The following is a 144179-nucleotide window of genomic DNA, read 5'->3' as shown; positions in this document are numbered from 1 at the left end:
TAACCTTGTGGCCCTCTAGGTCCTTCTGAACGGAGTAGCCAGGTGATCCTTTCAGGTCACAGGTCAGAGCGTGTCACTTGTGTTTCAGCACTTTATATTTTACCCATTGTAAACCCACATTCCTTACGGTGGCTTCCACGGCCCCACACAGTCTGGCTAACGTGGTGCTTGTTCCCTGTCTGGCTGCCTCTCCGGCTGGTCTTCCCCTTGCTCACTCGCGCCTGGCACGTCGGCTCCCTTCTAGCTCTTCCTACTTGACTGGCATGCCCTCGCTTAGCCTTTTCACTAGCTCTTTCTTCTCTTGGGGACATTCTCCCTCAAATGTGTACTTGGTTGGCTCTCTTAAACCTTCTTGAAGTCTTCAATCTTCCTTGCACAGCGTGGCCTGTCCTGACTGCCTGTTTAGTACTACATTCCACACTTCTGTACCAAGATCACCCTTCTGCGCCTCTGTTTTCTTTCCTGTAGTACTCAGCACCTTCTCCTGCACTCTATCATTGTGTTTTATAGTGTTTTCCCACAAGAATTAAGGTCCTCAAGAGCAGGAATTTTGGTTTGGTTCACAGATGCGAACTCTTAGATGTCCTTTAGAATGAATATCTAGCAGTTTTATCAAAATGTCTAAGCTGTAAACATCAGAATTAAAAGTGTAAGGGTATGTTTTTAAAATTAATCATTTATTTCCTCAAGTTAGCAGTCTAATACAGAAAACATTTTCATTGTAGGATCTGCTTCCAATTTTGGTTTAACACCCTATCAGTTTCATGAGAAGAATAAAGATTTTTCACTTAATAGCACTCCAGCAGCCCACCTGTTGCAGTACCTTGATCAAACCTCCACAGTCAAACAGTGGTCTTCACACTGGTCTAGAAGTACCTCTGGATACACAGAGATTTTACAAGATCTGAGGAGACCCAGAGAGTTTTAAGGAACCCAGCTTCTTCAGCTTCCATATGTACTCTTGCCTAAAAATTTTCTGCCCATATGTACCTGTGATTAAGGCAACTTGTTCTCCTTTCCCATCTCCCCCTTAGGAAGCCCTGTTCTCTCCCTTTGGGAAATGAAACATACCTCTTACCCACCAGATATTCACGTGATACATTGCCTCCGAACATGAAAGACTCCTGAGTGTCATCTGAAGGGACAGTTCAAAATTGTTTTTGATGTTGGGAATACAAATAACATAATGACTGGGTAAAACCTTTTTGCAAGTCATATGGTTTCCAGTTGTTGGTTCTCATCAAAACTGAAGAGGGACCAGACAGAGTTGTCAGCTGATAGGTCATTAATTTTTGATGATAAATCACCATGTGATATTTGGAATATAACTCAAAATTTTCATGGTTTTTAAAACATGTGTCTTAAATATTTTGTTACATTAAATATTATTACATAGAAGATACTTAAAATCATTAGGTGCTGCTCTTAAAAGGCTGAGATTTTTTTCTAAAAGAAAAACCTCATCTTCTGGGTAATATTAATACTTCGGTTTATGTGGTGGTTTTATTAGTGTTTGACAGATTCATTTTTGCTGTTGGTTTTTGCCCTTCAAATTCAAATATTCGGGTTTCTTTTCCATAATTTTAAATAAAAGCTTAAAATCAAAATTCATTGAAACTGATGCATGCATAGGAAAATCATTTACAAATTTATCAGCTGTTTTTTTCAGAAGCAGTAGAGGGAGCTAATGAGAAGAAAAATAATGTAGAATCCTAGAATATTAAAATTTGAACCCAGATTTTTTACTCCCCATCAGACTTTGTTTGAAGGAAAACTTAGGTTTAAGGAAATAAATCTGCCATAAGTAACATTAGGGAGCTTCTGAAACTTATGTGCCAACCGTTAATTTCATTGCAGAGCCAGTCATAGTTATGACCACTGTTTTATAACTTACTTTACCAAAGATGTAGGTAATATTTATATGCAGGTAAGAAGAAGCATGGAATTTTGATTAAACCAAATCACTTAGTATAAACTCTTAGAGTACAGGATAAGCTCTGGGGGCCTTTCTGTATCCTTCTGTTTGAGAGAATTACTTCAGTGTGGCCTCAAAACTACCTAATTCTTGATTCCTTACACTTCTGAAAATAAAGTTAAAATTTTATTCTCAAAACATTGGTAGGGATTGATCTTAAAGTGTCTATTCCAAAAGATGCCACACATAATTAACATCAGAGGAGAAGAGGCACATATAACCCCCTCTTCATTTTCCTTATGAAATATAAAGTCCTATGTTGCTGTATAGTAAAAAATGAACAAACTTAGTTTCCTGGAAACATTAAATCTAGGAATATTTTGTTGTTGTGCTTAGCTTAGATATCTTCAAAGAGTTAGGGATGAATCTCTTAAATATCCCACTAACTCCCTAATAGTTTTTATTGAATTAACATTTATTTAAACTTATTCATAATCAAAATTCAACCATAACTGATTTCCTCTTGGGAGGAAAATGATTGAGGCAAATTTACATTATCCAGTATAACATCTTATCTGTTACATTTTCTTTCAAATTCAACAGCTGCCTCCTCATTCACTGTTAGTAGATTTACATCATTCAGATTCTTAACATGAGTAATAAAAATTTTTAAGAAGGCCCTTATTTCTTCCCTTCTTCGTTTCTTCGTGTAGTATTTTCTTACTGAATGTCTCTAGGGTTAGACAGTTGTGCGTGGTACTAGAGAGATAAGAGTGAGCAAAAATACAGTCGATATTAGTATAGCTTAATTCATATCTTCTTTCATCCTTAATCTTTATAAGCTAATGTCTTAAATTGGTTTACCCATTTTCATGCACTGGTCACCTTCTCTTCTTTATTTCTGTTGTCTCTGAAGTAAGTCCAGTTGTCTCTAGAAGTGTCCTAGCTTTTGAAATTTTCATTTGATGAGAATTGACCACTTTTTCTCATTCACTACTTACCTCTGCTGTCCATAGGAAAAGTAGGCTAATGTATTATCCATGGTAGTTTTATTCAAAAATAGAATGCATTTTGTCTTGCTTTTTGAACACTTACTGTCACTTCTCTTATGATCACTGTTTATGAAGTGATTCAGATAAAGTAGTAAATAGCAACTTTACTAAAAACTTGTAGTTTTCTACCATAAGAAATGTATTGATGATTTTGTTATCTGTACAGGGTTCTCAGCCCCTCAGTTTTATTGCATAAATGGTAAATAAGTTTTGGTGCAATGTATACATTTGCAGTTAAATATAAATCAGCTGCCATTTTGGTGCATATTTTAAGGCTATATTTAAAGGAAGTAAGAAGCAAGAGAAAAAAAAAACATTCACTTTGATACAATGGCCTACCTAGATACCTGAAGGGAAAATTAATTAAAAACTACTAGGACTGAAAAAAGATTTTTATCAGTAAGATATCCCCTTGGCAGATCAACATTAAGAAGTACATAGTTTCATTTTATTAGTAATAACCAAGTAGCACATTAATATAAAAATCCATTTCGTAGTAGCAACCAAAATAATAGTGTATGTGGGAATAACTTGGAATATGCTCTATAAACTGTTAATACTGAGGGGAACATGAATTGGACTTTTGTACTATTTACTCTTTATACTTCTGTATTTGAATGTTTACAATCGGTATATAGGTGTTCGTGTGTAAATGTATTTGTGTATTACTTGTATAACCATATTAGTATATTTAATACTGAATAATTAGAAATGGTTTCTAACCTACATGGTTGTCATTCAGGGTGCCCAGGAACGGATAGACAGCTTGCGTCGAACTGGAGTGATCCATGAAAAGCAGACTGCTGTGTCAGTAGAAAACTTCATTGCGGAATTGCTACCTGACAAGTAAGAGGCTTTTTTTTTTTTTTTTAACATAATTACAAATTTGTTTTCTTGTAATGAGAACTCTCAAGATCTACTCTCTTAGCAATTTTCAGATATACAATACAGTATAAAGTGTAGTCACTGTGCTGTACATTTTATCCTCATGACTGACTTTATAACTGAAAGTTTCTTTTAACAACACCCTTCACTCGTTTTACTTGCCCCCCTGCCCACCGCCCTTCCAACCATCAGTCTGTTCTTTGTATCTGTGAGTTCATATTTTTTTATTCCACGTAAAAGTAGGATCATACAGTATTTTTCTGTGACTTATTTCCCTTAGTATAATGCCCTGAAGGTCCATTCATACTGTTGCAAATGGCAAGATTTCCTTCTTTTTCCATGGCTGAATAATTGTGTGTGTGTGTGTCTGTACACACCACATTTTCTTTATTCATTCTTCCATTGACAGACACTTAGGTTGTTTCCATGTCTTAGTTATTGTAAATAATGCTGCAGTGAACATGGATTGGGGGGGGTGCATATATCTCTTCAAGGTAGTGTTCTCATTTCCCTCAGATAAATACGCAGAAGTGGAATTGCTGGATCAGTATGGCTCATTTAATTTTTTGAGGAACCTCCATATTGTTTTGTACCAGTTGACATTCTCATCAAGGGCTTGCTTTATCTCCATATCTTTTCCAGTACTTATTTTTTTGACTTTTTGGTAATAGCCATCTTAACAGGTATAAGGTGATGTCCCATTATGGTTTTGATTTGCATATCCCTGATGATGAGTGATGTTGAGCATCTTTTCATGTACATGTTGGTCATCTCTATGTCTTTGGGAAACTATTCAGAGCCTCTGCCCATTTTTTAATTGGATTGTTTTTTTTGTTCTTGAGTTCAAGTTTTTTTATCTATTTTAGATGTTAAACACCTTATGAGGAATGTGATTTGTGAATGTTTTCTCCCCTTTAGTAGGTTGCCTTTTCATTTTGTTGATGGTTTCCTTTGCTGTGTAGAACCTTTTTAGTTTGATGTAGTCTTACTTATTTTTGCTTTTGTTGCCTTTGCTTTTGGTGTCAAATCCAAAAAATTATCACCAAGACTGATATCAAGCAGCTTACTCCCTCTTGTCCTCTAGGAGTTTTATGGTTTCCAGTCTTAAGTTCAAGTCTTGAATCCATTCGAGTTACTTTTTGTGTATGGTGTAAGTAGTCCAATTTCCCCAGCACCATTTATTGTACAGGCTGTCCTTTTCCCATTGTATATTCCTGGCTCTTTTGTTGTAAATTAATTGACCATATGTGTGGGTTTATTCCTCAGCTCTCTATTCTGTTGGATTGATCTTTGTGTCTATTATTAGGCCAATACCATACTATTTTGATGAGCATAGCTTTGTAATATAGTTTGAAATCAAAGAGTGTGATGCTGCTTCTCTCTCAAGATGGCTTTGGCTATTCAGGGTCTTGTGGTTCCATACAAACTTTAGGGTTCTATTTCTGTGAAAAATGCCATTGGAATTTTTTTTTTTTAAGATTTTATTTATTTGACAGAGAGAGACACAACGAGAGAGGGAACACAAGCAGGGGAGTGGGAGAGGGAGAAGCAGGCTTCCCGCGGAGCAGGGAGCCCAATGCGGAGCTCGATCCCAGGACCCTGGGATCATGACCTGAGCCGAAGGCAGCCGCTTAACGACTGAGCCACCCAGGCACCCTGCCGTTGGAATTTTGATAGAAATTGCACTGAATCTGTAGATTGCTTTATGAATAGTGTGGACATTTTAACAATTTTAATTCTTCCAATCCCTGAGTCTGGAATATTTTTCCATATATTTGAGTTTTCAGGTTTTTTCAATGTGTCATAGTTTTCAGAGTAGAGATCTTTCACCTTCTTGGTTAAATCTATTCCTCAGTGTTTCTTCCTTTTGGATGCGATTGTAAGTGCTATTGTTTCCTTGTTTTCTTTTTGATAGTTTATTAGTATATAGATATTGCAACAGATTTTGGCATATTGATTTTTTATTCTGCAACTTTACTGAATTCATTTATGAGTTCTAACTTTTTTTTTTTAGTTTTTAGTGTTTTCCTGTATGTAGCATCATTTCATCTGAAATTAGTCACAGTTTTCCTTCTTCCTTTCCAATTTGGATGCCTTTTATTTGCTTTCCTTGCTTAATTGCTCTGGTAAGGATTTTCAATACCATATTGAATAATGGAAGTGGAAAGAATGGGCATCCTTGTCTTGTTCCTGATCTTAGGGGAAACACTTTCAGCTTTTCATTGTTGCATATGATAGTCGCTATGGGCTTGTCATATGTGGCCTTTACTATTTTGAGTACATTCCTTCTAAACCTGTTTGGAGAGTTTTTATCATTAACAGTTGTTGAATTTTATCACGTGCTTTTTTTGCATCTGTTGAGATGATCGTATGATTTTTGCCCTTGATTTTGTTAATGTGTTGTATCACATTGATATGTGGATGTGGAAACATATCTACATCTCTGTAGAATAAATCCTAAATCATGTGTATGATCCTTTTAATATATTGTTGAATTTGCCTTAATATTCTGTTGAAAATTTTTACTTACATGTTTCTCATAGAAATTGGCCTTTGATTCTCTTTTCTGTTGTGTCCTTGTCTGATTTTAATATCAGGGGGAATGCTGGCCTTGTAAAACAAGTTTGGAAGTGTCCCTTTTCTTATTGTTTTGGAAGACTTTGAGAAGCATTGGTAGTAATTTTTCTTTAAATGTGTGGTAGAGTTCACCAGTGAAGGTGTCTGGTCCTGACTTTTGTTTGTTGGGGGGTTTTTGATTACTAACTAGAATCTCCTCACTAGAAATCGATCTGTTCAGATTTTTGATTTCTTTATGATTCAGTCTTGGTAGGTAGTATGTTTCTAGAAATGTATCCATGTATTCTAGGTTGTCTAGTTTGGTGGCATATAATTATTCAGTAAGAGGCTTACCCTTTTGTTTGTCTTATGAGCAAAATACAATTGGTCCTGGGGGGCTGACACTGAATACCTAGTAAAAAAATGTATCCTATTTTAGAGAAAACTATATTCTTGTCTAGCTATATCATTTAACTAGCTGTGTGATCTCTAAAGCTCAGCTCACATTTCTACCCAGGTTTCTCCTTTTTAATTATAAACTGGAGATAGTAATGCCTGCATTGTAAGATTGTGTGTACATGGGCGCCTGGGTGGCTCAGTCGTTAAGCGTCTGCCTTCGGCTCAGGTCATGATCCCAGGGTCCTGGGATCGAGCCCCACATCGGGCTCCCTGCTCCGCGGGAAGCCTGCTTCTCCCTCTCCCATTCCCCCTGCTTGTGTTCCCTCTCTCGCTGTGTCTCTCTCTGTCAAATAAATAAATAAAATCTTTAAAAAAAAAAAAAAAAAGATTGTGTGTACAATCACTGAATATGACAGCACTAAATTTAAGAGGATACAATGTACAATGTTGTATTGGCTTAGAGGTAATTGATCACCAGTAACCAACATAGTCATTCACGCAGTTATTCGGCATAATGGAAGGTATGGGCAACAGAGCCTGGTGGCAGTCACCAGGTTTGAAATCTAGCAATGATGCTTATCTATTTAGTTTGGAGAATATTCAGAGAATAGGATTCGTTATGGTCTTTAAGGGCTTTGTACTTTAGATGGCTTTTTTATGGAAGAAATTATTTTTAACATGTTGAATTTATTTATACTGAAAGAGCTTCCCAACTGTTGAAATTGGTCTCTTTTGTAATCACATTTGGTTTTGTTACATTTTTTGTTTATTTAGTATTGAGTAGCATTGTGCCTGGTGCTTTATGGCTATAGTATATTAAAAATGTTCTCCAACTTTGAGGTTATACTGTTGGCCAGTTGGGAGAAAATATGTACACAGATGAACAGTTTTAAGTGACTGCGTAAAATAGTGTGTAATTTTTTGCTGATAGGAAATGTTATATACAATTCGAGGAGAAATAACTGAGTGTAGAGGTAGCGTCAGATGAGATTCGTGAGTGATTGGGACTTGGACGGGATAGTGAAGAGTAGGTAAAATTTGGATAAGTGGCAGGAATAGGACATTCTGAGTGGAAGAAAAGCTTGAAGATGATGAAGAGGATTCTGGGGTCAGTGGTTACATTAGCTTTGCTGATCATTTGTTGGATTTAGGAAATCAAGAAGTGGTTTGGGGACAGATGTGTGAAGAGCTTTGAATGCTAGGGTGAAAAGCTTCTTTCTCCAGATTGCTTTGGCTATTCAAGGTCTTTTGTGGTTTTATACATATTTTGGTATTATTTGCTCTAGTTCTGTGAAAAATACTACCAGTATTTTGATAGGGGATGCATTGAATCTGTAGATTGTTTTGGGTAGTGTGGACATTTTAATGCTATTGATTTTACTACATAAGCATGGAATATCTTTCCATTTGTGTCACCTTCCCTTTTTCTTCATTGTCTTACAGTTTTAAGAGTACAGGTCTTTCACCTTTGCTAAATATATTCCTAGGTATTTTATTCATTTGATGCACTTGTAAATGGGACTGTTTTCTTAATTTCTCTTTCTTCGACTTTGTTATTAGTATAGAGAGATATACCAAATTTCCATGTGTTGAATTTTGTATCTTGCAACTTCACTGAGTTTATTAGTTCTTTTAGTTTTTTGGTGGCGTCTTTAAGTTTTCCTATACATAGTATCATATTCTCTTTCATTATTGATGGTTTGACTTCTTCCTTACCCAATTAGGTTGCCTTTTATTTATTTTTTCTTGTCTGGTTTCTGTGGCTAGAGCTTAGTGCTCTGTTGAATAAAAGTGGTCAGAGTGGACATCTTTGTCTCGGTCTTAGGGGAAAATCTTTTGGTTTTTCACCATTATGATGTTACCTATGGGTTTGTCATATATGGTCTTTATTATGTTGAGGTGTGTTCCCTCTAAACCCACTTTATTGGGAATTCTTATCATGAACGGATGTTGAATTTTATCAAGTGCTCTTTCTGCAGTTACTGAAATGATCATATGGTTTTTATCCCAGGTTTTGTTAATGTGATATATCACGTTGATTTGCAAATGTTGAACCAGTCTTGCATCCCTGGAATAAGTCCCACTCGATTGTTGTGATTATTTTAATGTATTGTTGAATTTGGTATGCTAATGTTTTGAGGATTTTTGCATCTGTGTTCATCAGGGATATTCGCCTAGAACTTTCTTTTTTGTAGTGTTCTTGTCTAATTTTGCTATCAGGGTAATGCTGGCCTTGTGGAATGAATTTGGAAGTTTTCCTTCCTATTCTGTTTTTTTGGATAGACCTCTAAATAACTCAGAATTCTCTTGTGAAACTGCCTGGTCCTGGATTTTGTTTGTTGGGGGCTTTTTGATTACTTAGTTTTGTTACTAGTAAATAATCTGTTCACATTTTCTGTTTCTTCCTGATTCAGTCTTGTATGTTTTTTGGAATGTATATATTTCTTCCAGGTTGTCTAGTTTGGTGGCATATAATTTTTCATAGTATTCACAAGTATCTCTTAAAATTTTTTGACTTTTTTCTTGATTAGTCTGGCTAAAGGTTGATTTTGTTTATGGTTTCAAAGAAGTAGCTCTTGATTTTTTTTTTGGTTTCTATTTCCACTCTGATCTTTATTATTTTTGTCCTTCTATGATCTTTGAGCTTTGTTTGTTCTTTTCCTAGGTCTGTGAGGTTGTAAGGTGGAACTTTTTAGTTGAGGTAGGCTTTTAGAACTGCTTTTGCTGTGTCCCAAAGATTTTCAGCCGTTGGGTTTCCATTTTCAATTGTTTCCAAGGATTTTTCGAGTTCCTCTTTGATTTCTGTGTTGACCCTTTGGTTTAGTAAGTAGCATATTGTTTGGCCTCCATGTGTTCCTGTTTTTCCTAGTTTTTTTTCCCTTGTAATTGATTTCCAGTTTGATAGCCTTATGGTAGGAAAAGGTGCTGCTTGATAGGATTTTATTCTCTGACATTTATTGAGACTTGTTTTTGGCCTAACATATGATTTATCCTGGGAACATTCCATTTGCTGTTGAAAAGAATGTCTTCAGTTGGTTTTGGAAGGAATGTTGTATATAGATGTGTTAATAAATCCATCTGGTTGAAAGCCACCATTTTCTTACTGATTTTCTGTGTGGATGATCTATCCATCATTGATATAAGTGGGGGAGGGGTAAAATCCCTTAATGTTACTGTTTTACTGTCACTTTCTCCCTTGAGATCTGCTAATACTTGTTTTGCATATTTAGATATTCCAGTGTTGGGTACACATATAATTGCCATTATTCTACTCTCTTGTTGGATTGATCCCATTATTACTATTATTATTATGTAATGCCTTCTTCGTCTTTTATTATAGTCTTTGTTTCAAAATCTGTTTGCTCTGATACATGTCATGCTTCCCAGTTTTTGGTTTTTTTTGCTTCCATTTGCATGAAATAGCTTTTTCCATCCCTTCACTTAAAAGTCTCCGTGTGTCTGTAGGTATAAAGTGAGTGTCTTTTAGGCTGCATATAGATGGGTCTTGTTTTTTATCCAGTCACCCTATGTCTTTTGACTGGAGCATTTAGACATTTACATTTGAAGTAATTACTGATAGGTGCAGACTTCACCACCATTTCATTGTTTTGTAGTTTCTGTAGTTCTGCCATGTTCCCTTCTCTTTTATTGTGACTGATGGCTTTCTGTAGTATTATGTTGTTTTATTTTTTGTGTATTTATAATAGGCTTTGGGTTTGTAGTTATCATGAGATTCCTATATAACATTTTAAGTTACGCAGTCTATGAAGTTGATCTGTTAAGTTCAGACACATTCAGAAAGCACTTTACTCATTCCTCTACCTTTTATGTATATGATGTCATATTTTGTATCTTTTTATTTTGTGAATCTCTGAATCTTAAGTAATTAGTGTAGATATAATTGATTTTACTACTTTTGCCTTTTAATGTTCACAATAGCTGTCTGTGTAAGTGATTGATCTACTTCCTTTACTGTGTGTTTGCTTTTACCTGTGAAATTTTTTCCTTTTCTAGTTTTAACCTCTAGGCATGGCCTTTTCTTTTCTTAGAAAAGTCTTTTTAACATTTCTTAAAAGGTTGGTTTAGCGGTGATCAATTACTTACCTCTTCTTCAGGTAGAGTATTCCTGATTGTAGGTTTTCTCTTTCTACTTTGACTAGATCATGCCAGTCCCTTCTGTTCTGCAAAATTTGTGTTAAGAAATCTGCTGGTAGCTTTATGGCGTTTCCCTTGTATTGTCTATAACTAGATGCTTACCTCTTGATGGCTTTAAGATCCTCTCTTTATTTTTTGATATTCTGTTTATGTTTCTTGGTGTGGACCTCCTTGGGTTCATCTTACTTTGGGTGGTGATTCTCGGACCTGGATCTCTGTTTCCTTCCCCAGGTTAGGGAAGTTTTTAGCTCCTTTCTCTCTCTTTTCTGGGACCCCTATAATGCGAGTATATATATAGTATGGTTAATGTTGTCCCAGAGACCATTTAACCTATCTTCATTTTGTTTTTCTTTTTGCTCTTCAGCTTGGTTGCTTTATGATACCCTGTCTTCCAGATCACTGTTCTGCCACGTCTTCTTCTTTGCTGCTGATTCCCTCCAGTGTATTTGTCATTTCACTTATTGTATTTAACTCTGATTGGCTTTTTTATATTTTCTGAATTTATGCACTCTTTATCCAGTAGACTGAATCTCTGTTTCATTTAAGCATAGTCCTGTCTCCTCATTTTGACTTTGTGATTTAGGTAAAACACTTAGCTCTCCCAGTCTTGAAAGGGTGACCTTTCATAGGGATGTTCCCTGTGCAGTCGATGTGTGTAAACGAGCCTTGGGGTGTCCCACTGTGCCCGGTGCTGGGGCCGCCGTGGCGGGCTGACTTGAGCTGGTGTGCGCGCGCTAGGGGCACAGGGATCACTGAAGTAGCCGGCCGGCTAGAATGCCCGACTCTGCTCCTGTCTGTATTGTCAGGGTGGAAAGGGAACATAAACCATGGTGCTCCTGAGCACCTCCAACCCCAGAGAAAATTCTAACCATTTCCCTACCTTTAGGGAGGTGTTAGTGGTGGGTTTCCTTCACTTCTCGTCTAGTTGCTGAGTTCAGGCTGGGTGGCACTCAGGTCCAGCTGAAGGTCTTCACCTCACTCTGAAAGCTTTTCCCCATCCCCAGTGTTACTCCATTTTGTCCTCCTGCCCCAATTGGCTCTTTGACACCTTTAGATGCAGGAACTGTGTACCTCATCCAGCTTTTCATTGGGAGCATTGATCTGCCATCAACTGTCCCATCATACCTAGATGTGGTATGTGGTATTTTTTCCTACCAAATGCCTTTTGACAAGTACAGTAGCATATTAGGAAGATTAGGGATAGTAAAAAACAGTTGACTCTTGAAAAGTATGGATTTGAACTGCACAGATCCACTTACCTGGGTTTTTCTGATACAGTTCAGTACTAAAGATGTATTTTTTCTTCCTGTGGTTTTCTTAACTATTGTAAGAATACGGTATATTTTATATGTTACATACAAAATATGTATTAATAGACTGTTATCAGTAAGAATTCTGGTTAAAAGTAGGCTGTTAGAAGTTTTTGGAGAGTCAAAAGTTAGATTTTTGATTGCACCAGGGGGTCACAGCAACCCTAACCTCCACATTGTTCAAGGGTAAACTCTAGTATTAGGAAATGCCTGGTGTCTAGTGTGGATTAAAGAGGAGAGAATGGAAGGGCTGTGACAGGAAGGTACAGAGGAGCAAGAGTGAGGACATGTGAATGGAGAGCAAAGCCAGGATCCATACCGCTTGATCATTCCTGCTTTGGCTCTTCTGTCTGCCGTGGTCCTGTGGGAAATAAGTGCACAGAAGATAAAGTCAAAAACATGCTTACAACGGAGAAGAAACTAATCCAGGAAGAGCCAGACAGCCAAAAGAAGAGATCCCAAAATGGGTTTAGCCCTAACAAAGAATAGAGCTAGGACAGACCTGCCAGTCTTTGAATTCTGCATCAGTCCATGCTATATGAGAAAAACTAACATGACGTGTACCTTACCTGGACAAAAGCCTGTGTAAGCATGGACTATCCTTATTCTGAGGTTAACCCACCAAGTTGAAAAATCTTAGGTTGTGTGCATGGTGTGTTAAAATGTCCTTTTTTCTGAGAATTGACCGATGGTGGTAGATGATCTATCTTTTGTAAAACAGAGTGGCAATTCCCACATTCTGTTATGAGATTTTTGCTGGTAAATGAAATCCAAGCATCTTGGAACCACAGTTCTTCTTAAGCCCTTTTTTAGTCAAAGTGACCCCTGTGGGATCGGTCAGAGTTCTTTCAGCAGCTGCTTGGAGAGGGAAAGGGAGGGAGACAGAGCCTTAGTGACTGTCCATGAATGTGGGGTGGGGCGGGGCGTGCCCGTGGAGTTGAAGGACAGTAACGAGGAGAGGAGAGCCGAGCCCAAGGTTTCCCTAGCCAGCAGCACTAGTGAGAGAAATGGTAGAGGTTTTCATGGGCATGACCGTGGTTGCAGTTCTAGCTACTAAATGGGATATTCCAGTTCATATGGTCAAGAGCACGACAATTTCAGATAACAAAGAGGACCTTCGAGTTCTTCTAATGTGTATTCACCAGCATCACGGAAGGGACTTTTACCTTCCGTGAGTCTGCTTTTCAGGAAGTCCATGCCTGACAGCTTAATCACCACGATTGTTCTCTACTATCTGCATTATACACAAGTTACTGACTGATTAATATGCCAAATAAAATTCATGTCCTTATTTAATGTTGTTTATTTGAAACCAAGTTTTAGGATAGGAATACTACAGACATTACCTGCTATCATTTTAATTCTCAGCAAAACTGTCATTTTGTATTTTACTTTGCTCTTTCTTTGAATATGTAAATAGAAGTTACCTAATTCATTTCGTATTTTATCACATTTCATTAGATCTACATATTTTTAAAAATAGACAACTTTTTTTGCTCTATATATCCTCTTGTTATCCAAACTCATGATTTCCTGGCATCTGGTGGTTGCATAATTCTGGTTAGCTAAAATGCTAGTGGCGTTACAGATGACTTAAGGCAATTATAAAATGTATTTTTATAATTTATGAGTAACTTTAAATGGAAGAAAGTTTTCTTGATTTCATGAAGTGTTTTCAAAGACATTATCAAGAATAGAGATAAGATTTGTTATTTCCTCTGAATGAGCTTAATTTGCTAGTAACTTTGCAAGTGGGCTACATAGTAACCATAGAGATGGTAAAATAAAATTTCCTGTATTTTAGCAAGTGACATTTTTAAAAAGTTACCCGTGATCAAGTATTTGCATATTCAGATGAGTAACTATCTGTTGCTTTTTTGAATCCTCCTCTCTCCATCCTCCCTCAGTCTCAGCGAGGAAAACTTTACGTGGATAAGTTTTAGGTGTTTTTTCTTTGTTGTTGTCCTCCCTCCTCTTGGAATTAAGCCAACAGGTCATTTTATATATACTTTTCATGGATTATCCTCTTGAAAACTGATTAGAAAAAACACTTCCTTTTTGAACTCTAATGTTTTATCTGAATGATACTAGTTGTTGTTTGGGTTTGTTCTGTCTGGTCACTGTAACCTTTATTTGGCACATAAACAAACAACTCAGTCCTCATCATTCTGTTGCAGGTGGTTTGACATTGGCTGTTTGATAGTGGAGGACCCCGTCCATGGCATTCACCTAGAGACCTTTACACAGGCCACACCCGTGCCTTTGGAATTTGTACAGCAGGTTCGTTTTCTCCTTTTACATCATACTCCAGAGAAACTTGAAATACTGTTTTCAGAATACAAGTTTGTGTGAGATAGGCCGTACGTATTCTTGATTTTGCGGCTTCTTTTCACTTTCAGCCTTTTCTCTTTGCTTTTCAGTTTCCAATTTCTTTCATGTTGTTGAGTACCTTCCTCCTTTTCTCTTCCAGCTGTCTTTGAAAAGGTAATACGTGACAGGCTTAATCACTATTTTCCTCTTGTTTTTATGATTCTGTTCACTACTGTAAGAGCAGAAAAACGATTTACCTCTTCTACTGGTGGTCTGTTTACTTTTCATTATCTACCATTTTGGTTCCCCCATTACTTCCGGATCTTTTGTCTTTGTCTATTTGTTCATCTTTTGTTAACAAGTGGAAACCTGTTGAGAAACCTTACAGGAAAAGCACATGTCTTTAGGTTTGTTGAAAGCATAACTAACTCTTAGTTTACCTGTCACATAGTTTTTAGAAGAATGGAAGCATCATGTATAATGATTGGTTCCTTACCTTTCATCCTTTCTTGAACAAAATAGAATGTAAATATTGGTTTACGTGGGAGCCTTAGTACTCCATGTAAAAGGGCATTTTGTTGACGTTTTCCTTTCTTCCATTTCATAAAATTTTCATCACATTTGTTCTTAAATGTCATTTCAAAACTGTCTCCTAAAGTGATTTGGGTCTTAGGCATTTGAGAATCTGATAAAAGCTATTGGATTCTCTCCCAAGAAACTACATGTACGTTCTCAAGTATAAATTTGGCTTTTATGTTTATAGAATCCCTGAAAGCAACCAGTGGCTCTCTTAGGGCTTTACAGTTTCCATGAGGCTGAAGAATTCATGCTTGGAATTTTTAAGTTTTATTGAACCTTTTACTTAATTTTTATAATTTCCTCTCAAAAGTTCAGAGAAATTTATAGATGGTAACATTAAACTCATCCCAATATGAAGGTGATTTTCAGTGAATACTATTCTATTACATCAAGAAATTAGATGAAGTGGCTGATTTTCTAGGAAAATAAAAATTGCCATTTAGGTTGAACCACATGAAACTGACTCTGACTTCAGAGACAGCAAATATTGTCAGTTTCTTCCATTCTGAAAATATTGATAAAGTTTTCCATTTTATTTTATGAGACTAAACTACCCCCCCAAAAAAATTACAGTATACTATCACTTCAGAGCTAAATGTCAAAATTAATAGTACAATTAATAGATAAAATTTAAAATTATATTACAAGAACATTACAAAGGTTCTAGAACCAATTATAATATGGGGGGGTTCCCCCCCCCAGTGCCACCAAGCAATTTTCCAACACTGGCTGGGTGTCCTGCATTTCAACAGTCTTACACCTGTAGAATCTCTAACCCTAACCTGCAGATAGCATCGGATCCTACAGGTGTGAGACTGTCTCCCCTGCCACCCACTTCAGACATCGTAAGTTCAGGTTGTTAGCTGTTTGGCTATAAACCAGAAGTTCTCATGACCCTCTCTCCTTGGGTTCAATTAATTTGCTAGAGCAGCTCATAATAGCCAATTGGAAGAGATGCAAAGGGCAAGGTATGGGGAAGGGAGACAGAGCTTCCATGCCCTCTGAACCCTTCGTTATTCGCAAATCTGTCATGTTCATTAACTCAGAAGCTCTCCCAAACCCATCCCCCATCCTTTTGGGGTTTTATGGAGACTTTGTTACATAGGCATGATTGAATCAGTGGCATTTGTTGACTGGGTCAACCTCCAGACCCTCTCCCACCTGCACACCCCTCCCCGACTTGTGGGGGAGAATGAGACAGAAAGTTCCAGCCGTCTAATCACATGGTGGCTTTCCTTGGCACCCATCCTTAAGGATGTCACCTCATTGAAACAAAAGACACCTTTGTCTTTCTCCCTGCTTAAAAAATTACAAGGTTGTTAGGAGTACTGTGCCACAAACTGAGGTCCAAGATCAAATATGTATTCCTTATTATAAACCATAGCATTACACTCCAGCCCTGGTCCTCAAACACAAATTCCTTATAGCAGAATAATCACAAAGGTCAAAAGATAACTTGCACGTTAAGTCAGTAATTGATAACTATCCAGTCTGTCATCACATCCTGTCAGAATGTGTCCCAGGGAAAGGCCACTCAGGTTTGCAGCCTTCTGTTCTATTTTGTCAGGTTCCTAAAACAGGAGTGGGATCAGTAATACGGCTTCACCCTTGTACACAGGTGGAGTAATTGAGCAAAGAGACCGTGTCATCTCTTATCCTGAGTCTCTTTTGAGGGTTAGCGTAACATTCCGTTTCCCTCATTATATAACCCATTAATTCAATCCTTTACCCACAGCTACAGGTTATCCTTTTTTCAATCTATACCCAAACTTTTCTACCTGTTGGACGCACGTTACTTTTAGTCTGTGTTCGTCTTGTTGGAGGCAGCACTACTAGTCTAGGCTGCGAGTGCCTCCCCACTCAGTCCACTTCTGGCCGAACTACAGGCACCGCTCAGACGCTGCAGGTTTGGGTCCAACCGTGGAGACGATCAGGCCAGTATCACAATGAAGCATGGCAAATGTATTTATTTTCAGTTTCTCAGTGCATACAGGTTATGTTTATGCTATACTATAGTCTGTTAAATCTGAAATAGCATATTTTAAAAAGTTCACATTTTAATTAAAAAATGTTATTGCTAAAAATTCTAACCATCATCTGAGCTTTCAGCAAGTTGTAATTACCAACCACAGATCACTGTAATAAATAAGGAAAAAGTTTGAAATATTCTGAGAATAACCTGGATATGACCAGAAGTGAACAAATGCTGTTGGAAAGGTGTGTAGCAACTCTGTTGACAGAGGTCTCTGTAAAAATGCAGTCTCTGCAAAGCCCACTCGAGCGAGGTGCGATGGAAGGACGCACGCCTGCAGTGAGCCAGCTCCGCCACAGGCCGGGTCGCTGCCTGCGCTGTGGCCCCAGTTCTGCCACAGAGAGAGGCACATCCTGCCCCTCAGGCCCTTAGGAAGTGTAACATAAAGGTTAAAAACAGACTTAACCATTTCTTGCTTAGGAATCATCATCTAATCATCTGTTTCCCACATCTGCAACATCACATAGGGGGAAGGAGAAGTTGACGTGATCTGGGGAAGGAAAAAGGTCACTTTATCAGCAGCCTTCCTCCCTTTGCCAGAATTGCACAGTCATTACCATCATCCTTGGCCAGCCCCTGCCCCCGATCCACAGGAAAACAGAGGGATGTGTCCAGTAGGGACACTCCTTTTCATCCCACTCATGTTGTGTGTCACACTCCTGAAGTCACGTAAGCCAGCAGCTTCATGCCTTTCTCGGCCCCACTTTAGCCCACTAGGCTTTTGACTGCCCGGTTCCATTCTCGGTCAGAGTACAATGAGTTGTCACGTGTGTTCCCTGCGCTGAAGGGAGGATGCTCAGCCATCCACATTGCTACAATATCATCTTCTATTTTGGTTCTTTTATTGTGGACCCAGGTGGCCACCTAAGGCAGGGATATTGGCTTGTCCGTTACACTCACCTGGAAGTTCCAATGGGATCGTGTCCTACTTCACTGTACCCTCAAATTCTCAGAGTGATTTGCACAGGGCTGTGCCCCATAGGGGCATCATTTTAATACATTATGTTCCCATTGCACCTTCCTGCCTGACCGTGTGGCCAGACCATTGGCCGCTGCCTCTGAGTCAGTAAAAACCGAAACATGGGGCATTTTTTCTATCACTGCTGAGAAAATAGGGTGCATTTCAGCATGCAGAGGTGATTATTTTTAGCCTTTCTCCATCAGGGTGGTGGCCTTCCATATACACTGTTGTCTGCTCACCTTGGAATTGCTGTCCACAAACCAAGCAGCTAGCTCTGTGTTGTTGAGAGTTGTTCACAGGGCACTGTCTACATGGCAGTTGGTTCTTACAGCTTTTCCCATGGCCTCAAAGTGAGTCCTAGAGAAAAAGAGGTGCCTTGTTCATGATTGTCTCCCTAGGCATCATGACCCTCTACATAAACCACTGCCATCCCTATTAGGATGTTTCTCCAACACCATCCTAGACATTATGGGTATTTCACATTTCAAAATCATTTTATGTCCTTCAGTGAAAGGGGTAGCTTTAATAATGTCTACTAGTAAATGCCCCCCAGATGGAAATATTCTACTCCCAAGCCCCAGTAGAGGTCCCTCCAGGCACACTCAGATTTTTGCCATATTCCTCAGTTAAGCTCCACATGGGGCAATGGCACAGAGAATTAGTCCCTGCTAGCATCCAGCAGTGTCTTTTACTTTTACTTTAGCTATGGTAGATAACAACCACCAAGTGTTGGACTGTTGCCTTTTTCTTAATAGTTTGCATTTTTTTATGTATTCCGTAAACCAGCTTTCCAGGAGATGGCTCCATCTCTAATTTCCATTGTTAACTCTACCTTTAGTGACAGAGTGCAGCCCAGATGCTGCTCCACTCCAGCAGTGACCACCCAGCAACCAAAGGTTCTTCAGACCTCATCCTTTCCTCCCTGCTCTTCATAAGCTACACATTTCAACGAGCCAGGGCTGGTCTAGCCAAATACCTCTTCTGACACCAACTATTGAGGTTTCAGACCCAATTCCTATGTGTGGGAGGGGTTTTTCCACACCACAATACTAGCTGGTGTCAGACATTTCATCTCAATTCTGACTCTACACCTGGAGAATGAGGACTCCGTCCTACAAGACTGCCCCCTCCCCATCGCAGATGCCAGTGACAAGTCCAGGTGATAAACTGGTTCTACAGATTGGTTCTGACAACCGCCTCCTTCTCAGGAAGGCTCTCTACTCACTAGGTTGCTTATTTATTATGAAAAGACAGAACTCGGGAACAGCCAGATGGAAGAGCTGCAGAGGGCAGGATCCCGGGAAAGGGTGCAGAGCTTCCGTGCGCTATCTAGCCTGCCACTCTGCCTGAAACTCCACATGTTCACCAACCCAGAAGTTCTCCCAACTCCATCCTTTTGAGGTTTTTTTGGAGGCTTCACTGTATAGTCATGATTGATTCAATCATTCATCATTGGTTATTTAATCAACTTGCAGCCTCTCTTCCTGTCCCAGAGCTGGGAGTGGGTGGGAAGACCAGATACAACCGACCTTTGAACAACATGGGTTTGAACTGTACAGGTCCATTTATAAGCAGACTCTTTACAGTAAAGTACTTGGTAGTTTCTCTTTTTGATTTTCTTAACATTTTTTCTGCAGCTTCGCTGACTTTAAGAATATGGTATATAATACATATACAAAGGGGGTGTTAATTGACTTATCACTAAGGCTTCTGGTCAACAGTAGGCTATTAGTAATTAAGTTTTGGGGGAGTCAGAAGTTATAGTGTGGATTTTCAACTACACCAGGTGGTCACTCTCCCTAACCCCTACATTGTTCAAGGGTCAGGTGTATGTATTTTTAATTGTAAATCACACTATCACGAACAGAACAGCCTGGCCAAGATTGGTTTATCCCAGAAACGGCCTGATGGTTCAAGCAATAACTCACCAATTTACGCAGTTCAAACTTGAACATACTAAAGGAGAGAAAAGGATTTCAATAGAATTGAAATGTGTTTGCTAGAAATAGCTACCATGCTGTTAACTGTTAGCTGATTAGAATATGTATGTGCTGGAAAATCAACACAAAAATCAGACCTACTGATCAAACATTAGAACCTCAGACACCTAATGAAGTAGACAGTGTATAGGTAAAGATGTCAATGAAGGGGGAGAGGAAAGATGGTGGAGGAGTAGGGGACCCTATTTCAGCTGGTCCCCGGAATTGAGCTGGATATCTACCAGACCACTCTGAGCACCCACGAAATCAGCCTGAGATGTAAGAGGATCTGGGTCTCTACAAACAGAATATTGCAGGCAGTTGGTTCTGAGGTACGAAGCAGGGAGCCGTGATTCCCTGGGCAGATATCGGAGGATAAACGGCAGCGGGAGGGTGCCTGGATGTGGGGATCCTACACTGCCGGTGAGTGACAGCCTCACACGCTGGGGACGGGGCACAGACTCGCTGACCGGTAGCGGCGGGGAAGGGACTTGAGGGCAGCCCCCGGGGCAGAAACCCGGAGCGGCTGGCAGTTTTAGAAGCACAAAGGGCAGAGACGTGCCCCGACCTGGAGGCAGGACTGGGAGCACCGCGGAGGGGCACACAACCCAGGACGCTGCAGTTTATAGCAGCATGGACAGAAATGGAGACAGTGTGGCCTGGAGAGCTCACTGAAGAACAGACTGCAATCTCTCTGCTCTGAGGCAGAGGGTTGGAAACGGTCTCTTCTGCTCTGACTCGCGGAAGAGACGTGGAAAGCCACCAGGGAAAGCCGCCAGAGGACAAAAGCCCCCAAAACTGATTCCCACTGAGTCCATCCCCTGCCACAGGGGGGCAGGGCAACTCTGCCCAAATAGGGTTGCCTGAGTAACACAGGCCCCTCCCCCAGAAGACAGGCTGGGAAAACAAGAGGCTAGCAACCCTAAGGTCCTGAGAAAACAGGTGCATCTTGCTTGGGTTCTGGTCAATAATTGGGACTCTATACATTCCCTCAAACACCCATCAACAGAATGACTAGGAGGAGGAACCCCCAAGATTGAAAAGACTCAGAGATTATGATTTACGCTGCAGATTTACAAATGGATGCAGATCTAACCAAGATGTCAGAGATGGAATTCAGGCTAGCAATGGTGAAGACAATAGCTAGAATGGAGAAATGAATTAATGGTAACATAAAGTCTCTAAGAGCAGAAATGAAAGCTGAATTGGCAGAACTTAAAAATGCTATCAATGAGATCCAATCCAATCTAGATAATCTAACAGCTAGGGTAAGTGAGGCAGAAGAACGAATAAGCGATCTGGAAGACAATATAATAGATAAAAAGGGAAAAGAGGAGGCCAGGGAAAAACAACTCAGAATCCATGAAAATAGAATCAGAGAAATAAGTGACACCATGAAGCGTTCCAATGTCAGAATAATTGGAATCCCGGAGGGAGTGGAGAGAGAGAGGACTAGAAGATGTATTTGAGCAAATCGTAGCTGAGAACTTCCCTAATCTGGGGAATGAAACATTCGAGTCCTAGAGGCAGAGAGGACCCCTCCCAAGATCAAGGAAAACAGGCCAACACCCCGGCATGTAATAGTAAAACTTGCAAATCTTAGAACCAAGGAAACCATCCTAAGGGCAGTTAGGGGGAAGAGATTCCTTACGTACAGAGGGAGGAACATCAGAATAACGTCAGACCTATCCACAGAGACCTGGCAAGCCAGAAAGGCCTGGCAAGCCAGAAAGGCCTGGCAAGACATATTCAGGGTACTAAATGAGAAGAACATGCAGCCAAGGATACTTTATCCGGCAAGGCTGTCATTTAGAATGGATGGAGAGATGCAGAGCTTCCACGACCGGCAGAAACTGAAAGAATATGTGACCACTAAGCCGGCCCTGCAAGAAATATTAAGGGGGGGTTCTATAAAAGAAGAAAGACCCCAAGAGTGATATACAACAGAAATTTACAGGGACAATCTATAAAAACAACGTCTTCACAGGCAACATGATGACAATTAATTCATATCTTTCAATAACCACTCTCAACGTGAATGGCCTAAATGCTCCCATAAAACAGCACAGGGTTGCAGATTAGATAAAAAGACAGGACCCATCCATAGGCTGCCTACAAGAGACTCATTTTGAACGTAAAGATACATCCAGACTGATAGTGAAGGGATGGAGATCCATCTTCCATCTTCCATGCCAGAGGACCTCAAAAGAAAGCTGGGGTAGCAATTCTTATATCAGACAAATTAGATTTTAAACTAAAGTCTGTAATTAGAGACACAGAAGGACACTATCTCATTCTTAAAGGGTCTATCCAACAAGAAGATCTAACAATTGTAAATATCTATGCCCCCAACATGGGAGCAGCCATCTACGTAAGCCAACTGTTAACCAAAATAAAGAGTCATATTAATAATATGTTAATTGTAGGAGACCTCAATACTCCACTCTCAGCAATGGACAGATCATCGAAGCAGAAAATCTACAAGGAAACAAGAGCTTTGAATGATACACTGGACCAGATGGACCTCATAGATATATACAGAACATTACACCCTAAAACAACAGAATACTCATTCTTCTCGAGTGCACATGGAACTTTCTCCAGAATAGACCACATACTGGGTCACAAATCAGGTCTCAGCCGATACCAAAAGATTGAGATTATTCCCTGCATATTCTCAGACCACAATGCTTTAAAACTGGAACTCAATCACAAGAAAAACTTTGGCAGAAATTCAAACACTTGGAAGCTAAAGACCACTCCGCTCAAGAATGTTTGGGTCAACCAGGAAATCAAAGAAGAACTTAAACAATTCATGGAAATCAATGAGAACGAAAACACATCGGTCCAAAACCTATGGGATACTGCAAAGGCGGTCCTAAGGGGGAAATACATAGCCATCCAAGCCTCACTCAAAAAAACAGAAAAATCCCGAATTCACCAACTAACTCTACACCTTAAAGAACTAGAGAAAAAGCAACAAACGATGCCTAAGCCACGTATTAGAAGAGAAATAATTAAAATTAGAGCAGAAATCAATGAATTAGAAACCAGAAACACAGTAGATCAGATCAATGAAACTAGAAGTTGGTTCTTTGAAAGAATTAATAAGATCGATAAACCACTGGCCAGACTTATCCAAAAGAAAAGAGAAGGGACCCAAATTAATAAAATTATGAATGAAAGGGGAGAGATCACGACTAACACCAAGGAAATAGAAACAATTATTAGAAATTATTATCAGCAACTATATGCCAATAAACTGAGCAATCTGGATGAAATGGAGGCCTACCTGGAAACCTATAAGCTGCCAAGACTGAAACAGGAAGAAATTGACAACCTGAATAGACCAATAACCAGTAACGAGATTGAAGCAGTGATCAAAAACCTCCCAAAAAACAAGCAGCCAGGGCCTGATGGATTCCCTGGGGAATTCTACCAAACACTCAAAGAAGAAATAATACCTATTCTCCTGAAGCTGTTTCAAAAAATAGAAACAGAAGGAAAACTTCCAAACTCATTCTATGAGGCCAGCATTACCTTAATCCCCAAACCAGGCAAAGACCCCATCAAAAAGGAGAATTTCAGACCGATATCCCTGATGAATATGGATTCCAAAATCCTCAACAAAATCCTAGCTAATAGGATCCAACAGTACATTAAAAGGATCATCCACCACGACCAAGTGGGATTTATCCCCGGGATGCGAGGGTGGTTCAGCATTCGCAAATAAAAGGAGGGAGAAGAGGGCACCTGGGTGGCTCAGTTGGTTGGGCGACTGCCTTCAGCTCAGGTCATGATCCTGGAGTCCCAGGATCGAGTCCTGCATCGGGCTCCCTGCTTGGCGGGGAGTCTGCTTCTCCCTCTGACCCTCCTCCCTCTCATGCTGTCTCTCATTCTCTCTCTCTCAAATAAATAAAATCTTAAAAAAAAAAAAAAAAAAGAGGGAGAAGAACCATATGGTCCTCTCAATTGATGCAGAAAAAGCATTTGACAAAATACAACATCCTTTCCTGATTAAAACTCTTTAGAGTATAGGGATAGAGGGAACATTCCTCAAGTTCATAAAATCCATCTATGAAAAACCCACAGCGAATATCATCCTCAATAGGGAAAAACTGAAAGCCTTTCCCTTAAGATCAGGAACATGTCAAGGATGCCCACTCTCACCACTATTGTTCAACATAGTACTAGAAGTCCTAGCAACAGCAATCAGACAACAAAAAGAAATAAAAGGTATTCAAATTGGCAAAGAAGAAGTCAAACTCTCTCTTTTCACAGACGACATGATACTTTATGTGGAAAACCCAAAAGACTCCACCCCCAAATTCTAGAACTCATCCAGCAATTCAGTAATGTGGCAGGATACAAAATCAGTGCACAGAAATCAGTTGCTTTCTTACACACTAACGACACAACTGTAGAAAGAGAAATTAGAGAAACGATTCCATTTACAATAGCACCAAAAACCATAAGATACCTCGGAATAAACCTAACCAAAGAGGGAAAGGATCTATACTCTAGGAACTACAGGACACTCATGAAGGAAATTGAAGAAGACACAAAAAGATGGAAAAATATTCCATGCTCATGGATCGGAAGAATAAACATTGTTAAAATGTCTATGCTACCCAGAGCAATCTATACCTTCCATGCCATCCCGATCAAAATTCCAATGACATTTTTCAAAGTGCTGGAACAAACAATCCTAAAATTTGTATGGAATCAGAAAAGACCCCGAATCACCAAGGAAATGTTGAAAAACAAAGCTGGGGGCATCACGTTGCCCGATTTCAAGCTATATTACAAAGCGGTGATCACCAAGACAGCATGGTACTGGCACAAAACAGACATATAAACCAATGGAACAGAATAGAGAACCCAGATATGGACCCTCAATTCTATGGTCAGATGATCTTCAACAAAGCAGGAAAAAACATGCAATGGGAAAAAGTCTCTTCAATAAATGGTGCTGGGAAAATTGGACAGCCACATGCAGAAGAATGAAACTTGACCATTCTCTAACACCATACACAAAGATAAACTCAAAATGGATGAAAGACCTCAATGTGAGACAGGAATCCATCAAAATCCTAGAGGAGAACATAGGCAGTAAACTCTTTGACATCGGCCACAGCAACTTCTTTCAAGATACATCTCCAAAAGCTAGTGAAACAAAAGCAAAAATGAACTTTTGGGACTTCATCAACATAAAAAGCTTCTGCACAGCAAAGGAAACAGTCAACAAAACAAAGAAGTAACCCACAGAATGGGAGAAGATACTTGCAAATGACACTACAGATAAAGGGCTGGTATCTAAGATCTATAAAGAACTTCTCAAACTCGACACCCAAAAAAAACAAATAATCAAGTCAAAAAATGGGCAGAAGATATGAAAAGACACTTCTGTGAAGAAGACATACAAATGGCTAACAGACACATGAAAAAATGTTCATCATCATTAGCCATCAGGGAAATTCAAATCAAAACCACATTGAGATACCACCTTAACACCAGTTAGAATGGCAAAAATGGACAGGGAAAGAAACAAATGTTGGAGAGGTTGTGGAGAAAGGGGAACCCCCTTACACTGTTGGTGGGAATGCAAGTTGGTACAGCCACTTTGGAAAACAGTGTGGAGGTGCCTCAGAAAATTAAAAATGGAGCTGCCCTATGACCCAGCAATTGCACTACTGGGTATTTACCCCAAAGGCACAGATGTAGTGAAAAGAAGGGCCATATGCACCCCAATGTTCATAGCAGCAATGTCCGCAATAGCCAAACTGTGGAACGAGCCGACATGCCCTTCAACAGATGAATGGATAAAGAAGATGTGGTCCATATATACAATGGAATATTACTCAGCCGTCAGAAAGGATGAATACCCAACTTTTACATCAACATGGATGGGACTGGAGGAGATTATGCTAAGTGAAATAAGTCAAGCAGAGAAAGTCAGTTATCATATGGTTTCACTTATTTGTGGAAAATAAGGAATAATGTGGAGGACATTAGGAGAAGGAAGGGAAAACTGAAGGGAGGGAAATTGGAGAGATGAACCATGAGAGACTATGGACTCTGAGAAACAAACTGAGGGTTCTAGAGGGGAGGGGGTAGAGGGGATGGGTTAGCCTGGTGATGGGTATTAAGGAGGGCACATACTGCATGGAGCACTGGGTGTTACACGAAAACAATGGATCGTGGATCACTACATCAAAAACTAATGATGTATTGTATGGTGACTAACATAACATCATAAAATTAAAAAAAAAAAGATGTGTGAACATTTCAGATGATGGGCAGGCTCAGAAGAACACACTGATGAGGGAGGGACCGTGGAAAAGGATGGGAAGGGTTAGGGGTGGAGGCGTGCTCTCAGCACTCCTCTTCCTCTTAACCTGAAGCAGCACGGACTTGGACTGGAACCTAAACCCTTGGACACTGAGCACTGTCAGATGGCGTTATTAGATGAAGACTGAGAGGACTCTGAACAACAAAATGAGTTTACTGTGGACACTGAACAGAGGAGGTGTGTGCAGTAGTGTTCTGATTATTCTGTAGCCTTGTCACATCATAGAGCTGCCCGCATAGCTGTTTCTCAGGATTTGTCATCATCTATACTAAAAGTAATAAAGAGACTTTGAGATGTCACTTACAGCTAGTTCCAGTCATTTTTTTCAATGCACTATAAATCATACCCTGTTTCATTTTTCCCTAGGCTCAAAGCCTCACTCCCCAGGACTACAGTCTGAGGTGGTCAGGCCTTCTGGTGACAGTGGGTGAAGTCCTGGAAAAGAGCTTAGTGAATGTGACGCGGACCGACTGGCACCTGACATTCACCGGCATGTCTCGCCGGCAGATGATCTACAGTGCGGCCAAAGCCATTGCCGGCATGTACAAACAGCGCCTGCCCCCCAGGACCGTGTGACGGAAGACTCACCCAGGGCCCGGAGACCACTTCGCTTGGAACTTGGCGGTAAAGACTTTGTCCCATCCCCAGGTGGAGAGCTCCAGTGGATGCAGCAGTCTTGAGAATTTGCCTGTCGGCTGCACTTGATCTTTCCTAGAAAGGCACGGTGTCATTCCAGTAGCTACAAAGAAGCAGATCCTTGCCGTGATTGTGTCATTTCATGTACCACAGTTCTTAGAAAACAAAATATATAAATATTTTTATAGGACAGTTTGATACACCAAATTTGTAAGGGGCAAATTCACGTGCTACGACATTTAACTTAATGATATATACTTGATTATTTTGTTGTTGAAGAAGATATGACTCGTTTAAGAACATGTCATTGTTTATTTCCTGATTTCTCTCTTACTTCTCAGTCTTTGATGCTTTGTGTGTGTGCAGGTCATCTCAGGTCTGACGCTGAGCTGTGTGCTCGGTAGCTGACCCTCAGACACGTACTCGTAGAGAGATGGCGCACATTTCTATGCATACTTTTTACATGGGCCAAAATAATGGGGTTTTTTTCGTTATCATGTACGTACACACATAATCTAAAAAAAAAGTTTTTTTTAAAATAAGTTTTGGCATTTCAGATTTAGACTCTGAAGCATTGCAGTAGTATGTTTTATTTTCCATTGCTATATGACAACTAAATGGCCCATGATTTGAAGGTATTTTAAATCAGAAGCATTTCGGTTATTTTCATATAATACTATTCAATATTTCCAAGTGAACTCTGACAACGGCCATTATTTCTGCCTCCACTCATACATTCTCGAGTGTCGTAGAGAAATTTTTCAGAGGAATTACTTTGTTATTTATGGAATTGTATGCCTCTTCTTTTAGTTAAGGTTACTTAATATTTAGTTTGCCTTAAACACTGCTTTTCTAACTTGGTGCCATTCTGCCTTTACTCTTTATGGAAATTTTCAGTGAAACTGTTTAATATTCAACTGGTTTATCTAGTCCATCATGTTTGTATTTAGTGAAAGCTTCTCCCCCCGCTAATCCCAAATAATATATTTTAGCATTTTTGGATTTATATAAATCAAAATTTAAATAGTTTGTCTTATACTTTGGACTCTATGTATGCGAATTCCTATAACTTTTTGAAGATAGTTTCTTACACAAATGTAATTTAATTTTTATTTACTCATCTATACAGTTCTTTAGCTGTAAATTAATTAGCACAATCTTATAAAGGGTATTGAAGCTCTTATCCTGCACTGTCACTACAGGTAACGTTGGCTTTGTATTCCTTTGGGTACTTACTTGATTTTTGCTTTTTTACCCAAGGACGAGAAGCATTATTTTCACAACTATATGTTCATTTCCAAGCACCGTATGATTGCTTGGTGAAATTAAGACTTGTTTGTCATTAAAAGTAAGGAGAGAAAAGACATGTAACCAGTTGCTGCGGCATAATAGGGCTAGAATGCTTTTCTCCCCTCTTTTCTTGCTATTTGTGCAACACTTTATCTGTTTTCTCCATCTGATTAATAAAAAAGAGAAGCCTTTCTGTACCACTTGCTTTTATCCTTTATTTTTTTAAAGCTACACTTTTCTAACCAGATTTTATCATGGCATTGGCCTGGTGACAAATCACAATTAGGGATGAAGGATGCCCGTACTTGGAATATGCAAGTGCAGATATGTCACTTTCCCTCCCGTTATAGGGAATCTTAGAGATCCTAAAAAAATGTCTGTTTTTCTTTTTATTTTACCAAGTCTCAAATAGTTTATGTTTTTGAAAGCTGTTTTCACAGAATCACAAACACGGACATCCCCTTAGAGGACAGTTTTCCCACAGTCCTCAAATTCTTCAGTTATTCTGTAGCTTGGGTGAAGCCAGGTAATTTTCCCAGCCCTGTTCATCTGCTGAACCTTCTGCTCTTTGGAACAGTGTGAGTGGGCGAGGAGGATTAGGGAAGGGCACATGAAAAAGATAAACCCAGGATCCACTTTTGACCTCTGACGCTTCTTTTGGCCCCCAGTTACCGTTGAAAGTCATCCAAGCATGCCTGACTCCACACGCTCTGTTTTCCCCACCTCACGCTTATTTTTTCATCTTTAGATTTCTTTGTCGTATGAGGGGCAAGAAAAGTCACTCATCGCTTCGTACGCAGCCTGGCGGCTGAAGCCGGGCAGGCCCGTGGTGAGTGTTGGCCTGAGATATATGCGAGCCCTTGGTCCGAGGCCACATTTCCCCTCACCCGTCACCCAGCCGCCCCTGGTTCTTTGCCCTTCCTGCTCATTCCCTCCCGACACTAGTATTTCTGAGGGAGAGTCAGACTCGTGGCTCTTTGCTCTTTTGGTCCCTCAAGCTTCTCAGGAAAACCGATCTCTAACACAGTTCTTCAGCACTGTTCTTATGGTCGGGTCTGTGATATTTTGTTCCTCTGAAATGCTCCAGGAATCACTTCGTGAATTTTCTCTGCTGGTACACTTTTTTGTTTTAATTAAGCAGTGTGAAGGTCACCAGGAAAAATGCAGCAAGAGAAATGTAATGTCAACCTTAGGTGACAGAAGGAACTCCGATGACTCCATTCAAGACCCTTCGGCTAATAAGCCTGGACCAGGGCTCTGCCACAGCGGGAAAGCTTCAGACAGTTCTAGTTTTCTCCTCCTGTCTCTTAATTACTTCCCCATTCTTTGTTCCTTTTTATCTTAAGGATTAATGAGGTAGAAAATCAAGATGACTGAATTCAAACCAAATGGTAGTATACTGGTAAGTTTAAGGAGAGTATGATATGCATGTATTCAGAAATTATGCAAATTAGCAATACACTCAGGGTCAACTTAATTACTTTATGTTGTTGAATTTACTTTGTTCCTTGACTACAAAAAATTCTCAACAGGTATTTGTGTTCTCTGAAGCCAAATTGATGGTATTTTGTGATCCACAAGATGTTGGGTTATGCATAAATTATTAAGAAACTTGGGTTTTTACTCCCAGAATATGATGTTCATTCTTAAGAAACTCTGCAGGATGATGTACTGGATAAGAACAGTTTTGTAAGTGGGCGCCTGGGTGGCTCAGTTGGTTAAGCGACTGCCTTCGGCTCAGGTCATGATCCTGGAGACCCAGGATCGAGTCCCGCATCGGGCTCCCTGCTCAGCAGGGAGTCTGCTTCTCCCTCTGACCCTACCCCCTCTCATGTGCTCTCTCTCTCTCAAATAAATAAATAAAATCTTTAAAAAAAAAAAAAAAAAAAAAAAAGAACAGTTTTGTAAGTATGTAAATATGTCATAAATAAATAATACCTCATTTTATTTCCCAAAGTTGTAAAGTGATTTTTTAAATGCTAAGTCATATTAATATTCTATTAGAAGGAGCTACATTACTTTCATTGTCTCAGTGGGCTACTGGCTGCCAACAATTCTTACAGAATAGCAACTTAAAACATATCTTTCAAGTGCAGTGGTAACAATTCAAATATACCAGAATCACCAACTCAGGATGTTTAGGGTAGAGAATACTCTGGAGATGGGGGTGATGGGCAAGAAGTTACGGCCTGTGTTCCTGAGGATATGTCTTGACTGGGGACTTTAATTTACCCTTAACTTCCACAAGTATTTTCTTTAAAAAAAAAAAAAGTTTATTATATTTGCTATTCTGAGCCTGTGATCTCAGGGCAGAGATTCTTGTTTTGATTTGGTAGGCAAGGGGGTACTTTACAAAAGACCATGAAATATTCATTTGGGTGTTTTGTTTGTTTGTTCACCAAAGGAAAATAATATTGTTTTCAGTACACTAGAAAAATACCAATTCGGGACCCAGGAGAGGCCCTGTTAAGTTTATACTTTGTTTTTTAAGTTTAGGCAATAGAAACAAAATTAGCAAGACCAATATCAAGGTCTAAAAACTCATACATAGGGCGCCTGGGTGGCTCAGTTGGTTAAGCGACTGCCTTCGGCTCAGGTCATGATCCAGGAGTCCCGGGATCGAGTCCTGCATCGGGCTCCCTGCTCGGCGGGGAGCCTGCTTCTCCCTCTGACCCTCCTCCTCTCATGCTCTCTCTCTCTCTCATTCTCTCTCTCAAATAAATAAATAAAATCTTTAAAAAAAAATAAATTAATTAAAAAAAAATAAAAACTCATACATAAAGGAAATTTTTGAAATTATCCTTGTCATGAATACCTATTAAGAATTTAAAGCAGTAAGAAAAAGGAATTAACAAGTGAGAAATGCGTAGTGCTGGTTAGGTACTAGAGTAGAAACTTTTTATAGGTGCAGTAACTGAAACAGGATCAGCTCCTTACTCAGTATCATCCCAGCGAGTGAGTTACAGGCAAAGGACTGAAGCGGAGGCTGTCACTTCCCAGACCATTTGCTTATGAAACATCCTGCATACTTGCTTCACGAACTTAGGGGTACATAGCTAACCCTGTAAGTATTTGTTGAATTCAACTTAATTCAAACAACAGCTTGAGACTTTGCCCTGGTATACTTTCAATTTTACAACATTATGTTTAAGGAACACTTTTGACTCCGTATTTTTCATTTTAGTTTTGAGTGCTGCTTTGGGCTTTGCTTCTGGTATAAGAATATATTTGTGGTCACTGAATATTCTGCTCCCAAATTTAAGAAACCAGAAACTAGGTTTACATTTGAGTATCGTATTTAGGATTAGAGCCAGAAATGTAGTTACTGTCTAACTAGTCTTCAAGCAAGATACTGACCACATACCTTGTAAAATATATTTTAATATTTTGAGTCCTCCTGCTCCAGGTGCCACGCTTTTGAGAACCACTGCTGTGATACCATTCCTGACTCATTCGTCACGTCCTGAAACTTTAGAGAGTGATGTCATCCAGATAGCAGCATAGGTCGCTCCTGACTTCACTCTCCCTCGCAGGAAGAGCAACTAGCAAGTATTCATGGACAAGATACCACTGAGAGAATCGTAGAACGAGGGGGTGAGGCTGAAGCAGCCCCGCGCCACAGAGACCGAGAAAGACGGCGTGAGAAGGGGAAGAGGCCCAGCTAGCCGCTTGCCTGTGTTGCCCCTCCCCCCAAGGCTGGCACAGCACCACTGACAGATCCCCCTCTGAGCCTCCGGTTCCCCCTCAGGGAAAAGAAATCCCAGGGTGGACATCTAGCTACCCCAGCATTATGGGTTGCTTCTTGGGAGCCCCCACTGTAGTCTTGATTCTGAGGAATTGCGGGCGAATCTGCAGGACTTGACCGTCGTGGCCAGCCGATTTCCTTCCTGCGGCACCCGAGCAGTGGTCCCGGTCAGCAGTTTGCTCATCTGCAGAACCAAGTGTGTGGCACAGTGTGACCCGGGAATTCAGCACGGTGCAGGTCTGCCTGCTTTGGGTCCTCTAATCAGTAGCCTCCCCAGCCCTGGATCCTGGTCTGCCCCCACCCAGGCAGGGGAGCTGAACCAGAGCCCAGCCCTCTGCTGAGTGTAACTCCTAGCCCCATCTGACCAGAAAGGCCAGCAGGAACCCCTGGAAGCTGCATAGCCTGGCAATGCTTGTGCAGAGAGAATGGCAGGCAGAGCTGATCGTCCACAAAATGAAGCCAGTGCCAGGTGTGGAGGATTCCCTTGCTTTACCAGTCAGGAGCTAATTCATACCCTACTCACCATTAAGTAAAACTCCCAACACCACCAAACCAGAAAGCCAGACTCAAACACCTGGAAAGCTACGTAGCCCATCAATTCTTGAGCAGAGAACCTGGAAGGCAGAGCTGATAGTCTGCAGAGCAAGGCTGGTAACCCTGTTTAGCTAGGAAATTTGAGAAATGGGTTGGCTTGAGAGAAGACAAGGCTTTACCAGCCTTGGAGCTGGTTCTCCCTCTGTGCCAGGACAGGGAAACTAATTCACAGCCTCACTCATTGCTAAATAAAGCCTCGGCCTGCCTTCCCAGAGAAGTTAGCCATAGGAAGCTGGGTAGCCCATCCAATAGCCCATGACTTTACCCATTTATAGAAAAAAACCAGTGGCCTTGTTTGGCCAGGAAATTCAGTGTACACTTTTGCCTGATTCAGGTCCCCAGTCAATGAGTTATGCATGTCCTGGGCTCCGGCCTGCTGTCCTGCCTGGGCATGGAAGCTATTCATAGTCACACCAGCTGCTGAGTATAGTACCCAGTCCCAACCATCTAGTATGCCTGACCAGAGAACCAGGCAATTTGTGGGGCCCATCCTACCACTCGACTGGGGCAAGGAATCAAACCAGCAGTTTAATCCAACTATTCTCAGATAGCCACACCCCACCTTAGCCTCAGAGCTTGGGCAGGTGCCTCAACCCAAATTAGACCCTGATAGCAAGCCCCACCACCCCAAGGATGTTCCTAGCAGATATTTCCAGAAAGCCATATTGAGCATACTGGTGAAGAACTGGTCTAGGCCTACTCAAACCTGTGAAGTATGGAAAAGGAACCACTTACTTGAATGTGCAAATACCAAAATAAGGAATCCAGGATCATTAAAAATAAGATAACAGGAAGCACCAAAGAAAACCTGAAGCTCCAATAACTGACCCTAAAGAAATGGAGATCTATCAATTATCAGACAAAAATTCTGAATTATCCTTTTTCTTTTTGCCCCCACTCTTGTTTTCCAGAATAATCCTTTTAAAAATGTTTAGTGAACAACAAGAACACACAATGTAATGAAATTTGAAAAATGCATGCACAAAATGGTAAGTTCCACTTAGAAAGAAACTATCAACAACAACAAAAATCCAAACAATTCCTAGAGCTGAACAGTATGACGACTGAATTGAAGAATTCAAAAAAGAGCTTCAAAAGTAGATTTGACCCTGCAGAAGAAATAATCTGTGACTGAAAGAAGGAACATATGAAATTCTACAGTCAGAAAAAAATTATATATAATTTTATATGTATATATATATATACACACACACACACACACACAAAGCCTACTGTTAATGGGACACCATCAAAAGAAATGTTACCCACCATCATGGGAATTCTAGAAGGAGAAGAGAAAGAGTAAGTGACAAAGTATGTTTAAGCAAAAAATGGCTGAAAACTTCCCAAAACCTGGGGAGAGAAAAAGAAATCCAGATACGTAAGAGCCAAAGGACCCAAAGTAGGTTGAGCCCAAATAGGGCTGCACAGAGACATATTATTAAATTGTGAAAAGTCAGAGATAAATAATTTTGAAGCTAGCAAGAGAAAAGAGGAAAGTTACATGCACGGGAACCCCCCCAAAGACTCTCCATCTCTCAACAGAAATGTTCCAGGCAGGAGACAATGGGATGATATATTCAAAATATTGAAAGAAAAAACTCAACCAAGAATTCTATAGCCTGGAAAGCTGTTCTTCAGAAATAGAGGAGAAATGAAGACTTTCCTGAGTCAACAAAAGCTGAGGGAGTTCATCTACATCTACCTTACAAGAAATGCTAATGGAAGTTCTTTGGAAATAAAAAGAAGCCAATTAACATCACAAAAACAAAAGAAGGTAGCATAAAACTCACTGGCACTGGTAAACATAGTGAAAGTTAGATTCTATAATATGGAATGTTGGTACATAATGCACTTATACGTCTAGTTTAAAAGTTTTAAAACATACTAAAAATAACTGCACTATTCTGTTACTAGATATAAAATATTTAAAAATATGCAAACTATAACATCAGTAACTTAAAATGAGGGTGTGAAAAGTATAAAGTTTAAGATGCTATTTGAGTTGATTTTTAGTTTAAAATATAATTTTCAGATATTTCTTGTAAGCTTCATGGTAACTTCAAAAGAAAAATCTAGAGTACACAAAACAACATTACAAACAGTTCAAAGCATACTGATACCAAAAGACATCAAAACACAAAACGAGAGGATATGAAATAATGGACAGTGGATCTTCAAAACACCCAGAAAATAACTGACAAAATTATTTATCAAATACCAAATAATAATTATCAATAAGTATCAATAATTACTTTAAATGTAAATGGATTACATTCTCTAAAACAAAGAATGGCTCTATGGGAAAAAAATTAACAAGATCCAATGATATGTTGCCTACAAGTAAGAGACTCACTCTAGCCTTAAAGAGATATAGACTGAGAATAAAGGAATGAGAAAAGGTATTTCAAGCAAATGGTAAACAAAAACAAAAAGCAGGGAAGCTCTACTTGTATCAGAGAAAACAGACTTTATAGAAAGACTGTAATAATCAGAGACAAATGGCACAATATAATGATAAATGGATCAATTCACTGAGAAGATATAACAAATGTAAATATTACCACAATCAAGTGGAATTTATTCCATGCATTCAAGGGTGAGTCAATATCTACAAATCAAATCAATATGATACATCACGTTAACAAGAGAAAGGATAAAAATCTTATGATCCTCTCAATAGATGGAGAAAAAGCACTTGACAAAGTAAGATATCCATTCATAATAAAAACTTTCAACAAAGTGCGTTGAGGGAACATACCTCAACATAATAAAGGCCGTATATGACAAACCCATAGCTAACATTTGATGATGAAAACCAGACTTTTTTTCCCCCTAAAATCAAAAAAAAAGACAAGGATGTCCAGTCTCACTTTTATTCAACATAGTACTGGAAGTCCTAGCCACAACAATCAGACAGACCAGAAAAATAAATAAAAGGCATCCAAATTGTTAAGGAAGAAGTAAAACTGTCCCTATTTGTGGATAACATAGTACTATACATAGAAAACTCCAAAGACTACACCAAACAAAACAAAATAACCATTATCATTGACAAATGAATTCAGTGAAGTTGTAGGATACTCAATACACAGAAATCTGTTGTTTCTACACACCATAATGGAGTAACAGAAAAAGAATTTAAGAAAACAATTCCATTTACAATTGCATCAAGTAAAATAAAATACCTAGGAATAAACTTAGCCAAAGATGTAAAAGACCTATACTCTGAAAACTATAAAACACTGATGAAATTAATTTAAGGCAACACAAATAAATAGATACTCCATACTCATGGACTGTAAAAGGTACAGATTTCCTGTTTTAAAATAAGTCCCAAAGATAAAAATACTGCATAAGGAATAGAGACAATATTGTAATAATGTATGGTGACAGTGCTTATCGTGGTGAGCACGGAGTAATTTATAGCCCTGTCAAATCAGTATGTTGCACACCTGAAACTAATACATCACTGTATGTTAATTATACCTAAATAAAAAATCCCCACAATCTATAGTAGATACACAACAGATAAACTGAAAGGAATCTAAGCACATCACTGTGGAAAATCATCAAATCATAAAAGAAGAGCAAGAAAAGAATATAAAAACAAAGGTATTATAAAACTGGCAGAAAATCATTAACGAAATGGCATTAAGTCCATACCTATCCATAATTACTTTAAAAGTTAATGGACTAGGGGTGACTGGCTGGCTCAGTCAGTGGAACATGGGACTCTTGATCTCAGGGTTGTTCAAACCCCATGGTGGGTATAGAAATTACTTCAAAATAAAAAGATATTTTAAGAAAAAAGTAGGGGCACCTGGGTGGCTTAGTTGAGTGTCTGATTCTGCTCCAGTCATGATCTCAGGGTCCTGGGATCAAGCCCCATGTTGGCTCCATGCTCAAACGAGAGTCTGCTTCTTCCTCACCTTCTCCCTCTGCCCCTCCCCCTGCTTGTGCTGTCTCTCTCTGTCTCTCTCAAGTAAAAAATAAATAAATGGGCTAACTTCTCCAATTAAAAGACAGAGTGGCTGAATGAATTTTAAAAAAAGACATAAGTAGGGGCGCCTGGGTGGCTCAGTCGTTAAGCGTCTGCCTTCGGCTCAGGTCATGGTCCCAGGGTCCTGGGATCGAGCCCCGCATCGGGCTCCCTGCTCCGCGTGGAGCCTGCTTCTCCCTCTTCCACTCCCCCTGCTTGTGTTCCCTCTATCACTGTGTATCTCTCTGTCAAATAAATAAATAAAATCTTTAAAAAAAAAAAAAGACATAAGTATATGCTGCCTATAAGAGACTCTCTTCAGCTATAAGGACACACAGACTGAAAGTGAAGGGATAGAAAAAGACATTCTGTGCCAAGAAAGCAGAAGAAAGCAGATATAGCTATATTTATATCAGGGAAAGAGACTTTAATACAAAGATTATATTAAGAGACAAGATCATTATACAGTAATAAAGTGATCAAATAAGAGGATTAAATACTTGTAAATATTTATGCACCCCAAATTAATTAGGAGTAATTAAATAGATAGGCAAACATTAACAAACCAAAAGGGACAAATAAATAGTAGGGAACTTCAATACATTACTCTCATCAATGGCAGATTATCCAGACTGAAAACCAATAAGGAAATACTGGATTAAGTGAAATATTAAGTTAGATGAACTTAATAGGTATTCACAAAACATTCCATCTAAAAGCAGTGCACATGAAACATTCTCCAGGAGGTATCATATATTAGGCAACAAAAAAGTGTTAATACATTTAATGAGACTGAAATCATAACAAGTAGCTTTTCTGATTGTAACAGTTTAAAACTTTTTAAAGATTTATTTATTTGAGAGAGAGAGCACTCGTGTAGTGGGGTGGAGCAGAGGAAGGAGGAGAGGGAGAGAGTCCCAAGTAGACTGTGCACTGAGCGCAGAACCCCAAGCAGGGTTCAATCCCATGACCCTGAGATCACAACCCAAGCCAAAACTGAGTCTGATGCCCAACTGACTGTACCACCCTGGCGCCTCTGATTGTAACAGTTTAGGTCAATTATAAGGAAACTTGATAATTCACAAATATGTAGAGATTAAACAACATGGTCCTGCATATCCAATGGATCAAAGAAGAAATAAAATAAAAAGTAACTTGAGACAAATGAAAATACATACCAACATATCAATACTCATGGGGTGAAGCAAAAGCAGTTCTAGGAGGTAAGGTCATAACAATAATGCCTACATCAAAAACAAGAAAGCTCTCAAATAAACAAAGAACTCTATTTTATGCCTTCATCAAACTGGAAAAAAGGAATGAAGACTGAAGTTAGTAGAAGCAAGGTTCTAACAGACCAGATTAATGAAATAAGGACAAAAAAGACAATAGAGAAGATCAATGAAACTAAGAGCTGTTGTTTTTTTTTTTTAAAGTTGACAATCCCTTATGTAGATTCATCAAGAAAAATAAAAGAGTCAAATAAAATCAGAAATGAAAGAGGAGATGCTACAACCAATAGCAGGGAAATACAAAGGATCATAGGACACTACTATACTATACTATGAAACAAACTGAACAACATAGGAGAAAGATTCTGAAAAACATGCAAGCTACTGAGAATGAATCAGGAATAGGAAATACGAGCAGAGTAAGGAGATTGAATCAGTGATCAATAGTCTTCCAAGAATCCTAAGACAATCAGATGGCTTGACTGGTGAATTCCATCAAAGATTTAAGCAAAATTAATATTAATTCTTCTCAAACTCTTTCCAAAAACTGAAGAAGAGGGACTACTTCCAAAACCTTTCTATGAGGCCAGCATTACCTTGATAATAAAACCAGACAAGAATACCACAAGAAAATAAAATTACAGGCCAATATCCCTGATGAATATAGATGCAAAAATCTTCAACAAAATATAAGCATACTGGTGTGCCTATCTGGCTCAGTTGGAAGAGCATGAATTCTTGATCTCAGGGTCCTGAGTTTGAGCCCCATGTGGGGTGTGGAGATTAAAAATCTTAAAAAAAAGAGAGAACAGGGGCGCCTGGGTGGTTAAATCAGTTAAGTGTCTGACTCTTGATTTCAGCTCAGGTCATGATCTCAGTCAGGGTTGTGAGATGGAGCCCTGCATTGGGCTTCCTGCTGGGCATGGAGCCTGCTTAGGATTCTCTCTCCCTCTCCTTCTGTTCTTCTTCCCACCTCCCTCTCAAAAAAAAAAAAAAAAAAAAAAAATTTAAAAAAGAGAACAAAATATAAGCATACTGAATTTAATAGTACATTAAAAAGATCATACACCATGATCAAGTGGAATTCATTCCACAAATGCAAGGATAATTCACCATTCACAAATGAATGTGATGTACCACATTAACAAAATGAAAGATAAAATTATATGGTCAGCTCAGCAGGTGCAGAAAAAGAACCTGACAAAGTTCAATATACATGTATGATAAAAACACTCAACAAATTGGGTACAGGGGAAATGTACCTCAACCTAATAAATTAGTCCATATATGACAAATTCACAGTTAGCATCATATTAATGGTGAAAAGCTGACAGGTTTCCCTCCAAGAATAGGAAACTACAAGATACCCACTCTTACCAATTTTATTCAAGATGGTATTAGAATTCCTGGCCAGAGAAATTAGACAAGAAATAAATTGCATCCAAATCAAAAAGAAAGAATGAAAACTGGCACTATTTGCAGATGACATGATATTCTATGTAGAAAACCCTAAAGACTTCACCAAAACCTGTTAGAACTAATTGACAAATTCAGAAAGTTGCAGGATTCAAAATCAATACAGAAAAATCTGTTGTATCTCTATACAGTAATAATAAACTATCAGAAAGAGAAATTAAGAAAACAATCCCATTTATAACTGCATCAAAAAGAATGAAATACCTTAGCAACAAATTTTACTAAGGGGTTAAAAGACTTGTACATGCAAAACTATAAGATACTGATATGGTAAATTAAAGAAAATACAAATAATAGAAAAATATTTCATGCTCATGGACTGAATAATCAATATTGTTAAAATACACATAGTACCCAAAGCTAACTACAGACTGAATGCAATCCCTATCCAAATTCCAATAGCATTCATAAAAAGAGAATAGAAAATCAAAAATTTTTTTTTTTTTTTAAAGATTTTATTTATTCATCTGAGAGAGAGAGAATGAGAGACAGAGAGCATGAGAGGGAGGAGGGTCAGAGGGAGAAGCAGACTCCCCGCTGAGCAGGGAGCCCGATGCGGGACTCGACCCTGGGACCCCAGGATCACGACCTGAGGCGAAGGCAGTCGCTTAACCAACTGAGCCACCCAGGCGCCCGAAAATCAAAATTCTTATGGAACCACAAAAGACCCCTAACAGTCAAAACAGTCTTGAGAAGGAAGATCAAAGCTAAAGGCATCACATTTCCTGATTTCAAAATGTATTACAGATCTAGTAATCAAAAAAATATCACAAAGGCATGAAAAAACATGTAGATCAGTGTAATAGAATAGAAAGCCCAGAAATAAACTCACACATATATGATCAATTATTTTAGGATAAAGGAGGCAAGAATATACAATGAAGAAATGATAGCTTCTTCAAAAAATGGTGTTGGGAAAACTGGACAGAACTGGAAAAGAATAAAACTGAACCACTATCTTATACCATACCCAAAAACTAACTCAAGATGGATTAAAGATTTCAAGACCTGAAATCATAAAACTCCTAGAAGAAAATTGTCAGTAAGCTGCTTAACTTTGGTCTTGCCAATTATTTTTTGGATTTGACACCAAAAGCAAGACAAAAAAAGCAAAAATAAACAAGTGAGACTTTATCAAACTAAAAAGCTTCTGCACAGCAAAGGAAACCATCAACAAAATGAAAAGGCAACTTATAGCATGGGAGAAAAATATTTGCAAATTATTTATCTAATAAGGGGTTAATATCCAAAATACATAAAGAATTCATACAACTCAATAGCAAAAGGACAAATAATCCCATTAAAATAGGGCAGAGGATCTGGATGGGTATTTTTCCAAGGAACACACATGTTCAAAGAACATGAAAAGGTGTTCAACATTACTCATGATCAGGGAGAAGTAAATTAAAATCAAAATGATGTATCACTTCGTACCTGTTAGAATGGCTACTATCAATAAAGACAACAAAGAACGACCAAGATAGTGACACTGGACATGCTTTATTTCACACTCTCTCTCTCTCTGTCTCTGTCTCACACACACACACACACACACACACACACAATTAACAACTATTCTTGGGCAAGACACCACTGAGAGAACTCTAAAACTTGAGGGTGAGAGTGAAGCACCCCTCTGCATTAAAGGAACCCAGAAAAATAGCATTAGCAGGGCTAGAGGAGAGGCTACATGCTGACTGCATTGTCCCTCCCCTAGGCTGGCACAAGAACACATGCCTTGAGGTCTTCCCTGAAGCTAGAGTTCATCCAGGGGGCAAAGAGAGCCCTATTTGGGCTCCAGCCCCCCCCCCCCCCCCGCCAGTGTTGTTTCTTAGGAGTCTCCTCTCAGGTCTCACCCCATGGAGATTGCAGGAATGTCTGCAGGGCTTCACCACTGGAAATCTGATTGTGATGGCAAAGGAGAAGCTTACCGTAACTCAGATCTTGGTCAACTAACTTCCTACCTGTAGAACCCAAGTAGTAGTCCCAACCAGTAGTTTTGCTCATGATCAGAACCAAGCCATAGTACACCCAGACCAGAGAACTCTGGGGTGCAGGTCTGCCTATTTTGGATCCTCCTAAGAGGAATTTCCCAGGCCTACGTCCTGGTGTTCCCCTGTCCGTGTAGGGGAGCAGTCATTGCTCCAGCCACTGATGAGTAAAGATCCCAGACCCACCTGATAAGAAGCCTGGTAGGAATAACTGGAAAGTGACACAGTTATATATATATGAGCCTTACCTGCCTTGGAGCTGGTTCTCCTACTGCACCTTGGTAGAAAAACTAATTTATATCCCTGCCATTGCTCAATATAGCTTTCAGGCCACCCTACCAGAAAACCTAACCAAAGCATATGGTAGGCTATGCAGTGCATCCAACAGCCCTGCTTACAGTGATACTTGAATATAGAGCATAGCCTGTGGCTTTTCCCATTTGTGTAGCAGAACTGTTGGTCCTGTCTGGCCAGGGACTTCAACGCACAGTCTTGTCTGATTAGTATCAGCAAACAATAAGCTGTGCAGGGCCTGGGTTGCATCCTGCTACTCCGCCAAAGCAGAGAAGCTAATTCATAACCCCATCTACCCCTGAATATAGTACCCAGTCTGCCTGTCTGGTAAGCCTGACAAGAAAACCTGGGAAAATTCATAGCTCCTTCTATAACCTCATGTAGTCAGTAGTCCTACCCAACTCCTTTCAGCCAGCAGCATGTCCTTTCTTCCTGACTTCAGAGCATTGGCAGCAACCTTGTTTAAAAATAGACCCTGAGAGCAAACCCTGCTTGCCCAAAGCCATTAGCAGCAGACACGTCTAGACACCCAACTTGAGCTGATTGGTAAAAAACAGTCTCTGCCAAAGCCAACCTATAAAGTATAATAAAGGAGGCCACTTACTTAAATGTGCAGATACTAATGTAAAAAAAATCTAGAATCTTAAAAAAATGTGGTAAACATGACACCATCAAAGGAAACTAATAAAGCTCCAATAGCTGACTCTAAAGAAAGGGAGAACTATAAACTGTCCAACATAGAATTCTTAATAATTCTCTTAAAGTATTTTAGTGAACTATAAGAATATACAAAGAACACAAAGAACACAAAAATCCTAAAGCTGAAAAATACAATGACTGAACTGAAACATTCAAAAGAGAGCTTCAAAAACAGACTCAACCATTTAGTAGAAACAATCAGTGACCTTGAAAACAAGAAATCTGGTATTAATCAGTCAGTGGAACAAAAAAAATTAGAGAAGATGAAAAAGACTGAAGAAACCTACAGGAATAATAGGATACCATCAAAAGAAACAGTATTGTGATTATGTGAATTCCAGAAGGAAAAGAGAAAGAGAATAGGACAGCAAGTATATTTAAAGAGGTGCCTGGCTGGCTTAGTTGGTAGAGGACACAACTCTTGATCTCAGGGTCGTGAGTTTGAGCCCCATGTTGGGTGTAGAGATTCCAAAAAAAAAAAAAAAAAAGAACTTTAAAGCATATATAAACAATAATGGCTGAAAACTTCCCCAAACTTGGGAGAGAAATGGACATCCAATCCATGAGGCCAAAGGACCCTAAAGAGATTGAACTGAATAGGGCTATATGAAGACACAATATAATTAAATTGTTCAAAGACAAAGAAATAATTTTGAAAGCATCAGGAGAAAAGAGAAATTACTTACAAGGGAACTCCCATAAGATTATTAGCTTTCTAAGAGAAACATTTCAGACCAGGAGAGAATGTGATGATATATTCCAAATATTGAAACAGGAACCTGTCAAACAAGAAGTCTATACCCGGCAAAGCAGTCCCTCAGAAATGAAGGAGAGAGAGAGAGAAAGACTTCCCTGAAAAAACACACGTTCAAGGAATTCATCACTACTCGACCCACCTTATAAGAAATGCTAAAGGCAGTTCTTTAGTTAACATCATAAAACATAAGAAAATATTGAAAATTTTACTGGTAATGATAAATATATAGTCAAAGTTAGATTCTGGAATACGGTACTGATACTGCCTTATTTATTTAGAACTCTAGTTTAGAAGTTAAAAATAAACTTAGTAAAAACAAACCTAACTACAGTCTGTTATTATCTGCACAATATAAAAATATGTAAACAGTAACATCAATAGTCTGAAATGTGAGGGAAAGGAGAAGTAAAAGTATAAAATTTAGGGGCACCAATCAGTTGGATGTCTGCCTTCGTCTTGGGTCATGATCCCAGGTCCTGGGATCGAGCCCCATGTCGGGCTCTCTGCTCAGTGGGGAGCCTGCTTCTCCCTCTCCCTCTGACCCTCCACCTGCTTGTGTTCTATTTCTCTGTTTCTCTCTCTCAAATAAATAAAATCTCAAAAAAAATTATAAAATTTGGAAATGTTATTGAAGTTGGTGTCAGTTAAAAATAGGATGTTATAATTTTAAGATACTTTACGTAAGCTTCATGGTAATCACAAGGAAAAAGCTACAGTGATTACACAAAAAAACATGATTGAGAAGTCAAAGCATACTGATACTAAAAGACATCAAAACACACACAAAAACAGTAGGGTACCAGTTTCTGTAGTACAGTGATTATCACATTCCCCTCACAAAACAATGAGATAGATCTATAAAACATCCAGAAAATGAAAAAACAGCAATACTAAGTCCTTATATATTAACACTTGCCCCCAAATAAATATATTAAATTCTCCAATCAAAGGACATCAATCACATGGCTGAATGGATAAAAAAACAAGATCCAATAATATGCTACCTACAAGAGACTTGTTTTTGCTTTAAAGACACACAGGCTGCGAGTAAATGGATGAAAAAGATACTTCAAGCAGATGGAGCCCTCCAACCCCCCCAAAAATAGGTGTAGCTGTACTTATAGGAGACAAAATGGACTTTACATGTGGTAAAAGAGACATAGGAGGGCATTATATAATGATAAAAGGAATTGATCCATCAATACATGCACACACATATATATACATGTGTATATACACACATATATATAAAACATCTTGTTACATTTACACATATATATTTACATATTTATATCTCCACCAACATATATACGTGTGTATGTATATATATATATATATATATGAACATTTTGTTATATAAATATAACTAATGTAAATATTTATGCACCCAATGTAGGAGTACCTAAGTATATAAAGCAAAAACTAAAAACTAAAAGGAGAAATACATAGCAATAATAATTGGGAACTTTAATACTCCCTTATCAATACTGGATAGATCACACAGAGAATCAATAAGGAAACAATGTATTTGAACAACACTATAGGCCAAATAGACCTAACAAACATAAGCGGAACATTTTATCCAATAACAACAGAATACACATTCCTTATAGATGCCTATGGAACATTTCTAAGATAGACCTATGTTAGGCTACAAAACAAGCCTCAGCAAATTCAGGAATGAAATCATACTAATATGCATCTTCTCTGATTACAATGGTATGAAACTAGAAGTCAGCAACAGGAGGAAAACTAATTTCTCCAGAGAGACAAAAATGGAAACACAACATACCAAAGCTTGTGGAATGCAGCAAAAGCTGTTCTTTTTTTTTTTTTTTAAGATTTTATTTATTTATTTGACAGAGAGAGACACAGCGAGAGAGGGAACACAAGCAGGGGGAGTGGGAGAGGGAGAAGCAGGCCTCCCGCGGAGCAGGGAGCCCGATGTGGGGCTCGATCCCAGGACCCTGAGATCATGACCTGAGCTGAAGGCAGGCGCTTAACGACTGAGCCACCCAGGCGCCCCAGCAAAGGCTGTTCTAAAAGGGAAGTTCATACAATAAATGCCAACTTTAAGGAAAAAAAAAAAAGATCTCAAATAAATAACCAAACTTTATCCCCCAAGAACTAGAGAAATAAGAACAGATGTAGTCCAGAGTTAGCACAGGGAAGGAAATAGTGATTAGAGAAGAAAAAAGAGAACAGGAAAATAATACAAAAGATCAACACAACTAAGAGTTGATTTCTTTGGAAATATAAACCAAGACAGTCTTTAGCTAGACTAACCAAAGAAAAAAGAGGAACCAAATGGACAAAATTATAAATGAAAAAGGAGACAATACAACTGTTACCACAGAAATACAAAAGATCCTAAGAGGCTACTATGAATAAATATATGCCAACAAAGTTCATAATCTAGATGAAAAGGTAAAATTCTTAGAAACATACAATTTACCAAAACTGCAACAGGATGAAATAGAAAATTTTAACAGGCCAATTATTAGTAAAGAGATTGTATGAGTAACGGAAAAATCTTCCAACAAAGTTAAGCCCAGGACCACAGCTTCACAGATGAATATTATCAAACATTTAAAGAATCAATGCCAATCCTTCTCAAACTCTTCCAAAAAAATCTTAGAGGAGGGAATATATTCAAACTAATTTTATGAGGTCAGCATTATTTTTGACACCAAACCAGATAAGGATATTACTACAAAAAAAAAAAAAAAAAAAAAAAAACTAGAGACCAATATCCCTGATGAATGTAGATGCAAAAATTCTCAATAAAATACTAGCAAACATAATTCAGAGGCACATTAAAAGGATCATTCACTAAGATCAAATGAGATGCAAGGATGGTTCAACATTCACAAATCAATCAATCTTGTAACACATTTTTTTTTTTCCATATCTCTGGTATTTTAATAGGAAAAAACATCAAACACACATAATAAAGGAACTGAAGTGACAGTAAAGCTAATACAAAAGACCTCTTTAAATATACACTTGAAGACTACATAAGACCAATTTTTCTTTCTTCAGTGAAATCTGTAAATGAACCAAGTTCTCATAGAACTTGACATTTTGTTTCTCTTTCCCAGGATCAGAAATTCCAAAATTAGAGGGAAAAAATGGAAAAAAAATAACATTGCATGACAATGGACACTAAGTTCATAAAGAACCTTTTTTAAAAAAATGAGATATTATGGAAGAAAATACCATGAAAATAATAATCCTATGAGAATTGTTTTTTAAGCACAGTAAATTTGAGCCTTGGTCTTCATGAAGATACTACAGCTTATATAGAAAACTATAAATATACAAGACTCCAGGAAAAAAAGTCAAAATACATATTATTTAACATTCTGTAGGCCTAAAAAACTTTTGAAGGGAGGGAAAAGGATAGCCAACTGAATCTTAAGAATACAGAACTATGAAAAATTCCTGGGTCAAAAGGGTGCTCCAAATGGAACCATACTTCATGAAAACATACAACTTAGATATACTTTTAAAGGAAAGAAAAAGTCCTGAATAACTGCAGTCCCTTCCAAAAAGGAAATCTTAAATTAAGGGGAAAAGATTCTAATAGTGTAAACGAGTCTGGCTCAGAAAGAAAACTGAACAACATATCCAAGATTCTGTCCATAAAAGTAAAGACGTTACATCTTTAATATTAAAGAAATAGGCTATAAAAAAGTTCATTCTCAGACTTGGTTTTAGTAAAAAGCTCATTTGTGCTCCTTTGTGGGTGCATAATAAAGTTCCATGGGTTTGTTCACTTTCCAGTATTTCTCACTGACCAATTCCAAAGAAAAAGAGCCATTTAATACAGTGAACTGCCCACTGGCTGTTGCTATGTAAATGGTATACTGCTTCTCACTGGCTGTATCAAGGTTCATCTGATTTGATTCTCCTTTGCTTCGAAGTTCTTCCAAAGCTAACCTCACAGCCAGATACTTGGATAAGTGATCAACAGTGGCATTACCTGAAGTCTTTATGTATCTTGTCTGTGCACTATCATCTTTTTCCATTAGTGTGGGATGAGGCCTGAATACTAATTCAATTTCACTAGCACCATCCATTACTGGATCAATTGCCACTGTTGCATTGTTATTATCAAGCTCAAGCCCGGAATCATCAGATGTTTTGGTCCGTTTGTTACTAGGTCCTGCTTCCTGATTACTGTGTGTGGAAGCATTACTACAGTGAGAACTGTCACCATTGTCTTCTGCTCCACTACCATTTTCAATCTGTTGTTTCTTGCCTCGCTGTAATCTGTTCATGGCCTGTATCTTCAGTCCTTCCTCAATGCTGTGACTGAGTGCTTGCTGATTATTGTGCTTGTTGATCCTGGCTAATACTCTCTCTTGATGAGCTTCATACTCATCACGACTTGGATAAATTTTGCTGATGAGCGCATCAAAGTTTGGGTCTGGCCTTAGTGATCTTTTAGAAACTAGCTTTTTCCGACAGGTAGGACATTCTTTATTGCCACTTCTGAGGGCTGTGATAATGCAGTCTGCACAAAAACGATGTAAACACTCCTTTGTAGTCATGGTGTTCTTCAACATATCCAAACAAATTGGGCACATTAATTCACTGTGTAGACTTCGAGGTGAAACCACAATTTCCAAGCCATCCGTTATTGCCTCCTGAGGTGTTCGTTGTAATTCATATAAACTGAGTTCCCATGTTTTGCTTAATGGTTGAGTTCCGTTTGTCTGCACAGCCTGAGACATTGCGGCTCCTGCCCCAGCCCGGGACTCCGCTGGCCGTGGCCAGACCGAGACTCAGGTACAAGCCGCTGCGGCCGCCGGCGCCGCCGCACAATATGGGGAGCCTCGGCTTCCGCAATGGAGCTCCTCTATGTAACACATTAATAGAATGCAAGATACAAATCATATGATCATCTCAATAGAAGCAGACAGAGCATCTGACAAAATTCATCATTCATTTAAGCAAAATGTCTTCACAAGTCAGGAATAGAAGCGATATACCACAACATAATACAGGCCATATACAACAAGCCCACAGGTAAACCATATTCAATGGTAAAAGATGGTAAAAGCTTTTCTTCTAAGATCAGGAACAAGACAAGGGTGTCTCTTCACACTGTTCCTGTTTAACATTGTACTGGAATTCCTAGCCAGACCCATCAGGAAAAAAAAAAAGAAAGAAGGAAAATTATCTCTATCTGCAGACAGATCTCTTTATACAAAGAAAATCATAAAGACCCCAGCAAAACCTCTCAGATGTCATCAATGAATTCACTAAAATTGCAAGATAGGAAATTAACATACAAAACTCAGTAGCATTTCTATACACTGACAATAAATTATCTGAAAAAGAGATAAAGAATATGATCCCCTTTACAATAGCATCTGAAACAAAATACTTAGGAATAAATTTAACCAAGTAGATGAAAAATCCTGTACTCTAAAAACTATGACACCAATGAAAGAAATCAAAGACATAAATAAATGGAAAGGTGTCCCATGTTCATGGATTAGAAGAATACGATAAAAATGTATTACTCAAAGCCATCCATAGATTCAATGCAATCTCCATCAAAATTCCAATGGCATCTCTAAAGAATCCTAACAATCTTAAAATTTATATGGAACCATAAAAGACCCCTAATAGCCAAAACAATCCTGACAAAGGAAATAAAGCAGGAGGCAGCACATTTTTTGATTTTAAGCTATTCTATCAAGCTATACTCATCCAAACCGGATGGTACTGGCATAAAAACAGACACACAAACCAGTGGAACAGAATCAACAGTCCAGAAGTAAACCCATGCATACACAGTTAACTAATATTTGATAAGGGAGCCAAGAATACCCAATGGAGGAAAGACAGTCTCGTGAATAAGTGGTGCTGAGCAAACTGGATAGTCACATGTAAAAAAATGAAACTAGACCCCTATCTCACATGACTCACAAAAATTAATTTGAAATATATTAAAGACCTAAATATAAGACTGAAAACCATAAATCTCCTTGAAGAAAACATAAGAAAAAAGCATCTTGACACAGGTAAGAGAAAAGCATCTTGATAGGAGTCTTGGTAATGAGATTTTTTGGTTATCACAACTAAAATGAAAGCAACCAAATGAAAAATATAAAAGTGGGACATTAAACTAAAAAGCTTGTGCACAGCAAAATAAATGATCAGCAAAATGAAAAGACAATCTACAGAATGGGAAAATATTTGCAAACCATATATATGATAAGGAGTTAAAATCCAAAATATATAAAGAATTCCTACAACTCAATAGCAAAAAACCAAACAATCCGATTGAAAAATGGGCAAAAGTCCTTAAGAGACATTTTTCTAAAGAAGATATATGAATGGCGAACAGGTACATGAAAAGATGCTTAACATCACTAATCATTAGGGAAATGCAGATCAAAATCAAAATGATGTATCACCTCATACATGTCAGAAGGGCTAACATTAAACAGACCAGAAATAGCAAAAGCTAATGAGGATTTGGAGAGAAGAAAGCCCTCCTGCACTGTTGGTGAGATTGTAAATTTGTGCATCCACTCTCGAAAACAGCATGGAGTTTCCTCCAAAAATTAAAAAGAGAACTATGGTATAATCCAGCAATTCCACTTCCAGGAATATATCCGAAGAAAACAAAAACACTACGATAAAGAGATACCTGTATTCTCATGTTGATAGCAGCATTATTTATAATAGCCGAGACATGGAAATAACCTAGTGTCATTTGGTGGATGAATGGATAAAGAAAATTTGGGGTGTGTATGTGTGTGTATACACACGCACAATAGAATATAGTTCAGCCTTAAATAAGAGGAAAGCCTGCCATTTGTGATAATATAAATGGAACTTGAGGGCATTATGATAAGTGAAATAAGTCAAAGACAAATATTCTATGATCTCACTTATATATTGAATAAAAACAAACCAACAAAAAATCCAACCTCTTCATAGAAAAGGGGAGATCAGATCTGTGGTTACCAGAGGCAGGGAAAGTTGAATGAAGGACATCAAAATTTCCAGTTATAAGATAAATAAGCACCAGGGATGTAATCTACAAAGTGATGGATACAGTTAACACTGCTGTAGGTCATATATGGAAGTTGTTAAGAGTAAATCCTAAGAGTTTGCATCACAAGGAAGAAGAAATACATATTTTATCTGTATCAGATGATGGATATTAACTGAACTTACAGCAATAATTATTTCATGATTTATGCAGCTGAAATCATACTGTACACCTTGAATGTATATAGTGCTATATTTTAATTATATCCCAAAACAACTGGAAAAAGAAAGATATAACAAGTGTTGGTGAGGATATGCAGAAAAGGGAAACCTTGTGCACTTTTGGTGGGAATATAAATTGGTGCAGCCATTATGGAAAACAGTATGGAGTTTTGACAAAAAAATAAAAAAATAAAAACAGAACTACCATATTATCCAGCAATTCTACTCCTGGATATTTATCCAAAGGAAATAAAAAGACTAACTTAAAAAGGTATATACACCTCATGTCCACTGCAGCATTATTTACAATAGCCAAGACATAAAAACAATCTAAGTGTCCATTGACAGATGAATGGGTAAAGAAAATGTGGAATGTATACACAATGAAATATTACTCAGCCACAAAAAAGAAAGAAATTATGCCATTTGCAACATGGGTGGACACTGAGGGCAGTATGCTAAGTCAGTCAGATCTCAAAAGATAAATACTGTATGATATCACTTATGTGTGGAATCTAAAAACAGAAACAAAACACCCCCAAAACCAAACTCAATAGAAAACGTATTGGTGGTTGCCAGAGCTCAGGGGTGGGGGTTGGATGAAATAGGTGAAGGGGGTCAGAAGTTACAACTTCCAGTTATAAAACAAGTAAGACATGGGGATGCAGTGTATAGCATGGTGACTATAGTTAATACTGTATTGTACATGAGAAAGTTGCTAAGAGAGTAGATCTTAAAACATGTCATCACAAGAAAAAGTTTTTTTTTTTTTTTTTTTTTTTTAAAGATTTTATTTATTTATTTGAGAGAGAATGAGAGAGACCACATGAGAGGGGGGAGGGTCAGAGGGAGAAGCAGACTCCCTGCCGAGCAGGGAGCCCGATGCGGGACTCGATCCCGGGACTCCAGGATCATGACCTGAGCCGAAGGCAGTCGCCTAACCAACTGAGCCACCCAGGCACCCCACAAGAAAAAGTTTTTTAACTATATGTGGTGATGGATGTTAAGTAGACTACCATGGTGATCATTTCACAATATATAAAACTGTTGGAACTAAGATAAGGTATGAATTACATCTCAATTTAAAAAATATTGAAGGTAGCTTCGTATCAAGGGAAGGTAGTAGTAAAGGGTTGAGGGTACCTAGTTATGGAAAAAGGACAACACAGAATGATGGGGGAGAATTATGCAAGGAGCACTTCCAAGTCAGAGCAGGGGTCTCTCTAAGCCAACAAGAACAACATGGGGTGAACCAGTGTAGTGTTCCAGAGCTTCTGGTCCTCACCTGTGTTTATTATGATGAATTTGGGGGTGCTACATGAACCAGCCAGACTTCCAGATTATGCAATCTACCCATTTACCGATTTTGTCGTAACTAATTGCTACGGAACTGTGGGTTGTAGCAGAATGAAAAGAACTTGATACTTGGCTTACTTGTAATCTTTAAGAAACTGTTAGGGGCTGAATTGTGCCCCTTCAATTTTAACTGTTGAAATCCTAACCCCTGTACCTCAAAATGAGACTGTAATTGGAAATGTCTTAAAAGAGGCAATGAAAATAAGGCCATTAGGACAAGTCCTCATCCAGTATGACTGGTGCCCTTATAAGAAGAGATTAGGACACAGAAACACAAAGGGAAGACCGTGTGAAGACACAGGGAGAAGCCAGCCATCTGCAAGCCAAGGAGAGAGACCTTAGAGGAAACCAATCCTGCCAACGTCTTGACGTCAGCACTTCCAGCCTTCAGAACTTCTAGAGAATCAGGAGAAAATACATTTCTATTGGTTAAGCCCCCCAGTCTGTGGCACTTTGTCATGACAGCCGTAGCAAACGAACACAGAAACTAATTGTCACTGTATATGAAACAGCATGTGTAAACCAGCATCGGCAAAGTCAAGGGCCTGCAGGGGGCAGGAAGGCAGCAGAGGTGAGCTGGGTGGAGAGACCACCCTGGAGAAGCCATAACCCACCCATGGGAGACAGGTGCTCTCAGCTTCAGCTCACTGCTGTCATGTGGGATTGCAGGCCTTCGTGTGGCCAGACCATCCAATTTTTTCAAGAAAAAGCCTGGATTGTTGTATACAACTGCCCAATTCCTAAAACCCTGACTAAAGAAAATATAACACAGGGTTGGGATCTGGCCTCTGGGCTTCCAGTTGTGACCCTACTGGAATGTAACAGATTATACAAATCTATCTGTCGATTCCCCCGAGAGCTTTAAAATGAGGAGTTGTAGGATGGTTAGGTGTGGTGCGGCCCTAAGCTGTAGGACTGGACCAACTCAACTCCAGATCTGGTTCTTGTAGAAATTGCAAGGGATGCTACATAATGTGTAGATACTGAGATCAGTTCAATTCAATTGTCACTAAGATGACCTATTATTTTATTTTCCAATGGTTGGGCTGTTCCACCCATGCTTTCCACCAAATAACATAAAGATGAGTTTCCTTCTGCCTTTGCAGAGTTGGTACACCCAGGACAGATTCCAACACTTTGCAGAACATTAGGACCTAGGGCAACAGCCTAAAATGGTCCCTCTAGCTTTATTCCTTATCACTGCTTCATTTAACATGAAAACAAGGGGTAGAAAAAATTCCAGGGTTTCTAACCAACAGAGCTAATGAGATTCTTAAGTCTCTTCTATAACATAAAAACTGAAATAGTTTTGAAGCTTAATCAACAGGGCTTGTCATGGAAAGAACACTTATGGAGCAAAACTTAATACCACATTTTTAGATTTGCGCAATGGTTTGTTGGCAAGCTGGGTTTTCCCCCTGCCACGTTGCCTATGCTAAATGCCTTAAAAGGGTGTAGGCAAGTATTCTTGTCAGCAGGGACTTGGCAACTCATGTCTCCTTCCTGGACCCCTCAAGACAGTGAGACAGCCAGCCACCCAGGCGATGTTTTATGAATCTGATGCTATGAAAAAGCAGGCAGTAAATTAGGGGATGGAGTCTCTCTGTCTCCTTTAGAATATGCCACTTTGGGTGTGTGACCTAGGTGTGGCCAGCAGGAGTTCCTGAGACAAGATGATGAAGTGGAGGTCTCTGGATAAGATTTTATTATTTTTTCAGCTGACTTCGCCCCAGTGGATATATAGAAGGGCGGGGGGGAAGTGATTCCATTGCCTAGTAGTAAAAATATACTTTCCCCCTGCTTCTTGGTAGGAAACTAAGGAATGGTAGACAAACACTTCCATGAAGTAATAATTGCCTTTTGCATAAGCGTTTATTAGTTAAAAAAAAAGCAGTCTATGCCAAGTCCAAGTGAAAATGTGCATGGAATCATGGTGGAAAATATATATTCAGCATGAGATCAGAGAGACAACTAGATGTTTCTGAGTTTCCACTGTTGCTACAGAAAGAGCAAATCCAGTGAATTATAGACGTATGTATACCGTGTATCAGACGGACAGATAAAACTCCATTCAATGAGGGCCTAGTTCTAGATAAGCCTAGGCACTGCACACATATTAACTAATTTAGTCTTCACTTTTCATAGAAGGTCCTATTATCTCCTTTCTACATATGAAAAACGGAGGCTCAAAATGGTTAATTACTTGCCTAAAGGCACTCAGCTATTAAGAAGTGGCAGGGGGGCACCTGGGTGGCTCAGATGGTTAAGCGTCTGCCTTCGGCTCAGGTCACGGTCCCAGAGTCCTGGGATCGAGTCCCGCATCGGGCTCCCTGCTAGGCAGGGAGCCTGCTTCTCCCTCTGCCGCTTCCTCTATCTCTCTCTCTGACTCTCATGAATAAATAAAAAAAAAAAAACAAAAATTAAAAAAAAAAAAAGTTTAGAATACTTATTAAAAAAAAAAAGAAGAAGGTCCTATTATCTCCTTTCTACATATGAAAAACGGAGGCTCAAAATGGTTAATTACTTGCCTAAAGGCACTCAGCTATTCAGAAGTGGCAGGGGGGCACCTGGGTGGCTCAGATGGTTAAGTGTCTGCCTTTGGCTCAGGTCATGATCCCAGGGTCCTGGGATCGAGCCCCACATCGGGCTCCCTGCTCAGCGGGGAGTCTGCTTCTCCCTCTCCCTCTGCCTCTCCCCACTGCTCCTACTCTCTCTCTCTCTGTCTGTCTCAAATGAATAAATAAAAAATTCTAAAAAAAAAAAAGAAGTGGCAGGAAGATTCAAACCCTATCCTCACAGGCACTGAGTTTCAAGGTCCTTCTATTTTGACGGCTGAGATATTGATAAAATGAAGCTCATCTTCACAATTGTGTAATATTACATACATAGTGTGCGCATGAGCACGTGCACGCACTGCTATCTGCCAGGAAGCTCAGGCAAATCAAGTAAGAAGCCTGTTTATGCAAGCAGAGTAAGTCCGAGAAAGACAAAAACGCTATGATCTCACACGTGTAATCTTTAAAACAAAACAAAAACAAGACACAATCTAGCTCATACATACAAACAACAGATTGGTGGTTCCCAGAGGCAGGAGGGGGTGGGTGTGTGGGTGGAATGCCTGAAGATCGTCAAAAGGTACAAACTTCCAGCTATAAAATAAGTCATAGGGATGTAATATATAACATAGTGACCATAATTCTGTATTGCATCTTTCAAAGTTGCTAAGACTACATCTTAAAAATTCCATCACTGGAAATAAATTTTTTTTTTAAAGATTTATTTGAGAGAGAGCACAAGCGTGGGTGGGGGAGCAGCAGAGGGAGAGGGAGAGAGAGAGAGCGCGACAATCTCCAAAAGACTCCCCACTGAGTGAGGAGCCCGATGTGCGGCTCCATCTCAGGACCCTGAGATCATGACCTGAGCCGATATGGAGAGCCCGAGGCTTAAATGACTGATCAACCCAGGAGCTGCAGAAAAAAATGTTTAACTGTACGTGGTGACAGATGTTATTAACACTTATTATAGGGATCATTACACAATATACAAATCTTGAATCATTAGGTTGTACCCTGGAAACTAATATAATATGTCCCTTATATCTTAAAAAAAAAGTTAAAAAGCATGTTCAGTTATATTGTTCTAATAGTTTTAGCAAATTTTTATGTACTGCTTTTTGAGCATCGTATTTTATCACAATAAAGTGATTTTTAAATTTAAAAAAGAAAACAAAAAACTAGAGTTTTGCTCCGGAGGAGGTAAATGCATAAGCAAGTGACAGCAAGGCTCCTGTGAACAGTGCTGCTGTCCCAGGAGATGGTGTGGGATCATGGGCAGGAGCCACTACGATACTGGGGATGCTTCCTGGAGGAGAGGGCATTCGCAGGACGTGAAGGATGGCCAGCGGTATACCATGTTCTGCACAGAGGGCAAAGCATGTGTGAGCACAGCAAGAGGAGCTGGGGAAAGGGAAAAAGCAGCTCAAGAAGTGACCTGGGCTCATGTCATTTTATTGTACTTTTCCCTAAGATCACCAGATAATAAATTTTCTAAACCAACCAACCAACCAACCAGCGAGGAGCCGTGTAAAAGACAAATGAGAAGGGGAGAGGGCACCCAACTTGGAAGACATAAGAAAGTCACAATGCAAAATGACCAAGGCCTGAATTGAAGTGCAGTGTCCAAGATAAATGAATGGAAGAGGTTCTCTAATTTAGGTGATGAGGCTGGCCCGGAAGGAGGGTACGCTCTGCCCTGGGGGACAGGTGGGTACCAGCAGTGAAGTTTCTCCTCCAGGCCTAAGCACCATTTTGATGGGAAGGAAGACTGGACAGTGGATGCCTATGTAGGAGACTTAGGTAGATATCATCTCTGGTCTCCTGCTGGCTTGGGGGGATTTCAGCTCACAGGAGGTCCATGTTCTGTTCTGGCAAGGGATTGTGCCATGTGTGAGTTCTGCCCCCTTATTCACCATTCTCAGAACCAAGAGGAACTGCGTGATATTTGGAGCTTATCTGAATTTTCTGAGACAACATGGAAAACCTGTTTCCAGCTAGGAAGTTCCCCAGAGATACCTGGCAGAATAGTGTCTTCATCTCTGGAAGAAATCTGAACCCTCCAAGATATTTCAGACCCTTATCTTGTAAACCCAAGGATGCCTGCTGGGATTTACTTTCTGAATTACAAAGGCACTCCAAAGCACCTTCTTGACTTCTGGCTCCTTCATTTTCTCATCCCTCCCTGTAAATCTGGGGTAGGATAAATTAGGAAGAGTGGATTGCTTGAAGCTTAAAAATGAGAGGCTGCATGGCTGGAGATTACTCCCTGCCATGAGAGGGCACCAGTTGCATGTAGAATGTCTAGGTACTAACGTGCCCAACATTCTTGAAACACAGCAAAAGGTCACATGAAAAAGACTCCCAAGGAGGTACTTTCCCACTACCCCACCCTTATTTGCTTCGTTTCTGCTACTGAGTTTATAGTGTTTTCAGATTTTTCTTTTAATTCAGAAATCCAGTAAGCTGGAGATAAGAAGAGATGTTTTTCACAGACTCACATCACTACATCACGCTACCACGCATCTGCCTCTTATGTGCTAGATGATCCGGGAAACCTATCAACTTTGCACAGGGTTCTAGTTCAGATTCTGCAACACAGTAGTTGGTGTGGGCAGAATGCCTCTCCTGGATAGCAAAATTGCAAAATAAGGCACCTGGGTGGCTCAGTTGGTTAAATGTCTGCCTTCGGCCCAGGTCATGATCCTGGAGTCTCAGGATCGAGTCCCGCATCGGGCTCCCTGCGAGGCAGGGAGTCTGCTTCTCCCTCTGACCCTCCCCCCTCTCATGCTCTCTCTCCCTCTCAAATAAATACATAAAATCTTAAAACAAAACAAAACAAAACCCTGCAAAATAAAATTCCCCACTCTCCACAGTAGAGTACAGGTGTCTCTATGAAACCAAGCTATTAGGTTCTTCTACTGAAATTTAGCAAAGCTGCTCAGACATTTGATGTATGGAACCTTGTGAGGAGGGATGGCACAGAAATACAGGGTCATAAAGAACCTGCTAACAGTCCAGATTCCTTCCCCTCGCTTTGCCTCGGGGGGCTGACCCTTGTGCCAAGACCTTGTTTGAGTTTATCCAAGCAAAATAAGCTCATCGTTTTACCTGTGATGTTTTCCCCAACCCAGAGCCTTGTGTTTTGGAGAAAACAGAAAGGAAGTGAATATTCACTACGAACTATTTGCTTGTTCGGTACAGAGTACCGAATGGAAGTGCAGGGACGTGGCCTACCCAGGCAGCCCCCATGTCACGTCAGCTGTAGGAGGCCCCCCCCGGGAGAGAGGACAACCTGTGGGAGCAGGTGCGTTAGGGGTTTGTGAGTGCCGTCGGGCGGCGTCTTCAATCACAGAGCGCCTTGTGCCATAGACTCTAAAAATGGAAATCCAACCCCTGGCTTCTCACTACACTATGTGACGCTTGATGGACGGGCTAAGTGAACCCAGGAGAAAGGAATTAGGCCAAATAGAAGGTAAAAGGCGGGGGGCGGGGGGGCTCAGAAGTCTGAGGTTTTCCTGCCCTTTGAATCCGCACATCTCCAGGACCAGGGCAAATACATTCAAGGGGCCTCGTGGGATCAGGCAGGGGTGGCAGGAGGACAGGGTGACCTCACAGACGGAGAAACCACGCAGGGCCTGGCGCTGGGCTCGGTTTTATATCGACTCAACACCCTTAAGAAGAGAAAGTATGATTCCTGTTTTATAGAGAAACAAATGAGGCTACGTGGATTTTCAAAACTTGTCCAAGGTCTTCCTGCTCATTAGGAAAGATAAGAGGATAAGCACTGACAGTCACCACGGACCAGGTGCATCCCCTGTACTAAGCACCGGGCTCCTCTCTCAGGTTCACGACACCGCACTGGAGAGATCGTCGTACACATTTTGTAGATGAGAAAGCCGAGGCTGCCGGAGGTTAAACCACTCACCCAAGTGCACCCCCACCACCATCTCTTCCTAGCTCTTTCCTCTCTGTTGCCACCCTCGGGCATGTTTCCAGCTCTGCTGGCTCTTTCTACAATTAAAAAAAAACCCAAAACCCCAAACATCCTGATAAATGAACTCACACGCACACCCAGGAACAACTGTTCAAGCCGACCCGGGACCAGAATGTCCCAGGGCTCCCGCACGAAGGGCCCTGGGGCCAAACACACGTACGAAATGTAACACGCTTTCTCCTCCTCCTAGAGATTCCCAGCCTTACCACGTGAAGTCCTGGGAGCAGAAGAAACTTTCCGGATTTAAGGACAGCGCCTTCTACTTGCAACCCCATCTCTGCCGCAGTTATGGGACCCGGGGAGCCCGGCCCGTCCGGGAGATGACATCGTGCACGGAAAAGCGGGTCCGGACTGGTTCTCCATAAAGCCTGCGGGTGATTGTGACCATTGGCTCCACCTGTTTTAAAACGAGGCTTCTCGAGCACGCGGGCGATGCCCTGAGGGCTGTGGTCAAGCTTGTGGGCCCTCCTTCCAGAGCCCCTTCGCCCAAGCCAAAGTGCGGTTGGGGAAAAGATAGGGATTTTCAGACAGGGATAGGGGCCGTGTGCTAGCGTCAGTGTTGTCCTGATAAGATGAGGATACAAGAGTCCCTCCCTCTTAACGTTTGTGAAGATCAAGGGAGGAAACAGCTCAACAGGTGTGAGTTGTTATTATTAGAAGCTCGAGGGAGAGCACCTGCCCAACACGAGGGTCTGAAGCAGCCGAGGAGAGAACTAACTTCAGGAGTAAGACTTTCTTCCCTTCAGAACTTTATTTGGATGAACTCATATTTGAAGGTTAATCTCATTTCCTTCGTGGGATAAAGTATGATGAAGCAGTAAAGGAAGGAATTGACTATTATGAAGAATGAATGAAATTTCTGGAAAAATTGCAGACAGCTCCCTCTCCTTTGGAGTAGCAAGTCTGTGAAGCGACATCAGATCCTGTCCTTTGAAAGGCCACGGGCTGCCTGGGAAGGTGTGCAGGGGACACGGGCCAAGTGAGGGCAGGGGTGTCAAGGTGAAAATGGGTGCATATAAGGGACACCGTTAATTTATCAAGATTCCACATAATCCTTTAAATAAATTCAACCTGTTTCCATTCAAGTAAATGTCTTATTCCATAAATGTTTAATCTGAAGGAATAATAGATATTTCTCTGGAAAAATACTGAGTAATTCCTCTTCTTGGCTTCCTCGGACCAGGTTCCCTTCCTCCACTCCTGCTGCCTGGAAGATGGAGCAGGAAGGTTAGCAGACATGGAGCTAGGGGAGCTGAGCTGGACTGAGTGTGAGGGCAAGGAGGTGGCAGAGGATGAATAAGACAGGGAAGGTCAGAGAACGGCATTCAGAAGGGCAGAGAAGCTGCTTTTCTCAAGATGCTTAAGCTACTCCTTATTCCCAGAGACTAATCAAGTCCTGTAAGGGGAAAGAGAGAGAGAGAACAAGCCACCAATAAAACTTAGCATACGAATTACAGAATGAAAAGAAAGAACATGTATGTGTGTGTGTGTGTGTGTGTGTGCATTTTTGTATCAAAACCAGAAAATGTACTCTGAAAATTACACAGGTACGGCAGCTTTTTAGATATGGTCGGTCATATTAGTCATTCAGAGGACTCTGACTTCTTAAAACATTGCACTTGATACAGTGCCTTTGTTACTTAAAAAAATAAATTTCTTTTAAAAGTGAGTTCACTGGAAGCACGACAGATTTTTTTAGATGAAGTCAAGGGAAGGAATCCTTATAGTTGAATAATACATGGAAAACTCTCGTCTCAAAGCAGGTGCTCAGTGAATGTTAGTATATTTCTGTTTCCCTTTCTTTCCTAAAAAAAGGATGGAAAAAAAGGGCAGGTAGGTGGGAGAAGTAGAAGAAGAAAGAATGAAGCAAGGAAGCTAAAGAAAGAAAGGAAGGTAATTTTCCTCCCAAAGGCTATGGCAGCTGAGACACGGAGGAAGTTTGTGCATTTAAGTATCGAAACATTTCTGCAGTATGTGCTGGGAGTAAAATCCCATACTATCAGGAGCCTTTTTTTTTTTCTTAATTAGACTTTACAGCCAATTCACTATATAACACCAGTTGTCTATCTTAAAGAGCTATGACCACAAATCAGATTAGATGTTTCTTCCTCTGCTTGTTTCTTTTCTGTGAGTAATTGTTTTAAGGGACAAAACTGTCCCTTAAAAAACTGTCCCTTTAAAAACTAACCTTTGATATCGGGCTGCAATCATCTTGTTGACCTTGGTTGGACCATATGATTCTCTTGAAAGTCCAGAGGCGTGAATAGATCTTTGTGTGCTCAGCCCTCATGCAAGCCAAGCCTGCATGGGTTTTGTTTTGGCATGCTCAAGAGAACACCATAGACAAGAGGGTTTTGATTTACAGATACACACAAGGAGATGTGATTTCCTTTCCAGGAAAAGGGCAGGATGGGCCAATGCGCTTTAATTTACTCACATGGGGCTCTTTTAGAAGCCTGTATTGTAGTTGGGGCTTGTTCAAAGTGGGTCCTTTGGCAGGAAACATTCCTCCCAAATGCTTACTGGTAGACAGGAAATCTGGAAAACCCTCAAGACAAGGAGGTGGGAGGGGAAGACACGGATACAAGAATTTTTGAGGCCGGAACGTAAACATCTCACTGTAAAGAGTTCATAAATTTCACATGCCTCCAAATTTTATTTGGATCTGGTTTTCTTTGTTTTAGTGATTTCCTGTTTCTCAGGCGGGGGTGGTCCTTTTGCCTGGAAACACTGCTATATTTTTCCTCACATGTGGTTTTCTGAGGGATAAGATTTCTCTAATAAATGAGGTAGATTTGCTCTGATCGGCTGGGTGTCAATTTTCTGCTTGTGGACATGGTTCCTTTTCATCACCTAAGCAGAAGCCACAACTTAACCAACCTCAGAGCTCAACAACCTTGAACAATGACTTGTTGGTTCCGCGAACGCTAACTTCAGCAAAAAGATAAACAGGTAGCGCTTTTTAAAAGCATCGGGATTCCCCTCACACATTCCTTTGCACAGAGAAAAACAGTTGCATTGGCTGCACGTTGAGCCCCAAAGCCCAGGGAAACGTCTGTGTTGCTCATAGGGGACGGCGTTAAGGAAAAGCATCCGTTGCAGGTTTCCAGCCCCTATTCTACACATTTGTGCTTTGTTCTGACAGGCCAGAGAGACAAAGGATACCTCTATCCTTTGTTTGGTTGGCTTTTCCTTAGTGGAGCTTCCTGCTCCCAATTTGGATCCTATACTCCATTAAGACTGTTCCTGTGACCGGAAGGTGATAAAAGAAACACATTTGAAATAGTAAAAACAAGTGTCCAGGAAGGATCTTGCCAGCAGGTTCAAACAAATGAAAAAGCCAGGCCTCCAGTTTCTCTGTCGGGATCTGGAACAGCTGAGGGAGGAGAATCAGCGAGGCTCCGAGAAGCTCTGTCAGGCACAGGGAGCCTGGACGCGCCACTGTCCATGTCACCGGCTGGACCCGGGGGGTGGGGGGCGAAACATGTCCAGGGCAGCTGCTCTGTCAATGGTTTGGACAGCCCTTGCTTCCCTTTGTCCCACGTCATATGTCCCCTGCTCCTCCCTTTCTTACACTATTTCTCCCCCTCTTCCTTTTTTTACTCTCTGCTCAAAACTCTGGACTCCTCTCACCTTCCATCCACCTAGCAAATAGCCCCAAGTCCCAACTCTTTAGTGGGTCTCCTTCTGTGTATCGTGGCTAGGGTAACGACGGCTCTCAGTTACGGAGGGCTGATCACGTGCTTTCCATCTCCCTTAGGTGGCCCAGCAAACTTTGAGCCGGTGTACTAATCTGCACAGGCTAACTGCTGCAATATGCCGTCCCAGATTTGCAGCCAGCGCTTCTCGCTCTCGTGCCGAGTCTGCAGCCCGTGTTCCTGGTTGTGCGGCTCTCCTGGGTCCTGTCCTTCAAGCAGTGAGCATGCGCTTCATTGTGCCTCAACCATCCCGAAGTCTTTTGCATAGAAGGGAGGGAGTACAGGGAAGATCACAGGGAGGTTTTAGGGGCCAGGTCTCTGGGTGCCCATATCCATATCCCACCACTTCCCCCCACCTTCTTTTGCCCCCAATATCACCTATGGTTCCCCTCCAGCTGCAGGACAACCAGGAAATGGGGGGTGAAGACAAAACTTCACCGTGGGTATGGCATGGTCTCCACAAGGAGATAATGTTTCCTCCAGGTATGGGAATTGAGGCTCAAAGACTCAGAGTCATCAGCTAAATACATCATAGAACCCAGATTCCTACCCTGTGAATACAACCCCAGAACTACTTTCTTAACCTTGTGTTCTGCTTTCTTGGTCTTCCAGTAAAGTTATTCTCCATTTTATGCCAACACTTGACCTTTTACAAATTTTTACTCCCTTCCTTATCACACTGTGCTGCACCTGTGGCCCCGGTCTGTGAGTGTCCCAGGGAGAAGGAATGCTTTTCTTCATATCTGCATCATCAGCAGATTGCATGATGCCTGGCACACAGAGGGGGTCAATGAAAGTTCGATGAATGAAGAATAGCTACGGTTTGTGTGGGGGCTCATGGAAGGAGAACTGAGGCACTTTGTAGTGATTGGATTATTCACCATACAACTTTTCTAGATTATAGTCAGGGAGTCTGGATTATTGCAACAATCATCCCCATGTCGCTATTTTCAATCCAGCCATAAGACTGATCATTTAAAAACATGTCAGAGTATATCTCTCTTCTGCCCAAATCCCTCCAATGATACACCTGTACCCAGATCATGGTTTCTTTTTTTTTTTTTTTTTAAGATTATTTATTTGAGACAGAGGGAGAGAGAGAGAGAGAGCATGAGCAGCAGGGGGAAGGGCAGAGGGAGAGGGAGGAGAAGGAGACTCCCCGATGAGCAGGGAGCCTGACCCGGGGCTTGATCCCAGGACCCTGAGATCATGACCTGAGCCGAAGGCAGATGCCTAGCCAACTAAGCCACCTAGGTGCCCCAGATCTTGGTTTCTTAATACCATGCTCCAATTAGAGGAACCAGGGTTGCTAAGAGCAATGGCTGATTCTAGGGCTGTACAGAGAAAATTCAAGATGAGCCTGGAGTACCAAGAAATCTTGTAGGACCAAGGAAATACTACTACAACCTTGTAGTACCAAGACATGTGAATATGCTAAAAACAAAATAAGAAATGGGGGTGTGTCAAATGGACACAGGAACTAATCTGAAAGAGTTCCCAATGTCCAAAGCCAGAACAATTGGAGAAACCAAGAAATTATGATAGTATTGGATTACAATCCAAAGAACAAAACAATTATACATGAGCCTATCCTGATATAAATAAATGAATAAATAGGGGAGAGAGGATAAATCTTCCTCAGAGAAGAATTCCAAACATCAAATATAGCAGGAATGAAGCAAACAGAAAATGACCGTCCGAACACTACTTGTTACGGTCAAGACCCACTGATAGATGCTAATACTAACGGGCAAAACTTTAAGAGGCATTCCATAGCTTTGAAGTATCTTGCAAAAGTGTGGAATACTCATTAATTACTGTGGCAGTTTTAACATATATTCACAACTTCTTTGATAATTCTTAGTCTAGGAGGTGGGACTTAATTCACTCCATTCCAGTGTGGGCTACACCTAGGATCCACTTCCATTGAATACACTATAGGAAGGGGAAAGAGTTTACTTTATGGTAGAGAATCCTGGCAGACAACACTTTAATCAAGGGATCAAATTTAACACCACCAGTAGTTAACCACGGTAGTATCATGTGCCCCATGATATGTGAAAAGAAGGACACTCACCTCTGTGGAATCTTCCCCCAAATCCATAACCCCAACCCCTAATCATGAGAAAATGCCAGGCCAACCTAAATCAAGGGACATTTCCCAAATACCTGACCAGTACTCTTCAAACACATAAAGTCATGAAATGCAAGGGAAGGATGATAAGTTGTCCTAGATCAGAGGAGACGAAGGGGACATGACGAAGTCCAGCATGGGATCCTGAGTTGGATCCTGACAGGAAGAGAACATGAGCGCAAAAAATAGTGAAATATGAGTAAGGTCTGTAGCTTAGTTAATAGCTTTGTACCAACATTAATTAGTTTGGATAAATGCCAGGGTATGTAAGATGTTGATATGATGGGAAACTGGGTGAAAAGTAGATGGGGTCTTTTTGGACTACCATTGCAATACTTCCAGAAATCCAAAATTATTTAAAAATAAAATATTTCTAAAAATACTGAAGGAAAAAACCCCACGTCTCCATTTTACAGAGTCAAATCCAAAGTTCTTTTCCCTAGCCTGCAAAGTGGGATGTGATGCTCCCTGGTTCCGTCTCTGTGCATCTTCTCTCATTCCCTCCGTGCCCTCCTGCAGCTTTGGCCCTGCACGTGTCTGTCTGTCCCTCCACACTCCTAACACTCTCTCACCTCGGGGACTTGACACTAATTGTTCTCTTTGCAGGAACGCTTTCCCCGAATATACCTTCATGGTGAGTTCCCTTATCTTTCAGAGATTTTTACTCAGCTGTCCCCTCATCAGGAGACCTTCTCGGATCAAGCCTTATAGAAGAACACACACAGGTCCTGCATACCCGGTTCCCGCTCCCGCGTTGCCTTTCTCTATTGCCCTTAATATCACCTGTCGTTCAATATATTTTGTTTTCCTTAGCTATCCCCCTCACGGGAGGCAGGAGAATGGCCCCCAAAGATGTCCGTGTTCTAACCCCTAACACCTATGAATGCGTTAGGCTAACATGGCAAAGGGGAGTTAAGATTGTAGACAGATTTAAGATTGCTAATCATCTGCCCTTGAGATGGGGAGATGATCCTGGATTAGCTGGGTGGAAGAAGGAGGCAGCAAATAAGTGGGGAGTGATTCGATGTGGCTTCATCCCTGTTTGCTGTTTGGGAAATTAAAAGGAGCCATGAGCCAAGGACTGTGGGCAGCTTCTAGAAGTTGGAAAAGATGAGGAAACTCTTTCCTACGGCCTTCAGAAACAATGCAGCCCGGCTGACATCTTGTTTTTAGTCTAGTGAGACCCACATCAGACTTCTGCTTACAGAACTGTAAGGTACAAAATTTGTATTGTTTTAGGCTACCAAGTGTATGGCAATTTGTTACAACAGCATAGACAACTGACTCAGCACATGAACAAAATCAGTGACCCATCCCTGATGTCCAAATGGGATCTTGGGTCTGATGAGTGCTGTCACTTGGCCAGTGTGGGAACTGATGTACAAGGTGCAGATGGCATTTACCCATCAATCCTCCAGAGATGGTCTGCAAGTCAGTGAGGCTCCACGAACACAGGGAATGTCTGAGGGTGTGTGCGCGTGAGGACGGGTGACGTGGTGATGTCCACTGTGGGGTTTCTGCCATACACTCAGAGACCTCACAGGCACGGTCCCCAGCTGTGGGGTAAACGCCATAAGTAAGTCCTTTACCATTTTTTGTGTTCAAGATGCAGAGTCTCTAGTGGACTTGGAAAACACTTCCAGACCCTTGCCTGAGGGCCCTGACTGCCCTGTCTGCTTTAGACAAGAGAGAAATGGTGGCCACAGCATCTTGGAGCTTCCTGTTTAGGGCTGACTCTGAGACGTTAAAGAAACCTGACAAGAAAAAGCTGATTTACGAGGGCATGGCAAGTGGTTCTGCTGATTTTATTCAGAGTCCTTCTCAACTAGAGTCAGACCTTTGAGGGGTTATAGATTGATGGGTGAATTTGCATGTTTTTATCATGTAGAATAACAGAAGAGCCAGAAGCAATAAAACCAAAATACAAGAGAGCTTTATAAGTAAACTAGAAATAATAGATACTTGAAAGATAATGTCCCCAAGCACTTTAGAAATGACGAAAGTGCTTAGACATTTTTTAGATGAATGACTGAATTCATTTCAGAATAGGATTTCATCATTAAATTTCTTTTCTGAGTCAGTCAGCAAAAGTTTTAACTACAGAGAAAACACAAATCCAACACCCAGAGCATCCACCATGAAGTGTTCCTTGATGTACTTAATGTAGCTATAATCAAGTCATCTAAGTAGAAGATTTTGGTTTGCACACAACAAGAAAACCCGCCTCAATTCGGCTTAAACAGTAACAGGAATTTATGGGCTTATATAAGCAAGAGTCCCGAGGTAGGGCAGGCTTTGGCAGAGTTGACCCAAAAGTTTACAACGTCAATGGGACCATGCATTCGTTTCCTGCTCTTCTTTCCAAAATTTATTGGCCTTTTCCTTGAGCTGGCTTCTCTGACTTCTACTGGCTCCCAGAGGGGTCAGGTTCCTTCCCCACATTTGGTGGATAGACACCCCCTGGCTGGGAAATTCTGGGTTGTTAATAACAGAGCAGAGGTCACCAAACAAGGCCCGTGGGTGAAATCCAGCCAGCTATCTGATTTCGTAAATAAAATTTTCCCCGAAGATCGCCATGCCCATTCGGTTACATATTGCTTATGGCTCCTTTCACGCACTAATGGCAGAGTCGAGGACTTACCATAGACACCTTATGTCTTGCAAAGCCTAAAATAGTTACTGTCTGGTCACTGACAGAAGTTTGCTGACACCCCCGAAGCAGAGTTATAGAAAATAACATTGAGGTCACACCCCGCCCAGAGGCTGTTCTCTTCTCTTCCATTTTCTCTCTTTTTCTCACCAAAGAACAGAAGGAAACTTTTTCTTAGGCAAGTACAGCAAGTGATTTTCAAAAATCATGAGCTCGACTTCCGGATGGTTTAGGATTTACATGGATCCTCCCCATAGCTAGGAGTCACGGCGATAGCTATTGTTGGAGAAATGGAATTCTTGAGGATTAGCACTAATTATCACCAAGAGCATGCACTAGAGGTCAGATTCTGTGTAAGCCCTTTGCATATATTAACTTCCCACAAAATCTCTTGAAGCATGTTCTGTAATGGTTCCCACGTTACAGATGAGATGCGGAGCACTGCAGAAGTGTCCTCGGCTTACAGACCTGCTGAAGTTATGAGTGAAAGCCAGGCCGTGGGCCTCGAGAGCCCCCAGTGTTAGGGCTTAGGAAGGGAATGTCTGAACCACATCAGTGTCAGACAGACTGAGTGCCTTGGAACATGCCCTCTAGAAGTCACTCCATAGGAAAATGGGCCTGTGGTCAACTCCCTTGTAGAAATACCCACATGCGCTAAGCTAACCCCCTCAGGGAGATTCCCAATGCCAGTGTTTTGAAACTTTAAGAAAATGCTACAGTAAAGAAATTTGTTTGTTTAACCCAGTATTTACTGAATTTATTTGACCACTGCCTGTTCTTCGTGGGTAGGTATGATGTCTATAAATATCCCAAAGAACAAACTTTGGCTCCATTTTGTTGTATAATTTAAATGCATCATTTAAATGTTTAGTATTAGGATTGATTCCGTAGCCCATCATGGGAAACTATTGCTTCTTAAGTTACCTTTTTGGGTTGTCTTTTATAATCTTAGTAAAAGAGCCCTTCCAAGGCAATTAAAATAGGAATCTGAAGTAGGTGGATCTCTGGGGGCCAGACAGAACGACCATGGAATGAGGTGAGCTTCTTTGCCCAAAGGTGCTGTGTAAAGCCCACTTATGGGAGGCCTGAACATCAGGTTCTCTCTCATTGCAATGGCGGCATCGTAAGTAGGATTGTTTTAATATACTATAATATACTACAGGGCTAAATCGTGCAGGATGACTGAGTAGGTAATCAGAGACAGAAAAAAACTGCAAATAGTACAAGTGATTAAAGTCAAAGGAATTTAAAGATGGAAGCTATCAGCACAGCATGGATTATGGCTGACGGGGGAGGGTGCATGGGAGGATGGGACAACCGAGCTGGACCTTCAAGGGTCTAGTGGATGTGGGCAGTGAGGGGGAAGGGGGAGTGGGGGTTTCACACCCAGAGCTGGGGCAGCAATGTGTGTAAGGTGTCGGCCGTGGTTGGTGGGATCTGAGAGGTGAAGTGGCCGGGGTATGGAAGACCTCGAAAATCTTGCAGAACAGTGTGGATTTAATTCTGCTAATAACATTGTAGGTTTCTGAAGATGGCCAAAGTGTGTGTCATCTGACATAGATCTTTCAGGCTACAGCATAAAAATGGATTGGCAGAGAGGAAGCTCAAAGAGGAAGTAGAATTTCCTTATTACAGAAAAAGAAGAGATGGTTAAGGACGATTCATTTTAGTTCCATGCGTCCAAGAGGGCTAACTTCCAAATCACCGAAGTCAAAGTCATTGATTTTATTCTTTGAAAGTGTCCAGACATGGATTCTATAAGCAACTATAATTGACTGACCTGCTGTTGAATCACTGTTACAATTAAGAAGATGATTTGCTTGCTTTCTTTTGTCTCTCCTTTATTTATGAGAGAAAGAGAGAGAGAGCATGAGTGGGGAGAGAGGTAAATGGAGAGGGAGAAGCAGACTCCCTGCTGAGCAGGGAGCCTGATGCTGGGCTCAACCTCAGGACCCTGACATCATGATCTGAGCCAAAGGCAGACGCTTAACCCACTGAGCCACCCCGGCGCCTCTCAGCATTCTTACTTTTTAAATAGCCTTATGAGTCTTGAGTCATGCAGTTTCTTGAACCCTCCCTGCCCACCTTCTCTGGAATGATGCTTCATTAGTCCCATTAGTCTTCTCTCTTGCTGATTTTTTTCCCCTCTCACTTAGCTTTTTTTTTCTTTGTCTGCAGACCTTCACAAAGCCCCTTTACCCAACACCAACAAAAGGATTATCCTTTTCCTTTCTCTTTCATGTATGTGTCCTTCTCTCTTTTTCTGTCTCTGACTCTGTTCACCTCACTCCTCCTTTGACCTGAGCTGAAGGCAGTTGCTTAACCGACTGAGCCATCCAGGTGCCCCTGCTTGCTTTCTTTTAAAATAATATATGTGCGGGGCGCCTGGGTGGCTCAGTTGGTTAAGCGACTGCCTTCAGCTCAGGTCATGATCCTGGAGTCCCAGGATCGAGTCCCGCATCGGACTCCCTGCTCAGCGGGGAGTCTGCTTCTCCCTCTGATCCTCCCCCTCTCATGCTCTCTGTCTCCCATTCTCTCTCTCAGATAAATAAATAAAAAATCTTAAAAATAAAATAAAATAAAATAAAATAATATATGTGTATATCAAAGGATTTTAACCATGTATATCATTTGTTTATCACAGCATATTTGGGAAATACAGAAAAATCCAGGGAAGAAAATAAATCATCCACAGCCAGAAATGGTTATATGTTTGGGGAATATTTCCTCCAGGAAACAACATGGTGGGGCCTGAATGAGGTGGTGGAAGAGTGAGCAGACATGGTGGGGCTCAGCCATCGCTGTAGTGATGCTTGATGGCAGCCTGGGTCCAAGTGAGGGGAGAGGAGGAGGACGCATGGGCAGGTCACGCAGGTGCTCATCTGTCTTGCTTGTAAGCACATGTGAGTTAGGGTTAAATGCTCTTGACTTTTAATTCTCAAGAGTAGGTCAACTGTCATCATCTCATTAATGTGACCCTTTGTCATGCCACCTAATCCGTGTCCATCAACCCCTGCTCTAAGGTCCAGCCCAAGTCAAGAGCATGTATCAAAGAGATAGTTCTGTTTTCCAAAAGTCTTGAAACGTAACGTGAGTCCTCAGTGAAGGTGTCTGAAGGGAGGTTGCATCATCACATAACACATAACAGAACTGCCTAGAAACCTCTTTACCTGGTCGTCTCTGAAAAGCCCCACCTGGCCCAGGAGTGGCTTCTCCAAAGCTCTCCCAGCAAACGGTCTCGACACATCTGCAGGATTTGCTGGCTTTCTCTTCAGTGCTCTCGATGCTCAAGCTTACTTCCTCCTCTCCCTGTTGTTTCCGGAAGTTTTCCTTTTCGGAGAGCTCAGTTTCATTCATTCTTTCTTTCTTTCTTTGAATTTATGTGAATAAATGAAGTGTCCCTAAGTACTTGTCTTCCCTTTACCTAAAACCCTCTTTAAGAGATGAAGGCTGGGAAGCTGAGCAGTTCAAAGAATCTTCCTTACAAAGCTGAGGAGGGTAGAAGGTAGTAAATAACTAGGTTTCCATAATCTTGTACCTGCCACATCAAGAGGTGGAGGTGATCCATTTTATTAAGAGGCCAGAGCTCCTTAATCCAGATTATCTACAGATTAACTGCAGCCAAAGATGATCTCTGGAAAGTAGAAAGCTGATTACTGTTGCAAATAAGCTCTGGGAGACGGCTGAAGAAAACTCTGACTCCTAAGTAGTTGGCTCCTTTGTGATGTTTCACTTAGAAGCACAGGTTTGGACACCGGGATTTATGAGGTGGGAAGGCTTACACCAGCTCTGGGGACCCTGAATGTTGAACAAGGCCAATTTGCTTCATATGGTTGTAGTTTTATGTAAAACTTTTCAGGAACTCCTGGGTGCTATTTGACAGCTGAAATGATGACTTCTCAGCCTTATATTCTCTCAGTGGCTATTCATATCACACCCAAAGTCTGACCATATCAGGTGCACAGTCCAGGTCCCTGGGTTAGCTTTATGACACTTAAAGATGGCTGGGTGTGGTCTCACTTTTGAAAATGTCTGAGTCTTTCTTGTAGTTTCCAGGTATCAGTAGCAAAATCTTTATCTCCTACCATTCCTCGGGTCTGTAGATCTGCTCTCATTTATTCCTCTCCCTGTCCCTCTGTCTGTCCCGCAGTTGTACATACTCCTGCTGTATGCATTGGTGTCTTCTCTACTGTGGAGTTCAGCCCAGCCTTGTCTTTGTAGTTTCCTTGGGAATCTTTTGAGCACAAATAGAACCCTTCCCTTCTGCCATAAGAGAGGAACTGTAAGGCTGGCAATGGAATTCTAAAAAAAAAAAAAAAAGGCTTTCAGCAGCTTATGGTAAAGTATTTAAGGAACAAGAACCAACTGATGGGGGTGTGTATGCAGCCATGACATGAGAGAGAGAGAGAGCAGGGTGTGCATTGCTCAAGAACTTGACAATACAAGGAGCTCTGACTGTCACAAAGCACAGAATCGCTCAGGAGTGAGGGGTGGAAGACAAGGGTAGGAATGTGAATGCGCGCCCTTGCTGGAGTGTAATAGATCTTCAAAAGCCCCTGTGCTATCTCAGCTGAGCCTCCAACCAGAGAATAAAAGAGGAGGTGCCAAATACGTTAGATCCCACTTGCTAAGGAGATGGCAGAAGCTCTGTGACACAGACCAAGCATTCAGACATTTTCTTTGGAGGCAGTTTGGAGTGCTGTCATATTTCCCTTCTCCCTCCCTCACTCATCCCAAGTGTTGCTGTTGAAGAGGGAAGAGTTTTATCCCTTAAGACCAGTGAAAGGAGCTTCAAGGGACCACTCAGATAGTTTGACACACCCCATCCCCAGGCTCGAATGTGAGGCTAGGTCAGCCCAGATTTGGCAGAGCAATGGGCGAGTGCACCTCCTTGAGAGTGAACAAGATGGCAGCACAGAATGATGGTTTCCATGGATCAGATGTGGGCCTGACAGGAGAGACCTGCCCTGTCCACAAGAATAGTCTGGAGGAGTAAAAGGACCCCACAGAGGCAGAGACTTCGGAAGCCCAGAGGCCAAGGGGGTGATAGATGGCCACAAAAGAGGCATTGCTTGTTCAAGGGCACTGTGGCCAAAGGCTCCAACTGGGTTCTCCTAGAACCAGCTGACACACCCCACTGGAATCAAGCCCACCTCAGGGCACGGACACCAATTTACATCCGTAGCTTGTTTCCCTACCCCTACCCCTGGGCCTAGTCACAGAGCAATTAGAGCAGAAACTGTGCGGGAGAGAAGGGAGGACAAGAGGGAAGAGGCCCAACATTTGCTCCTCCCCCTCCTCATGGCAGAATTCCAGGGTAGAGCGGACCTGGATGGGGCGACAGCGAGAGGCTTTAACTCTGGACGAGTTTGGAGTTTTGTGACTCTCCTAGAACAGCCTGAACTCTATAATTTTCCACTGGACTGGACTCAATAATGTCTGAAGGTAACCAGAGAACTTCTATTATCTAAGCATGATTGGAAATCAGAAACATCCCTACAATTTTATTTCAGGGTCAGGAGAGGGCAGGTGAGGGAGTTTAATCGGCAGAGAAAAATAAAATGAAATTGGTTTCTAGATCAATTAACAAGCTGGTTCCATGACCTGAACACACATTGAGATCATGTGGCTTTTGGGTTCCAAGGAAAAGGTCAAATGCCAATGACTGGTGATGGTAAGTTGCATTCTCTCTGAGACAAGTGTCTGTAAATTACTTAGCATTGTGTCTGGGATGGCACAACCCTCGATAAACAATAGTAATATTATGCTAGTTCTCTTTAATTATTATTACAGGGCATGTGATTTAAGACAGATCCACTAGACTCTCAACCAGCAGGTTACAAAGCAGGGACAGTTCCAGGCATCTGAAGAGGGAGCTCTGTGGCCGTTCCTCCCCAGGCTAAGTAAGAGGTGGTGGGGACTCTCCCAGCTGTGGCTTCCCTGGGAAAATGATCCAAGGGATAAGTTGGAGCCTGGTGGAAGGATTGGGCTGTCTTGAGGTGGAATCTTAGCTCCAGAGTCAATGGTGGCACAAATTATTAACCTCTCTGAAATTCAGTTTTCTCAGGTTTAAAAATCCCAAAATAATGTGTACCTACTGGAGGGGGACTGATACCTACTTAACCAGGTTGTTGTGGTCCATAGTGGGTATTCCATTTGTTGCTTCTGTCTCCCACTTCCCCTAAGCTAGCCGTGTTTCTCTTTTAATTCTTGATACCAGGCATTCTTCAACTTTCCTGCTCTACGCCCTGTTTCCTCTACTTATTTGGGAAAGTCATCTAAGAAACTAATCTCTAATGGTAGAAAGGAGTGGTAATTGCTAAGACTGGAGATTGCCTTTTAACAGGAATGTGAAAGATGAAAAGTAGAGAAGAAATCTCCGAGCCTAAGCTTTCCTACCTGTAACAACCTGATGGGACACGGTGAGGGTCGGAAGGACCACATTAAGTACATCCACTAGGCTGGTGCTCAAATGATGGCAAAACCACCTTTTTTCCAATGTGGGCACCCAACTCTTCTAGCTGATGGTGGTGACCTGCTCCGTTCACCTCTGTGCCTGGCGCTGACCTCAGAGCTTTGTCAGGATCACATCGCATCTCTGTCACATCTGGAAGGGGAGGTATCGTTAGCTGAGAGTGGTGCCTACTCAAACCCCAAACCAGACAGACTTCAAAGCAGTGTCCATCCCAGAGACACCCCCGTGAGAAGGTACTGAAGCGATTCAAGACATACGTGTGTGTGTTGGGGGGGAAACAAGATGAAAGCTTTGCAAAGAGGAGCAGAAGAGGGGAAAAAAGATGAAAAGTCCTAGTGCCAAACTTGAAATGCTTGAGATTGTCCTTGAACTCTTTATCTTCCTTCCTTGTGAGCTAATACCCATTTCTGTTGGATCAGCACACAATCTACTTTCCACAAATCTGCCAGGTACTTGACCGCTGACAAGGGGTCAAAGCGTAATGCGTGTGCATGTCCTTTCATCTAGAGCTGGCATTTGGCGGTGTTTGAGGGGGACTTAACTTTAATTAATTGACTCCTCAGGAAGAGAGCTGACAGTTTTCCCTTCATGGATTTTAGAAAGTTGAAATTTTTTCCTCAAAGACTTTTACAGTGCTCTAAATCCCTGGACCAGCGGAGGAGGCTATCATAAAAGAGACATCTCTTCTGGAGGGTCTCCTGCTTCACACAGCACTCAGTGTTCTTCATCCTTGCAGGAAAATGTAGGTCCTAAAGGATAATCACAAGGGTCTTCGGCATTGAGATAAGGGGGAAATACAAAATTTATAACTGAGGTGTGGTCTCTGAACATTCCTCCTCCTTGTCATCAGGAAACTTTCTGGTGGCTTCTCGTCTCATCCTGTTGAACTTCAGTGCACGATGCAGTCCTGCTGAAGAAATCTCAGCGCCTCCTGACCCCAGCCTCTCTCCACAGGTTCTGAGTGCACTGCCATCAGTCATCCCTACTCTGGGAAGCAAATGCGGCCTCAGGCTGGCAGTAGGGGTTGCCTCGGGAGGCTGAGCTGTGCTTGTCCCAGTGTGCAGGCATGTGTGAACACGTCAGGAGGGTCTGTGGATGGGCCTGCCAGGCTCTGTTTCCCAGTCTGATCAAGGCACCCACTAGGCAAGAAGATACCCTGAAGCAAAGTGAATTCTGGGAAGCACAATTCGACATTGCCCCAGGGGATGCTGGCCCGTGTCCAAGGGAGAAGGGCTGACGGGAGATGGGACAAAAGCTAATGAGCTCTTGGGGACAGGATACCAGCAGCACAGGCATCCAGAGCTGGTGTTGATGGAGCATGGCTCCCTCAGGGGGCACAGCACCTGCACTGATGTGGCCTTGTCATAAGCTAGTGACCTGGCCAGGAAGGAGCCAGGGCGGCACTCTGGTGTTATGGGCATTGTCAATGGTGACTGAGGGTGGGTTGCAGTTGGAAGTAATGCTTTGGATCAGCCATAACAAGAGAGAGTTCCACGGTGAGCAGCAGGAAATAGATGTGACCGTTGAGAGAAGTGAAAACTGAATACGGAAAAGAAGGGCTTCACCGAACACATGCAGGACCCCTCTGAGAATTCCCACAGGTATCATGCTACATTTTGAGGGGAGAGATACCAGAGTTCCCAGAGACCTAGTGGAGCTGAGTCAGAGAACTGTGTAATGATATTATTTCAGGACTCTTGCTATTCCCGGTTGATGTGTTACAGGGAGTCAAATCTATGTGTGTTAGGACAGTGGGTCTCTATTTTGATTGTTGACGGTGGGCTATGGGGACGAGACAGAATGCTGACTGGGAATCACGTGGGTCAGGAAGTGGGAGGATGGAGAGATCTAAGGCGGCTGTTGACTTCCCTCGGCTCTGAGGAGGCTATGCCATCCGCACCGAGTCCGTGGATCCTGGCCCATCCCCACACCTGTAGTGAAGCAGCCCTGGGGACTCATTCTCTAAGGACTGTGCCCTAATTAAGCCATAGTAGGAAATGCCGTTGGGTGGGGGATGCAATTCTGGGCAGAACATGTTTTGGATGATTGGATACCTCTGACCCGGCTACTTTGCCATCAGGAGTAACCTTGGGATGGTGACCAAGTCTGTGCGTAGGGTAAGGAGCTGGGTCTCTATAGAGCTATAGGTCTGAGAGCAGCCTCGGTGAGACAAGACACCCAGGCAGCTCTCCCCTGAATGGGGAGAAACTCCTATCGGGTCAGCATTGGCACATGTGCTGGGGTTTCTTCGGTAGGCAAGGACTGTATCGGCACAGTGACAAAGAAACTACTGCAGCTGAAGCGCTTCAACTACTTGACTGACTGATACAGATTGAATATTTGTATTCTCCCAAAATTCGTATCTTAAACTCCTAGCTGCCAATGTGATGATATTTGGAAGTGGGGGTCTTTGGGAGTGACTCATGCCCTTACAGTAGAAACCCCTGAAAGCTCCCTTGATAGCTCCACCAGGTAAGGACACAGCAAGAAGACAGCCTTCTACGAACCAGGAGGAGGGCCCTCACCAGACACCACATCTACCAGGGCCTTGAGCTTGGCAGTGCCAGGTTCCAGAACTGTGAGAAATAAGTGTTTGTTTGTAAGCCGCACAATCGATGGTATTTTCGTACAGTAGCCTGAACAGACTAAGACTCTGACCAAGGAGGGTGTTCTATTCTCTCTCCTGGAATAGTTGGTCATCAAAACTGGCCCATTGCACTGAGCAAACACTTCTGAGTCTAGGGACTTCTTTAGCGAAGAAAGACCCCAGGGATGGAAGAAATGCTTTCCCCCATACGTGGATCGGGGGAATTAGGGCAACTTATTTTGAACAGTAAAGAGAGTGGTACCTTATTTTGTTTCCCAAGTTAGTAGAGGAGGCCAGACAATGCGATACTACACTGTGAGGATTATTGTGTGTTCCCAGGTGTTTTCAGTGCTGATGGAATGGCTCCAAGAAGACTTCGAAAATTTTAGGAAATCAGTAGTTCCTGCTGGGAGCCTTGCTCATGTAAAGATATGGAAGAACCTGCAAAGGCAGGACAGACAAGTGAGAAAACAAGCCTGAAGCTCATCTTCATGAATTTATTAGAAGTGCCTGGAGTAGAAGCTAGAACCTGGTTTGAAAAATAAGAAAGTCCTGTGGTTTAAATCATTGAGCCGTCCCCTTATCATCTGACTCTAGCAATGATCCCTGAACTCGGTCTTTCTTTTCATAGTCCTTGGGAAATAATGAATCATTTCTGGAAGAAGACACCTGGATAAAATAAGAGATGAAACAACAAATAAGAAAATGAAACATTTTCTTCCAAGAAAAATAGAACTAGGCACTTTTGCATCTCATAAGCTTTGCTGTATAAAGTTTTCTTTCTTAACTATTTATAGCAGATATCTATTTAAGTTCTGCCATGTATCCAAGACCAAGATTTAGGAATGGTTGTGGTCTTGTTTCAAGTGTTTCTTTGTTAATGCTGATCCATAATACAATAGCTTTATTTTTAACATACTCTCTTCAGACACATCATATACTCAAAACTTCCTAAGCCAGAATAGGTTCTGGGGAGGCAAATTAGATCATGTCCAACAAGTATCAGAATGAATAAAGAATGCCTTAAAGCCTGGCAGGGAAACCATTTCGGTCTACAGGTAATAGTCCGTTGATTAGAAATTTTGTTCATGTCATTAGGAGAATCAGTGTTATCTTTAATTATTATTGCTGTCTATTGGAAAAACCAGGGAATTACAGAATCTCAGAGCCTGACTTCACCTTCTTTTCCAATGGTAATTAACTTGACTAAGTCCTGTCTTAGTTCGGGTTATCTGGAAACTGTCCTTGAAATGGAGATTGGTGTGCAGTAGATTATTGAAGCAGACTGAGGAAGAACACCTATAGGGTAGTGAGGGAAGCAGGTCCTGCATCAGCCGGTACTGGATGCAGGCTGTCCTTTGGGAGGAGAAAGGCAGCCCTCTTTGGCTGAGGGCAATTCCTGGAAAGGGACACAGCTATGAGCCCTCAGCAGATAGTATTCCTCTCTTATGAGTTTCTCGGTTCTAACTGGAATTGGAGAGAAATGGAGGGAGAATCTGATCATTACACTACAGATCTACTGCAAGGTCCCTTATTGAACAGGGGCCTAAAACATAGTGGCTTAAAAGAACAAAACTAATTTGTTATTGCTCCTGGTTTCTATGTGTCAGGAGTTCACAAATAGTTTGGTGGGGGTGGTGGAGGGTGGGGTAGGTTCTGCTTGAGGTGTCTGGTCTGAATAAGGTCAGATGGTGGCTGAAACAGCCGGGGGGCTGGCCAGGCACCTCTCTCTCTTCGTGTGGTCTTGGGGCCTCATCATGAGGTCTCTTTGTCTTGCTTGGTTTGGCTTTCCTCACGGCATGGCTGCCTGGCACTTCTTACTGACATCGAGGCTTCGGGCTCCAGGAGTGACTCTTCCAAGAGAGACTGGGAGACACTGCATGGTATTTTCTGACCTAGCCTTAGACATCATGTGGCACAACGCCTTCCACATTCTACTGGTCAGAGGCCCATCCAGCTTCGAGAGAAAGAGACATAGATTCCATCTCTTGATAGGAAGTGACAAGATCTGTAAGATCAGGTAGGATGGGACATTTCTTTGGACAATACAAAAGCTTTAAAGCTTATATTTTCTGATGGCAATAGATCCAATGCAGAAGAGTTTTAAAAGCATGGTATAACTCGAGGGGGCGGAGCAAGATGGCGGAGGAGTAGGAGACCTGGATTTCGTCTCCTCTCAGGAATTCAGCTGGATAGGGATCAAACCATTCTGAACACCTACAAACTCAACAGAAGATCGAAGAAAAGAAGAGCAACAACTCTCTGAACAGAAAAGCGACCACTTTCTGGAAGGTAGGACGTGCGGAGAAGTGAATCCGAGGCGATATTCGGGAGGATAGACGGCGGGGGAGGGGCCTCCGTCGGCCGCTTCTGGCAAGTGATAGAGCCGCGGAGCACAAAATCGGAACTTTTAGAAGTCTGCTCCGCTGAGGGACGTCACTCTGGTGGCGAAGTGGGGGGTGGAACCCTCGCGGGACAGTGTGGTCTCAGGACCCTCGGGGTCACAGAAAGACCGGGGGTGCCTGAGTGCGGCAGAGCTCCCAGGGATCGGAGCAGGGAAGCCGGCTGCAGAGACGGAGCCCAGGCGCGGGCTCTCAGCTCGGGGTTGTCATAAACCGTGATCCGCGGCACAGTCGGGCCACTGCTCCTCCAGCAGGGACCCAACAAGCGGCAGATCCGGGGAGACTCACCTTCTTCCCCCGGGAGGAGAGGTGCGGGAGCGCACCGCGGAGATCCGCTGGGTTTGGAGACTCCACACGGGGTCGGGTGCCAGAGATAGAAACGCTCAGTCACAGGCCGGGTGAGCACGGAGTGTGGCCGGAGACCGGGGAGACAGGAGTGACTGACAGCTTTTCTCTGGGGGCGCACTGAGGAGCGGGACCACGAGCTCTCGGCTCCTCCGAGGTGGAGACTAGGAGGCCGCCATTTTCACTCTCCGCCTCCAAAGCTGTACGGAAAGCTTGCAGGGAACAAAAGCTCCCGAGAGCAAACCCGAGCAGATTACTTAGCCCGGAACCGGCAAGGGCGGGGCAATTCCACCTCCGGCAAAGACATTTGGGAACCACGGCAACAGGCCCCTCCCCCAGAAGATCAGTGAGAACAGCCAGCCAAGACCAAGTTTACCGATCAATGAGAACGGCAGAACTCCAGCGCTAGGGGAATACTGCACATAGAATTCATGGCTTTTTTTACCATGATTCTTTAGTCCTTCAAAGTTAATTTTTTTTTTTAACTGTCTTTTTTTTTTTTTTGAATTTTTTTTTCCCTTTTTCAACCAACATCTTATCAATCCCTTTTTTAAAAAAAACATTTTTATTTTTCATTTTTATTTTTCATTTTTAGAGTCATATTCTATCCCTTCATAGTAGTTACCCGTATTTTTGGCATATATATATAAGTTGTTCTCTCTTTAAAATTTTGAGATAGTTTCTTCTAACAGATCAAAATATACCCTAAATCTCTAGTGTATGGTTTTTTTTCTACTCCCCTGCCTGATCACATTCTCTCCCTTTTTTCTTTTCTTTTTTTAAATCCTCTTCTTTCTTTTTTCAAACAACTTATCAATTCCTTTTATAAAATTTTTTATAATTTCCATCTTTACAGTCATATTCCATCCCTTCATCATATCAACCCTTATTTTTGTACATATATAAGTTTTTCTTTCTTTAAAATTTTGGGAGGCACTTTCTTTTAACAGACCAAAATACACCCAAAATCTAGTGTGTGGCACTGATCTAAAAACCAGCCTGATCATATTTGATCACATTCTGTTTTTGTTTTGTTTTGTTCTGTTTTTGTTTGTTTTTATCTTTATCTTTTTCTTTTTTCTTTTTTTCTTTCTTTTTCTTTTTTCTCTCTTTCCCTTTCTTTTCCCACTGCTTCAGGTCTTTTCTGATTTGTTTAGAGTATATTTTCTGGTGATGTTGTTACCCTGCTAGCATTTTGTTCTCTCATTAATCCATTCTCCTCTGCACAAAATGACAAGACGGAAAAAATCACCTCAACAAAAAGAACAAGAGGTAGTACCGACTGCCAGGGACCTACTCAATACGGACATTAGTACGATGTCAGATCTAGAGTTCAGAATCATCACTTTAAAGATACTAGCTGGGCTTGAAAAAAGCATGGAAGTTATTAGAGAAACCCTTTCTGGAGAAGTAAAAGAACTAAAATCTAACCAAGTAGAAATCAAAAAGGCTATTAATGAGGTGCAATCAAACATGGGGGCGCTAACTGCTAGGATAAATGAGGCAGAAGAGAGAATCAGTGAGATAGAAGACCAAATGATGGAAAATAAAGAAGCTGAGAAAAAGAGAGATAAACAACTACTGGATCACGAGGGCAGAATTCGAGAGATAAACGATACCATAAGACGAAACAACATTAGAATAATTGGGATCCCAGAAAAAGAAGAAAGAGAGAGAGGGGCAGAAGGTATAATGGAGCAAATTATAGCAGAGAACTTCCCTAATTTGGGGAAAGAAACAGGCATCAAAATCCAGGAAGCACAGAGAACCCCTCTCAAAATCAATAAAAATAGGTTAACACCCTGACGTCTAATAGTAAAACTTACAAGTCTCAGAGACAAAGAGAAAATCCTGAAAGCAGCTCGGGAGAAGAGATATGTAACCTACAATGGTAGAAACATTAGACTGGCAACAGACTTATCCACAGAGACCTGGCAGGCCAGAAAGGACTGGCAGGACATATTCAGAGCACTAAATGAGAAAAATATGCAGCCAAGAATACTATATCCAGCTAGGCTGTCATTGAAAATAGAAGGAGAGATAAAAAGCTTCCAGGACAAACAAAAACTAAAGGAATTTGCAAACACGAAACCAGCCCTCCAAGAAATCTTGAAAGGGGTCCTCTAAGCAAAGAGAGAGCCTAAAAGCAACATAGACCAGAAAGGAACACAAACAATATACAGTAACAGTCACTTTACAGGCAATACAATGGCACTGAATTCCTATCTTTCAATAGTTACCCTGAATGTAAATGGGCTAAATGCCCCAATCAAAAGACACAGGGTATCAGATTGGATTAAAAAACAAGACCCATCGATATGCTGTCTGCAAGAGACTCATTTTAAAACCAAAGACACCTCCAGATTGAAAGTGAGGGGGTGGAAAACCATTTACCATGCTAATGGACATCAAAAGAAAGCTGGGGTGGCAATCCTTATATCAGACAAATTAGATTTTAAACCAAAGACTGTAATAAGAGATGAGGAAGGACACTATATCCTACTTAAAGGGTCTATCCAACAAGAAGATCTAACAATTGTAAATATCTATGCCCCTAACATGGGAGCAGCCAATTATATAAGGCAATTAATAACAAAAGCAAAGAAACACATTGACAACAATACAATAATAGTGGGGGACTTTAACACCCCCCTCACTGAAATGGACAGATCGTCTAAGCAAAAGATCAACAAGGAAATAAAGACTTTAAATGACACACTGGACCAAATGGACTTCACAGACATATTCAGAACATTCCATCCCAAAGCAACGGAATACACATTCTTCTCTAGTGCCCATGGAACATTCTCCAGAATAGATCACATCCTAGGTCATAAATCAGGTCTCAACCGGTACCAAAAGATTGGGATCATTCCCTGCATATTTTCAGACCACAATGCTTTGAAACTAGAACTCAATCACAAGAGGAAAGTCAGAAAGAACTCAAATACATGGAGGCTAAAGAGCATCCTACTGAAGAATGAATGGGTCAACCAGGAAATTAAAGAAGAATTAAAAAAATTCATGGAAACCAATGAAAATGAAAACACAACTATTCAAAATCTTTGGGATACAGCAAAGGCAGTCCTGAGAGGAAAGTATATAGCAATACAAGCCTTTCTCAAGAAACAAGAAAGGTCTCAAGTACACAACCTAACCCTACACCTAAAGGAGCTGGAGAAAGAACAGCAAATAAAGCCTAAACCCAGCAGGAGAAGAGAAATAATAAAGATCAGAGCAGAAATCAATGAAATAGAAACCAAAAGAACAGTAGAACAGATCAACGAAACTAGGAGCTGGTTCTTTGAAAGAATTAACAAGATTGATAAACCCCTGGCCAGACTTATCAAAAAGAAAAGAGAAATGACCCGAATCAACAAAATCATGAATGAAAGAGGAGAAATCACAACCAACACCAAAGAAATACAAACAATTATAAGAACATATTATGAGCAACTCTATGCCAGCAAATTAGATAACCTGGAAGAAATGGATGCATTCCTAGAGATGCACCAACTACCAAAACTGAACCAGGAAGAAATAGAAAACCTGAACAGACCTATAACCACTAAGGAAATTGAAGCAGTCATCAAAAATCTCCCAAAACACAAAAGCCCAGGGCCAGATGGCTTCCCAGGGGAATTCTACCAAACATTTCAAGAAGAATTAATACCTACTCTTCTGAAACTGTTCCAAAAAATAGAAATGGAAGGAAAACTTCCAAACTCGTTTTATGAGGCCACCATTACCTTGATCCCAAAACCAGACAAAGACCCCATCAAAAAGGAGAATTACAGACCAATATCCCTGATGAACATGGATGCAAAAATTCTCACCAAAATACTAGCCAATAGGATCCAACAGTACATTAAAAGGATTATTCACCACGACCAAGTGGGATTTATCCCTGGGCTGCAAGGTTGGTTCAACATCCGCAAATCAATCAACGTGATACAATACATTAACAAAAGAAAGAACAAGAATCATATGATCCTCTCAATAGATGCAGAAAAAGCATTTGACAAAGTACAGCATCCTTTCTTGATCAAAACTCTTCAGAGTATAGGCATAGAGGGTACATACCTCAATATCATAAAAGCCATCTATGAAAAACCTACAGCGAATATCATTCTCAATGGGGAAAAACTGAGAGCTTTCCCCCTAAGGTCAGGAACGTGGCAGGGATGTCCACTATCACCACTGCTATTCAACATAGTATTGGAAGTCCTAGCCACAGCAATCAGACAACAAAAAGAAATCAAAGGCATCCAAATCGGCAAAGAAGAAGTCAAACTCTCACTCTTTGCAGATGATATGATACTTTATGTGGAAAATCCCAAAGACTCCACCCCAAAACTGCTAGAACTCATACAGGAATTCAGTCAAGTGGCAGGATATAAAATCAATGCACAGAAGTCAGTGGCATTCCTATACACCAACAACAAGTCAGAAGAAAGAGAAATTAAGGAGTCGATCCCATTTACAATTGCACCCAAAACCATAAGATACCTAGGAATAAATCTAACCAAAGAGGCAAAGGATCTGTACTCAGAAAACTATAAAATACTCATGAAAGAAATTGAGGAAGACACAAAGAAATGGAAAAATGTTCCATGCTCATGGATTGGAAGAACAAATATTGTGAAGATGTCAATGCTACCTAGAGCAATCTACACATTCAATGCAATCCCCATCAAAATACCATCCACTTTTTTCAAAGAAATGGAACAAATAATCCTAAAATTTGTATGGAACGAGAAAAGACCCCGCATAGCCAGAGGAATGTTGAAAAAGAAAAGCAAAGCTGGCGGCATCACAATTCCAGACTTCCAGCTCTATTACAAAGCTGTCATCATCAACAGAGTATGGTACTGGCACAAAAAACAGACACATAGATCAATGGAACAGAATAGAGAGCCCAGAAATGGACCCTCAACTATATGGTCAACTAATCTTCGACAAAGCAGGAAAGAATGTCCAATGGAAAAAAGACAGTCTCTTCAACAAATGGTGTTGGGAAAATTGGACAGCCACATGCAGAAGAATGAAAGTGGACCATTTCCTTATACCACACACAAAAATAGACTCCAAATGGTTGAAAGACCTCAATGTGAGACAGGAGTCCATCAAAATCCTAAAGGAGAACACAGGCAGCAACCTCTTCGACCTCAGCCGCAGCAACTTCTTCCTAGAAACATCGCCAAAGGCAAGGGAAGCAAGGGCAAAAATGAACTATTGGGACTTCATCAAGATAAAAAGCTTTTGCAAAGCAAAGGAAACAGTCAACAAAACCAAAAGACAAGTGACAGAATGGGAGAAGATATTTGCAAATGACATATCAGATAAAGGGCTAGTATCCAAAATCTATAAAGAACTCATCAAACTCAACACCAAAAGAACAAAGAATCCAATCAAGAAATGGGCAGAAGACATGAACAGACATTTTTGCAAAGAAGACATCCAAATGGCCAACACACACATGAAAAAGTGTTCAATATCGCTCGGCATCAGGGAAATCCAAATCAAAACCTCAATGAGATACCACCTCACACCAGTCAGAATGGCTAAAATTAACAAGTCAGGAAATGACAGATGTTGGCGGGGATGTGGAGAAAGGGGAGCCCTCCTGCACTGTTGGTGGGAATGCAAGCTGGTGCAGCCACTCTGGAAAACAGTATGGAGGTTCCTCAAAAAGTTGAAAATAGAGCTACCATATGATCCAGCAATTGCACTACTGGGTATTTACCCCAAAGATACAAAAGTAGGGATCCGAAAGGGTACGTGCACCCCGATGTTTATAGCAGCAATGTCCACAATAGCCAAACTGTGGAAAGAGCCAAGATGTCCATCAACAGATGAATGGATAAAGAAGATGTGGTATATATATATACAATGGAATATTATGCAGCCATCAAAAGGAATAAGATCTTGCCATTTGCAACGACGTGGATGGAACTGGAGGGTATTATGCTGAGCGAAATAAGTCAAACAGAGAAAGACATGTATCATATGACCTCACTGATATGAGGAATTCTTAATCTCAGGAAACAAACTGAGGGTTGCTGGAGTGGGGGGTGGGGTGGGAGGGATGGGGTGACTGGGTGATGGACACTGGGGAGGGTATATGTTCTGGTAAGCGCTGTGAATTGTGCGAGACTGTTGAATCTCAGATCTGTACCTCTGAAACAAATAATGCAATATATGTTAAGAAAGAAAAAAAGAAGAAGAAGAATGTAGCAGGAGGGGAAGAATGAAGGGGGGGAAATCGGATGGGGAGAAGAACCATGAGAGACGATGGACTCTGAAAAACAAACTGAGGGTTCTAGAGGGGAGGGGGGTGGGAGGATGGGTTAGCCTGGTGATGGGTATTGAGGAGGGCACGTTCTGCATGGAGCACTGGGTGTTATGCACAAACAATGAATCATGGAACACTATATCTAAAACTAATGATGTAATGTATGGGGATTAACATAACAATAAAAAATTAAAAAAAAAAAAGCATGGTATAACTCAAATCCTTTGGTTTTCTTTCACCTATTCACTGTACAAGTTCAGCCTAGAACATTCTGTATACGAGAGTATAGGAGACATTAGCTAAACCAGGTTCTTCCTGCATCACAAAAGCCAGCTGAGTGAATTCTACATTAGTTTTTATCCACGACCAGCCTATATTTGTACATATCATTATGCACAAACTCCAAGTCAATCCTCGGTTTTCGCAGTGATGTTAGGAAATTACAAGATCAGTCCCCATGTTTCCGACATTCTGAGCGTCTATTTAGACGCAGAAATGCAGTTGGCCCTCCTCGTCTCACTTGGTTGAAGAAATGTGATCACCACCATGGGAACTTGGAGTCATATTCTGTTTCCAAAGGGACATAAACTTTGAAACCAGGCAAATTATGTTAGCTCTGACTAGGACAGACTCTTGGAGTCATTCGATCGATGCTAATAGGTTTGTCCCTCTGAAATTTCTTTGATATTTCCCAGGAGGAACAGAAAAATACCTCCACGTGATGCAATGCGGGGAAACAAAAAAACCAGCCTTTGTGCCTCGGAGTGCGGCTCTTTGGGTATGGAATTCAGACACTTTCAACATCTCTGTCCTTTCCTCTAATCTCTTTCAATGCTGTTCTGGGTGACCAGGATTACCAAACACCTCCAGGCAAAACAATCGAGGCAGGCACACAATCAGCGTTTGTCTTGGGGGAACAAAAAGATTTGTTTTAGATTAGGAATCCACCAAATCAGGCTTTTGCAAAAACTTCTGAATTGTTTTATTATAATATCTATTGGTCTAGATAGCAAAGGCTTTTTAGCGTATAATCTGTTGCCGGCAAGTGTACAATGTACAATTTAGATGATAATAAACAAGGCTCCAAATCCTTTTATGGTGCAGAGCATTTTTTTTTAAGCAGCGTTTGGCAGTATAATCGATGTTGTTTTCACAACTTAGAGTGAAAAGCATTTGATGGAAAACCGCTGTTGCAGAATGACATTGTATTCCAGTGCTTGCTCCAAAAATGAACATCGTTAAAAATAACTTCTAAAAGAAATGATTCAAACCCCAAAGATATAAACTTATCTCAAAGTTGTTAAATGATGGTTATCTGTACACTTTAAACCACATCCCCAATGTGGAGATGATATAATAAAAAAGCAAAGAACTTTCATGGTTGGACGATATTCCATATTTTGTTCTCTACAGAGAGGCTTTTTCAAGTCTTTATCTCTTTGAGGCTGGGTGACTGGTGGGGAGATAAGCTTGCATCTGTATAAGAAAACCTTCAGGACCTTTCTCAGTTCAGCTTCCATTTGGGCCCCAGGTCAGGGGCTCTGTGACCCGAGTTGCTGCATTGTTTCTCAAAATGCTTAAAAACGCAACAGAGGGTAAGGCTTGGGAGCCTTTTAAACTGCTGAATATTATCAGCAGTGCAAGTCAGTGTTGTTGATGCTTCCCCCAGTACCTAGAAGAAGGGGGAGATGGAAAGAGACAACAGGACGGGAAAGAAAGAGGAGAGAAAGTGTCCCTGGCTAGTAACAGGATGAGGTGTCACCAACTGGGGAGTGGCTTATTAATTCTTTATTGTGAGTTTGTGTGTGTGTGTGTGTGTGTGTGCACTGAGGGTGTAGATTTAAGCTTGGTCATCATTGCTCAGGAGATCACTATGAAACAGGTTGGTATGACACTTCTATGCCTTTTTATTTTTTTATTTTAATTTAAGTAGGTCCCATGCCCAGCGTGGAGTCCAACACAGGGCCTGAACTCACAACCCTGAGATAAAGACCTGAGCTAAAATCAAGAGTCGGACGCTCAACCGACTGAGCCATCCAGGCTCCCCTATTTTTAATGTTAAAGAAAAAAGTACCGAAGGAGCTCAGGTAATAAAGCTGGGGCCATGGACATCAGCTCAGAGAGCCCAGATCTCTGCCTTCTTGGCTTCACCTTGGTCAGGAGGCACCTCTTCCCGATTAACAATGATCAGGGTAAGGGTCTCCCCTTTGCTTTCTTTCGGGGTGAACTCCTAAGGGATTCTGAGGAAATGACTTTGGTCTCTCAGAGGAAGAAGGCAGGTGGTTCTAGTTTGTGTTTTTCAACCTCTGTCCTTTGCTCTCCTCAGACTCTCCGAAATTTGTCACTTTTGTCATTTTCATTTTCAGAGAGTGACAGTTCCCTGGAGATTTTTCACTCCACATCATCTCTTGACCTTTCTCTGAGAGATTGTTTCTCATTTTGCTGCCAGTTTGCTGCAGGGCCCTTTCTTATTTGCAAGTTTTTAGGGTGAATACTTTCATGAACTTTCTGTACCCCAGGCTGTATTTTACACGGGGACCAACCCTCCCTTGTAAAAAACAAAATAAAACAAAAACGAAACAAAACAAAACTGGATAAGATGACATGATGACCTAGGTTTTCCTGCAAGCTCTTGAATTCTACCATTTGGACTTTCATATTTCAAATCTTATGCAAATTTGACTTTTCAGGATTTCTCTCTCTGTTTTTTTTTTTTTTTTTAATATTTTATTTTTTTATGATTTTTTATTTATTTATTTGAGAGAGAGAATGAGATAGAGAGAGAGAGCATGAGAGGGGGGAGGGTCAGAGGGAGAAGCAGACTCCCCGCCGAGCAGGGAGCCCGATGCGGGACTCGATCCCGGGACTCCAGGATCATGACCTGAGCCGAAGGCAGTCGCCTAACCAACTGAGCCACCCAGGCGCCCTCTCTCTCTGTTTTGTAAGCACTTTCACTGAACCTGAAGAAATATCTGCTTCATTGAGATTATTGCAGAAATATCAAACTCCAGAGAATTTGACATTCCCGTTCTCCTTACTATTTTTTTTTGTGTGTGTGATACGAAAGCCCAACATTAACAGATGATCAAAGCCATGTGGTATTTATATTTTACCCGACCTCGTTTGAAGCATCACTAACATCAGGGGATAAGATGCTAAGGGAGAGTCCTTCACTTAGTGGTAGACTCTAAACTAAGAAGGAAGAAAAAAGAGTTTGGAGAATAAATGTCTCTGACAGCATGAAATTGTTCTTGAAGTTTTAATGATGGAGAAAATAATAAGTTTTCATTTAAAATAGCTAAATTACCTCGTTTGTTGAAATGTGGTTGATTTGTACTTCATTTGAATTACCTGATTCTGTCCAAAGTAAATAGCAAAATATATATTATATTTATAATATAAATATATATTTAAGGAGGAATCCTGAAAATTAAGATAACATTCAGGAGGTCTTACTTATATACAAAACTTCAGTTCCCATATATTCCGATAAGTATCGTTCCTATGCTGATCCTCTATGGTATGTGTGCTTACCTTTTTAAAATTGCACTTTGCCTGAGATGTTATGTCAAAACATGTTTCCATCATGGAATTTTTCAGATCATTTGGGTGAGTAAGGACATTTTTCATCTTCCTTATTCTGCTCTTAAATGAGTAGCAACTGAAGGAAAGGGCTCAGGGTAAGGCCTGTTTGGGTTTCGGAAGGTGGGGGTGGGGTGGGGAGGGGATCCTGCAGCTATTCTAAGAATCAAATACCCTCACCCAAAGTAAAAGTGATACAAGGGCCTTCCCCTCTTTATTGTCCTTTATTTTTTTAGGAGCCTGGTAAACGTATTAGTTTCCTCTTACCGCTGTAATAAATTAACTTGAACCTAGTCACTCAAACAACACAGATTTCTTCTCTACTCTTCAGGAGGTCAGAAGTCAGAAATCAGTGTCATTGGGCTACACTCAAGGTTTTGGCCAGGTTGTTTCCTTCTGGAAGCTTGAACGGGGGAATCCGTGTCCTTGACTTTTTCAGCTTTTTCTCAAGGCTGCCTGCATTCCTTGCTCGTGGCCCCTTCCTCCGTGCTTCAGAGCGAGAAGCATAACATCTTACTTCCTCTCTGACTCCTGCTTACACCTTCTCTCTCGGACTTCGACTCCTCCTGGTGCCTCTTTCATGAGGGCCCCTTGTGATTTCTGGGCACAAGCAGATGACAAGGATCATCTTTCCATCTCAAGTTCCTTACCGTAATCACTTCTGCAAAGTCCATTTTGTTATGTGAGGTTATATATTCCCAGGTTCTGGAGATCAGAAGGTGGACAGCTTTGGGGGGCCATTATGTATCCCATTCTGTATACCACAGTAAACAAATGCTCTGTATCCCTCAAAACTTTTTTCACTAGGCTTTCTTTTGAACCCCAGGGCACCAGGACACCCTAGAGTTAGCAGGCACTATTCTCATAACTGAGGAGAAAACATTTAAGCTGCAACCACTGTTATAATTTTAATATTTACACCATCTTGTCTGAGAGAGGGTCTCTCCAGTGAAGGTTTATTTATGGTGTTCGGGCTTAGGAACTTAGCTTTTAAACCTATACCACTGCTTGTAAGAGAGCACGAAGGCAGGAATATCTAGATGCTGTGAAATAAATTTTAGGAGTACTTTACTCTTTTGGACTCCTTCCCAGGCAAAACAACATTCTCTATTTCCCATTTATAGTCTGTGCCATTTTGAAAATGACTTGTCAAGGCTTCTAGAGGCTGGTCACTCAGTTTCAAATATTCTTACTGATGGACTAGATTAATTTTTACACCAAGATTTTTTTCCAAAAGCGTTAAATCAAGATGCAGGTACTTCTATCAACTGTTTAGCTTTTACTCAGGTACCACACTCTATGCTGGTTTTCTATTCAAAAAAAGAGGGGGAGCATTCAATAAAAGGGTTCCTGGACTGGGCAACGGAGGGCAAAATAGGATGAATGGTCACAGTCAGAGTCCCAGACTGGCACTGGGGGTGACCCCCAATACATAGGGCTGTTTCAGAAGTCTGGGGTCATCTCAGTGGGTCTCAGGAAATGCCTTCAGTCATTGTTGCCCCTCATTATCCCAAGCATAAGTCTCTATGTGCAACTTTCATGTTTTTTCATTCAGTCCCAGAGTAGCCCCCACGCTGGAATCTTATTCTGCTGATATGGACTGCCACAGGACATGAGAAGTGCTCTCCTTCCCCAGCCTGATTTCCTGTGGAATCGTAACACAGGAAGCCACGGAAGGTTCCAGAACCAGGGTAAAGTCCAGGGCAGTATCCGTCGAGTACCCATCACTCATCAAGTTGCCAAAGATGTCATGGTCACCGCTGAGTTTTCATCAGTTTTTGTCATAATGAAATAAGCCCTGGAAAGGCCTCTTTTAAGATTTTTAAGTCTCAATAAATCTGTCTGCATTTCCTCTTAATAAAAGGTTTTCAAATTAATCCTCAAAATGCCAACAAAACCCAGTTATCATAAATCTTAAGTTTATTTAAGGTAAGTAAGATTTTTTTTTTTTTACCCTTCAGGTTATAAACTGACTTAGGACAGTGATTTTTAAGAAGTTAGGAATGTATTTTCCTTGTAGGAAAGTACCTATTTTGCCTGAGAAAGATCCAATATTTTTGATTATCTTCCTATGAATTAGTTCACATAAATAGTAGTGTTTCTTTTTCAGCTAATCTAAGAAATAGATTTTACTTGTTACATGGGTGTTTGTTAACTGCTTATGAAAGTGCAAATGTCAAATCCATGGTTTTCTTAAGGGTTTCTTTTTTTTTTAATTTTTAAAGTTGTTTTTTTTTTTGGTTTGTTTTTGCTTTTTTTTTTTTTTTTTGAGAGAGAGAGAGAGATGCGTGTGCATGTGCACACTTGCCCATGCTGGGGGGACGGGGGAGAGGGAGGGGCAGAGGGAGAGGGAGAGGGAGACAGAATCTTAAGCAGGCTGCACTCTCAGCACAGAGCCGGAGGCGGGGCTCAATCTCACCACTCTGAGATCACCACCTGAGCCGAACTCAGGAGTCAGATGCTTAACTGACTGAGCCACCCAGGTGCCTCAATCTACAGTTTTCATAAACAAAAAAAACCCACTTTTTTTCCGCGATCCACAGTAAGAAGTACATTTTACAGTGCGCCCTCACACATAGTATAGACACACATTTTACATAGTTTTGCAACAAAATTTTAAGAAAAATAATTTCCTTTCTTGTAGCTATACTCTGATAATTCTATTTTATTCTATTTCTTTAAGAGACCACTTGTTGTGACCCACTAAGTGCATTTCATGACCAGCAGCATGAAAAACACTGTGTTATGAAACGATACAAAAATCCATTTTATTTTGAGTTGGAAAGAAAAAAAACATGATTCTGGGTAATTCAAATGAATTATCCGAACATATTCTATTATAAAAAGATTAAAAGTTAAATCCTTGAATCATGAGGATTACAGTTTAAATTTTTTTGCTAAACTTATTTCTGTTAGATTTATAATGACTTCTGGAACAATGATATTGAGTGACCCAGACTATCCACAAAAATAAAAAAATTTAAAAAAACCATTTTTTAAAAGTTGCCGAGGTGGTTTATTTAGCCCCACATTCCACTGGAGTCTGTTCTACTGTTTATGAACACCTATGGTTACATTTTAGCACATAGAGAATTCCATCCAGGGTATCACACAAGCTAAATGCATGTATCTAAGGGAATCAAACCTTAGGATCTTTTTCTTTGGTGACCAGCCTCCCACCCCTCCCAGCTCCCCCCCCCACCCCCCCCAAAAAAAAGAAGTTACAAGGGCTGACTATTTTTATTCTGGAAAAATACGGAGACTGCCTGCAGCTGGGGGAAGCTTCAAGATGTTGTGAAAGTGTTCTCTGTTGGGTCAGAGAAGGTATGACTGGGAAAGGTAAGGTTTTGATGGATGAAGGATGGAGTTTAGATTTGCAGAAGAGCTGCATGGGTGTCTAGAAAAGCCTGGAATGACCCACGTTGAGAAATTAAAGCCCAGAAAAGATTAAGATGCTTCTCTACTCTAGAATTCCAACTGAAAACAAGACTGAACTGTGAAAGAAGCATAACAAATCCATTGAGTTCTTATGTTTCCATTGGTTAGTGCTTTAATGCCATCAACATATAAAATTGTTTCCAGTTTTTCCTCAGACCTTTTGATGCCTCTCATTTGGAAGTGCCCCAGGCACATTCTCATTATCCTGCCTGTTGCCTGCCCCGGTTGCTTCTGGAAAGAAGGGAGGTTGTAATTGTAGTTGGTGGTTGGTGGCCCCTGGGTATTTTGTAACCATGTATAAAGCGTTCCTGCTGGAGAGACACATTTTTCTTACCTTACTCCTCCAGCACATTTTTCCTGAATATAAATAACTTCAATTCATCTTCACTTTTATATTGCCTTAGTTGCTGCTTCTAAGTGCATTTCACATCAGCTGAAGAGTTTTCTAAGTGGGTGACCTTCACATCCTCGTACAGGAGAAAATACAAAATGAGACCTGGGATTACCATTTTAAATGGAAGAGCTATAGGAAGAAGAAAAATAGCTCCTCCAGGCCCTTGAAGCGGAGTTGATGAGTCAGAAAGAGCTAGAGGCAGAACACATACCCTCCTGCTATATTTGCTGAATTTCTTGACTGGTTTTTAGGTTCTAGGCTTTAAAAAGGAAATCCCCAAAGCAAAGAAGGGCATATGAAGAATGGGAAATAACATTTGCTTGGCATCCGGGGCTTTGCATCTGTGCTCATTTGTCTGGACCAACAATACCAGCCGTTCATTCATCACATAGTCATTGAGCACTTCCTATGTACCAGGTTCTTATACACACACACACACACACACACACACACACACCACCTATATTTTATATAGGTATATATGTATCTTCCAGTAAGTGCTAGAGAAAACAATACATCAAAGAGGAAAAAAGGAGTGTGGAAGGCAGGTAAGATCACTCACTTATGGTGACCTGTGTGTGACTAGAATCTGAAAGTGAGAAGAAAGAGCCCTGTAAAGATGTTTAACACCCAGATGTGGGCGCTGCTTGGCATGTCTAAGGAACAGCAGGAAGGTCCGTGTGTCTGGAGCTAAGTGAGGGGGTAGTATGAGATGAGGCCATAGAGATAAGGCCCTATCCTCTTTCCCTCTCCCTCCCTCCCTCCCTTCCTTCCTTCCTTCTTTCCTTCCTTCCCTTCCTTGGTTCTTTCCCTTCCTTCCTTCCCTCCTTCCCTCCTTCCTTCTCTACTGTGTAGTTGTGGTATTCATTTGACCTACAGTTAGATTCATTTGTTTCAAATTGCTTTCAATGTCAATTTTATCTTTCTGTCCGTATTGATTCAATTTTATTTTCAGCTATGTAGGATATTAAGATGCTTTCAAGAACCAAAACCATACAAAATGATATACTCAGATCTCTGAGTATCCCCCCACCTGTCTTCCCTCTACCACCTCTACCTTATTGGCCACTAACCTCATTATTTTCTGGGTTTATTGTTCTTGTGTGTGTTTTGTTAGTTTGAATTTTTCTTTTGTAATAAGAAAACAGATGTATATTTTCTTATTTTCTCTTTATCATGAAAATGCTGGCATTCTAAATGTGGTCTTTTGTACTTGGCTTTTTCCATTTACTGCTATCTCCTGGAAATCGCAGCTGTGTAGTATTGCACTGGGTATAGTACAATAGTTTATCTGATTAATCTCCTATACTTGAACATTTAGGAAGTTACCAGTGTTTTACACTTAAAAGTGATGCTGCAGATGAATAAGTTTGTGCCTATGTATTTTTGTATTGATGAACGTGTTATCTTCAGGACGAATTTCTAGAAGTGGGACTACTGGATCAACAGTAAATCCATGGGTAATTTTGTTACTTCATGCCAAATTGCCCTCCATTGGGGTGATACCACTTTATATTCCAAACAGCCATATATGGGAGTGCCTATTTCCCCACAGCCTTACCAAGAGATTGTATTGTCAAGCTCTTGCATTTTTGCCAGTTTGATGAGTGAGAAATAGTATCTCAGTGTAGTTTTAATTTGCACTTCTTGTGAAATGGAACATCTTTTCATATGTTTTTAACAGACATTTTTAGATCCTCTTTGTAAATCATCTGTTCATGTCTCTTGCCTAATTTTCTATAGAATATTTTCTCTCAATTAAAAAAATGTATTATATATTGGGGATGAGAGCCTTTTTTCCTGAGGTAGATGCTGCAAACATTGTCTTGCAGTTTGTCACTTGTCATTTTATTTTGTTCATAATGTCTTTTTTTGCTTTAAAGTAGATAAATTCCTGACTTTATAGTCAATTCCACTGATCTTTCTCTCAATTCATGAATTTGAATATGTTTTGAAGGTAGAAATTATAGAGTTTAGTGATGAATTTCATGTGGGTCATCAGAAAAAGAAGTCAGGCATGACTCTAAGATTTTGACCTGAACAACCAGAATGTGAGAGCTTCCACTTCCTGCAGAGAATTCAGTTTTTGTGGAGAATACCAGGAGTTCTGTCTTGGTGATAGGAAATCTGAGATGCCTGTTAGACCCCCAGGTGGAGATGTGAGGGGGGCAGATGGCGACAAGTACAGATTTAGGGAAAAGGTAAGAGATAGACATTTAGTGTCAGCCATGTGGAGACAGAATTTAAAACCATAAAACTGTTAGGAGGTCTTGATGAAAGCATTATGTCCACTTTGGGGATAGATGTCCCAATATTTTGAGGGTTTAAGTCACTCATCCAAGTAAAGTGCAGATCTGGGCCATGAATCGAGGTCTTATCCTCTGATTCATTTGCTAGGGCTGCCGTAACAAAGTACCGCAGACTGGGTGGCTTAACCCACAGAAATTTGTTTTCTTCTAATTCTAGAGGCTAGAAGTTCGAGATCACGATGTCAGCGGGGTTGCTTTCTTCTGAAGCCTCTCTCTTTAGTTTGCAGATGGCTGTTTTCTCCTCCTTGTGTATTCACATGGGCTTTTCTCTGTAGTATGTCCGTGTCCTAATCTCTTCTTATAAGGAAGGACACTGGTCATACTGGATTAGGGCCCACCCTGAAAGCCGCAGATTAACCTAATCACCTCTTTAAAGACCTTATTTCCAGATACAGCCACACTTGGAGATACCAGGGATTAGGCCTTCAAAATATAAAATTTGAGGGTACAGAATTCACCCCGTAACACCCCTCTTTCCATTATACCAACTTGTTATGTATTTGAGAGGAAATAGGGATTTAGAGTCTAAAAGACCTTATCGTTTCATAAAAGACCTAAAATGATGATGACTCTGATGTTCAGGAATTAGTATTTCTTCTTGATTTGGGGACTATTTAGATGGATGATATAAATGTGAATGATATTTAATATGAGCCCATGGTCCTCAGATCTGCTCCCAGGGAAAAGGCCTTGTCCTCTCTGGGAAACACAGGATCTGGAAAAGCCCCTGACACAGAAGTGCCAGCAGTAAATGTGGGTCTTGTCTGGGCTGGAGGAAAGTAGGATGAACATATTTCAGAATTAGTGCTAATGTTGATCTCAGAGAAGTCGTTCTTTGGCCACTAACAAATGAGGATTAATGTAAATCAGAAACATCTTTAGGTAAAAAACATATGCCAAACTCCATCCATATACTTTCAGTTAGAAGTAACCCCAGTGTTCATAGCAGCAATGTCCACAATAGCCAAACTGTGGAAGGAGCCGACATGCCCTCAACAGATGAATGGATAAAGAAGATGTGGTCCATATATACAATGGAATATTACTCAGCCATCAGAAAGGATGAATACCCAACATTTGCATCAACATGGATGGAACTGGAGGAGATTATGCTAAGTGAAATAAGTCAAACAGAAAAAGACAATTATCATATGGTTTCACGTATTTGTGGAACATAAGGAATAGCATGGAGGACATTAGGAGAAAGAAGGGAGAAATGAAGGGAGAGAAATCAGAAGGGGAGACAAACCATGAGAGACTATGGACTCTGAGAAACAAACAGGGTTTTAGAGGGGAGGGGTTGGGGGGATGGATTAGCCCAGTGATGGGTATTAAGGAGGGCACATATTGTATGGAGCACTGGGTGTTATACGCAAACAATGAATCATGGAACACTACATCAAAAACTAATGATGTAATGTATGGTGACTAACATAACATGATAAAAAAAATTATTAAATTAAAAAAAAGAAGTAACCCCAAGGAGGAGAGGAAAACAAGCCATAAGAGACTCTTAAAGACAGAGAACCAACTGAGGGTTGATAGAGGGAGGTGGGTGGGGGATGGGCTAGATGGGGGATGGGCATGAAGGATGGCACTTGTTGCGTTGAGCACTGGGTATTGTCTGTAAGTGATGAGTCATCGAGTTCTACTCCAGAAACCAATTCGCACTGTATGTTGACTGTCTAAAATTTAAATTAAAAAAGAAAAAGGGGAGTAACCCCAAGGAAACTTCTCCTTTTAGATATAGTCTTTAGTTATACATTGAAATTGGGAGTCAAGACTTAAAAATTTTTGCAACAAATTCGTTAAACATTTGTGTATTTGGAAATACCTTAAAAAGAGAAGACTAAACCTCTCTGCACTTCATGGAATGATTCCATAAGTTCTCTAGTTCACCTTTACTTGTAAAGATCCTAAAAGTACTTTTCTGCATGATTTTGTAATCTGTTTTTCAATATTTTTGCCACTGGGTGATTATTCACTAGGCTATAATGTCCCGGTGCAGGAAAACATCTTTGTAAATTACAAACTGAAACTCATCAAGATTCTATGGGAGACAAATTACTTTCAGTTTGCCTTTCCAAGAATTTATAGTTATTTCCTAGTAACTTTGCCACTGACATCTGTGATAATGTTTCTGGAATTAGAATATATTCTCTAACATTTTTACTTCTCAGAATAAATGATCTGAATGGAACAAAATCTGCTTGAAGACATTGGGCTGGAATAGAGGTTGAAGTAACTTCGATTTTAGCTGACATCTAAGCCGAATTTTTTAAATGGTAAGTTTGGAGGGCTAGTAAGACGGAACATTCCAGTGGCCTTGGGTTGCTTAGGAAGGTCATGGGGCTATTTGGAAGATGGCAGCCTACCAGCTGATATCCCGGGTGGATAATGGATAGAGGAAAGCATAGACACTGTGGAAGAAAACAACGCAAATCAGACCAAAATGTAAAGGTTAATCAGTTAATGAGGGTTAATTCCTCCTTAAAAATAAGAAAATACACCCTACCTAGAACAAAACATGGAAAAGAAATAACTGTTCATCACATGTGCGGCCCCGTCTTAATAGGATGGATCCTCATCTTCAATAACCTTCAGTTCTCCCTTCTGTGTGGCTCCCAGGCTTCGTTCACAAACATTGTTCAGGTAGTCACAAAGGTACACAGTCAGGACCGAACGTGTAAAATGTGAACACAACACGGCATCCCCCTTTTGGCATTTCTTCTCTTTTCAATAAACAGAAATGGCCCTGGGGCTGCTCAGACCTGTCAGAGTCCTAGCAGACACCAATTACTTTATTTTTTGTTTTGTTTGGTTTTACTTTTTAGAAAGATTTATTTATTTGACAGAGAGTGAGAGAGAGAGAGCATGCACAAGCAGGGGTAGCAGCAGAAGGAGAGGGAGAAGCAGGCTCTCCGCGGAGCAGGGAGCCCGATGCGGGGCTCGATCCAGGACCCCGGGATCATGACCTGAGCAACCGCCCAACCGACTGAGCCACCCAGGAGCCCTGGATACTGATCACTTTAAAATACTGCCAACACACCATCAGCCTCGCTGGTCGTGGACTCACTGTACTCTTTAGGTGCCATGTTCCTGAAATGAAATGGTTTCAGGAGCCGTGACGCTTCCCCAGGCCCGAGTCCCTCTTCTCCCATGGCCCCAACTCTGCTTCCTGTAACTTTGTCACTGTGTTTTGGGGGAAAGTCATCTGGGACTTTGGTGTCCAGATGTTTTTAGTTCCCTTGTTTATGGCTGCTCTCTTTCTGGCACATTCTGACCACATAGCAAACCGAGCCCAACCCAACCAACCAAAAAACGTCCAACAGGTTAAACACGGCTCTCCCTGGTTGGGCCGTGATTAACCCTTTCCTCAGTTGCTGTTTTTAGGACAGGCACTGACTAGCACAGCTCAGTACTTGCTTTAGAGAGTGTAAAATGGCAAAAGAAGTGTGTGTGCTGAGCCCTTTAAATGGTACCCTGTGGACATGCTGTGTCACTGGGCCACAGAGACAGAGAAACTCCAGGACCTTGCCATGTGACCTAAACCATAGTTTTGGGTCAGGTTTACTTTTATTCTCCTTCCCATGGGATCCACTGGAAGGGCACTGGAACCATAGCATTGCTCCCACCAGGGAAATGCGGAACACAATGGAAAGGTCCTTCTTTAAATCACACAGACATGTTTAAGAGAAAAGTGAAAACGCCTCAATCCTCAACTGATGCGCAACCAGGAATATGTCTTTACGCAGCTTTTCCTCTAAGTTTAACTACATAGAAAATTAATGAATAGAGTCCTCATTGCAGAAATAAAGGAAGACTCTCCCACAGGAGAGTAAGCAGAGTCTCTTTTTTTAAAAAAAGATTTTATTTATTTATTCATCAGAGAGAGAGAGAGAGCACAAGCAGGGGGGATTGCAGGCAGAGGGAGAAGCAGACTCCCCGGTGAGCAGGGAGCCCGATGCGGGGCTCGATCCCAGGACCCTGGGATCATGACCTGGGCCGAAGGCAGACGCTTAACTGACTGAGCCACCCAGGTGCCCCCAGAGTCTATTTATTCAGAGTTTGCTAGAGCAAGGGAGCCAGCCACCATCGCTTGCCTTTAGCAGAGATTCAAAGGCAGGCAAAGGAGAGGGAAAGCCTAGCATAGGAAGAGGGAAGGCTTCATATAAGCCCTGATCGGGGGTTGGTGGTGTGTGGAAGCTGCAGGCGGGCTCATCAGAGTAGGGCATCCCATAGGATCGGTTGGGGGTACATATTTGGCTTTTTCCTGTTGGTCCAAAGATGGGAGCAGGGTTAAAATTAGGGAAGCTGCCAGTTAATAATCAAGTCTTGGCTGTTTTGGACCAATTGCTGCCCGGGGAAGTGACTTCCTGGGCTCTTGGCTACAGAGTTCTATTTTTATTTATGGTCTGATCTTTCGGTCTGTATATGGCATCTCTGACCAAAGGTAATTATTATTCATAGGTTTCCTACATATCCTGAATAGGATCCCATTGTCTGTTGTATATCGCAAACCATAGTTTCTCCCAGACTGTTGTTTTTCATATTGGAGTTTTACGCTTTTTATGTAAGCAAATCTTTTTCTTTATGACTTTGAAAATGTGTAGCTTTCCTAAGAAGGCCATCCTCTTTATAATATTACTACATATGTCTCCTACATTTCCTAATGTAATTATAGTTTAAAAGATAGCTTTGTAATCCAGATAAACCTAATTGTTATCCACAGTGTGAAAAGGAACTATAGCTTTCTTTCCTTTTCCAAATACTAGTCATTTGGAATTACACATTCTTCCCCCATTGACTCAAAAACCCCAGTGCTTGCTTCTGGGTTCTGTTCTTTCGATCTATATTTCTGCTTTAATGACTAAAACATCACAGTTTACTTTGAGGGCAATAGCCTCTTCACTTCGGTTTTAATTTCTTTCTTGAACTTGAGTCATTGAGAGAAGTATTTTTTTAAATTGCGGTTTTCATAGGCTTTGTTCCTTTCACTATTTTACAGAGTTATTGCTTCATAGCACAAGAATGTGGTCTGTGTGATTTTTGCTTTTTGATTACCGAAGATTATTTTGGTCCAGCTATGTCAATTTTTGTGAAGTTCTTACTTAAGTTATTTTGAAAATAATGTATAGTCTCTATTTCTTGGATTAAATGTAGATATTTATTCTTGTTATGATAAACCTCGAATCCTCTATGACTTTACTGTCTTAAACAGTTTCTAAGAAATGTATCTTCAGTTCTCTCAGTATGATTTTGGATTTGCCGATACCCCCCTTGAATATCTAACAGCTTTCGGCTTATATTAAAGCAATGTGATTAGTTCTGTAAATGTTCATGACTATTATAATATCTTGGTGGATGTTGGATCTAATATCTTGGATGCCTCTTTCCTAGTATTAGAAGGCAAATCCATAATGGGGAGGTAAGTGGAAATCAAAGCAGAAAGTGACTAAATGTGAATTATTTTTACCTGGACACAACTGGGGCTCATACTCTCCTCAAAAGAAAACATCTCCATGATAAAAGTCCTTTTCCTGAGAAGCAGCCGACCTCCTCCTAGGACATACTGAATTAACACAGCCACAATGTGGCCATGAGCCCTTCCCGCCCTAATGTTTCTATTTCCACACGGTCCACTGCCCATTTAATTACTTAGTTTTAGATTTTAAGACCATTAATTAGAAAACCTTTGAGTCTGCTGGGCTTTTTTGTCTTGGCAACGTTCCTTTTATGCTCTTACTATTAAGTATTGATTTTGTAGGTCAGGCTCTCCAGTCTTGAGTACCTTTTACTATGTGCTTGTTGTACTCTCTTTAGATAAAAATGTTGGGATAGGGAAGAAGTGACTATTTAATGGCTATTAGATTGGTTTTTGAGTTGAGATTTCAAACATTCAGTGGAAGGATGCCTGTTTTCCTTTAGCCCAGAAGTCGATTTTGTACCCCTCAGTCCGGAAATCCCCTCTTAATTCCAAAGAGCTGTGATTTCTAGGTAAAAGCAAGAGGTACAGAGTACCCAGAGTTATACCAGGGATGATGAGTGCCACGGCCACACACTATGATCTTAATGGAGAGTTTTGTTTTCTGGATTTCTTTTTTCAGTAGGGGAAATTAAAAGTGTAACGAATGCAATTAAATTTGTATAATGTTAGCAGGATTTATATGTAAATTAAAAAATTCTAAAAACCCATTTTTTTATCAGACTAAGTGCCCCCATTTTTATCAAAATACATGGTAGCAAGGCACCTGGGTGGCTCAGTTGCTTAAGTGTCAGACTCTTGGCTTCAGCTCAGGTCATGACTCAGGGTCCTGAGATCCAGGCCAGCCTCCGGCTCTGTGCTCAGCGGGGAGTCTGCTTGAGATCCTCCCTGTCTCTCTCCCTCTGCCCTTTGCCCCCTTCTCTCTCTCTCTCTTTCTCTAAAATAAATAAATAAATCTTTAAAAAAAAGATACGGGGAAAAATATGGTAGCTCTAAACTGCTATAAACAGTAGAGAACACAGAAGAACCTGAGGAAATATTCCTTGAAGGATTAAGAGACAATTTAGGGAGAAAACACCCTCCCATAAAGACCATTAGAAAATGATAGAATACAGTATAGAATCAACTGCTATTAAAATAGCATTGTCTATAAACTTTCTGGAAGTTCATAGAAATTTTCTTTTTATATAGATATACCTTGATTACCCCAGACAGAGCTTTTATAGACTAGGCATCTCTTCCCATTCCTATCATTTAGAGCAGGCCAGGTGATTTAAAGAGTTTGGGAGCAGGTAACATTTCTTCTCTGTCTTAGGGTCTCAGCCTCTTCCAATTATGTGAAAGGAAAAGGCAAACCTACGTGTACTGAGTGCCGGCCATTTGCTGAGTACTTTTATATGTTCTGTTTCTCTTTCTCTTCATCACAAACCTGCGATGTAAGTACCCATTTTACAGATGGTAAGACTTCAATTCAGATAAAGTCTCATGCTTGAATTACTGAGCTTTCAAGCAGCGGGACCAGGGTTTTATGCCGAGTCAGAACTCCTGGTCTTTCAGAATCATCATCATGTCACTGGGACCTCTGATTTGTAGTTGAGTCAGACAGAAGTTGGGAGTAACCTGGGGACCTACTACTTGTGATTGGCATGTGAAGTAGGGGGGCAGTCTGCTGACCCTGGGGATGATGCTAACTCTAGACAGTTAGTGTCAGAATTGCTTGGTGTGGAGAACCACCTCGCTGGGGTCAGAAGTGTTTAGTAGAGTAGAATAAACCCAGGAATGTTTTTCCTATCCGGCAACAATATGTAACCAATACATTCTTTTTTTTTTTTTAAGATTTTATTTATTTATCTGACAGAGAGAGAGAGACCCAGCGAGAGAGGGAACAGAAGCAGGGGGAGAGGGAGAGGGAGAAGCAGGCTTGCCGCGGAGCAGGGAGCCTGATGCGGGGCTCGATCCCAGGACCCCGGGATCATGACCTCAGCCGAAGGCAGACACTTAATGACTGAGCCCCCCAGGCGCCCCTGTAACTAATACGTTCTTAACAGAGACAGGGATTCTAATGATTACTCAGTTTTGACATATGAAGAACGCTTCAGGATTCATAAGATTGGATGATTATTTATTAGCATCTATCATGTTTTCTTAATAAAACGATGTGGAGAAACACAGTAAACTATTACCCTGAGTTTCTAATGGATTGTTTAAAGTATATTCTATCCAATATCAGAGACACTAAGACATCGTGGTTAAGAGCATGGACACTGGAGCCATGAAAACTAGATTTTACGTTTTTCCAGCTACGTGACCTTGGGCGCATGATTAATCTAAGAGCCAGTTTTCCCACTTGTAAATATGCAGAGTAATCACAAGTACCTCACAGAGATTTGAAGGGATGAAATATGATAATGTATGTTCTTTGTACACTCAATGGCTTGTAGTGAATGCTCAAAAATGTCAGCTATTACCGAGCTGCTTTCAGTATAAAAATATGTTCTGATTACATTTAAAATGGAAATTTGGCAGATAAAGGACGGAAGCTCAAACCCAAATCTTGCCAGCATGTTATATTTTGTTAGTGATATTAACAGGATCAGAATGACTTTCTGTTCATCTAGACAAGTGCACAACCCCTGACACTGTGAACTTGGCTGTTGTGGAATGCTAATCATCACTAACAATGTCAGGGTCAGGCAAAGCGCCAGCTGGAGGAAATTTAACCAGGGATCCATCTTCCACATCTTTGTGTTACATTTTATGTACATTTAGCATAACTGGTTTGCATGGAAACACCTTGCAACCATAGAATATTCATGAAGATGGCTTCTTACACCTCTCATGTTTTACTTCCTGGATTTATACATTCTCCCATCCCCCCCACCACACACACTTTCTCTCTCTATTCAGACAAGCATTTATTGATTGATTCATTGAGAACTGTGGACTCCGTTGGCTAGATGTCACTGATCATGAGTTTACTCTATAAACAGAGAAGAGAAACTGTTGTAGAAAAGGAGTTGGAGGAGAAGAAAGGAAAATGAAAAACACTAATAGAAAATGCCAAACAGAAGAGAAAAGTCGTAATAAATAAAAATACAGAGACTAAGTGGAAGCCGTAAGAAAAATGAGTATTTGTTTGGTGTGGAAAATTAGTGCAGAAATGACTGAAGGACAAGTACTATTGAAGAATTTCTTATGACTGTCACCAGCACTTACATTTCGTATTGTTTCCCCTAGCTAGTTTAAGGAAAAGAAGGCTATTGTTAATCAACAGCACTAAACGAAAGTGCAAGTTTAGCTTGTAGTTAACGTTAAACATTTGCCGTAGCTTTATGTGCTTACTTTGCACAAGCACTGCTTAATTTCAGTTTGCTGGCATTGGAACTTGAAAGAGGGTGACATATTGAGAAATAAGACGATTATCAGGGTTTCTAGGTAAATAGGGAAGCTTCCTGGTTAGAAGATCCTGTGTTACCACTGAGACACAGTTTTCCCATCGGTATGTAGAAATCATTTTATGTGTTCTTCTGTCATACCTGAATAATAAATGAGTCAATGACTGGATATGGTCAATGAGATGGAAATATATTCCTCACATTTAATACTTTAAGGCAACAAATTTCAAATGGATTCCGCAACAAAACAGGGAGGCCAAGGAGGGGGCAGTAATGAGAGTTTGGACCACCAGTCTCCAGATGAAGGATATGGTGCCCACCCCACAAACAACAGGCTCAGGTGAATTCATGCATATTGGATGCTGAGCGCTTGGATGCCCCACTAGGCTTCCATCACTCAAATAGGACAGAGAAAGATTCTCCTGTGGGGAGTGTGAGCAGCCTAAAATAGACTGACATCATAGTTTTCTGACAAATGGTGCACCACACCACACGATAATGAAGCTCAAAGTCCACAAGCCTCACAAGCGTATTCAGAGCTTCCAACCAGAGAAGAACTTCAAGGTGGAAGATAAAAACCAGAACAAACAGGGAATGAACAACTCGGCAGAAAAAGAAACAGGTGAGGAAAAAGACATCTTCCAAAGCCTATTAATAAATATTTTAGATAGTTAAGAGAAGATAGTGCATCCATGAATTGAGAACAAGATGCTAGAAAGAATTCAGAAAACAAAAAACACTTTTTTTTTAGATTAAAATATAAGAAAGTGAAGAGTTGAAAATAAAGTCAGAGGAACAGTTCAAAAAGTAGAGCAAAAACAACAGAAAACCGGGAGAGGAGATAAGAAATTTAGAAAACAGTCCAGAAAATCTATAATAATAGAAATTTAAGTGTGCAATAATAGAATTTTAAAAAGAACAAGAATAGAGAAAATGGAAGATAGGAAATCATCAAGAAAAGAACTGAAGGCATTCCCCCAGGACTAAAGGTCATGCATGTCCAAATTAAAATGGTTCCTAGGAGGCCCAAACAATGAGTGAAAGTGGGTCTACGTAAGGCACATCAGTGTGAAATTTCAGAACTGGGCACAGGGAAGATTCTCAAGGCATCCAGATGGAAAAAGCAGTCATATACAAAGTGTTAAATATCATATCAATTCTGTAAGCTAGAAAAAGGGAGCATTTCTTCAAAACTCAGAAAGAATATCATTTCCTGTGCAGAATTTAATACAGAGCCAAAATGTCAAACCAAGGAGACAAGAGAATACAGATACGATCAAACATGACAGACATCATTTTCCAGAAACTGTGATCCACCCAAAGTGAGGGAGCAGGATTAAAAAAACATGGGACACAGTAAACAGGAAATCCAACACAGAAGAGAGGGAAAAGGGACCTCTAGGACAACAGTGAGGAGGGATTCCAAGAAGGCTGCTCTCTCCCCATCATGCAGGGTGAATGGGCCACAGCTTTAGATGGAAAATTTGTAGCGAAGGACAGTGCCACCTGCTTTACTCTGTTGCCATCCTTTCCCCCACCCAGAGGGAAGAGATAGGTATACTGAAAGTCACTGAAACCACTGCTGAGATCCATGATGGTATATGATGAGAACAAATGATGACATAATAAAATACTATGGTGCACGCGAAAGATCGGTGTCATTTTTTTTTTTTAATTGAAATCTTGGTAAGAGCTTGTGGTTCCCATAGACAAAAATGAAGAAGAAAACACAATTCTGCCTGAATAAGAATAAATCTCCTTTATATGCAGTCATTCACTCTATTTCTCCATTAATGAGGGTTAGGTATCCTTCCGGGAATGTGTTGGTTGCCACTTTTATTTTAAGAGACCACAATAATTATGCCTCATGGAATCAAGGACTGTATCAAAGTCACTCCTGGCAGGAAATCTGGAAGGCTGGGAACCTCTGTCCTGATGGAGCAGTGGGCGAGAACGGGGTCATTATAACAAAGGACCAGGTCTGGGGTGCCTGGGTGGCTCAGTCATTAAGCGTCTGCCTTCGGCTCAGGTCATGATCCCAGGGTCCTGGGATCGAGCCCCGCATTGGGCTCCCTGCTCAGCGGGAAGCCTGCTTCTCCCTCTCCCACTCCCCCTGCTTGTGTTCCCTCTCTCGCTGTGTCTCTCTCTGTCAAATAAATAAATAAAATCCTTAAAAAAAAAAAAAAAAAGGACCAGGTCTGTAGCTCAGTTTTGCTTTAAGGAATCCCCTGCTCTTTAGATGGAGAACGATGCTGAAGGACATAGAATCTTTGGTTTTACACCGGCAACTGAGGTGTTCTCTGTGAATCTGTGATTTTCACTTCAATTCTGGGAGATTTCTCATTGCCATTCCTCACATGGGCCACTCCAAAAGCATGCCCCTATATTTACCAGTCTTAAGATCTAGAGTCCTAGTGATTTTGTCAAAGAAATATGCAGTTATTAGATGGTTTTGGTATGTTTCCTTTTGTATAGATTAATGCTACTTAGTTTAACTACAGTCAGTTGTTCCAAATATGTAAGTAGTTAGGATGATACTAGTATTAGGGAACATCTTTGAGAATTTCCTTGGTGACCTATTGTTTTTTCTTTCTGCCTCAGCCCATCAGGAGGACATGTTATGCCCCCACCAGCCACAACGACTCCCAGAAAGTAGAACATGCCTCCACACCCAAAACGGTGGGTCTTCTCCCTTCCTAATTGATTGTGATCCATGCTCACCCTCCAAGAGAATTTGAACAATGCTGTCAAAAATAATCTATTCAGTTTATTAAAGTCTTCTCTCCTTAATTTTTGTGTTGAGATTTGACAGATAAAATAGTGATAACTAGGGGCGCCTGGGTGGCTCAGTCGTTAAGCGTCTGCCTTCGGCTCAGGTCATGATCCCAGGGTCCTGGGATCGAGCCCCGCATCGGGCTCTCTGCTCGGCCGGGAGCCTGCTTCTCCCTCTCCCACTCCCCCTGCTTGTGTTCCCTCTCTAGCTGTCTCCCTCTCTCTCTGTCAAATAAATAAAATAAAATCTTTAAAAAAAAAAAAAAAAAAAATAGTGATAACTAATGGGAATTTTTGAAATGAAAAAGATCTTTACTTTTGTTTATAAAAGTTACTAATGAAGTTTGAAGACTATTTTTGTTTTGTTAAAGAAAAAATCAATTTAAGTTTATTTTTACGTGACTAGGAGAGATCAGAAATACTTCAGTTGCACTTTACCTGAATTATTTGCTGACGTAGAGGACTTGCATTGTCCCTATGACAAAGTAGTTTCTACGTTTATGTTTTATGTCCCAAATCCTGACATCAGATTTAAAAAATGTATTTCTTAGCTGCTATCTTCTGTGGTTTATCCTCAAGAAAATAGTATTTGTCATGGGCGGTTTTGTAGAGTCTCTTTGGTGTATCTAGAAAACATACGCTCTAATCCTGTTATTTAGTTGAAAATCAACAATGAGACAAGACCATTGTGATACTCTCAGACAATAACTTTCACAAGGCATATGAATTAAAAGATATATCAAACTTTGCTTTTAAAGACTTAAGAGCTTTTAATGCAGCTGCTTTGCATTCACCCACCAAAACTCCTATCTTATGTACAACCAACTCTTTTGAGTACCATGTGATATTCCCAAAGTTTCTGAATATCCGCTTTGAATCTTGTAATGTGAATGAAGTGGAAAATCACACCGTCGGTTGTGTAACTTACAGTCATAAACTTCAGGGGTGAAAAATAAATGCAACTTCATTTATTTTTTAATTCTGAACTTGGAATAGAATGCTTCTGTTTTCTCATTCTGCCAAATAGCAGAATTTTTTATCCAAGTTACTTTTAGGCAATCTGTGTTACTTGTAGATTTAATCTCAGTCTCTTGGGTAAATAGTCAGATCTAAGGTTCCCACCTCCTCTTTATTTTCCCTCCTCCCCCAGGGATGAGCCATGCCCGGGGGTGGGATTGAGAGGCACTTGAGCCTGTCACTCAGTTGAGTGCATGTCTGTGTGTTTGTATGTCTGTGTGTATACACTCAGGGAGCAAAGTACCCCGCTTAATGTATGACCCTGTTACTTTGCACTACCACTTTGGATTGGATTGTGAGGGACGATTTTATGAAATGTTATGTTTTGGAATACAAATTTGGAGTCTAATTTAAAGATCCCAGAATATGTAAAGTGGCTGAGGAGATTTCAAGTTCCTGGTCATTGAGAATTTCTAGGTTCGTCATGGAAGGAAAAACATTGCTGAGGGAGGCTGACTGGCCTATTAATGTTAAGATAAGATGATTAGAATAATCAGGGGCACCTGGGTGGCTCAGTCGTTAAGCGTCTGCCTTCAGCTCGTCCTGGGATCGAGCCCCACATCGGGCTCCCTGCCCTGCGGGAGGCCTGCTTCTCCCTCTCCCATTCCCCCTGCTTGTGTTCCCTCTCTCGCTGTCTCTCTCTCTCTGTCAAACAAATAAAATCTTTAAAAAAAAAGATGATTAGAATAATCAGACTATGTATACATGTATATATGAATATGAACCCACATATTAACAAATAATGGGTATTTACATATTAATATACATGACAGATTTTCATGTTGCATACATATGTATATGTGAATTTGCATATTCATATACACACACTATTTCTATTAATTGAACTTAGAGCATTTTTATTATCTTTACTTTTTATTTTTTGAACTTAACAGCATTTTCATTTGTAACTCTATAGATGTTTGAAATCCTGTAAGATTAAATGTGTGTGTATATATCATACACTCGCAGGAAGCAATTAGTTCTATCCATTTGAACATTTCCCCATTATTCAAGAGACTTAGGTGAATATGTTTTTGGAATACCATTAGTCTAGAAGAAAACTTTGGTGAGACTCTGTGAATAATCTTCTCACTTCCCCATCGCCGCGCTGTGAAATCCATAAATGAAGTGTTAGAGTATTCCCACTTCTCATTCACACTCGCACCACCGCACCCACTCACCCCAGAAGTGTTCCTGCCGGGAGCTGTGACTAACGGGCCGATGCCTCCCCGGCCCGTCCATTGTCCTTTCTCATGGCCTCTCCTCAGGCCCTCGGGGCCCTCTGAGGACCTACGGCCGGGCTCAAACACTGGTGCGTCTCGCACTTTTCTCTACCGTCGCGTGTATGTGCCAGTGGACACAAAGGGATAAAAGAGAAGGAGACCCTGAATAACACAACCCCACTGCAAGCGTATAGCCGATCGGCTGCTGTGGAAAATCCCCTGACGAGCTACAGCCGCATCTTCTCCACTAAGCTCAGAAGGCCCGGTGTCAAGAGGTGACACACTCTTGTCCCCACCCCCCAACACCTCAGGCTTGGAGGGTTCCTCACCTGATTTTATGCAAGAGAGGAGAAAGGGAAAGCTACCAAAACTACCCTGCCTTAAGGGCTTTTATTTATTTATTTTTAAAGATTTTATTTATTTATTTGACAGAGAGAGACACAGCGAGAGAGGGAACACAAGCAGGGGGAGTGGGAGAGGGAGAAGCAGGCTTCCCGCCAAGCAGGGAGCCCGATGCGGGGCTCGATCCCAGGACCCTGGGATCATGACCTGAGCTGAAGGCAGACGCTTAACGACTGAGCCACCCAGGTGCCCCGAGGGACTTTTAAAGAGCAAAATCCTGGAGAGAGCTCGGATTGCAGGGCCTTCAGGTGACAGGGAATTTCCCTTTGCTGTCCTGTTGGAATCGAAACCCTTCAGAAATAACATAATCTTTTCCAAATTGTCCATTTTGCCTTCCTGGCATGAAAATATAAATCATCAGTACTCTATGTAAAGGGACTTTTTTTTTTTTTTTGCCTGACCATTAGAACTCCGAAGGTTTATTTGTTATTACTGAAAGAGTGTGGGTTTTAGAGTTTCCCAGCATACTGAATCGCTCCCACCTCGTCAGTACATTTAGAGGGATTGCAGAAATGAGCTGGCCGGGCTCGGGAAGAAATACTTGATGTAATATGTCTGAAGGAGGCTGGGTCCCTTTAGTCCAGGGAAAAGGGAGCTAAGTCTGGATAAAGCGTGTCCCTCTCCTGTTGTTACTCAGGTCCTGAAGTCAGTTCTCCTGTTGGGCTCCATCACCAGGCTCACTGCTCCCCACAGGCCGGTAAGGGATCCAGAAATGAGTGTGGCCCTGTTAAAGCTTGAGTTCTTTTTTCCTTTCAATATCCATGAGCCTGTTTGTTGATCCCCAGGAGCATCCAACTAACAGTAACCAAGCCTGAATGGATACAAGTATCTTAAGAATTAGACACAAAGTAGTGTTTCTGGGCAGATTGCAACACTGCATTACCATGCAGAAGGCTAGATTTTCTTCTTTACTCCTCAAATCATTTGGCCTTCTTACCAGAAGAGAAAGAATTAGAAAGAGAGAGAGACTTCTATTCCCTACCTTCAGCTATAAAGTAATTACTAAAATAAATTACTTCTAAATGAGTCTGTGAGAATAAATGAGACATTTTAAGCAATAAATAGTGAATTCTGGCAGAAAGAGTTTCTCTCATCAGAAAAGTCAGTGAATATAATTAAAAATGTGAGGAGCCATCCCCTTTAAATATTTTGGATATATATTTATGAAATATATTTGTCACTGTTTCTAAACAATGTCACTTTTTCTAAAGATATTTCTAAATTCTTCCTGAAAGCTTGTCTAAATAAATATATATTTATGCATGGCACACTTAAAAAGAGGAATTCTTGTTATTACAGGCATCTAGGGAAAACCTAAACACATTTGTGACTTAAGATCCATTTAAATATGTATTTTCATTGCCAATCATTTGTTTATTTAATGCAAAAATGTTCTGCCTTCATTAAAATTTTGAGTGCTCATAGGAATTTAATAGCAGTGACAAGTTCAGTTAGTAATCTCAAATACTTTTACCTGTAGTCAAGGCCAATGATTTTGCTTAACCTGAAAATTGTTTGCCCTTTTAATCACAGGAATATAAACTGAACACTGATTTATGAATTTTCTAACTATTTTCCTTGATATAGTCATTCACCACTGTTTTGTCTTTGGCTGCAACACATATTTAAAAAACATTTGCTTATGCCTTTATTAGAGACCACAGGGGCAAATATTAACTAAGCCTGGTTGAAATATGAGCTACTTGAAAGGCAAATAAATGATATTTTTCTCCTTTCTCACTGCAACTAATGACCTACTTATGACTGAGCCACTTATACAAGAAATTTTTTTAAATTAAATTTTGATATTAGAAGTATAAGTGGGTTGAAATTCATGAATTGAGTAATTATGCTCATAAGTCCATGCATAGCTGAAGCATATGGCCAATGTGATGAAGTTCAGATAATTACAGCCATTATTTAAATAAGTTCAACATAGAGGCTTTTTATTATTTAGAATTATTACGTTAAGAGACCCTTTACAATCATAACCTTAAGAATATTGCCATGTATACTATTTGCCATGAATATTTTTCACTTACAATCTGTGTGTATAGTCATTACTATCAAGATTGTGTGTTAAGTGCTCTTCTGGGCTGGGCTATTTAGGCTAGATTTGGTGGGGAGTGAGGTGCCTCTTTCCTTATATATGAGAACCTTAAGAAAGCTCTCAGGTTGAAATATATCTCCCTCTTTGCCTACAATTCCATCTCTGATATAGGTTCATTCTTGCCATTCTGATTTTCTTCAATATAATCCTGATTAAAGCACAATATTCCAGAGAAAGTAATATGTTAAGACATTAATATCCATTAACATCATTGTACTAATCACAACTCCCTCCTAACTGACAGCTAGTTCAGAGCAGAGTGCTGATGAAGTTGGTTAAGTTTTTGTTTTTGTTTTAGATTTTTATTTATTTATTTTTATTTGAGAGAGAGAGAGAGAGTGCGAGCAGGGGGAGGGGCAGAGGGAGAGGGAGGAAGCGAGAGAATCTCAGGCAGACTCCATGCTGAGTGCAGGGCCCCAAGCAGGGCTCCATCCCATGACCCTGAGATCATAACCCGAACTGAAATCAAGAGTCAGACACTTAACTGACAGAGCCACCCAGGTGCTCCTAAGGTTGTTAAGTTTTGGTGTAGGGAAATACAGAAAGCTCTTTTATAAGTCAGCATGTGAGCTGACAATACAAAGGGTCAACCCTGAAGACAGTGTCTAGGGACAAGTCTGAGAAACAAAATAAGTTAAACTCAGTTCCTACACTACCTTAAATTTCAATATAAAATATAAAATCTGTGCACAGACAGACATGTTAAGTATTCAACACTTCCACTAAATAAATATTCACATTGTATCATTAAAAAAGGTGATATAATCTATCTACTTCAGTAGAAATTTACTTATTCTAGTAGGTAAACTAAGAATCATGAGAATACATACTCAGAGTAAGTAGATTTGGAAGATACCCCCACATTTTTTCAGTGGTAGCTAGCAAGATTTTAGGGTATGTATATTGTTGGAGGAGCTGTATATTTGTAGAGAGAAGATAGAAGTGTGGTTGGCCTAAGGAAGACGAAAGAAGAGCTTGCATTATGAGAGGTAGAAAATGAGCTTATATTGTGCCAAAGAAAAAGCTGCAGGTTCAAAACTGGTTGCTCCTGAAAGGCATCAAACAAACTAAATTTATTTTTCCATTCAATTTCTAGATGAGAGGAGTGTTCCAGGACCTTATTTTTTGATTGGATTTTTCTGAGTCATGTTCATACCTTGCTTTTCCTGTAGCAAAATTTCCCAAGTTTTTGTTAGTCACCAATGCAGAGGGAGAAAAAGACTCACACAGTTTTTATAAACTCATCAAAATTTTCAAAGTTCTTTTCTCAGTTATTGGTACTGTGGGCTAGCAAACTCTTTAGTGAGTTTCCAAAAAAATGGGTCTAACAGGTGGAACTGTCTTCCAGTATGTGAATTAGGCACAAACATATTATCTACTGTGGGAGGACCATAAATATTGGGACAGGAGATCTAATGTGTGTGGAGGGTATTTGGGGTTTTCTTCCAACTGAAGTGACCTAAGTATTTTTCCAATAAATGTTGAAGAGTGCTACCTGTTACCCAAAGTTTATTCTAACCTGGTAATTCTGAGATTTTTCCTCCTGGAATGAAAATAGTCTAGAGTTTCTATGTCTTTGGTGTTGCTAAAGTTTTAGAGGCCCTGAGACTTGTAGATAGGCACTCATTTGTATGAATTTCTCGCTGAAGTAGTGTGATTTTTTTAAAAAAGTATGTAGATTTGAAAGTAAAAGATTTTGTCTTATGCCTTGCGTTAGCTCTCCTAGAGATCTTGCTATTCATTTGGAAAGAATGTATCCATGGTGATCAGGATAGTAACAAGCAGGAAACCTTCTCAACTGTCATTGAGCCCATTTCTCCCCTGGGCACCAGATAAACTCACACCACAAGTTAGCACAGTTCATTGTGGTTAAAGATGCCTAGCTGAAACCCATAAGCACCATGCAACTCTGAAGAAATCTCTTCATCTCAAGATTTTTTCTAGGTTCAGAGAAATGTAGCCTTATTTGAATTATTCTGAAAATGCTCTTCAACACTAAGGCTAGTCAAGGCACATAAACAAGCTTGAGCTTTCTTTCTTTCTATCTGGATTTGTTTTCTCTCTGTCATGCAGAATGATAATGGGTTGAAGCTGTTGCTTCCATTAACAATCATGGCTCATATCTCATCTTTTCAGTTCTGATGCTAATCACGGCAAGGCCCCAGCAGTCTGTTGAAGCACTGCTGAGCAATCCGTGTTCAACTGTGACCCGAATTCTAAAAGTGAAAAGCAAAGGTAATGTTTCCAAATAACTTACCAAGAAATGCTTGCACCGTAGTACAGTCCAATTCGAGCATCTCTTAAAGATGTGACATTTCAGTTACTTATATTCCTCTTCTTCCTTCCTCTCTCCTTCCTTGTCTTGCTTTGCACATTCCTGTGATCCTTACCATTTATACTCATTGCTGATATTAGGAACATCTGATTTTCATGTACTTCATTGAGGAAAATAGGGTTGCTGCCTTCAAAGCACTTAGAGACCAATTAAAACAGTGGTAGAGGACCGATGGCCTGGGAGTCAGATTTGGCCCACCTGGTTTTGTTTGGCTGGTGAGCTATGGCTGGTTTTACAATTTTAAATGATTGGGGGAGAAATCAAATGAAAAATAGTATTTTGGGACACATGGAAAATTATATGAAAGCCAAGTTTCAGTGTCCATAAATAGTGTGATTGGAACACAGACACAGTCATTTGCATATGTGTTAGCTACGTTCATGCTCTAACAGAGTTCCGTAGTAAATACCAAGATTGTCTGGCCATCAAAGCCGAAAATATTTCCTCTCTGGCCGTTTATGAGAAGTTTGCTGACCCCTGAATTACACTATAAAATAGTGAGTGCTAAAATGCAGACGTGAAGAAAGTGATGCCCTGAGGGGAAATGAGTTCACTGCCTTGGGGAGGTTACATTTTCCACCATCAGTTATTAGTCCTTAATATTTTGAAGACATCTCATATTTGTGGAGTTTTTTTCCATCAATAGTATTTAACCATCACAACCAAATGCAAGCTAAGGCAGCTCTACAATTAGAGTGAGTCAGAAGGAAATGGCTTTTGCCACTGGGAATAAAAAAACTGAATCCATAGGAGAAGAAACGTTTGCTTTATATCCAAAAATGTGTGTTGCTAATAGAATTGGAGAAGAATTTTCCACCGTCCCCTGTGCAGCCTTAGCAGTTCAGTGGCTGAAGAAGACTCTGGGCCTTGGGTTTTGCATCTGAAAGAATGATGGGCAGAGAGGCAATGCTTCCTGAAGATTCCCCCACACAGCTGACTTCCAAATCCCCAGCCTCTTCCCCTCTAGCTACTTAGCCATTTGGCATTCGACTGTGCCTCATCTTTGAGGTTGAGGACGCTTACAATGCATAAACCCATTGCAGGTTGTTTTCGGTTGAGAGGTCTTAATCACCATTTAGCTTTCAGATGGACATTTTCAATGCTTCACTCCTCTGTGAAGTTTCTGAAAGTCCTGTCTACTGGTTAATGTTACAAAAAAGAAGAAAAAGTCAGGGAGGAAGGGAAGAAAGAACCAGCTTTCAAGAATGATGATCCTGATTCCTCATTATCACCTTTTAAAAAGGCATACTCAGCTGTTGAAGTGTTCCCAGGAGTGAAGTAGGTGCAAGAACACGTTCATGGATAGCATACGGGGAGGGTTAGCACACCCATCCTCATTTCACATCTGGGAAAACCGAGGCTCGGAAACATTAGTGAATTGCCCAAGTATATAGAATTTGGAAACTGGCAGAATTGGCATTTGTACTATTGAGTGGAAATTTTGGGCCGCTTCTATATCACAGCTACTTCGTTGTTGTAGAATATAATGAAAGCTACATGTCTAGATTTAGCTGTCTCTGTTGCACACAGGTTAAAGATATGAACTTAGCACACTCTATTGCTGCAAGGAAGTTGCCCTTCAGTGCATGATCTGACCTGTGTTGCCCAACCCAGGCCTCCTGGGAAGATTTTGAAGTCTGCACCTGACAACTTCAGCCCTTCAGCTAATGTGGTCTGGAGAGCTCCAGATTTATAAGGGCTGAGTGATAACTTTGTTTTAAAAGCAAGAGAGAGGCAGATGGCTCTCAGAAGAATGAAGACAAAGCCTTGCCAGGTGGGGACCTCTAGGGAACGCAGGGCAGACTGACCAGATGTATGGTGCGGGGGAGAAGTACTGCCAGGGGGAAACTAGTCCTAAATCAGAAGTGGAAAGATCACCTCATGGAACCCTAATTCTGGAATTACAATTAGATGGGAAAGCATCCCATAAGCCCAAATATTTATGGAGGGCCTCTTATATGCCTTAGACCAAACTCGACTTTCTGGAGGATATAAGGCTCCTCCTGGAGGTTCACATGTAATTAGGAGATAGGACCTAGATTCTATAAAAGTTCATCCATTAAATAAAATCGTGCCCCTTGTAAAGGGTCTGAACTTGGGCAATTCTGCCAAGAATTGTTGTTTAAAACTGACTTGTCTGTGATTGCACAATAGTAACTATTAGCTCAGGAACTGAAATGAGGAATTTTCCAACCATATCAAGAATAGCATAGAGGATAATCAAATAGCCTCCAGAGGCCAGTTGCCCTCATTTGAATCCCTCATTCATCGCCTTCTACCTGTGTGATATCGGGCAAGTCATATAACCAGTCTATGTCTCAGCTGCAAAATTAGGACAACAATACCTAGTTTGTGAGGATTAAATAAATTATTACATGTAAGGCATCTCGAAAGAGTTGGACACATAGTGAAAATTTGATAAAAAGTAACTGTGACGTATGCATTAATGATTCAGAATAGACCTCAATATTTCTTTAAGGTTTCCGTTCCAACTTGAGCGTAGGCAGTAGGTTTTAAAATTATACTTGCATTTGAATTTGCTGGCTTTATGCTGAAATGAAAAATTATAATGTACTTTATCATGGGAAGATATGCTATCATCATTGGTGCAATCAGAAGATAAAAGATGAAAGTGATATTTATAATTATATAAGAGCTTGTACTTTTATAAAAGCCTATACTCCTATGTGCCAGGAATGATTTTAAGCTCTTTTATATGAACTTGATTCACTTAATCCTTACAACAACCCTAGGAGATAGGTAAGTACTATTATTATCCCCATTTTACATATGTAAGAATACAGGCACAGGGAAATTGAGAGAGAAGGAGGACAATGCAATTATTTGAATTGCTTTATGTCTTATGTTGATGTTAACTATGAACTCTTGCCCTTCCATTAAAGTCATTCTTTTATATGTTTATAATCTATTAGTGTAATATTTTAAGTGAAGTTTTATCTATGAATTATATATTTTAAGATTTTGCTGATTGTGTATTTTATGGAAAGTCACTGGGGGACAGGGCCAAGCTAATTGATGAATGGACTACAGTGGATGAGTGGTTTCTGGAGATGATTAAGAGATAGGTCAGAGAATTGGAAAAGCCAACACAAATGACAATTGCTAACAATAGAAATAATCTTGAAATTACATTATGGTTCAATATGACCAGACTTCAAACTGGTAAAGACGCTTGAGTATAAGTACTTAGTTGTTTTATGGGGGAATCCTAATGGCAAAACCTCATTTAGCAAAGCATCATGAGAAACTTTCCACTGAAAGTACTGATGAAAGCATCATGATTTTTAATTACTCTCCAAAATGACTCTTTATATTTAGGTCTTCACAGAATATGCTTCTGCTTGAAATCCACTGAATTTATTTTCATTTTATAAATAGTAGCCTTTGAAAGGAATGTAGCTAGTGCTGTTACCAGCCACTAAGTTTGAATTGAACCAATTACTCAAATCATGATGGATTTGAATTAGTTTTCTTTGAGTTTATGAAAACATGCTTGTAGAATTGAATTTTTCTCTCCCATCATTTATCAGTAAGAAGATAGCTCAAGTATTTTGAAATAACAGTATGATTCCCTATGATTGGTTTACAGGCAACATTGAAGTATTTTGATACTCAAATGGATTATGGAAAATCCTTCTGGATGTTTGATGTTTTCAATGGTCAAGGCAGGACTGTGTATGGACCTCATTACTGTGCTTCATCCACAATAGGCACGGGCAATATTGCAGATTTGATTTTCCCTGATATCCATCCAAGAACATGTAAGAAATCTCTCTCATCCTCCAGATGAAAATTTCCTTCTAATTTTCCTCCTGAAATACTGGTAGAACCACTCTACCCTGGAAAGGTGGAGTTCTTGAAGGGCTTGGGCTCCCCCCAGGTATCCTGATGGAAGTGGTGAGTGCTCTGGGAAGCCCATCCAAGCATGGAAAGACAGTGGTGGTATTTTTCTTGTGTGCATATGATAGACCTAGAATCATAACATTTTAGGTCTAGAATTTAATAGCTGAGCAAAGCAGGACCCAAGGGCTAGCTTGCTTAGGATAACTGTCCCACAGTCACTGTAAGAATGCAGATCTCAGGCTTCCATGCACTGCTTTACCTCCCATAGGTCCCAACCCAAAGGACCCAGGAGACTCTCAGTAACTTTCAATTGTCTTTTCTCAGTGGTAGATTACACTGCTCTGAATGAGTTATCATGTCCAGAATTGCATAAGATTCCCTCCAAACTGCAGCTTGCTTGCATTCTGGTTATAACATGTAGCCAGAGACTCAAAGAATTTTCCCTGAAATAAAGGAACTCAATATTCTTAAACCAGCAGAACTCTGATTGCCTTATTTGTTGATACCTCCTGCAGTAAAACATCCCTGAGATGGAGTGTGGAGCTGTCTTTTGGTTCCAGGCTAATTAGAGTACAGTTTTGAGAAATGGTTTTTTTTAAAGATTTTATTAATTTATTTCAGACAGAGAGAGAGAGAGCGAGAGAGCACAGGCATGAGCAGGGGGGAGGGGCAGAGGGAGAGGGAGAAGCAGACTCCCTGCTGAGCAGGGAGCCCCACGTGGGACTCGATCCCAGGACCCTGGGCAGATGCTTAACTGACTGAGCCACCTAGGTGCCCAGAGAAATGGTTTTATAATACTAAACACAAACATGAAAAATATTGATGGAAATTTCTTCTTTAAATTAAGTTATAGTAAGTTCTGTGGACTTATAAGTTAGACAATCTATTCCCCCATCCAACCCCTGACCCAATGCTTTGCTCAGTTGGATCCACCTATAATGCAATATTTGAACTCAAGAGCAAATTCAGCTGCCTCAGTATAAGAGGTGGGGACAGGGAGCAAAGGACCAACAAACTCAGCTGTCCAGTAGTTGGGTTAGTGGTCTTGCCACACAGTGGCCTCTTCAAAACCCCTATTAGCCTCAGAACTATTAAATTTACACAGGAAGGTGAACGAGCCGGTCACTATCAAGAACACTGACATTAGTTGAGGGTGTTTTGTTTTGTTTTGTTTTGTTTCAGTTGCTCTGAGGAGCTTTTTGTTTCTGCACTCAGGAAGGCACCAGGCTTATGTTCTCCTCAGAGGACAGAGAAGCAGCAGAACCATTAAACAATGTTTATGCCTTATGGAGTCTCTAGTAGTCTAAACTAATGCTTCCATTCTTATTAGAAATGTTGCTGCTATTTTAAAATTCTGATTCTTCGGGCATCCAGGAGAGGGCATGGCCAAGGTCAGGACGGTTACAAGGATTTCACAAGTGTGCAGTTAGGAAAAAAAACAACAGAACAATAAAAGATGGCAGAGGAGAACAAGGAAGACAAAAATAATCTCTGATTAACAAAAAAGTTATTTTTGAACATTGCAGGTAGGTCAAAATTATGATCCTTTTCTCTGAGGATCTCAAACCCAAGAACTGGTTGGTTGCCTTATTGTGGAGATCCAGCTCACGGCCTTCCACCCATCTCCCAGTCACACCCACGCCGTACTCTTTCCCTCCTTCTGCTGGCATAAGACATTTCTGCGACCAGAGGGTCAATGCTCAGACTCCAGATTGGATGTAGTCTCTTGTATGTCCACGTCCACTTTCCTTGCCCACTAAGAAATGAACGTTTTTCCAGAGTCCCCTATCAAACTTTGAGTTATTTAGAGACACAGCCACGTCTATGTATCTGAGGCTGTGCAGAAGAGAGGTAGGCAAAAATATTTTAAATGTGATCTTTGTGTTCTTGAGCAAATCACTTCATCTCCCCAAACCTTGTCTATGTACCTATAAAATTGGAATAATTACATTATGTGTCTTGGGATGGTATGGCCCCTGTGAGGTACTCGGTGTGATACTTGACCCATTAGGGATGGAATCTGGGTGTGGGAGGGGATCTAGAAACGTCACGCTGTGACTTTGCCCATTCCCGAAAGAGTCAAAGAGTTCTGGGACTGCACTGGAAGGGCAATATGCTAAATGGATTGTCTCCTTGGGCCAAGCAAGAAAGGAGACAAGACATACTCTGAAAGAGGACCCAAGAGTTCAGAGGCTAAAAAAACCAAATGAACCCAGGCAATAAAATCCAAGCTGAGACTAGAAGCAAAGGGGAGGCAAGGAGCTCGAAGCAGGAGATCCAATTGAGGTCAGAGGGACCTGGAGCAAAGAAGGATGGGAGACAATGTTGGATGAAGCTCAAGGATGCTGAGATGAGTGACAGTTGTATGTCAGAGAAAGGTGATCATGGGCGCACCATCTATGGGAAGTCACTATGTAAGGGGTAAAACTCTAGTTAAATGTAATGGTAGATGATGTCACTGTTTGACAGAGTTCCATCTTCCTTCCTAGGGAAAAATGATACTTCTTAGCCTATTAAATTCAGATGTAGCCATGAGATTTGCTTTGTCCATATAATTTAAGCCACCTTGTAGAGGCCGTAAGAACCAGGACGTGCTTTGCCATGCTCTCTTTTCCTTCCACCTACATAGCTGGTAGAGGTTGTTCCCTTTGGGTTTTGGAATGAGGAAAATGATCACTTGGGAGCAGAATCCTCAAGTGACCCTTAATGAACATGTAGCAAAAAATAAATTTTGTTATTCTTTGCCACTGAAAATGTGTTTTTTTTAATCACAGCATTATCTGGCCCATCTTGACTGATACAAATGCAGATTACTGGTTGGAAGCTAGTAATTAATGGTTATGCTTGGTTAGACTTATTTTAATACAGCAGGCAAAGTATGACAATGATGTTGCAAGAGAAAACAAGTAGGGAAAAAATACAACTGCAATGTTTATTTAGGACAATTTGTAACAGAGAATGAAATCTGCGGGTAAATTTGTTATTTCTGCTAATATCCTAGCCAGTCAAAATAAATTGATAAATTAATTAATAGGGGGCCCAGCCTTCTTTATTCTCAAGTATCTTATAGTCTAATCAGAAAGTGAGAACAAATTCACACATACACAAACACACACACACACTACTTTCACTGGATAAAAACATGCGAAAGGGTACAAGTCTTGCCATTGTAAGAGTTCAAAGTCTAGGGAGACCAAAGGTACAAGATTGCTGAATTTTGTTATTGTGATTGTATTGTTATTCTAATTATTCTAATTGATATTTTGCTGTTGCATTTGTGGTGTTAGATACAAAGAAGATAGGAAGAGAGTAGCTGTTGACTGGAGTTGCAGAAATAAGTTCCATTGTTCTTCTTTGTTGTAGTTTCCTGAGCCAGGTAGCTTTTGAATGGACCATACATGATGGGAGAAGGGTAATTTGTTGTTTGATGTATACAGATGGCTTAGGAAAAGTTGTGGCTCTGGAATGATGGAGAAAGAGAAAGATCTTGGAGGAAAAAAAAAAAAGATGTAAGGAGCTGTAGTCAGGTAGGCAGACAAGGCATGGACTCCATCCCTAGATGGAAATCAAGACAGAGCTCTAGGAGCCAGCAAGAGCTCATCTCCAATCACAGAGGCTAATTTTCAAAGGCAGGACCAGGGAAGGGGTGACTGTTAATGATGAATGGCCTATTCTCCCATCCTGACTTGGCCTAGAAATGTGGGCAGGTGCAGGGAATGATAGAGATTTTTCTTCATCCTTTCCTCATTTGCAAACACAGCTTTTCTTGGCTTACACATTAGTAATCCCTAGTCCACTGAATATCATATTGGCATTTGACCGGAGCCCCTAACTGTATTCACGATACACAATACCAATCGCAGGGCTATTGGCAACACTAAATGTTCATTTTTCTCAATTGGCTCCATATCCATTTCTGAATTAAGAGAAATATTGAGAATAAGAGCAAGGACCCTTCCTAAAAGTAATGCTGAAGGGCATTCTCATGAGGACAAAAGCAAATGGAAGTGAGACTGAGTTAATATCTGCTCTGCCTCACGTTATTTTTATTTTTATTTTTTTATTTTTTTATTTTTTTAAAGATTTTATTTATTTATTTGACAGAGAAAGACACAGCGAGAGAGGGAACACAAGCAGGGGTAGTGGGGGAGGGAGAAGCAGGCTTCCCGCGGAGCAGGGAGCCCGATGCGGGGCTCGATCCCAGGACCCTGGGATCATGACCTGAGCCGAAGGCAGACGCTTAACGACTGAGCCACCCAGGCGCCCCTGCCTCACGTTATTTTAAAGGTGCTGTTCTTGAGCATTGGCTCTTTGAAAATTTTTCCTGAACTAATATTCAATCTGCACTAATTACCCACACAGCTTTTTCACTTCGGTGTTAGTAATATACATTGAACCTCTTGTTATTGCATTTGTTTATAAATAATTCCTGCAAAATAAAGTTTATAAAAGACAAGTTTTTTTTTTTTTTTGACAGAGAGAGACACAGCGAGAGAGGGAACACAAGCAGGGGGAGTGGGAGAGGGAGACGCAGACTTCCCACCGAGCAGGGAGCCCAATGCAGGGCTCGATCCCAGGACCCTGGGATCATGACCTGAGCCGAAGGCAGATGCTTAACAACTGAGCCACCCAGGCGCCCCAAAAGACAAGTTTTTTCTAAGATTAGATATGGTGTCTAGTGCTTCAGCCTAAAAAGGTTTTATTTTACAAAATTTGAACAAGTACATCCAGCCTTTTTTTTTTAGATCAGCAATGGGAAAATTCATTATTAATACATAATAACAGTGATATTCTGCTACCACTAATGATATAAATCTACTTCATAACTTTCTTCAAACGTTTCTGAAATTTAACGGGGTATAAATACATACACATAAATGAATGAACAAAGAATAGAAGTCAGCTAAATTAATAAATACACAACACATATTAAAATAGATGACTTCTGAATGATAGGGGGAAACCGGGGCAACGGTTTAGATTTTATTGCATTGCCTGTGGTTACAAGAAATCACATTTTAAGTATACACAAGAGGTTTGAAGAGCACCTAGAAGGCTTAGCTTTACTTATAAGCAGAATAGACCAGAGCCCTCCAGGGGAGTTTCAAGGTGTTCAAGGAAGCCCCTTGTCCTCAAAGAATTATCCGCTTCCCCTAAGATGCCATCATGAGACTCATTGCCTGGGTTTTAAGCAAGGGTTTTATTTCGTTTTTAATGGTTTGCCCATACTATTCTGACAGTTTCTGCCAAGTGAAATTGCACGTAGTTAACAATATGCACACAGTTAAACAGTCAAATTGCTTAGAGAGGCTTATAATGGCAAGTAGCGCTCCCGTGCGCTACCCTCACCTTTCAGGTCTCACCCGAGGCAGAACCAAATTTGAACAGTTGCTCTTTTTAGTTCTCTGGTTATTTTCTCATTAACAAATTGACCCCACGCTGGTCTATTCTGTGAATGCTGACATTCTCTATTCCTACGCTACTGTCCTAAGTGACAATCTGGCTCAATCTTTACCGCTGCCTCTCTCGATAATTCCATCAGGATTCCCGGCCCACAAGGTACTGGACGGCCCCAGAAGGCAGTGGGAACACTCACTTATCCCCAGACCTGGCCCTTCTTCCTATTTGTGGCCCCACTTCTCCTTCCCGACCATAGTCTCCCGTGCCGGGCTGTCACCCTGTCCCAGCTGCAGCCCCCTCTGCATGGCGTCTGAGCTCGCTCCACCAGTCAGCCCTCCTCCGTTCATTTCCTGTCCCAGAAATCCACCGAGCTCCTCTCTGCCTCGTGTTCCCCTCTGCTGTCTTCATCACTATGGGCTTTTATTCTGGTCACTGTTCACTATCACTTTATTGGAGATAAGAAGGGGAGGAAAAAAGAGAAGATGCATGTGTTTTGAATGGAAATTTCAGGCAGAGGTTCTCTAAGCAGGGTACAGTATGTGCATGTTTCTAATGAGGGGTCCATGGATTTAATCCAAGAGGTCTGGGATACCTCCAGTTTTAAGCTTAAGGCTCTTCCCTCAAGGACTTAAAATGCCTAATCTTGTGGTGAGCATAGCACAGAGTACAGATGGAGCTGTGTAATCACTATGTTATACCCCTGAAACTAATGTTAACATTGTCTGTCAACTATATTTCAATTAAAAATAAAACAAAATAAAATAAAATAAAATGCCTAATCTGGCCAATCAAGAAGGGAAAAAAAGACATTTAACTTTATCATTTTCCAAATGTAGACTTCATATGCCCTATGTCATTAATCATACAAGTTTCTTATTCAAAATACAGATTCTTGGTCTTACTGAATTAAAAAATGTGAGCCCGGGCCCCTCAAATCTGCATGCTTAACAAGCTCATGAGGTAATTTAATATCACATATAATAGAAATACAGATGATGGAGACTATTCACATGCTAAATACATAATAGATATTATTTGCAGGCAAAATCATAGATGGTAGGCTGCTATCAAAGTTTGAAATGCAGGATCGGAAGAGAAAGATGTACTCTTAACGTCTATTAATTAATCTTAATGTCTGTTACTCTTTTTTAAAGATATAATTAATTAATTAATTACTTAATTTAGAACAGGGGGAGGGGCAGAGGAAGAGGGAGAGAGAATCTCAAGAGGATTCCTCTCTGAGCACAGAGCCGGACACGGGGCTCAATCTTACGACCCTGAGGTCATGACCTGAGCTAAAATCAAGAGCCGGATGCTTAATCCACTGAGCCACCCAGGCGCCGCTGGGGTCTGCCTTTTAAAATAATATGCTACACGACCAGACCTTTTGATTGATCCCACTGGACTATTGGAACATATGTAGAGTTAAATGGTTTTTCAAGCAGCAGTTGATTACATCATTCAAAAGATGTAGCATTGAGGCAACTGGAATTTGTGCCCAAAGACCACAGATCATAACTTCTGTTTATGACCATTTTTTTCATTCGTCAGCCTCCTTTCCATCATTTCCATGAGTTGAAATATCAGAAGTTGAGACTGGCTTTTCATAAATTTTTTTAACCAGCATTTTTTATTTTTATTATTATTTTTTAAGATTTTATTCATTTATTTTGACAGAGAGAGAGAGAGAGAGAGACAGTGAGAGAGAGAACACAAGCAGGGGTAGTGGGAGAGGGAGAAGTGGGCTTCCTGCTGAGCAGGGAGCCCGACATGGGGCTCGATCCCAGGACCCTGGGACCATGACCTGAGCCGAAGGCAGCAGCTTAATGACTGAGCCACCCAGGCGCCCCTAACCAGCATTTTTTAAACTGCTTTGTAGGATTAGTTTTCTCCTCTGGGTGTTTTCAAATTGATTTTCAGTGGTGAGATTTTTAGTTCCAGAATTTTGTCAGGTATGAAAGTCAGGCTAACAGGTCAGTAATTCTCAGGCTGATTCTATTTCATTTTCTAAATCATCTTAATGTTTTAATCTGCTCAATCCTCAAAGTGTCCACACAGTAGAGGTCCCTTCTAAAGAGCAGCTGTTGAACAGAAAGAATAGTGCCAAAATGAGAGCATAAAAATGGAGAGGGATGGTACGTATAAAGCTCTAATTGGCACTTTATATGATATTTTAAAGGTATTAAGTATTTCAAAGCCATTAAAAAAATTGTTATTATTGTACAAGGCATAGAAAAAGAATAAATTTACCCACCAGGCTGTTAACTCCTCGGTATGAATTTCTTTTGAACAGTGAATAATCCATAGTAACGTTCTAATACTTTCATGCTGTAATTAGAATTAATATCAAAGTTTGCAAATATTGACTCTAAATAGAACAGGGTTGGACATCAGCTTTTTCATGATGCATTTCCTTCCTTGATGTTTTATTGTTTTGACTTAAAAGGAAAGAAATAAACAAACTTGTTCATTTCACAGGCAAGCCTTATTACTTGCAAGTATTACATTCTATGGGTGTTTCCATCCTTCCAAATACATTTCCACTGAGTTGCAGCATTGTTTGTTTCTGGTTTCATTTCGAATACCACTCTGTTCCAGATTCATTAGCTACTAATTGAGCATTCAACATTCTACAGAAGTGATGTGTACAGAAATGCGTTCAAGGAAAAAAAAAATCAAACCAGGAGGCTGCTAATTTGCAGTTGGACTTTAACCTGTTTGCTTTTAATAATGCTTGAATATAGATCCTAATTTATGGGCTTGGTGTGAATATTATTAAACCTTCCCTACGGTTCCCTTGTGCTTTGAATGTTCACTGACCTGTGAAGAGAGCTGAGTGGATAAATATATGTAGACCTGGCAAAGCAGAAGGATATTAGAACTAGAGCTCATCTTGATTAAAAAAAAACTTTATATCACATATTTTTTTTTTTAAATGAAGAGGACAGAAACATAGAAATAACACAGAAACTGACTTTCACTGCTTTTTTATGAATTGAAAGTGGGGGACCCATTAATATGTATCCTAGCCTGCCTGTCTTTCCACCCTTAATTTCACAGTTGCTGGTGGTTACATGAGTTAAACTTGGCTTGAGCCTCTAAGGGGCGAATGAGAGACTATGGAGGGAGAGGAACCAAAGGGACACCAGGGAGAGGGGTAGACCAAGAGGGAAGAGGGCTGAGATATCAGTTCTGCCACTCCACCTTACTCTGTGCGTCTTTTTATCTAGCACTTCCCTAAAGACTGGTCAGCTATGTCCCAGTGTTACCACAAAGAGTGAGGAAGATCAATACTGCAAGTTTGTGTTTTTTTGTCTTTTTTGCTTGAGACAATGAGAAGCCACAGATGACCTTGGGAAATCAAGTCCTGTAGAGAAATGAGGACATAATTCAGATGTCTGCTGGCTGAGCAGGGAAGGGGTGGTGAGGGAGTGGAAAACAGTGGAGGTGGGCTTATCTGCCCAGAAGCTTGGCCCCTGCGGCTGGACGTGGAGCCCCTCTGGGTCCTTCCCAGGGAGCTTCCCAGAGTTGTGCAGTGATAACCTGAACAGACGGAGGCAGGCACCGACTTCCCCGTATTTGTCATTCTTCCCCCACCCAACACAGAACATATCTGATGCTGAGTGAATGAACTGATTGAATGTTTCTTGACTACGTGAAAGAAAAATGGACACTTAGGAAGAAACTAGATTTTTACCAAGAACCTAGTGATGAACATGAAAAGAAAATCAGGTTTCTGTTTTGAAGATTCTATCAAGAATCAATTCGATTTTGAGGATTCGACAAAGAAATACAATAAAGATAATGCTAATATTAACAGCTTTGTGTTGGCATAAAGCTTGATGGTTCATGAAGCATCTTTTTTAAAAAATAGTCATTGTCCTTTACTTTATGAAAAAGTGCAGCATGGGACATTGAGGGAAGAACTGTAATCTAGAGAATATTCAAGGGTGAGACTTGAAATTAGAATATAGAGAAAGTTCTTAAAATAGATTTCTAGTAATATTGACTCAGGATGTTGTGTGGCTAAAAAGAAAGACTGAATTAACACCCAGGAGTAACCCTGGGATCAGAATGTGTCAGAGAAGCATAGCATGAAGTCACCCTATTCACCACAAATCCATGTGAGTCTGAGCTTTGCACAGCCCTGTGTAGCATTCCAGGTTCTCGATTTAAAGCTGGACCAGAAAGCAGAAATTTGGAGAAGAATTCAGAGGAGAGGTAAAGAGAGCATTAAAGACTAAAGAAATAGGACCAACTGTGAGATGTTCAAAGAACTCGACTTTTCATAAATCCTTATTCGCTGTTCCAGAATTCTCGATGAGTCCCATAATGTGGCTGCCTGGGGGGAAGGGCTCACTCCCATCATTTCAATTACAATTACCTTATAAAAGAAATATCCAAACTTGGCTGCAGGATCTTCACCAAACGTCCTTTGGTTTCCCTAGTTCAAGCTTCCTCGGGGGAAGAGCATTCTCACAAAATCGTGTGGTGGTTCATGACTGACTTTTTGCAACCGGGGTGGAATGAAAAGAAATGCACCATCCCATTGAGACTAAGGAAGCACCGGAGAAGTTAGTTTCAACAGAGGTTGTCAGAGTGGGGTATGGAATCTAAATCTCTGGGGAGTTTTAAAAATAGGCCAGTCTCTGTGGGACGGTTTCAGCCTGCAGAGGAGCCTCTCATGTTCCCTTCCACCTCTCTGAGTCTATAGGGTAAAACACGATCTGAGGAGGCCTCCCGGGCAGGGTGAGCTCGCAGTAACTCCGGCTCATTTCTAACTAGAGTGCCTTCTCACCCCATGGAATGAGAAGTATATAAGTACGGGTGGGGTCAGAATGTTCCCTGAGCCACACTCCGTTGGCATTACCGAGACAGGTCTCTCCCTCCACAGTGCCGTCGGCTGAAGAGCACAAAGGATACCAGTTAGTATTGAATGATAGTGCTCTGTCGGATTCCATTTGTCCCATTGTGCGTGCGTGCGTGCGTGTGTGTGTGTGTTTGTGTGAAAATATAATCAGAGAAACTCATTGGAAAGGAAATACGGTTAAAAATCTGGAAAACACATGGAGAGAGAACCTTCATATTCGAGTGAGGCTAGCTCCTAATGTCAAGCATTTGATTCTGACATTAGATCATAACATTTGGCATTTACGTTTTCTGGGGTCTGAGGTCTATCCAGGATTGTTGTCTGTTGCTGGCAGTTGGAAATTTTCCTCCTAGACAATGAGCTCTCTCCCAGTCTCTTACAGCTACTGGGTAATGGCCGGCTTCTCGCAAGAGGCGAAGAAACAGCAAAGCTGACAGGCACAGTCAGAGTGAGCTTTAAATATCATGCACCCCATCATTTGGTGGGTGGGTGTTGTTGCTAACTGCGCTTCTACTTCAACAAAGAAAGTGGTGAGTTGCCAAAAAACAAGGATGTTCCATCTTAAGGATTGTGCTGAATTCTTTCCAGAGAAGCACTTTTTTTTTTTTTTAAAGATGAATTTTATCCTAAAACATTTTCCAAATTTATTTAGGCATTCCATCCAAGGAAAATAATTTAAGTATTGTGCCATGTAACTAGAATTTGTAGAATTAGAACAACTTTCTCTCTCCAAAGGTCTATCTTTATTCATCAGTGGTCTCTGACGGCCTGCGTGGGGTGGGGTACCTGTCAAGGTCACAGTCATACAGGCTGACCAACAGATACACTGGACCTGGCAACCTCCAGCCTAGCACATTTACAAACAGGTGGTAAAAATATGATTTTGTGGGTTTTTCTTTTAATTGTTCTTTCCTCTTCGCCTCCCATAATTACTGCTTTTCTGAAAGGTCAATTCTGTTTTCTTTAGGAAAAAGAGCCTTCCCTTTGTTTCCCAAATACTATGTTGATGCCCTTCCTTAGAAGTCTTCCCCTTAATTAAGTTGGCCCGAAGGTCACAATCCATAATCAATATGGAGGCTGGTTGCTGCAAGGTGCTAATTGACATCCCCGAAGAGGAATAGTGTCAACAATCAATAGAGAAGAGCAGAGCATTGGTAGATTTATGGCTTTGATTTTGAAAAGGTATGGGAATGCCCGGTGATGGTGATGTTTCTCTGCTCCCCCCTCCCCCTCCCCCCCCCCCCGTACTCCTTTTGAATGTTAATGCTTTCTTGAAGATGATTTCCGACTCACTGCTAGGACACTGCCTCTACTCACTGAAGCAGAATCCTCTGAAGAGTTGCGGAGGCAGAACTGAAATCATGGCTTGCCACAAAGCAGCAGCTGTATTGGCCGCTAATGATGCCTCACACAGAAAGACGATGCTCCTTTAATTCGGGGGTTTTAATGGGAAGTTTCTAAGGCTGAAAGGACGGCTTTAGATCTGGGGTGTGCCATCAGCCGCTTGCAGATACCAGTCTCCTGCCTCAACACAGCCTGGTCGGGAAGAATGGAAACTAAAGAGGCTTGTAACTACCTGTAACTGTTCCACCAGGAAATGGATCAAGTGTTTGTTCAGCCAGATGCAGGTACTTGACCAACACCGTGTCTTTGATGGGCTAATTAATGCTTTTCTCTAACTTTACAATGTATGCGTGAGCGATGATGGCAGGGCTGCCTTTTGCATCCAAGTTCTGAATTTAGATCTAGATGTCAGATGAAGTCTAATTAAACAATTGCTAGGTGAAGTTAATGCGAGGGGGTGAAATGGAATGATGCCTTTATGTTTAAAGCATGCTTAAGTTTACAGTGCTACCGATACTGGATAAAGGAGGAGTAAAACAGGCTCTTTTCTTTGCTAAGCTGCAGTAAATTGTTCCTGAAAGCTATTTGCCCATTACAGTTATTTCTCCATTCACCTAAAACATCCAACCTTCCAGAATGTTACAGGGATGTTTTAATTTGTTCACAAAGGATCACAACTCAACAACTCCCAGTGATAACGCCGACTGTCCCTGGTGTCCCTGGGTGGCAAGCACGGTGCAGCCCTATCCTTTTGAGGTATCAGCAAGCACTCTTGTTCACTAGGAAACATGCAAGGACAGAGAAGGCAAGCCGGGGATAACAGTAAGGTTTATCGTTTGAACAGCAAAGTTCCAGTTTGCTAGTGGTGCCTTTTGGTACCCCCAGTTCCCGATGCGGCACTCACGTGGGATTTTCCTGAGGTTCTCAGCCAGGCTGTAGCCTCGCCCTGCAGTCCCTTTAAAACTCTTCTAGCAGATGTTGGGAGGAAGATGAAGACAGGGAAGAAGTAAAGCTGAGGTTAGGGCTCAGGCTGAAGAGAAAGGTCTCCTGCTGACCCAGAGCTGGCAAGCCAGGACCGAGAGGGGTCCACTCCCCAACCCAAGCAGACATGTGCAGGCTGACTGGGCAGTGACAGCCCGAGGGAACGGACCTCCCCGTGCAGCAGTGGGGGCGGGTGACAGTTCCGAAACTGCCTGTTGACATTTGTAGCCGACCACATTTACTAGTGTGTCAAGCCATTGTTTTGGGGCTTTCTAGTAGCCTTGGGTCTATTTGTTGGCTATATAAAGTTCTATCTCTGTCCTTAGCCATCCTGTGAATTCTGGAGCATCAGGGCTATTGTATTGGATCAAGAGGGCTGTATTCAGAAAAGAAAAATATGGAACTTGCCATGTATTTATGTGAGAAAAAAAAGGGAACTATATGTTGGTTAAAATATATGAAGTACCTAGAAAGAGCCAGGAAATCTTTACCTGAATTTCTGGGCTGGTCACCAAGAGGACCATGAGTTCTTTGAATTTATAGGAAATATTTTGCCTCCTTGTGTGTGTATCCTGGAATGCAAATTACTGTTCCCTGGGCTCATACACAGTAGTTCCACAAGATTCATAGGTAATAACTTTTGTTTATATAGTGATTTGATTCCTTAGATGAGGTAGCTTTTTTGGGGAGGCTCACAGTTATAGGGGAAGATATATAATAGGGTCGACTGGGATGTTTACACGTCTGGGGTGGGAGGGTTGGGATGGAGGGTGGAGTATATCTCCAGAGACTCTACTTATGCAAACAGCAATGCAGCTGAGGCTTTGTTTAGCTCAAAAAGCAGAGATGATTCTCTTTAGCCTCACTCTCAGCATATGTATTACGTTAATCATTGAAAGGCATGTTAACATTTCAACAGTCAGTTTCAGAACTGTTGCAGAATAATGCAGCACTGAGAGGATCTTCGTCTCTGCTAGTCATTGCAAATTCAGTCTTGCCTACCTAGCCAATTCCCTTCCTGGTACAGTCTGCAGAGTGGTCTCACTAGTCGGCCAGATAAATATAAATAAGATACACGGGATGTCTTTGTAGGACGAAGTGTGTCCTGTCCATCACATGCGAATGTAAACTCTACAAACCTGTGGGTGTTCTTGTTCAACAGACCCACTGTTTTTGCGTCTACTTTTGAAAACATGTCAAGTCACAGAACTAGGTTTCTGGCGTAGAAGTTTTTAAAAAATGAGGTGTGGCATTTAAGTGGTTTAGAGGTACTTAAAATACAGTATTGCTTCACTGCGCCCTGCACACCATTAGCAGCTGGGGGATGGCTGACTTGCTACTCATTCCTACACGCTGGAGAGAAACTTGCGAGTCAGCAGCCTTTGGGGAATGCTTCTCTTCTGGTAACGGATTTTTATGATTTGGGCCAGTTTACTTATAATCTCCATTCCCCAGTGTGTTTGTTTGCATAATAGAAATGAGAAAGAAACCTCATTTTGCACAGAAATGGTAGAAAGAGGAAATGCTCATTCATCATCACGGATTTATTGAACGTTCACGATGTGCTAGGCAGGACTTCACATGCACTGCCTCTGTTATAACTATGACCCATAGTTGCAACCCATTGTGGAAGGGCGGGGGGGCGGGGGTCCATGAGCTGATGGCCACGAAAGTGAGAGGGTGGGACCAAATGCCTGTGGGCAGCTCCACAGAGCAAGGTGCCAAAGGCACCAAACTAATTCTGTTGCTGTCACTTTAAAAATAAGAAAAGCAATATATCATTGCTTTAAGGTCTATTTTCTTCAGATAAGATAATTGCCCTTACTGTTAAGTTGTATAATATGACGCTAACAAAATGAAATGTCCAAAGGATCCAAGCTTGGGAAGGCTACGTGTTGACACTTACGGTTTCCAGGTAAGACATCTGGCTTCAGGATATTGTAAACGGCTGTTCTTCCCCAGCAGCAAAGCCAGTTAGCTCCGAAAGGCTTGAGCCCTGAAACAGAAGGGCCACCGTTAATTTTTGTATTTGATGGGACCCGACCCATCAGCCTTGAAGCCAAGGAAAATTTAAAAAGGCAAATAACAGCTTTTCAAATCATGAAATCGGAGACTATTAAAGTGTCACTGTGACTCAGACTATCTGTGATTCTTTGAAATAAGATCTACTTCAAACACAATGGTCTGACATCCCAGGCTGGCTGGATGACATGGGCTTTTTTACCCCTTCTTTGTCTCAGCTGGTCCCTCAAAGTTTGAATTCAGTTCCTTGGACTGTAAGGGGCCGGAGATTTGATTCAACCTCTGTTTTAAAAAAAAAAGGCAGTGACCCCAGAACAGCCAGGAATTCCTCAAGGAGGTTGCTATTTAGTAAGGGGACCGAGTTGAACACCCTGTGGAGACGGGTCCTTGTGAGAGGTGCTGCCACAGAAAGCAGGTGCAGGGCTCCTGCGGGGGACAGAGCTGGAAGCGCCCCATCCCTCTGGTGCAGGGAGAGATGGAGGCCCCACCGAGGAGGTGGCATTTGGCGCGAACCCTGAGGGAGGGAGCGAAACCCACAGGCGGGAATAGAGGGAGGAGGAGGGCATCAGGCAGAGAGCATCATGACTAAAAGCTCAGAGGTGGGAAACCTGGTGGGGTTCAAGGAACAGCTCGTGTTAGGTTGAGCTGCAGAGCAGACCAAGTGAGGACGGCCTCCTCAGGTGTCTGCAGACTCCATCCCATGTAAGTCTGTTCTTCTTGGTCCTTGTACTCCAAACCAAATGCGATTTGATCTTTGTTCCTGTTTGAACTTAGGAGAAAAAGAAATTCCTAGCTTACAAAAATTCCATTGTCGGAATATGACCTAATTTATTGTCCAGGCAACAGGGCTCTCAGGTCCGGGAGGGACTCAATGGGCCGTTAGGGTCCTTGGACGTTGGGGCACCAAGGTTTTCTGGAGGGAAGAAGTGGTAAGATCTGAGCTGAGAAGGATGGATCATGGCGCAGTATGTCGGAAGCATGAGGAAAGAAAGAGAGGCCTCTTTGTAAATTATTTTAAGTGGGGCTAGTGGCTGAGAGTGACAGTGGCTAGGGCCGAGCTGAACTGCTCACCAGGGGCTTTGTAGGTGATGCAGAGGGTTTTACACTTTGTGACGATCACAGAGTCCAGGGAGCTTGACTCTGGGGATGTGTTATAGGATTTTTGAGATTGGCATCTTTTAATTCAGTTTTCCTTGGTCCAGTATTAAAATGAGCCTTTATTGTGTTCTGAGCACACACAAATGGAGGTCCAGGGAAGACATGCATGCGCCGTGTGATGGGGAAGCCAGTTAGGATCGAAATACGGCCGTGAGTAACTGCGGTCCTCTCATACTTAAAAGAACCGCCTTTGGTTATTATTAACAGGACGGTTATGTCGGAAGTCCTTTGAAATAATTTACTTGCCCAGATTTCTCTGTTCGTCTGAAAGGAAGATTTCATTATTCAGGTAGAAGCCATCGTGAACATTTTACAAGGATCATTTTTGCCAAAAGGGGACATTTCACTCCAAGGCAGACATTTAAAAAATTTTGCTGTCTTTGAATATTTGGGGACTGTGGTAGCTAAGTGATTACATTTATCTCTTTTTCTGCCTCTTCCTCTATCCATTGCTGCCTTTAACTTCAATGTGCTGTGGAGCTTTCCCAATTTGTAAATTACTGATTAGCGGATCGCGGGTTTAAAATCAAGCAGGCTCTTCGAGGGATTTCAATCAGTCCCAGGCAAAGCTGTGAAAGAGCCGGCTTTTCTTCCTGGGTCTCCGTATCCCCATATCCCTTTCTAACCATCTCCGGATCGTCTCATCTGTACCACCCATCCCCCACCCTCCCCAGGACTTCCGTACTGGGCCATCGGCCTTCAGCGCCCCATGTCTGCTCCCCCAAACCCCAGTGGCCCCTCATTTCCAGCAAGACCCATCAGCCCCCTTACTATCCACCACATTTCCCCTCCTTCAAGTAAGAGCAGTTTTCCCAGACAAATCCTTGCTAAGTTTATCAGGAAGGGGTTGGAGGGTATGTATTTATGTTTTAGCAGGCTTCTCAAAACCTGTGAGGAGGCTGCAGAGAGGGTTAACCATATTCTTGCATCTGCTTTTTAATCAGCATAGGGTGGTATCACTGCAAATTAAAACTGATTTTTATATCATTCTAAGGGTCGGCTTCCCTGGGAAGAAGCCAGGCTCCAGACTCATTTACAGGGAGACAGAAGAGGGAAATGGGGCTGATAACCTGAATCAGGATGACTAGGTTAGTTGCTGGGGCTTCTTGGAATGCTCGCCCATCCCCGCAGACCCCACATGAATGGTGGACCAGCTCAAAAACATGAGTTAGGAGGAAGCCTAGGCAGTGTGAGATCATGAGCTAGGAGAAAAGGAGTTGGCATTTTGCCTTGGACGAATGACAAGGCTGGGGAAGACTGCTCCTGGGCGTCAAGATGGCTCTCATCAAGTGGACACTGGGGGTGAGAAGGGGAGAACTGAATAAGGTATCACTCTTTTGGCCCCCCAGCTTGTGGCTAGGGAGTCATCACAGGCTCAAATTGTCCTATGTCTAGTTGTTCACTGTTTTCAATGAACTTCACAGATCCAGAAATCTTTATGTCATATGTTTACACAGTTAATGGGCTTCAATTTTCCTCTAATTCCTTTCTGGATTACATCATGTTTTTGTACAGAACGTCCTGAAAATGCATAGCTATCTCAGCCGTGTTAAGAAGAGACAAAGAAAGGGACTCTGGCCTCATTTGGGCTGGAGGGAAAATGGACATAGAGTGGGACTCTAAGTAAGTCCGTGGGGAGGGCAGGCTCAAAGGGATGGGATGCTCAGTAGGACATGGAAGGACAAACGGGAACATGGCAGGATGGCTTAGGTATTCATTCTTTGAGCAGCACATGACTTTCTTTGCACCCAGCCCGTGGTGAATTTTATATTCAGTGTGAACAAGTCTAGTTTGGATATTTCTTGGGTGTGCAAACGGCCCTTACTGGAAGCACTAGGGATCCTGCGTTGGAAGCTCTGGCCACCCTTTCCTGCCCCCTCCCCTCAGCCCAGTTATCTGCCGAGAGTTAACACCCAAGGTTGGGAGGGTGCTTAAAAACAAGCAAACCGAACCCAACCCAATCCATCAGCATCCTCTATATCCCTAAGGAGCTTCTTTTTAAGAAACACCATCAAATTTTATCCCAATCTTGCTTCAAGACAAAAATGAATGATAAGCCAATCTACCGCAACTATTTCAGCCTTAAACAAAATGTAGTCACAGAGCGGCAAGATATTCTTTCCCCCAAAATTGGTAACTCCTTCCTTCCAGACACTGGTTGTAAATCCCTTTATAAACTGTGTCTTAAACTGTGATTTTATAAACTCTGAAGTGTCAACACACACGCAAACTGTTATTATGATCACTAATGCTATACTTCAAGGCAACAATTAGAAGTTAACAGTAGAAATATTGTGTTCGAGCTTTGGGTCATAATTTCTATTTTTATTTGGTTGCTTATTTTCATTGAACATCATTTCTTTTGAATCCATGTTAATTCCCATAGCTGACTACTCTCCTACACAATTTTTCTTATAAACAGACTCATACATAGATTTAGTTCAACATCTGAAGTTTTCATGGCCTTTGTCTATACTACTCCAACTTGCCTTTAAAGACAAGCAGTAATATCCATATATCTTCATTTTTCCGCCAGTAAAATGGAAATAGTGATAACTTATCTTTTTCTTTCTCTTCCTCTTTATCAAATGGTCTTAAGCAATAGGAAGCCACTGTGAAGCTTTTTTAAAAAATGCAGCCAATCAATTCCTTCTCCCTAGCTCAATTCTCAAGGTGCTTCTCGGGGTCAAGTATTGAACCTGGTCTTTGTTTTCTGAAGAAAAAAGAAAAGCAGCTGGAGCTTGGTGGTCTGGGAGTCTGAGATGCCTCCTTTCTCCCTTGGCCCAGGCAAGAGAAAGCAAAGGAGAAGCATCCTGGCTTCCACGGCCATGTCTGAAGCAAAGCAACTCTTCATTTTGTTCGTTTTTCTTTTCCGTATACTTTTCAAAGTGTTTTCGCAGACATCCATCCTCATTATGGCACCGTGAATGAGATACACAGACATTTCTGATTCCATTTTTACGGCTTCGTGACCCCTCCAAGGGCCCATACTCAGTGAGCAGTAAAATGGAGGCCAGAGACTAGGGCCCAGAATCCGATACTCCCTGAGGGTTTCTCTGCTAAGCACCTTTTCCAGCCTCAGTTTCCTTCCACCGGGGCTATAGAGGTCTCTGCTGTCTCGGAGCTTGTGGTAGAATGGCTAACCTATGTTGTGTTTAGCTGCAGTCTTGGCACATAGTTGAGGTTCCATCAATAGTATCATTATGAGAATGATGTGAAAGTCATATTATTGGAGGGATTCTGGAAGAGACTTGGCAGGGGACACTGGGTTTGGATGTCAAGTTGGCAGCACACCGTGAGGTCAACAGTACCTTGCACATTTCTCATCTTCTGTACTCTGGTTGTCTTCCCTGCTCAGCCCTCCTGGCCCCAGGTGCCTGCCCTGAGGACAATCTGGTAATTTCATGCAAGAGTAAAATATTCTTTCCCATAATGACACAGAATGTAGCACGTCTGGTGAAAAAGTTTAGAGATTCCTCGTTTTCTCTGACGAACAGGACCTGTGAGCTCAGAAATCCAGTTGCTCTTTGGTAGTTATCCCCTCTCCTTCCCTTTCTTTCTCCTACAGATAACTCAGCGTCTCCACGGGGCAGCCACCATGATCTCAGCAGACTGATGATGGAAGAGAAGGAAACTGGGAGATCCCGTGCTCCTGCTTCTCTGGACGATGGATGGAGGACAGCCCGTCCCTTCACCCCTAGTGCCCCTTGAGAACGTGTCGGCAGATTCTAGCATGTCTCTAGAGCAGAAAACCACATTTGTGTTTGTGATTTTGTTGTTCATTTTCTTGGGCATCCTCATTGTCAGGTGCTTCCGGATCCTTCTGGACCCGTATCGGAGCATGCCAACCTCAACCTGGGCCGATGGACTTGAAGGGCTGGAGAAGGGGCAGTTTGACCATGCCCTTGCTTAGCAGAGGGGGGCAGGAGCCCCTCCTGAGGAGGTGAGGTGCAGCATGTCTTGGCGAGGAATTCTCTTTAGTCAATGCTCTCAACAAACCAAGTTTTAACAGCACCTGGTCCTAGACTTCCAATCCCTCATTTATTAAACATGCTGTTAGGTTAAAAGCATTTGAAGGATATTGGAGATGAAGGTTTATAACACCCTCCCAAAATAGGAAGGCTTGAATTTCCATGTTTCCTCGGTGAATGAATATTGCTGAACGTGTGCGATGGTGAAAGCAAGAGCATCAGCACTGACACAAACTTTGCCATAAAATGAAGCGCTCTCCCACCCAACCAGAGAATAAAGAATGGAAAGGATCTGAAGTGAATCTGGTCACAGTGCCATGAAGGGCATTCCTCGTTCTGAGCATGTCTCTCAGTTGGTTTATTTGCACTGGAATCCGGGTCCCGGGCAGAGACTGGGCTGGGTGAACCCGGAGGAGCACTGGGAAGCCAGCGGGTGGGGGGCGCTTAGCGCAAATGTTTCCACGCCTGGAAAAGATGAGTGAGGATGATCTCGTTTTATTTCTCAAGTACAACTGAATTCAAAGGCTTATGGAGGTTTGAAAACTCTCCACCAGGCCAAGTACATTCTAGGTATTCATATTAATAAGCTGTGTAGAAGTAGTTATACATAACCTGAATTGACTTTCTTGACACAGATGATTGAACTAATGGGTTGTAAGTGCAGCTACGAGTTGTTGTTGTTGTTTGTTTGTTTGTTTTTAAATAAAAAGTTAATTGTTTAGAAGAGAAGACTGTCACAGTCTTAGGAGGAATGTATGTTTGTGACGGAATAGAGCAGCCAAATAAAACTTCTCAAGAAACGGTAGTGTCTCCTTTCCTGTTTCACTGAGACCAATGTACTGGTGGCAGCATGTGATACCGAGCGCGGAGGACGAGCTGTGTTCTGAGAGACAGAAAAAGCTGCAAGGTCATCAAGTTCATCCCTCTCCCGTTTCAGAAAGGGCTCCCACACATCGTCCTGCACACGTACAACCTATTCTCAGCACAATTTAAGACCACCGAGAAAAGAGCGATGTGAGCACTTCTTATTCCAACTTCTCTTGGTAGGAAAACCTTGTGTCTACACTAGACCCCCGAGGCTGTGTTTATAATCTCTGTCTTCTAATTTTCTCCTCAGCCAGCCATCCTATTTTTTTATTAATTAAAAAAGTTCAAGAAGTCAACTATGCCTGAAAAAGCAGCCCTTAGTAAAACTGCTTCCTTGTCTTCCTTTTTTATTTTTATTTTTTTAACATTCTTTGGAGGGTCTGCTGTCTAGATTCCCCCCTCCCCATGTTCCACTTGACTTTGTTTTCAAAAAATTTTTTTTTTTAAGATTTTATTTATTTATTTATTTTTTTTTTTTTAAAGATTTTATTTATTTATTTGAGAGAGAGAGAATGAGAGAGAGTGAGTACATGAGAGGGGGGAGGGTCAGAGGGAGAAGCAGACTCCCCGCAGAGCAGGGAGCCCGATGCGGGACTCGATCCAGGGACTCCAGGATCATGACCTGAGCCAAAGGCAGTCGCTTAACCAACTGAGTCACCCAGGCGCCCAAGATTTTATTTATTTATTTGACAGAGAGAGACAGTGAGAGAGGGAACACAAGCAGGGGGAGTGGGAGAGGGAGAAGCAGGCTCCCCGCTGAGCAGGGAGCCCGATGTGGGGCTCGATCCCAGGACCCTGGGATCATGACCTGAGCCGAAGGCAGACGCTTAACGACTGAGCCACCCAGGTGCCCCTAAAATTTTTTTAAACTAATTTTTAAAAAGTAATCTCTACACCCAAAGTGGGACTTGAACTCACAACCCCAAGATCAAGAGTCACACACTCTTCCAACTGAGAGAGCCAGGCATCCTCTTGACTTTTTTTATTTAAAAAAAAAAAAAGTAACAGCTCTATTGGAATATAATTCACATACCATAAAATTTACACTTTGAAAGTGTACAATTCAGCAGCTTTTAGTACCTTTCCAGAATTGTGTGACCATCACCACTGTCTAATTCTGGAATTCTATACCCACTAGTAGCCACTTCCCATCCCCTTCCTCCCAGCCCCTGGCAATCTCGAATCCACTTTCTGTCTCTATGGGTTTGCCAATTCTGGAAATTCTATTTTAAATGGAATTATAGAATACGGGGTCTTTTATGTCTGGCTTTTTGCACTAGCATGTTTTCAAGGTCGGTTCATCCATGTGGTAGCATTCCTTTGCAGGGCCAAATAATATTCTATCGTTTGGCTGTACCATGTTTTGTTGGTTTATCAGTCGTCACGGTTATCCAGCGGCTAGTATGATGAGTACTGCTGTGAACATTTGTGTCCACGTCTTTGTATATTTTCACTTCTCTTGAGTATATTCCTAGAAGTGAATTTGCTGGGTTATATTCTAACTCTATGTTTAACTTTTTGAAGAAGCTGAGACTGTTTTCCAAAGCGGTTGCATCATTTTACCTTCCCACCAGCAATGTATGGGGCTTTTGGTTCTTTTCTTAACTCTCTCCAATGACCCAAATTTCTTGTTTAGCTATAGACTTTATAATGGAACACACCACTTCAAGAATGAGTCAGATTAAAAGGAGAGAATCACCTCGTGGTATCTACATGCTGCTAGTTTACTGATGCTTCCGAAGATCCTTTGCTTCCAGATCTAAAGCAAAACAGTGATGCTGATCTGCAGTCATCCCCTGGTCTGTGATGTCACCTGAATATTTTTTTCTGTTTTACTAATACATATTTCTTTAATCCACTAATTAAAAAGTTTTCTTTTTTATTCAAATGTCCCATGTCCCATGTGTCCCTATTCAATTTTTTCCTGTTTTCTTGGGTCTCTTTAAACCCATTCCAGTATTTATGAACCACCTGCTTCGAGCCTGGCCTTTCTGTCACAGGGGCCAGTTCTTGCTCTTGAGTACCTTTCAACCTTGTTGGAGGCCTAAGAAATGAAAGAAGGCATGTGTCTGAATCCTTGTGACCGATATGGACTTATGGTTCCCATACTATCAAAATCATCTGGGACCTTACAAAAATATATATGACCCCCCCACACTAATTGTTCTTATAAAAGTTGTACATGATCATGGTAAAAATGTATAAACATCATGCAAAAATATAAGGTAAATATCCATAGTCAAAATTCTGCCTCCTCAGGTCACTCTAATTCCAGTTTCTCTAGGGGAGCTTGTTGAAAATGTAGAGTGCTACAGCCTTCCATCCCTAGAGGTTGATTCTGTGGAGCTGGGTTGGTGAACAAATGCTGTGGGAGACAGAACACGGGAGCGATGGACATGGGCCAAGACAATCAAGGAACTCTCCCGGGACACAACGATTCAGGTGTGATGGTACATGTTTAAATGTTTGGTATAAGGCTTTATGCAATGGAAGTCATTATTATGAAATAAATTATATCTTGACCTAATAGGATGGAGATGTTTGGGGTATATGCAAAGGAGGGGAGGAGGGAAAACAACAGAGTAAGGAAAAGGGGTGTGGGTGTGGAACTTGCAGCCAGGAGAGCAGCCTGGCTGGGGAAGACGGTTGGGGCATAGCCAGAACTTGTGTAGAAGGGATAAAGGTGAATACCAGAGTGTCCTTAAAAGCAAAATGAAGTGTGGGAGTCAGTGCAGGTTGGCGAGAAAGAAAATGACACGAAGAGTGGCTGTCAGTTCCAGTTTGTGCACGCTTCCTCGGGGCAACATGGGGATCTGCTTCTATAATGGGAACGGACTGAAATAGCCACCTGCCCTCTGAGGCTTGGAGCCCAGGACTGCCAGTAAGTGCAAGGGGGCCTCCCGAAGCCTGCTCTTCTTTCTTTCCTCCCTTCATTCCTCGCTCCATTTCTGTTTTTCCTTCTCAGATTACTGCTCCTTATTCAACCTGCCCTCACTGGGTCTCCCGTGCTCCACCCCTCCCTTGTCCAGAGCCAGAGTACCATAACAAGTGATAAAAGCTTTGGGCTATTCAGAGTAAATCGATCCCTCCGGTGAGAAGTGCTAACTCTCTGTTTTAATTACTCACAGCTCCTTGGGGTGAACAGCATATTCTCGAAAGGTCACATAAGCCCTCTCTTTCCCGGCTTTCTGGCTTCAGGAGTTACAGTGCAGCATTGTGCCTACCTTACAAGATATTTATAACAAGTGCAGCTGCCCTCTATCGTGTATATCTGCATCTCAGGAGGAAGAAATTACTTCCCCAAGGTCACTCTGGAGTAGAGCTGCCTTTTGATTCAGAAAAAATGTGGCTAAATCATGCTCCGCCTAAGATCTATGCCCGGTCTATGCCCCCAAGGGACCCCAAGTTCTAGATCAACATTGCTCCCTCCAAGAGACCTTTTTTAAGTATCTTAAGCACGGAGCAAAGTAACTCTGACATGGGGTGTGAAGCAGATTAACTTGACTCCTGCTGTTGAAGTAATGAACATTCCAAGCCAGATCATTCTTTTACTATTTTTAAGGGTTAAAGCTGAAACAAAATAAGCAACAGTTTTAGGAGGCAGAAGTTGGAACAGATGCTTAGGTATGTAGGAAAAATATGCATTCAAGTTCCTTTTTTATTGGCTTCATTGCATAGTGTTTTATTGAAACCCTGAAGCTTTCCTATTGTAAATATATTGATAAATTTGGGGAGATGAGGGCGCCTGGGTGGCTCAGTTGGTTAAGCGACTGCCTTCGGCTCAGGTCATGATCCTGGAGTCCCTGGATCGAGTCCCGCATCGGGCTCCCTGCTCGGCAGGGAGTCTGCTTCTCCCTCTGACCCTCCCCCCTCTCATGTGCTTGCTCTCTCTCATTCTCTCTCTCTCAAATAAATAAATAAAAAATCTTAAAAAAAAAAAAAAATTTGGGGAGATGAGAAATTTTATTTGCCCACCGTAAATCATTTTTGAAAAACCCTGTAGTGAAGAAGATGTCAACTTCCCAAACTGACATGTAAAACATATTGAAACACAATTATTTTCAAAAAAAATATTTTAACCCCAGAGCCCTGAATAATTCTGAGATCTGATTTATGAGATTTGAGGGGTGGGTCTTCTGAGACAAATTATGCACAGGACAGAGTCTCAATTGTTGATTAGTCACAAAGTTGTAGAGTAGAGCCATGATCTCCGAAGTCCCCAAATCACTAAATGTGTATATGCAATCAAGGTAACCCATGCCGGAAGTTATTTGCTCCTTGTGAGGCATCAAAGAAAGACTCCCTAATCTTGGTATCTCTTATTTCTTAAAAGAATCAATGAATGATTTCCAGAGAGATATCTACCTCTTCAAAAGCAAGGCCTCCCCATCCTACAGCGTGGGTTGACCCGATGAGCCAGGGTCCAACATTTCAGCCAGTCTAGGGTCCTTTCCAAGGTCATTTTTGAGAATAGCATTCCCTGGCTGGATTGAGTATAGAATGGAAATTTTGTTTCCAGTTTCCTGCCATAAACTACACTCATGTCTTGTCACAAACACCACGGGATACTATTGTATCCCTCCATCCTGGAGCTTTTCCCACTATCCTGATTGATGTTGCTGTGCTTTAGGGTGGGAGAGGTTCCTTTTAAGCTATCTTTCAAAGGTGAGTTCCACCCTCACTTTTTCTCTAAGCCCTATTGCCCAGCCTAAGAGCTCCAGATTTATGCCAGCTTTCAAGAAAGTGGCTGTCCCTGGATTCTTTGGAGCCTGAAAAGCTAGAAAGAAACATTGCTGCTATTTCAACCCCCTCACTTTGCTTATAAAGAAATAGAGAGGCAAAGAGGTCAAAGGGCATGCTCTGTCATCTCTACCTACTGGTTAGAGCTCTATCACTTCCCCTAAGTGGTATGAAGAGGAATTCAACCAGAATGGGCGGGTGATAAATCCTCAAAGTGAAATGATGTCCATGTTCTAACTGTCATGATGGTTATTCTTAAATAATCTCTCTCTCTCATTCTCTTTTGGAGGGGGACACAAACATTTTATTTCTTAAAAAAACAAACAAACAAAAACCCTATGGATACTATATTTTCCTTTGAGGTATTCTCAAACTTCAGATGCAGACTTCTGGACACCCAGAAGTATTTCTAGGTAATTATAAAGGATTCCTTAACAAAGATTCTATTTCTCAAAACACAGAATAATCAATCCAGGGTACAGCTGCAAAGTGTCTTTATTTCCAAATAGACTTTTGAGCTGTGTTTCTTAGCTGAAGAGGCAGACGAGGGAGATTACAGCATAATGTTCATAAAGGCTTTGGCTATGGCCCTATCTCTGGTTTATCAAAGAGATATCTGATCCTCTTGGGGCCCAGACAGAGCTTCAGAAGATATACAATGAAGTATTTCAAGCTTGAAAGTATTCTTTATCATTTTTTTTTTTGTCATGCATTTTTTCCTAGTTACTTCACTTTTTCTTTCCCTCTATTTTCTGATAAGTGGAGTGTTAGAAGAAGCTTAATGTAACATTGAATGCAGCGCTTCTCTGGTATATAAATATTAATAGTCCTTAACAATCACGACAAATGGCTGCCTGGCTTCTGCCTGACCACATCCAACTTCTTCAGAAGTCCACTGCACTTGGAGCTTGTTCTGCTTCTTGTGTCTTGTTCTGTTTTTTTTTACTAAAACTATTTCCCTATCTACCATAAATGTGTCTTTTGGTAAATTTTCACCAACTAGACATTGTTTTTTTTCCCCTGAAGGGACCAAATGTAGTTACTGTTGAAAACGATGGATGGATCTCTCCTCTTTCTGCTTGTCCTTCTGGAAGAGGCACTGACAGCTCTTTGTTCTTTCTCAAAGATGTGTGTTGAGAGATAGGATCTGTCAGCCCCTAGGAAAATGGTTGGATGGGTTTGCTTGCACACTATTACGAAAGAGTGGGATTTCTTATGGACGAGCTTCCTCTCCTGCAATGCAACCCACAGTGTGCAGGCATTATCTGGTGTTTTTTGTGTTGCCCTGTGGGAGCTGGTGCAAGAAAATGTGGGTGTTGTAGGTGCTGTGATTGCTGTGATGTTCTCTGTCTCCAAGTCTCATGTCATCCGCCAGCATCCGTGAAACCGTATTGGGCTAAATTGTCAGCTTGCAAGTACGGTAAAACCTCAGCTCCTTCGTAGCTCTTGACATATCAGTATTCCCCCGGGATAAAAACAATTTCAGTGCCTTTAACCATCTCATAGGGTCATGTGTTTTGAATCATCTCCTGCTCTTATCAAACATTCTGGATGCTCTTCAGTTTAACTCTGTCTCTGCTGAGTAGAAA

At 41.1% G+C, this 144179-nt stretch overlaps 3 protein-coding genes and 1 long non-coding RNA gene across 7 annotated transcripts in view; 2 read left to right on the top strand and 2 right to left on the bottom strand.

The window, feature by feature from the left end:
• The window catches only part of PRRC1 (proline rich coiled-coil 1), a 45084-nt gene extending 16476 nt beyond the window's left edge, over positions 1 to 28608 (top strand). The window contains exons 7-9 of the mRNA XM_036118379.2: positions 3710 to 3813; positions 14450 to 14552; positions 26852 to 28608. Of these exons, the coding sequence (XP_035974272.1) occupies positions 3710 to 3813; positions 14450 to 14552; positions 26852 to 27061 (417 nt within the window). The 3' untranslated portion in view covers positions 27062 to 28608. The remainder of the gene's footprint in view (positions 1 to 3709; positions 3814 to 14449; positions 14553 to 26851) is intronic.
• Positions 28609 to 46812: 18204 nt separating this feature from the next.
• Positions 46813 to 48013, bottom strand: LOC118552120 (E3 ubiquitin-protein ligase RING2). The gene has a single exon (XM_036118380.2). The coding sequence runs from the start codon at positions 47918 to 47920 to the stop codon at positions 46910 to 46912; it is 1011 nt and encodes a 336-aa protein (XP_035974273.1). The 5' UTR covers positions 47921 to 48013; the 3' UTR covers positions 46813 to 46909.
• Positions 48014 to 69442: 21429 nt separating this feature from the next.
• On the bottom strand, positions 69443 to 129956 carry LOC118552121 (uncharacterized). Its single transcript, XR_013445847.1, has 4 exons — positions 129756 to 129956; positions 76132 to 76310; positions 73207 to 73414; positions 69443 to 71109 (listed from the first exon to the last, which is right to left on the bottom strand). It is a non-coding gene; the product is annotated as an uncharacterized LOC118552121 (long non-coding RNA).
• CTXN3 (cortexin 3) lies at positions 115999 to 137783 on the top strand. 4 transcript variants are annotated; one of them, XM_036109252.2, is made up of 3 exons: positions 115999 to 116133; positions 116984 to 117155; positions 136581 to 137783. In XM_036109252.2, the coding sequence occupies exon 3, from the start codon at positions 136680 to 136682 to the stop codon at positions 136923 to 136925; it is 246 nt and encodes an 81-aa protein (XP_035965145.1). In that variant the 5' UTR covers positions 115999 to 116133; positions 116984 to 117155; positions 136581 to 136679; the 3' UTR covers positions 136926 to 137783. The 4 variants fall into 4 exon arrangements, with proteins under 4 accessions (XP_035965145.1, XP_035965142.1, XP_035965144.1 ...); XM_036109249.2 differs by lacking the exons at positions 115999 to 116133; positions 116984 to 117155 and adding an exon at positions 128785 to 129135; XM_036109251.2 differs by lacking the exons at positions 115999 to 116133; positions 116984 to 117155 and adding an exon at positions 131598 to 131747.
• The last annotated feature ends 6396 nt before the right edge of the window (positions 137784 to 144179 follow it).

This window comes from Halichoerus grypus, chromosome 2 (assembly GCF_964656455.1).
Source record: "Halichoerus grypus chromosome 2, mHalGry1.hap1.1, whole genome shotgun sequence".
NCBI classification, from domain to species: Eukaryota; Metazoa; Chordata; class Mammalia; order Carnivora; family Phocidae; genus Halichoerus; species Halichoerus grypus.
Note: the sequence above shows the minus strand (reverse complement) of the source record. Positions and strands in the feature narration are given on the sequence as shown.

Excerpts from the sequence above, each read along its gene's own strand:
- LOC118552120 (XM_036118380.2), bottom strand. The coding sequence starts at position 47,920 with ATGTCTCAGGCTGTGCAGACAAACGGAACTCAACCATTAAGCAAAACA.
- CTXN3 (XM_036109252.2), top strand. The coding sequence starts at position 136,680 with ATGGATGGAGGACAGCCCGTCCCTTCACCCCTAGTGCCCCTTGAGAAC.